Raw genomic sequence first — 144,179 nt, forward strand, 5'->3', positions numbered from 1 at the left:
TGTTAAACAAGAACAATCCTTGTGCTCCCTTTTGAGTGCATCTTGACCCTCCCTCATCATCTCATCATCTTGACATCTTGACCCTCCATTCCTTCGACCCTTGGCCTATAAATTGAAACTCCTTCCTTCACTAAAATCATCCACCTCCCATACATAGTTATAATTCTATTTTGAGTGCTCATAAACTACCAAAATACCATTATAATGTTAGAATCACTCCATGAATCCATTGTTGAAACCTTGCTTCACTCACTCCACCCATCCATCTAAAGCTTGAGCATATCTTGTGAGCATACACATCTTGAATCATGGAAAAATCCATTGCATCATGATGTTATACCATTAGGAGCCTACCATTCTTGGTTTGCTTCCTTTTGTGGTGATAACAATTAGTCCTATCTTAAGTGTTAACTACTTTAGTTGTGTTAATGCTTTCTTTATTAATTAGTATTCAATTTGCACTACTAAACTAGGTGATACATCTATTACATTCTGTCTTTCTCAGTACATGTATAGTTTTGGCTTACTTGGCATATGAAGCATTCTGACTTGCTCAACATCAACTATGACCCGGCACCTGTATAATGCTTGGCACTTGAAGGAATTTTTACTTGGCACATACTATGGCTTAGCATACATAGTGTACTCGGCATGTATACTGAAATTGGTTAAGTGTGTTGACACTCAAATGTCAAAACTATTCTAAGACCAACAATCTCCCCCTTTGACATGAGTGTCAAAAACACTTAACTAATCATTACTAATCTGGCCTTATGAGTACCCTATCCAATTTGTTCTGCATATGTACAAAATTTCAAAAAAAATTCAAAATACCTTGTTACTTCCCTTGAGTTGATTGTGCCTTGACATTCTTGAAACCAAAATTATGTGTCTGATACTCTTTGTCTTTTTTCCCTGTTTTTGTATTCTGTACCTATGTTTTGTATATGATCTATCAAAGCTATGGAATTCCTACATTTTGTATAAAATCTTATATGGAATAGAACTATCTTCCATATGATTGCCAAAATTTTGTATCTCCCCCTCACTTTGTCTTATTACTTATCTCCCTCTTTTGGCTATCAAAATTTATAGTATTCTCCTCCTTTGTTATATCTTCATCAAAATATTATATCTCCATTATATCTCTCCTAAAACATATACCTCCCCCTTTTTGACATTAATGTCAAAGGGTTCTAAGCAGTAATACCATACTTTTCCAAAAAGTTACTATTTACCTCCATTATTATTTTCAGACTTGCATCCCAATTCTCCAAAGCAATGTCAAGTGACTTGTGCTAGATGGTAGTCTCTGCAGCAAGATGTACAAGTCCATCCAATGTAGAAAGATTTGGATCTTTCTTTAAAATAGTTTCAGCATAAACTTGTTCCTTGTGGAGTATTTTCAAATGTGGGGTGATAGAGGATTGAATTTGCATCAATTTAGCCTTTATATTGGCTTCCTCTGCTATGAATACAGCTAACTCCCTTTGAGTGTGAAGTGATTGTGCAAAATGCTTCTCACTTTGAGCTAGATCTTTTGGTAGTTGCATGCTAGAAATCTTCAAATTTCTTTCCAAGCTCAATATCCTTTGATTTGTTTCTTGTGTGAAGTTGGAAAAATCACACTACTTTTTGTACAATGAGAAAATGTTCTCAAGTACAGCTTTGACCTTGTCAATTTTCTTGGCCAACTCTACCTATTCAAGTGCTATACCACTTGATATCTTCTCATTTACCTTCCCTTGAAATTTTCTGTCAGACCATTCCATAAGTTCAACGTTGGTGTCTTGGTCTTCACTAGTCACCTCATCAACTATATCAAATAGTTGTTCTATTATGGGCTTTACTTCATCTGGTGACTGCAAGCTGAATGCATCCATAAAGATGTCCTTAATGTCATTCAATGCTTGCTTGTGTTTATACTCTTTTCTGAGTATCTTCTACCTCTTCCTTCTGTCTAAAGCATTCTGCATTTATGTGATCTGACCCATGGTGATGGTCTTGGAGTCATAGGTAGGTATTACAATATCTTCATCTAATTCAGGGTCTCCATAGTGAAGTACCCTAGCCAATCTAGTTGAGCTTGAGCCTAGAGTTGAGATTTGCAAAGGAGTGACTTTAGTGCTCAGCTTCTGAAGGGTCTTTGTGGGAGTGCCATTCTTTGGTAGTTCTACCAATGTTTGGATAGTAGCCTACTCCTTCTCTTTTGAGGCATCCTCCTTCTTATTTGACTTCATTTCTTCTATGCTTGTCTTTTTTAAACTATCACTTTCTGCTATAGGTGGTGGAAGCATCAAAATTTTGGTGCTAGTAGCTGTATAGGTGAAAGGTGGTTCCTTTAGTTTCACCTTCTCTCTTTGTGTTTCAGATACTACCTTCTGTATTTCATCTACACTCACCAATACAGGGCTTGTGCATAATTGTTCCTATAAAGTGGATTGGTGAAGGATCTTGGAGAGATCCTCTACAGTTAGGGGATTGATGTTCTGAGCTGAATTGTCAAGAACATCCTTAATGATTATTATGTTTGTAGGTGCGATGGCTACATGAGGAGAGCTAGGAGGTGGCATTTGTGTGTCTTACACACTTTGTTTCTCTTCTTGTTGTTGTTCAGCTATTGCCATAGTTTCCTCCTTTTGTGTTTCTTCCTCCTCACCTCTTTCTTTATCCTCCTCATCTTTCTTATCTTCCTCCTCTTTCTTCTTTTCTTCATCTGCTCTTGTTGTTGCTTACTTCTCTTCCTCTTTCTTGCTTCTCTTCTTCTCCTTTCTTTGCTTATGTTTCCTTTCACTTGGTACTGGCCTCTACCTTATTTGTGTCCTCTTCCTTGTCATCAGTTATCTTATAAATTATTTTTCACAATTGTGTGAATTTATTTACTACATCCTCAATCTTGTTTTGAAGGATGTGAAAGGCTTTATACTTAGGTGCAAATTTTCTACTATGTTTCTTATTAGCCTTTGTTATTTTTCCTTTTCTCATGTTAGGCTTTACTTGAGCTAAGGTATATTCTCTAATCTCCCTTTCCATTTTTAGACAATAATGCCATTTATTCTCAACTATCTCATACAATTCCTTGGTCATGGTATTGTCAAGTTCTAGAGGTGTGTTTTTGAATTCTACCATCATGGCATACATAAATTTCTCTACTTTATTTTTCTCTTCTCTACTGAGCTTATTAAAATCAAGAGTCTTTAAATCATTGAAATCTGCATTCCTAATCTTTTCACAAATTTTGTCTAAGGTAGATTTTGGAGGATGACTTACCTCTCTGAATTGGCTGAGGTCCTCTGACTCTATTCTCTCTTCATCATCAGTATCTGGCTATGCCACATACTTTCTTCTTTTCATTGCCTCTTCAATAGGCTATTCAATGGCTTTCTTCTTCTCTGTTGTTGCCTCTTTTTCCTTTTGTGTGGATGCCCTTGTAGTAGCTCTTGTAGCTGGTGCTGGCTTGGCTTGTGCAAGTTTAGTGACCTTCTTGGGCTTGGGTTGAGCTGGAGGCTGAGTTTTGGCCTTTCTTTTCTTTTGCTTGGCTTGAGTAGGTGCTTCCTTGGATTCTTCTTCCTCAACACCTTCCTCCTTGTCTTCTCCTACGCCTTGTGTCAATTCTACTGGGTCTTTCCCTTGCTCTTCTTCTTCTTCTTCACTTTCTCCTTCTACTTCTTCTTCTTCTTCTTCACCATCTACTTCTCCTTCAATATTTGCCCCAAGTTTCTTCTTTATCTTCTTTACTAATTTATCTTTCTTCTTGATAACAGAAGCTATCCTTAATTTAGTTTCAACTTTTGATTTGAAAACATCATATGTGCCAAAGTGAGGAACTATCTTGTCTATTTCTTCTACAAGCAATGTTGTGATTGTTGTTGAGGCTTCATCTACATCAAGCTCATATCCCAATGGCTTTAGCCATCTTACTCTTGGTATTGCTTCCTATATGTAGGTATAATCAAAGCCAACCAAGAAACATATGTCATTTACATGTTTCTCTAACAATGAAACTAGTATTCTCATTCTCTTCTTCATGGATTTCTTAAAATCTTCAAAGTAGCTTGTCATTTGGTCCTCAAAATTGTCACCCATCTAATCAATGAACTCATTGATTTGTGTAATTGCATTTTTTTTAGGGTTCCAATTCACCTTTCCAATAGAAGGAAACTCTTCCATAACATAAAAGAATATACACATAAGAACTAAACCAAATTTTCATTGAACACCTTTTGATCTCCTTATTGCTCCTAGGTTTTCATTTATTTTTTGCAACATAAGTTCAGATAGATCATATGTGTGATCTTTCCTTGCCAGTTTATATGCTACATCAATAGCTATGCATGGCACACTATTCAATCTATTAGATTGCTAGAATTTGTGGAATATTACTCTCATAGAAAAGTCTAGAAGAGGATCTGTCATAGTGTTAATAGTCATACCCCTCTTATTCCATTTGGCTCTAGTATTCCTTTCAATGATTTCTTTAGAATCACTACATAGGGTCTTAGGCCGATCTAGGGTTGGGAAACCTATAACCCTATGCACTATCCTTTTTGTAATCTTTCCTGGTCCTATTCCCAACCATAAACATCCATTGTGAATTATCCTATTGAGGACAATCCATATCCATTCATTTTTGAAACCAATAGGGTAAACTAGGGCATTAGTCAAATCCTTTCTCTCAACAATCTGGAATTCATCCTTCAGAATCTTGTTTTCACCTAGTTTTTCATAGGCTTGGAATATCTGTAGATCACCTACTACACCTATCTTATAGTTATAACACTTTCTCATGTCTTGCACCATAACAACTTTAGGTGGAATGGTAGACAATGCACCTGCTGGATCATTTATATAGGCAACTTCTAGGATTGGCCTAAACTCAGGTTTTTTGACCTCATTACTAACAAACTGAACCTCATGACCCTCCTTTCCTTTGGGGTTTCTTGAACTAAAAGCCATTATACCGAACTAGGGTTTTTATTAAAAACTTTAACTTTACGTAGCTTGACACTTGATAAATACCTTAGATTGTTGAAATGTAGCTGAATCAATGTTGAGATCGATGCAAATGGCTTCAAAGTTGTATGATCACTCCTGCTCTTTTCTCATCTTTTCTCTGCATTTGAATGGCATGAAAATGATCAAAACTTGGCCTTATACCTATCAAAACCTAGCATTAAATGCTTCGTGCATATTTCTGTAAACTGGGTACTGGAAGGTTTCAACATGACTCAGCTCCCGTTGTATTTTGTTTACTTGGCTTCCACTAGTTCTCCACTTCACTTGGCTTCAACTATCAACTCGGTCACTATTAGAAATCGAACATCCATTGGAGCTTTACTTGGCATCTGAGGATAGTTCGGAAGCATATGAAAAAACTTTAAATTTTGTCTTGGCATCTTCGCTCATGTAGATTTCTTCCTTGCAGTACTTCTTTGTCTTGGAACTGGTGTATGATATAACTTTGTATATCAGTCCCATACACCTTTTCTTACTTAATTGGATGAGATGTGATCACCTGACCTCTTGGGTGAAGTGACCTCTTCATTTGATGTGCTCCACTCATCTCTCTTCTTCCAAGTCTTGTTCATTTGTCCTCTTATTTATTCAACATCAACCTTCTCTTTTCCTTTGTTGACTTTTGTCTTGGGTGCTTTTGACTTTTTTGGGCAATTCCTGCTAATGTGACTAGTTTTCAAGCAACTAAAACATGTAGTTTGACTTCACCATCTGCTGTAATTCCTTCTAAAATGTGTCCTTGTTCAATTTTCAAAAATTTTTCCATACTCCTGATAATAGTGACAGTTATACCTAGTGTTGTAATCCTAATTGTAGTGATGACCATGGTTGTTTCCTTTTGTAGGTTGATTAGGTTTCCACATAGGCTTTGATCTACATTCAAATACTCTATATCCATTTTTTTTCAGTAGTAGTAGTGACCTTCAAATCTTGGTGTCCTCATGGTCTTGGTTCTACATTCATGTGCTTGATGTCCTTGCTTTTTGCACTTGTGACAAAAGCTTGCACTTTTAGGCTTATCATGCTGATGACCATTCTTGCTCCTACACACATTAGAGGTATGTCCCTTTTTACCATTGAAATGACAAGGAGGTTTAGTTTCCTTACCTTTGTCACTCCTTTCTTCTGTAGTCTTGGATGATTCTCCTTGCTCAGTGCTGGTGTATCCAAGTCCTAAAGTCTCATTACTAGCCCTTGGTGATTTCAATAGTTGCTCAAAGTACTTGATGGCCTCATTGGGTTTGTTGAAGCTTTCTACTATCTCCTTCTCTCTTTTCAATTAATTTTGTGGTTGATCATTTTGTATTCTCAAGGTGGAAATCTCAATGTCCTTCACGTTTAGCTCATGATGAGCATTCATCATTTGGCTTAAGGTGTCTAGCTACATGTTTTAGATTCTTTCAAACTCAATTTTATTTTCCTCTAGTCTATTGGTAAGATTTCTCTTTTCATCTTCTATCATGACCTTGTCTTCAATGGCTCTCTTCTTTTGTTTGGTCACTTCACAAAGCATTATGGCTTGTGATTCTTGTTCAAGCTTGAGTATTTTGATTTCCTCATCTTGTGCTCTATTTTTCTCCATTAATTCTGCTATTTTTGCATCAAATTCCTTGAAATCTCCATTGGAAAACACTTGTGTAGTATCAATCTCCTTGTAGTGTATGTCATTTTCAGCTATGGCTATATCCTTCCTTCTTTTCAAGGACTTTCTCAATTCTTCTCTAGCTTCCTCCATTTTATGTAGAGCAAGATGCACATCAATCACCTGATTGTCTATGATCTTCCCAAGTTTGAAGACTTCCATCTTCAGACCTTTTCTCCAAGCTGTTAGGCTTCTCCTTGTGAGAACCTAGTGCTTTGATACCAATTGTTGGAATGTTCATAATGGGAGGAGTACTTTTGAGAGGAGGGGTGAATCAGAAGTACCACACTTTTAACCTTTTCAAATCCTTTAAAGAAAATAACTGAAAGTAAACTATATGCATGTAAACAAATTAAATAAACATGGAATTAACACATGCATCAACACACATAACACTAGATTTGGTAACCCAGAAACCCACCAGGAATAAGAAGGTAAAATTGGGGTGGGGATGATACCCACAAAAATTACTATAGCAATAAATGTTTGACCACTTCTAATAATCTACCTTGTGAAAGACCTGCCTTGTTAAAGGCTTTACACTGTGTCAATAGTGACCTAATTAAAGGATTTACAAACACTTTACATCAAGTGTCACCTTGTTAAAGGATTTACAATAGGATGTTAAACCCACCTAATTCAATAGGATTTCCAATCACCTTTTCCAAAGGTTCTTCCACCTAGCTATTAAGCTAACCTATCAATATAGGATTTTCAACATCTAATACAATGACAAGAAAGTATTAGAACAATGAACTTGACAGTATGCAATCTTTAATTGCTTGATTCAGGCACTTGATCTACTCTCTTTGATGTGACCCTTGCTTGATCAGATCTTTGTTCTCATCCCTTGTACTATTCTAATCAATTGGATGTATAATTGTTGTTTTGTTCCTCTAAATCTTTCACACTTCACTCTAAATTTTGCTATATTTTACCCATACATTGTTCTCAACCACACACACAATGGGTTTTTGTCCTCCTTTTAAAGATTGTGAAGACTTAGGGTTAGATATGGATCTACAATTCATATTGAATCTTAAGTTCCTACTCATTCCTTGTATTTTTCTTATTGGTTGCATGTCTTTTCCATTTTTCTGATTGGATGCATGCTAATTGCATAGGAAATGCAAAAGATTCGATCTTATCCTTATCATCCTTCTATGTCAGCTCTAAAAATGGTTTACATCTAAGTTTGTGAGGGCACAAAATCATATGTTGATTCTATGTTACTCAGCACATGCTGGACTACTGGTGCTTGGCACACATACTTTCCCAGTTTTCTCAGTACCTATTACATTTTGTCTTGCTCGGCACATGTATAGTTCTAGCTCACTCAACATATGAAGCATTCTGACTTGCTCGGCATCAACTATGACTCTACACCTATATATCACTCGACACCTGTATAATGCTTGGCACCTAAAGGAATTCTATATTGGCACATACTGTGGCTCGGCACACATAGTGTACTTGGCATGTATACTAAAATTGGTTAAGTGTGTTAACACTTGAATGTCAAAACTATTCTAAGACCAACAGCTTCTTTGTAGCTTAGGTTTTTCTTTTTATTGATAACCATGCAACTAAGTGATCACATGAACCTTTTCATCTTTTAGATGCATCACATGGTCATGCTCTTTTTATTTGATTGTATCTCATGGGCTACACAACTATGAACACCACTAATCACACCATTACTGCTTGACTTTAACATTAGCATTTCAAGCTAGTGATCATACGATATTGTTAAGTCTAAGATTTCATTGTGTTTCTGCCTTTATTTCTCTTTATCACTTTAACTACGTGACTGCACAATCAAAGAAACTTCAAAACCTCTCAAAATTTTTGCCAGTCTGCAACTTACATCTTTAATTATTATCTTAATAGTGTGACTGATTGACTAAGCATCATACTCATGTACCTTGATCATTTTCTTTCTCCATGTGACTATGTGTTAAGCCTTTAATCTAAATGATCGGTGCTTCATAGCCTCACTTTGTTCTTAATATTTTAGTTGCACGACTATGCAATCAAAGCTTACTTAATAAACTCTTAGCCATTTCACCAATTTTCTATTTCCCTTTACAAACTAAACCTTGTGACTAAGTGATCTAACAAATTTCATAATATGCTAATTGTTTCACTTCATTGCAACATTTCTATATAACCACAACTGAATCCATGCAACTATACGATCAAAGATATTTCCAAGTCTCTCCATCATGTTAATTATTTAAACTTTAGGTTGTGAAACTGTGAATGACTTCCTTAACCTAAGTTGTATCATCACACCGCAAATATTTATGTTATAACAAACACTACCTTCAAGTTCCTCCATGTGTCTTATCTTTCAACTATCATTAGGCTATTGACTGAGAATTATTCCCTTTTTGCATGGTCGCTACTTGCAAGTTTGACTTTCTACTTGACTATGTGGAGCTACAAAAGGTCATTATTTAACTATATCACTCCTTCATTATTTGAATAAACCTTTTTGTAATAAATTTTGGTGACCAAGAGAACATGGATCTTTTCACTATGTCACACCATCGCACCATAAAAGAGTTAAATGTTAGGATTAACCTTAGACATAAATAATAGTTACATGCAAATATAACCAATATTAGAAAATAATAGATCACACAAAAAAGAACACAAGACACCAAGATTTAATGTGGTTCAACCAATCCCTAGGCTATGTCCACCAACAGTAAGTCCAATATTATTATTATCCAGTGACTACAATCCACAATCCCTTATAGCTCAATACTACTGCAAAAAACTACAATATCACCATTACATTATGAAATCCCTAACCCTAAGCCTTTTTATACAACTTTTACTATTTACAAAATTAGAGCTAGAATATGTCGTCCAATAAGAAAAATAGAAGCTAATGCCTTTTACAATATAAGGTCATTTTTTGGCTTCAGGCACACTACCCCTAAAAACCACTGCAGAGGGATTGCCCCTCGACCCCACCCTATACTATGACAAGAAGTGCACCTAGGGCACCCTAGGACCCCACAAAGGCATTGCCCCCAAACCCCTATAGAAATAATATGGGGATAAAACTACGTCAAATAAACCTTCATGTCTGATTAGGTTCCACATCACAATAATCTACCACTTGGAGACTGATTAGACTCTACAATAATAACCTCCCACTTGGAGACTAATCATAGCACTACTAAACTTGTAGCTCCCATTGGAATATCAAATCAATCTGGACTATGTTATTCTTTTATTATGTTCAGTCTAGAAGACCAACCGAAGCTGAAGAGGAATTCAGCTTCTCTGTTGTCACTACCTTTATAAACATATCCATTGGATTGTCATCTTTATTATCTTTTCTGGGTTTAACTATCTATCATCCAAAACTAACCAAATGAAATGGTACTGTAATTGTATGTGTTTTGTCTTTGAATGCGGAGCTAAATTCTTTGCAAGATGAATAGCACTCTGGCTATCTGTAAACAAATAGTTATCCCTCTGTGGATGTCCCAACTCTTCCATGAAAAAATGGAGCCATATCATCTCCTTGGCTACCTTTGTACCAGCAACATACTCTACCTTTGTAGAGGATAAAGAATTAACCTTTTGCAGCCTAGAAACCTAGCTAACTACTTCTCCACCAACAGTAAATACATAACCTATAGTACTCCACCTAGTATCAATATCCCCTACCAAATCTAAGTCAACATAGCTTTTTAAATTAGTAGTAGAGCCCCCAAAATGTAAAGACTTACTAGATTTACCTCTAAAATATCTAAGAATCCATTTAATTGCATTCTAATTCTCAATTCCTAGATGACTCATATAGCTGCTAACAACTCCCACTATATGTGCAATATTTTGTCATGTACATACCACAGCACACATCAAGCTTCCTATAGCTGAAGCATAAGGTACCTTGGACATCTTATCCTCCTCTTCTTGTGTATTGGGATACATCTCCTTAGTTAACTTCAAATGACTAGCTAAAGGTGTGTTGAAAACTCTAGCATTCTCCATAGAGAAACATTGCAATAGCTTTACAATATAATCATCCTTAGATAATATAAATTTTATGTTCTTCCTATCTTTTTAAATATTCATACCAAGGATTGTTTTTCTGCCCCAAAATCCTTCATAACAAATGCATGTGCTAAGTGTTCCTTTAACCCCTTAATGTAATCCATGTTAAACCCAGCTACAAGCATGTCATCAATATATAAATATAAAATAATCTAGCTTCTATCATCCAACCCCTTAAAATAAATGTAATGATCTAAGTGACACCTACTATATCCATGCTCATGCATAAACCTATCAAATTTCAAATACAATTGTTGAGGTTCCTACTTCAAGCCATATAAACTTTTCTTCAATCTGCACAGTAAGTTCTCCCTACCATTGACCTCAAATCCCTGTGGCTATGCCATATATATCTCTTCATCCAAATCACCATGAAGAAAGGTTGTTTTAACATCAATCTATTTCACATGCAAATTTTCAATAGCCACAATACTTAAAATAATGCGAATAAAAGTCATTTTAACAATAGGAGAGAATATCTCATCAAAATCAATGCTTTTTTTCTGTGCAAATCCTTTTACAACTAATATGGTTTTAAATATTTTTTTACCTCCATCCTCTTCTTTCAACTTGTAAAACCATTTCTTTTGTAAAGCTCTTTTACTTGTAGGCAACTTGCATAAATCCCATGTCTTATTTTTCAGCAAAGAGTCCATTTCTTCTTTCATTGTAGACTCCCACTAAATCTTTGAATCTACCTATACAGCTTTGTCATAACATTTAGGTTCACCAGCATTAGTAAGCAAACTAGAATACAAGGAAGGAGAAAATATTTTTGGAGGTCTACTTAGCCTTGTTAACCATTTAACATTCATTGGGGTGTATGGTATTTGAAGTTATGGTTGTTGCATATCACGAGGAACTACTAGAATATCATCTATTGGAGTATCATCCAACACTACATAATCATCTTTCGTCTTCTCATGTTGCTACAATAGATCTTTGTACAACACTTTCTCATTGAATATGACATCCTTGCTTCTTAAAATTTTACAATTTTCAAAATCACAAAAAATACATTAATGTCATATCCAAAATATACACATTTATTTGACTTAACTTCTAGCTTGGTTCTATTTTTAGAATCTATATGAGAAAATGCTTCACAACTGAAGGTTTTGAGAAAAGAATAACTCACCTTCTTATCAGTCCATTTTTCCTCTAGAATACCACAATCCAAAGGAGTATATGGACCTCTATTAATCAAATATGCAATATTATATATAGCCTTGGCCCACGTGTTTAAGGGAAATCCTGCATGCAACCTCATGCTTCTTGTACGCTCCATTATAGTCTTGTTCATGCGTTCAGCCACTCCATTTTCCTATGGAGTCCTTGAAACAATTTTCTATCTATGAATACCATTAGTGGTGCAATAATTTTTAAATTCATGACTACAATACTCACTACCATTATCAAATCTAAGACATTTTAATTTCTTACCAATCTCATTTTTAACCAAGCATTTAATTCGAGTAATTATGGGAGAGTTTGGATAGTTCAGAGATCAGCAGTATTGAAGGATGGTCTACATGGTAATTCACATGGTGTTTTACGGAAAAGATTTTCCAATTTGGTTTATTTGAATAGAGTTTTGATGGTTTGCATAGTTAAATTTCTCCTTGGCTTCATTTTGCAATAGTTTATTCCAACATTCTCTTTTTTTGTAACCTTTACAGTATGATGTTGAGGGGAATGGATACCGTTGCACCCTATGAACTATGTCATAGATAACACCATGTCGTTTTGCCAAAGAAATTTTGAATTTGGATTTCACCAAGCCTAGATGAAGGTGTTCTGCTAGCTGAGATCAGTGATGTCATTTTGGATTTAATGTTCATAGTTCATTCTCCTACTATGAGGCATGTCATTCGACATGTTGTAGGTGAAGAAATTTTGTTTCCTATAGTGCCTCAATTCTTTTATCCATCGCATCTTGTCTCCATCTTCCTGTCTAATGCAATGGACCTTATGCAATCCCCTCTATTGCTTCAATCATTGGCTCATGAGGTAATTTGGGGCACTTTCGTTGCTGATAACAAATTGTTTATTACTATGCAACATTATGATTTATGGAGTGGTTTGGCTCTAGTGAGTGGTTTATTTTCCCATTCTTGGTTACTGGTCAAGCATGAATTTTATGTTTTGTTTGAAGCCATTAAGAAATCAATAGAAAATCGAAGCTCTATTTATATGAAAAATGCTTTGCAAGCTGCTTCCTGGGTTCTAGGTTTTCAATTTGAAGAGAAAGTAAAGAAGGTGGGATATGCTCTTATAGACTTGCAGAGGCTTTCAAATTTTGTTCACCCTCAGGGGCCAAATTTGGGTAATTTTAATCTCCAACTTGATGAAAGAAATGCTTGGAATTTAGTGTTTGAACCAATCTTCTCCTCACATATGACTCCTCATGTTGATTCAGATTGGTCTCCCAATCTATTTGAGGTGGCATGTTCAAGTTGGGGTCCTATTACTAATTACAGTAGGGGTTGGAATGTTTCAATTATCAACCAAGATGGTCCATAAGATGCTTCAACATGTGATAGTAGTGTTGTTTGGGAAGGGTTGCCTAATTTTGATAGTAAGTTCCTATGTGGTTATGATGATATGGAAGAATGAACTTGGGAGTATGATTTTGAATGTTGTTTTTTTGCTGATTCAAAATGTTATCAACAACTTGACATGTGTTGATTATCAAATTTTGTTAGCAAACTTGGATGTACTATTTATCAATATTTTATCACTGAGGGAATACCTTTGGGTGGTAGTTGATACACCCATTTATAATTATGGTCTTTTTTCAATATTATGTAAAAACTATGTATATAAGGGACAATGCTAGGTTTTCTTCATTGATTCTTTCCCAATTGACCTCTTGAATCAAATTAATAAAATATTATAGTGGCTTGCCACTTTTTACCTTAAAAAAAAGTTTGAAATACATTAGACATATGTCTAAGGAAATAAACCCATACTTTTCTAGTTGCATCATCAATAAATGTAACATAATAATGAGAGCCAATAAAGAAAGATACCTGAGCTAGTCCTCATACATCTGTATGCACAAGCTCTAATCTCTCACTTTTATTTTCCTTCCCAATCTTCACAAAAGTCACTCTCTTTTATTTTCCATACCCACAAGTTTGACAGAAATCCATACTAACACATTTCAGACTTGTCAAAACTTTCTTTGAATAAAGTACTTTCATACCTTTCTCACTCATGTGCCCAAGTGTGTGGTGCCATAGCACTATATCAGAATCTTTAGTAGTTGTTTGTTCTCCCTACTCAATTGTAGCAACTATTTCTGAACATTCTTTTTTCTCTGAAACAATCAAAGTAGAAGAAATTGTATGAACTGTACAAATATATAACGTGCCTACTTTGACACCTTTTTCTACTACAATAGAACCTTTTGAAACCTTCCAATTTTTATTATTAGAAGTAATTGGACAACTCTCATCACCAAGTTGACCTCCTGAAATTAAATTCCTACTCAATCTTAGAACATGTCTTACCTCATGTAGTAGCCATTAATGATTCTCATTTTGCAACTTAATCTTAATTTTTCCCTTTCCAACATTTTGACAGGGTTCATTATCCCCCAAATAAGCATGCTCAAAATCCCCTTGGACATAATCAATAAAATAACCTCTATGAGGTGTAGCATGAAATGAAGCACCAAAATGTAAAACCCATGAATCATCTATATTTTCTAAAGAAATAAGGAAAGCATCCTCTTTAGATTTGTTAATTACCACATTTTCCTCCTTGTTCCCTTCTGGTTTATCTCCTTCATTACTCTTTCAAGTCCAACAATCTTTCTTCTTATGCCCTAGTTTACCATTGTACTAGTAATCTCTTGGTCCTTTGGATTGAGACCTCTTCGCCTTTGACTTTCATCTTAATTTTCCATGATTTCTAGAATTATTTCCTCCCTTAGTCATTTTGTCTTTATTTTTTTCATTCAAGGCACTTCCTGATGTAGATCCACCTATGATTTTACTATGAGTTTCCTCAGTCAAAATAACACCAATCATATCATAAAATTTTGGGTATTAGATCCAAAAAAAAAAGAATTACTTATAGCCATTACCAAGCCATTCCAGCTTTCAGGCAAAGAACACAAAATCAAGAGAGCCCTAATTTCTTCATCAAAATTAATACCCATAGAACATAACTAACTAGTAATAGTATTAAACTCATATAAATGATCTGCAACAGATTGACCTTTTCTCATCTTCATATTAAATAAACCCTTCATGGGAAATACCTTGTTTAATGTGGAGGGCTTTTCATACAGTTTTGCTAGGGTTTGCATCAACTCTTATGTTGTCTTTTCTTTTTTAATATTAAATATCACTAATGGTTCCAAGTGTAATCAAATTCTTCCAAGTTCCTTTCTATCTAAAATCTCCCAGTCATCATCTATCATAGTTCCCTATTTCTTAGATTTTTCTTCCAATGGCTTCCATAAGTCCTTCTAATAAAGATAGTCCTCCATTTTCATCTTTCATAAGTGAAAGTTTTTCCCATTAAACTTCTCCACCTTTAGCTTACCCCATCTACCATCGCTCTCACTCAACCATGAGACCTTCCTACAGAGGATCGCTAAAAAAAAATGATGACAGTTTGGCTAAAAACATGGCAACCAACCTAGCTTTGATATCACTTGTTAGGATTAACCACAGACACAAATAATAGTTACATGCAAATATAACCAATACCAAAAAATAAGAGATCTCACAAAAGAGAACACAAGACACCAAGATTTAACATGGTTCACCCAATCCCTAGGCTACATCCACCAACAGTAAGTCCAATATTATTATTATCCAGTGACTATAGTCCCTAATCCCTTAATAATCAATACTATTGTAAGAAGCTGCAATATAACCATTATATTATGAAATTCCTAATCGTAAGCCTTTTTATACAAGATTTTACCGCTTACAAAATTAGGGCTAGAATAAGCCATCCAATAAGAAAAATAGTAGTCGATGCCTTTTACAATATAAGGTCATTTTTGGCTTTAGGGATGTTGCCCCTTGACCCCACCATATACTACGACAGGGAGCACACTTGGGGCACTACCCTAAGACCCTACAGGGGTGCTTCCCCTTGAACCCATCTTGGGGGTGCTACCCCCAAACCCCTGTAGAAATAATATGGGAGAAAATTGCACTGAATAAACCTCTGAGTTTGATTATGCTCCACATCACAACATTAAAATCCTAACAAACTAGTGATAAAGTGATAACCTTTGGTCGCAAGGTCGTACCTTAAATTTTTCAAAAATCTTTTAAGAGTGCAAAATATTCTTAAAACAAGGAGGGTTTCTAATATGAAAAACATGCATGTGGATAAAGACCTAGGATTTTTTATAAGGACTTCTGCAATAGGAAATATGTAACCCTAATCTCTTCTCTAAAATTGGATTTTCACAATAAATTCTTAGGATTCAAACAAGGTAAAAAATAGGCAAATATTGACTCTATCTAGTAATAATAGATAGCTAGGATACATATAAGGATTCAGATTCTCTAGATTAAGAAAACCACATACTTGGCACAATGACAACTTTTTTAGAGAGCTATGCACACACAATAGAAAAGTACAAAAAATATATACAAAAATCAACATATATACAAGGATTTACAAATGTACAAGAGCCTTAACTACTATTCATGGAAAAACAAGTACCTTTAATAGAAGTACTTCTTCAAGAACTATCCATGAACTGAAAATTCTAAAATATTTTTTGATAACTCTTTTACAAGATAAAAATCTTCTCCCAATTTTTCATGAATCAAATATGGGCATAACCAAATAGGGTCAAAGTTTCCATGTTTACCCTTTTCTTCCATTCTAGCATTCCACATTAGGACCAAATCTTCTAATTCAAATTTTCTTGCAATTTCTTTTAGGTCATACAAGTGTTTTACCTACTGTTGAGATAATGGGTGTTGCACACATTTCATAATATTGCTTAAATTTTATTATTTTATTTTATTATGTAATTTTGTATCTAGGAGCACCTAGATGGACCTACAAAATGTAAAGATTCCCATAGGATATACTTGATGAGTTGTATTGTAACATTGTGATAATATTTTATGTAACTATTTAATATTAGAAAAAAGGATTAAATTCTCAATATAAATGTGGGATTAGTGGGTTAGGTAGCACATGGTTTATGTAATACCACTTGATGGTTTTGTGGGACTTTCTACTACATAAGCAACCACAAGGGTAGTTGTTGGTGTGAAGATAGAAGGCAAAAAGGCAAGAGTTGAGCGGGACAAGGCTTGATAGGTTAGCCAAGGGAGCATTTGTGAAGGTTGGAAGCATGGCATGTGATGTGTGGATTCATGCTTGTTCACATGGATTGCTCAGTGGTGGCTATGGCTTTGAAGGCTTCCATGGTTGTATGAAAATGGTATTTGTTGCTAAATAATAGATGGTGATGGCTGCTTTTGGAGGCTAGGTTTTTCCCTCAATAAGGCTTTCCCAGGGTATATCTTGTGTCACTTTTTTGTGGGTATGTTTTCTATTCTCTTGCATGTGGATTTTAATTCTTTGTTTATTTCAAATCTATTATGGGTTATGTGGAAATGGTTATATTTTTTTTTGCCGAGTTTCCTTACAATTAATATCAAAGCTATGGTTTTATTATTGTAACCCTATATTGAATCCATGGGAATGTATGAGAAGATAAAAGAAAGGGAAAGATATATGAGTTGTTTATTGTAGATCTGAGGGTTTTGGGTTTGCTGTTATGATGGGATGTTGGTAGATTTTGGGCATGTGAAATTGTTAGACAAAAGGAATTTTTTTTGGATGTTTCATTTAAATGAAGGTTTTAGGGAGTACCTTGTAGAAATGACCTCCTAGGTAAAAATAGACCTCACCATTGGATCCGGATTGATATTTTCATAAATTTTGATATATAATATGCTCTAGTTTGGCCATGTTTAGTGGAAATGAATGATTTTTTTAGTTTCGGCTCATGATGGTCATCAAAATTAATCTCGTTGGAATTTTCATCACAAAAATATATAAAATATAAAATCACAGTGAAAATGGTAAAAAGATTGTCTTAGTAAAATGGTCATAACTTTCTCTCAGGATATCAGATTTCAGACTTCTTACAAGTGTTGGAAAGCTAATTTAGAGCACTACAACTTGGTATAGGTTTGGTTTATGATTTTGACATTTTGTCAGGTTTTAAGAATGAAAAAGTCATATTTTTTTTATTTGGAGCACATATTAGGGTATAACTTGAGCATACGAAGTCGAATTTTGGACTTCGAGTAGTCAACGAAAAGCTCTTGGAGAGCTCTATACATTGGTTTAGATTTGATTCAGGTTTGGCATGATTTATTTGATGATATATTAATCCTAATAGTTTATAGATATATTTTGACTACGGTAACATTGTGAGTTTATGTTATTGGAGATTTAAGATTGATGTCATTGTATACTCAGTTAATATTTCAGATTGGTCTCATGATGATAAGGTTATCAATATTTGGTTTGGATATGTATGATCACTTGTTGGATCTACAAGTTGTGCAATTTTGTAAGTGGTCTATACTCACAGGTTGCATTTATGGCTTCGTTATGAGTTGTCTTTGCCCATTGATCTTTCATTATTGATGCATATTTAGATTGGTAGCTTGGATTTGGGTTGTCTATGCCCTAAGTCACATGATTTGCTATTTTTTCTTCATATAGAAGGGATGACATGTTGTTACCAGGTACAATCATGGAAAAGAATTGTGGTTGACTATTTTATGCTAACACGTTAGACACATTGAGAGTTAGATGCTCAGTTCATGGATGTAATCATGGTGCCATGGATTTTGGCATGACATGATTAGATATATAGGTACATCCTTGATGTTCATTGGTTTGGATTCCTTATTTGGTTATGGTGGTATATCTTCTTGGTTGAGGATCATGGTTATTTAGTTTTCTTTTGAGGACCTCATGATGTGCACTTTGAGTTCTTTGATAATTTTATGCCTTGGTTGACTCCCATGGTTAGAGAATGGATTTTTAGTCATCATGTGATGGATAGCTTGGATACACAGTTTAGTAGGAGCTTGTGACAATAATGGGGTGACAGTGCAAGATTAGTTCCTAGTTTGGTTTGTATTTTCTTGGTTTGGAGATCTTAGTTTTACTTGGTACTAATACTTTGGTTTTGTGAGTGTACACCTAGAGGATCTTCATGTAGAAGATGAATTTTATGATTCCACAGGTGACTTGGTACCATGGTTGAGTGGGAGTTATTAGCATTGATATACTTATTGAGTGTTTGTAGATGTTGGAGGTTTGTCTTAGATCCTGTTCCTGCATAAGCATCTTTAACATTTGCATGGTGCACTTGGTTATCTTCATGGTGTGTAGAGATGGTTCTTCATGGTATGTGGAGATGGTTTTATTCATGGTGTGTGGAGATGGTTGCATCTGAAGGACTAGAGGTTTTCTTGGTAAAGGTGTGGTTAATGCTTTCATTTGATATGTTATCCTTGGTGTGAGGATGATTTTATTACTATGTCATGATATACTCTTGATATGTGTTTAGATTTTTGACATGTTATAGTATGTTTATATGAAGCATATTGTCTCTTTTTGAGATGGTAAGATCATGTTGTCACGTTTATGTTCTTGAGGCCATGGTTGGAACTTTGGCATTGATCTTGGTTTAGTTTCTTGGTATTGAGTACACTAATCATAAGTTGGATACTTCATGATATTGATATGTTGCATTTGGATTTGGCATGGATTGATTGGTTATAGGTGCTCATGGATACTTAGAGATGGTGGTGATGTTGATTTCTCTTGGATTAGAGATGTGTTTGTTGGGATAGTTGATGGTTTCAGCCAGAAGTCTAAGGGACATTTACCTGATATGGACTTGAGAGGAGATTGTTCTTAGTTGAGTCTTAGTTGAAGACTTAGATATCTTGATGAGCATTCTCATTCCCCACTCTTGGTTTACTTGACAGTTTGCTACTTGAGAGGTATAGCCCATTGTTTCTCTCAGTTGCATTATATTTATGCTTGTCTTTCATTGATATGGATCTTGAGCTACAGTACATGTGTTAGTTCTAGAGGGTTCATTTGAGAGATGGTTTAGCATTGGTTATATCTATGTGCATATGTTGTTATGCTTGTTGAGTTTGGGAGATGGTTTTATATTCAGCATATTCCTTGGATTAGGAATGGTTTATGAGTTTGATCTTCTTGTGAGAGGCTAGCATCCATGATTAGTTATATGGTATGGTTTGGGTATTGTTGAGGCTTCTTGTTGGGATTTTATGGAGGAAATCATACTTGCACATTTTACATCTAGAGGTGTGTGTAGAAGGACATAATACAAGTTATGATTTGCATGGTTTCTCTTTGATCTTGGTTATCTTCCTAGATGTTCGGTTATACCTACATTGGATTTGAGATTGGCTAGAGATTATGAGCACTAGTTTGTGCTCATAAATGTCATGTGAGAGATGACATGGTTATTTCTTTCTCTTTCCTTTGTTGGTTGTGGAGATCTTGGGAGACTGTTGAAAATTTTTATGAGAGTTGTTCTTGCAAGTTATTGGTTTAATGTGTTGTGAATGCCCTTGAGACTACATGGATTCACTTCTTTGAGATGTTGTGAGTGAATTAGTTATAGATTTGACACTATCTTTTATAGTGGGAGCTTCTTGGTATATATGTGGCAGGTATTGCTCTTGAGGCTTGTGATTACAGGTTATAGATTGGATATGTTGATGATGTGAGATTCACTTGGTCTACCTTTGGAGGTATGAATAGTTGGATGGGTTTGGCACTTGCTATGGGTGTTATTTCAGCTATAGATACATGTGATTACCTTTGGATAAATTTTTTTTGCTTGCCATTTTAGTTGGTACAAGATTTTATGATCTTCTAATGCGACAGGTTGGGTGGTTTTCTCTTTGGATGGCTTCTATGTATGTATGGTAGCAGTGGCATAATAGGAGGTGAGATCATTCATGTTTGAAATGTTGGATACTTTGATTTTTTTGCAGGTACCAGGATGGAGCACTTCATGTACTTTGATCCATGATGGTACATGTGCTGGGAGGGATTGTTCCCTTGTTTATTTATGTGGCTATGGATTGACCCAATGCAATGTATGCAACAAGTGGGAGATTATTTAGATAGTGGGTGTTGCACACATTGCATAATATTGCTTAAATTTTATTAATTTATTTTATTATGTAATGTTATATCTAGGAGTACCTAGATGGATGTGCAAAATGTAAAGATTCCCATAGGATATACTTGGTGAGTTGTATTATAACATTTGTGATAATATTTTATGTAATTATTTAATATTGGGGAAAATAATTAAATGCCCAATATTAAATGTGGGGTCAGTGGGTTAGGTAGCACATGGTTTTAGGACATGGTTTATGTAATATCACTTGGTGGTTTTATGGGACTTGCTACTATATAAGCAACCACAATGGTAGTTGTTGGTGTGAAGATAGAAGGCAAAAAGGCAAGAGTCGAGTAGGACAAGGCTTGACAAGTTAGCCAAGGGAGTATTTGTGAAGGTTGGAAGCATGACATTTGATGTGTGGATTCATGCTTGTTCACATGGATTGATCGAAGGTGGCTATGGCTTTGAAGGCTTCAATGGTTGTATGGAAACGATATTTTTTGCTGAATAATACATGGTGATGGATGCTTTTGGGGGCTGGGTTTTTCCCTCAATGAGGGTTTCTTAGGGTATATCTTGTGTCACTTTTTTTGTGGGTATGTTGTCTATTCTCTTGCATGTAGATTTTAATTCCATGTTTATTTTAGATCTACTATGGGTTATGTGGAAATGGGTATATTCTTTGTTGCCAAGTTTCCTTACACCTACAATTGCAACTTAGTATTCTTGGAAGAGGCTTCCTTCCTTATCTCATTCAATCCTACCAATTCATCCATCCTTTCTTGCATGCCATCTATGATATCCTCATCATACATTTCAATGTAATTGTATAGACCTATCAGGTTGTTTTGAGGCATTCTTGCTTGAATTCCATACACCAAATCAAAAGATGAAACACCTATTGCTTTCTTAACTATCACTTTGTCAACCCAAACTACCAGATGTAGCTTATAATCCCATGCCTTCTTGTTATCATTCAAGGTTCTCTTGATGATCTTTAGCAAACTCTTGTTTGTAGATTCACCTTTCTCATTCCCTTATGGATGATAGGGAGATTATATTGACCTTATAATGCCATACTTTTTACAAAATTGTATAAACTCTTCTGATCTGAAGTACATGGAAATGTTATCAATTACAATCCTTTCATGATATCCAAATCTAGTTAGTATATTTCCCAAAAAAAATTATTCACAACTTTGCTAGCAGCTTTTTTGGTAGGAATGGTTTCTACCCATTTTGTGAAGTAGTCAGTTGCTACTAGAATCCATGAATAACAAGTACTAGACTTATTTTCTACTTCCCTTATGAAGCCCATTCCTTACTATTGGAAAGGTGTTTGTACTTCTACTAACTTTAAAGGGGTATTTCCACAAAACTTCAACTTACTAGCAAACCATTGGCATGGATCACATTTCCTAACCAAAACATAACCATCCTTAAATAAGCTTGGCCAACAAAAGCTAGCTCTTATCACCTTATTGGTAGTAGTCATGGCCATATAATGACCTCCACATACTCCTAAATGTATCTCAGTGAGTACTTTTTTTTATTCCTCATAATCAATACACTTTAGTAACACTACTTCAAAATTCCTCCACCAAATCTTTCCATTAATGATTATATACTTGATTACTTGCAGCTTTATGAATCTTCTTTCATTATCAATCAAATGAGATTGAGCTTCCATATGTTACAAGTAATAAATAACATTTTTATACCACTCACATTCACCCATATCACATGTATATGGCATGTGATCTTCATCTGCAACATTGATTTCATTAGCATCTAAATTTCATTGAGCCATCAACTTTTCTAGCCCTTGTCCTCTCACCAATTTTTTTATCTAGATTTCAATGTGGAATTCCTAGATTCTGTTAATCCATCTACATCTCCTATTAGACACTTCTTGTTGGCAAAAGATATCCTTTACAGTTGCACTAGGAACAAATGCTATGACAATAGCACCTACCAAATAGCACCTAAAATATTTTATAGCTTTCACAAGAGCATATGCATTTTTTTCATTAATATCATACTTTAACTCCAAAGGTTGGAGTAACTTACTCAAAAAAGAAATGGGTTGTTCAAAACCCTCTTCATTTTTCTATAGTAAAACTACTGCAATGGTGTGGAAGGAAGCAAAAGAAAATATATGCATTGGTTTTGCATAATCAAGTCTCCTTAGTATTGGGGTATTCTTTATTGCATCTTTAATTTCTTGAAAGGCTATTTATGGTTCACCCTCCAATTGAATACCACCCCTTTCTTAAGCATCTTAGATATAGATCTACTAATCTTAGCAAAATTAGTCAAAAATCTCCTCAAAAAGTTCTCCTAGCTAAAGAATGATTGAATTTCTTTAACATTTTTTGGCTTAAGGACTTTATCTATTGCTTCCATGCTCTCTGAATCAATATTAACCCCATCCTTAGATACTATATGATGAATCAATTTTCCTTTTGTAAACCCAAACGTACACTTCCTCGAGTTCAAGGAAACTCCATATTCCAAAGCTCTCATGAATATTTGTTCTAAATGTTTGCAATGATCTTCAACTTTCTTGGAATAAGCTGTCAGATCATTCTGATAGACAACCATGAATTTATCTATATACTCTACAAATGCAACATCCATGGATTTTTGAAATGTATCCCCTGCATTGATTATGCCAAAGGGAATTCTAACATATACATATGTTCCTCATGGATTTGTAAAGGTTGTCTTGAACTAGTCCTTTTCATCAACTAGAACTTGGTTGTAACCAAAAAAAACCATTGATCATGGACATCAATTTAGAACCAGTGACTTGTTGTAGCATAGCTTCCATGTTTGGAAGACCATAATTATCTTTCAAGAAAGCAATATTTAGATTTCTAAAGTCTACACATAGCCTAATGTCACCATTATTCTTTCTTACTGGCACTAAGTTTGATACTGATGAGGAATGTTTGATAAGCTTAATAATTCCCCCAACTCTAAGCTTCATCAGCTATTCTTGCATTTTTGGGGCTATGTAGGATTGATAGGTCTCTACTTTTTTTCTAAATGGCTTGACATTCTCCTTTAATGGGATAACATGTTGGAACAAATCTTCCCTATAAGCCTTAAGGTCATCATATGACCATGCAAAAACATGTCTAAAGTTTCTTAACATATCAATTAGGGAATTTTTGATTGCAAGAGATAGAGTCTTACCTATATACACCTTTTTGGGAGACTCAGTTCTTCTAAGGTACACTTCTTCAAGCTCTTATGGTTTATTGTCTTTGACTTCTAACTGAATTTTGTCTTGATTTTCAAAAGCACTTTCCAACACTACTAGCCCTTTAGGCACTTTGTTTGTTTTCATCTACAAGATCTCTTACCCAAAAATAGTATCCTTCCGATCTACATTCTCAATTAGGGCACTCCAGTCCAACTCTTGACCATGGTATTTGTCTTCATTAAGAAGTAAAATTAGAATATCTCTATCATCCTCAAATACCTATCAATTCTCTATATTATCAGGGATTAAAGGCCTATTTTTCACTTCAATCTTTGAAACACCAGCAAAGGAAATGTCATCAAGCTTAATGGCTACATTAGCTAGAAAATCAACCATTTTATTATTACTGCTATCCATCCAAGAGATTCCAAAAGCATCAAATGCTTCAATCTGATCCTATACAATATTTCTGTATTGTTTCAATCTCTTGTTCTTTGATTCATATGTCTCCTTAATCTAAGACACAACTAACTCAGAATCACCAATAATATGTAGCCTTTTAATGTCATGACTTGTAGCTACTTTTAATCCAAGTAAAAATGCTTCATATTCTACTATGTTATTTGTACAATTAAAATTTAGGATAAATGAATATCTAAATGTGTTCTTCTTTGGAGAGATAAAAACTACTCCATCCCCTGACCCTTTCTATGCATTTTGCAGCCTCTTGTGACATCAATGGGACTACCTTTTCAATTTCTTGAATAGTAATCTTGGCTCTGAAGGCATTTACTTTTGTGTCTAGAAAAAAGGTAGAATATGTATCAATGTTATCTTTAATCATGTGAATAACCTTCAGTTCTTTATCAACCTTGATGGCTTTTTCCTCTATGTGAAATGTAGCAAAAGACAAGTCACGTTGTAGGCTACCTCCCATTGTAGCACTCTATTTTCTTAAGAGTAGCATTTCTTATTGAGGAATATCAACTACTAGGACAGTCATAGTCAAATCAACATGAGGATAAGAAGCTAACCTGAGAAGAAATACATTAATGGTACCTATAACAAGGAGGTCTCTAGCATCTATGCCTCTACATCTGCCATGTTTGGTATCTACCTTTAGACCAAGGGCTTCCATAATTTTAAAGGGCATAACAGTGTTCGAAGCTCCTGAGTCAATCATGCAATTCTTCAAGGTTTTCCCATTTATAATTAGACTAATGAAAAAAGGGTTAATGTTCTCTATATAAGCTGCAAATGAATTAGCCAAATACTTCTGAGGTATTTGGGATATGACTCCTTTGTCTTCGTTTTATTTTACTACAAGTGGTACCTCTTTCCCTACTGATGATTCTCTTTCAATAATATTATTGTTCCCAACCCCGCTAACCAAGAAAGGGATTTACTTTTTATGTTCCTATATCCTAAACATTTCAAATAAAGGGACCTTAATAGTAATTTATGATAACATGGAAATCATAAAAATAGGATCATAAACAAGAGGTTTTCATAGATTACCTTTAACTTCTTGTACTTGAACAAAAAATTCCTCAACTAGCTTGACAACATCAAGATTCATCTTCTTTTCTTCTATATTTATCTTGATTGCTTCTGCAGTCTGAGTTTGTACCTTCTTCTTAGGTTCCCACTTCATATTTTTACTATCCTTGATTATGGAAACCACTTGATCTTCTATCTTGAGGCCATCATTCATCTTGTGGGTCATATCCTTAATGAAGATCCTTGATGCCTTTCCAATAGTGTTGTTCACTATCCTATTCCTTAAATTATATGTGTTGTGAACTTGAACCACCATCTCAGTAGTTATTCTATCAATTTTTTCTTTAGAATGCATTCTTAGATTCATATGCTCAACATCTAAAATCATGTTTCACGTCATATCATCATCTTGATCTTCATCATCTAAAAAAACTTGTTGATGGTATGACTAATGTGTAAAAAATGATCAAGAAATAGCACAATAGTCAAGAGAATGAGGAGATTGGAAAATTATGCACCAAGGCATTTCATCCATAATATTTATAGAATTCCTCTACAATGGATCCAGTGTATTCTTATCATTTGTGCCTTGTGCAAGATTAGTAATGGGGTTTGCATCCTTCCATTGTGTGTTATATGGGTAATTTTGTAGTTTGGTTTGCCTATTATAGTTATTGTTGAACTATGGCTTTTCACCAGTATTAGGCTTATTTGGCATGGTTTAGTGGAGGATTCAAATTCTTAAGAAAGTTTAAAACCTGATCCATTTTGCCATCTTCAAGCTTTTTGGCTATGACAAACTTCTCACCTTCCTTTTTGTTTCCCCTAGGATTGAACAATTTGAGATCATCTCTCCTCCCAAGCTTACCATATGGTCTTCTATTATTCTCAATGTTGATAGCTATTTTGAAAGCATCCCTTAATGTCCTGGGATCTTTAGCTCTTAGAATATAATTAATTTTGCTATCAAAGGCATTTAAATAGGTAGTGAGACACACATTCTCACCTAGTCTCATAACTTGGAATAATTTGTATATTCCTTTTTGGAATCTCACATTAAAATCAAATGTGGATTCATTTTTATTTTCTTAATATTATTGAACTCATTCAACATGGAGCTTGCAATAGTGTTATTCCCATAGTACTCCTTGAAAATCTTCTCTAGGTCATCCCAAGAACCAATACTATCATCAAAGAATCTCCTAAACCAGTCTCTTTCATCTTCAATGAGAGAATGCACAAACAACTTCATGACAACATCATCATGTTACACTTCATGATCATTGAGCATATCAGTGAATTTCCAAAGATTTTTTTCACTAGTTGTGGCATTGTTTCTTAAAAACTTTGTAACCTTATCTCTCAAATCATTGGATATAGGATGGGGAAAGCCATGGATGCCTACAAAGGATAATTGTTTGTATCTTTTCATATAAATTAGCCTTTTCTGAAAACCTAAGATATTTGAAGTACTAAGTCCAGCCCCTTAGGTTTGTGTGGGTATTTTAACTTGTTGAGTTGTAGCTAACTAACTAGTAATAGTGGAAGAGGAAGCTTGTATTGATTGGGGAAAAAATTGGCTATTTATCACATGACCACAAGTTGGGCTAGAAGGTATAGGCTATGCAATCTAGTTTTTCCAATTTGTTAGGCTAGAAGTGGATTTGAGGAAATGAATTTTCCTTCTTGTCTCAACTACCTCAGCCTGATTTTCAAATTTCTTCAACTCCTTTGCAAGATCTTCCCTCTCCTTTTTTTCTCTCTCCAATTCTAAATCAATCTTTGACATAACAATATTTTTTGGAGGAACAAGAGGCTCATTAATTTGTATTCCTACAGCCTTTTTTTTTTCTTTTGTCAGGATTCTTAATGGAAAGTTCTATGATATTTTCTTCTATACATTTATAGGGTTGTACTTGAGAAATGACACATTTGTTGAAAACAAATTGACACAAGTATGAGAATGTGTTTCAATCATTGTTTTGTCACTAATGTCAAACCTACTACTTGTTGGTAAGACAATTGCCTAGTTGATTTGAGTACTATCATTTGTTTGATTGATGAAAAGGTTTTAATCAAATGAGATAACAAAAGAACCTAGAGGAAAGGTTGAGTTATGGTAAGAAAAATGAGTACAAAGATCAATTAAGACAGTCATGTTATAGTGTATTGATTATCTACATAAGGCTATAAAAGTTGGATACACTAAGTCTAGAAGAACAAGAAGAATTGAGTCTTCCAAGCTTGAATGAGTGGGCAGTAGGTGCCAAGAAAAGTTAGTGCAAGCTAAGCAAAAAAATAGTTGGGGCTGAGCAAAGTGAAAGTTTAGTGTATGTCGAGTGATATAGTGTAAGTCGAGTAAAGTTTAGTTGATGCTGAGAACCATTAAAATTTAGTGTTTGCCAAGTGATCTAGTTGAAGATGAGTGGAAGAATAGTTTCAAAGACAAGTGACAACATATTGATGTTGAGTGGCAGTATTCATGTTAAATCATAGATTTGACAAATCTAGCTGACTATTTGGTTTTCTTGAATATCGTGAAGTGTGTGCAAGATAAATATGATGAGTTGGTGGTGTAGAATTTATGGTAAGCCATTTTGAAGCAAATTCAAAGAGGATTGAAGAAGAAGTTTCTAGAAGGGACTCAAATGAAAAGATGGGTAGATTTATTGAATCCTACCTAATCCTACCTAACCCTAAAATGGAAAATAGAGGTTGAATGGAAAAAGATCTTAATTTTCTATTTATAGAGATGGTTGGTCAAAAGAAAGGTTGGTCATGTTTGAGAACCTAAGTTAGACAAGAGGTCTAAGGTATTGCTTCATTCAGTGACTGAACAAAAGAGACTACTATTGGCAAGAAAAACAAGAAGGCTTAAGAGTATGAATTCTTGAAGGGTGAACAAGCTATTAGAGTTGAAGTGTATGAAAACCAAGTAGAATGGAGGATTGAAATAGATATTTGTAATCTGCAAGTGAGTTGTACTTTGTTATCAGATCAAGCCTTAGTGTTACTTTCTAATATTGTACCAGTCTAAGTTAAATCCTTTGGATTAAGGTTGCCCTAACAATCATTTGTAAATCCTTTAACTATGTGACAATCCAAGGAAATAATCTAAAAGTCCTCTAACAAAGCTCACTCCTAACAAGGTGATTTAAATCCTCTAACTAGGTCACATTTAATAGTGTGTATTGTAATCTTTTACAGGGTTGGCCTTTCATAGGGCATCACTTTAAAAGAGTGAGAATGAGTAGCATGCTACTCGTGGTTTTTTTCAAATTGGATTTCCATGTAAAATCCTTCTATCAAATGTGTTATTGAATCTATTATGTTTCATGGCTACATTTCTATAAAGTTGTTTTGACCTAGGATAGTAATCTACAAGTTTAAGTGATTGTATGATCTAATGGATGCATGCATGAATATGTTTTATGGATATGGGTTCACTAAGATGTGAAAAGTTATATTTTTACATCTGGACCTTGGATAACTGATTCACCGCCCTCTCAGTTATTCTAAATAATTTCAGCAATTGGTATCAAAGTCATTTTCTTAAGAGGACTAGTTTGAAGGTACTAGAAGCAAAAGATCAAGATGTCAAAAAGAGAGGCACCCAAGCTTAACAAGGAAAACTTTCCTACATGGCAAAGTCTAATGAATCTACACCTAGGAGGTCTTGGAGACCATGCACAATCTACCATCGATATTGAGCATGTTGATCTTGTTGGATCCCTAACTACTGAAGATCTGAGAAGGAAGAAAGAACACAATCAACCAATGTTGGAGATTGCCTCTACCCTAAGTTATGTCAAGTTCGATGATATCAAGGGTTGTGATAGTGCAAAGAAGATGTGGGGTGCTCTTCATAACATCTACAAAGGAGATGCAAATGTTTTGAGCGCCAAATCTGAAAGTCTTAGAGGTAAGTTCAGTGATATGAGGATGCAAGAAGGTGAGAATGTTGCTCAATATTGCTCTAGAATAAAGATGTTGTTAATGATATAAGAGGAGCTATTGGTAAGATAGATGATGATATTGTATTAAAAAAAGTTTTGAGAGCACTATTGCCCATCTATGCTATTAGAGTTACTACAATAAAAGAACTGAGATGTATACCAAGTTCTAATCTAACTCTTGAAGGTCTAGTAGGTAGGCTCACTACTTTTGAGCTATCTAATTTTGACAATTTCAAATTTGACAACGTTGAATCTTCTTTCAAAGATGAGTTTTCATTGAAGGAACCTAATGAGAAGACGAAGAAAAAAGTAAAATATGTTTCCAGTAATAGTGATGTAGATGAGAAGGATGTAAAACAACTTGAAGCACTACTAGCAAGGAGATTTCATAAAGGTAAAGGAAAATTAAAAGGTAAGTTACCTATCATTTTCTTTAGTTGCAATGAGGTTGGTCATATTGCTGCTAGATCTCTAGAAAAGAAGAACAATAGAAGTGGAGACAAATATAGAAGTAGAAGAGATGAGGACAGAAAAGATTACAAAGGCAAAGGTAATAAGTCATACTACATTGCAAAAGAGGAGACAAAAGATGGATCTAACGATCATCATGATGAAGTGGTGTATGTTCCAATGAAGGATGATTTTGATGAGGATGCTACAACTACACTAGTGTCATGTGAACAAGAATGATAAATGGATCTTTGATAGTGGGTGTTCACATCACATGATTGGAGATAATTTAAGTTCATTACCTTGAACTATTATGATATAAATAGTGTAAGGTTTGGTAATGATGCACCCTATCTAATAAAAAGAAAAGGATCTATCAAACTCACAAAAAATATTTTATGTAACAATGCTTATTATGTTGAAGGACTTAACTATAATTTGTTGAGTGTGTCACAACTGAATAGTTCAAATTGCAAGGTTGAGTTTGAGAACAAGATAGCTAAGATATATGATACTGATGGAAAACTAATTGGAAAAAGATGATAAAACTAGAGGTAATCTATTCTACCTTGATATGAATGATGCTACTTATTTAGTTGTAGAATTTGATAACGTGTGGTTATGGTACAAGAGGTTATGTCAAGTTAATTTTGATAACTTGGTTAGTATTAGCAACATGAGAAGAGTTAGAGGTTTGCCTAAGTTGAGGAAACCTAACAATATAATTTGAAAACAATGTCAGCTAGGCAAAATGACAAAGTCTAATTTTAAGAGAAAGACTCACAACTCTAAAGGAATTTTGGAGATTGTTCAAACTGACTTGTGTGGACCAATTGATTTGCAAAGCTACAAAGGTGATAAGTACATTAGGTTATTTTTTGATGATTATTTGAGGATGATGACATTTATGTTTTTGAAATAGAAATCTAATGCTTTCCAAATGTTTAAGTGGTACTTAGAAAGAGTTGAGAAGGAAACATGTAAAAGCCTGAAATGTCTGAGATTTTACAAAGGAGAAGAATTTATATCAAATGAGTTTGAGATATTTTTTAATGACAAAGGAATCAAAAGATAGACATCTGCCCCTAAGAACCCTTCAGAAAATAGAATTGTTGAAAGGAGGAACAGATCTTTAATGGAATGTGCTAGGACACTCATGATGGAGAAGAATGTTTCTTTGAACTACTAGAGAGAGGTTGTAAGTACAACTGTCTATACCTTGAACCATGTACAAGTAAAGAAAGGTACTCATTCAAAACCTTTTAAACCATGGTATAGGTACTTACCCAATGTAAAATATTTTGAGGTATTTGGAAGCAAGTGTTATATTCTCCAGTATTTTAGGAATGGTAAATTGGATGCAAAAAGTGAAGGTGTATTTCTTGTCTATTCAACAAGAAGTAAAGCTCATAAATGTTTAAATACTAACACTAAAAAGTTGTGGAAAGTGAAAATGTAAAATTTGATGAATATAAAGAGGTGCATGAGGATGATCTATGAAGGAACCATAGGAATAGAAATCTTTTGTATACTTTTATAAAGGTATGTTCACTGATGAAGATGTTGTGAATCAAGTTGCAAATCAACAAAAAGTTTTGGTGACTGCCAAGTCACATATAATGAATGTCGAGCTGCATCCAAAAACCAAGCTATAGTCAGGTGTCGTGTTGTAGATTGAAGTTGTATGTTAAGTTACCTGATAAAGATGTACATAGTGATTCATAAGTTGACAGACCTAATGAGGAAAATATAGTAGAACCAAGATTGTCAAAGTATGTCAAAAGACATCACCCTATTAAACAAATTATTGGAGATAAAGATGTAAGACCAATGATAAGAAACAAGCTGAGAAGTGATACATGTTTTCTTAGAATGCATGAATCTAAAATAGTGAAAAATGCCTTAGAAGATGGGGAATGGAGTAAATCCATGAAAGAAGAGATTGAAAAGATTGATAAGAACAAGACATGGACTATAGTTCCTAGACCAAAAGATAAAAATGTGAATGGCAACAAGTGTGTGTATAGACACAAGTTAGATGCAAATAGTGAAGTCACAAGGAATAAGGCAAGATTAGTTTGCAAAGGGTATGCACAAGAAGGAGTAGACTATGGAGAAACATTCACCCTTGTTGCAAGATTGGAAAGAGTAATAACTCTACTTGCTTACTCTGCATACTAAGGTTTCAAAGTTTATCAAATGGATGTTAAATATGCATTTCTGAATGGTATATTAGAAGAAGAGGTATATATAGAATAGCTGGAAGGATTTTTTGATTCTAACAAAAAGAACATGGTATGTAGACTACACAAAGCATTATATGGTTTAAAGCAAGCTCCAAGAGCATGGTATGAAAGGCTTCAAAAATTATCTTGTGAAGATTGGATTTGAAAGGACTGATGATAATAGTAATTTGTACTTGAAGATAGAAAAAGGCAAAGGTATTCTACTATTTGAAATTTTTGTTGATGATATCATATTTGGAGGTCAAGATATTTTATGTAAAGCCTTTGCAAATGAAATGAAGAAAGAATTTGAGATGTCTATGTTTGGAGAGATCAAGTTCTTTATGGGTTTGCAAGCACATCAGATGAAATATGATATATATATCACTCAGTCTAAGTATGTAAAGGAGATACTAAAAACTTTTGGATTGGAAGATTCTAAGCTAGTAAGCACACCTATGGTGATAAGACAAAAGTTGTTAAAGAATGATGATTCAGCTGAGGTGAATCAAACATCGTACAGGTCTATGATTGGCAAATTGCAATATGTAGTGCATATCAGACTTGATATTACATTATCTATTGAGATAGTTGCAAGATTCTCTACTAATCCTAGGGAGAATCATTTGATGGTTGTTAAGAGAATAATGAGATATCTTAAAGGAATAGAAGACTATGATTTATACTACAAGAAAAATGAATAGTTTGAGTTGAGAGCCTACATTGATGTTGATTGGGCTGGAAATATTAATGAAAGTAAGAGCACTAGTGGAGGAGCATTTTTCTTAGCAAAAAGATTGGTTAAATAGACTAGCAAGAAAAAAAATTGCATATCTTAATCTACCGTTGAAGCTGAATATGTTGTTGCTGCAATAAATTCTACAAACATTGTGTGGATCAAACAGCTACTAAAAGTCATGGAGGAAATCACTAAACATGTGATACTTTATTGTGATAATACAAGTGCTATAAATATATCAAAGAACCCTGTGACGCATAGAAAGACTAAGAATATTGCAATCAAGTATCATTATTTGAGAGAGTTAATTCAAGACAAAGAGGTGAAAATAGAATATGTGAATACAAAAGAGCAGATAGCTGATATCTTTACAAAAGCATTACCTAAGGATGCTCATGAGTATCTAAGAGATAAACTAGGGGTGATATCCCTATCCAAGGGTATTTAAGAAGCTTGAGTAGTGCCTTGCATCAATGGAGATGGTTGGCATATGTTACACATTGATGTAGTGGATCTTATTTTAGGAGATGCCTAAAGTAATCAAAGAGCTGGAATAGTTGATCAGTCATGAGCTAAGTGACAGAGGGAGAAACTGAAAGTGTTAACATCTGCATATTAAGATGACAAGTCTTTGGCATTGTTGTCAAAGAGGAAGAAAGGGAGAAAGGGAGAACTATAGGAGAAATATAGAATACCAATACCAAACATAGTGAGAACAAGGGAGAAACATGGAATATCTACTCAGAGGGAGATAGTGTACCTAATGATTACTATAGAGGGAGAAATGACTAAAAGACATGCATCTACCTAGTAAAAGGAGAGAGTACTGAGGGATATATAAGAATAGAATAGATAGAAATAGATACCTGAATATTCGAAAGAGGGAGTCATAAGGATGAGTTGATTGTCTGATGATCATAATGGAATTTTGTAGCCTATATAGAAGATGAAAGCTATTGATAGAGGGAGAGATTTCAATACAAGGAATTATTTTCTTTTTTATATTGTTGTTGGTATGGTTTTTCATCAATGTTAAAGAGGGAGATTGTTGAAAATATATTGATACAAGTATTAGAATGAGTTTTAATCACTATTTTGTCACTGATGTCAAATCTATTACTTATTGGTAAAACAACTACCTGGTTGATTTGAGGTACTATCATTTGTTTGATTGATGAGGAGGTTTTGATCAAATGAGATAACAAAAGAACCTAGAGGAAAGGTTGAGTTATGGTAAGAAAAAGGAGTACAAAGATCAATTAAGATAGTGATGTTATAGTGTATTGATTATCTACTAAGGCTGTAAAGGTTGGATACACTAACTAACTCTAGAAGAACAAGTAAGAAGAATTGAGTCTATCAAGCTTGACTAAGTGGATAGTAGGTGTCGAGAAAAGTTAGTTGGATTCGAGTAGAAAATCAGTTGGAGCCGAGCAAAGTAAAAGTTCAGTGTATGCCGAGTGATACAGTATAAGTTGAGTAAAGTTTAGTTGATGTCAAATACTAATAAACTTTAGTGTTTTTTGAGTGATCTAGTTGAAGATGAGTGGAAGAATAGTTTGGAAGCTGAGTGACATCATATTGATGCTAAGTGCCAGTATTCATGTTAAATCATGGATTTGACAAATCTAAGCTGACTATTTTGTGTTCATGAATTTTGTGAAGCATGCAAAAGATAACTATGATAATTTGGTGGTACACAATTCATGGTAAACTATTTTGAGGTGAATTCAAAGAGGATTGAAGAAGAAGTTTCTAGAAGGGACTCAAATGAGAAGATGGGTAGATTCATTGAATCCCACCTAATCCTACCTAACTCTAAAATGGACGATAGAGGTTGAACGGAAAAAAATCTTAATTTTCTATTTATAGAGATGGTTGGTCAGAAGTAAGGTTGGTCATGTTTGAGAACCTAAGTTAGACAAGTGATCTAAGGTATTGATTCATTCAATGACTGAACAAAAGAGACTAATATTGGCAAGAAAAGCAAGAAGGCTTAAGAGTATGAATTCTTGAAGGGTGAAAAAGCTATCAGAGCTGAAGTGTGTAAAAGCCAAGCAGAATGGAGGACTGGAACAAAGATCTATAATCTACAAGTGAGTTTTAATTTGTTATCTAATCAAGCTTTACTATTACTTTATAATCATTATATTAGTCAAGGGTAAATCCTTTGGATTAAATTTGACCTAATAGTCATTTGTAAATTCTTTAACCAGGTGACATTCCAAGCGAATGATCTAAAATTCTTCTAACAAGGCTCACTACTAATAGGGTGATTGAAATCCTTTAACTAGGTCACATTTAATAGTATGTATTGTAACCTTTAATAGGGTTGGTCTGTCATAGGGCATCACTTCAAAATAGAGAGAATCAATAGCATGTTACTGGTGGTTTTTCCCAAATTGGGTTTCCACATAAAATCCTTTTGTCAAAGGTGTTATTGAATCTATTATGTTTCATGTTTACATTTTTTTCAAAGTTATTTTGACCTAGGATAGTAATCTACAAGTTGAAGTGATTGTATGATCTAATGGATGCATGCATGAATATGTTTTATGGATATGGGTTCACTAAGCTATGAAAAGTTTTATTTGGACATCTAGACCTTGGATAAATAATTCACCCCCTCTCCATTATTCTGAAGAATTCCAACAATGTCCTCTATTATAAGGTGTTCTTGATCTTGGATTTTTGACCTTATATTTACCACATCTCCAAATATGTCTGAATGTAGAGTAGAAGATTTCTCTTCTAACTTCCTATTATGCTCTTTCAGAGCTTCCATTCTTGTAAGAAAGCTTTCCCTCTCTATGAGGGAATTCATGGTTATTACTTCTTTTTCTTAATCTATAGGATCATCTAGATCTATCAGATTCCTTTCAATATATGGAACTTGCCCAAGATTTGGTCTGGCATTCAAGGTGTTCTTATACCCCCACCGTTGGTTCACTTCTTTTGACATATTGGGTCTGAAAGTGGTATCTTCTATAGAAGGGATAATTTTGTCCTGGTATATTCTTTCTTCTAGCAATGGGGTTGTAAAAATTTCACCTAGAAGCCTCGTGTTCTCAAACTCAAAATTCAAGGATGGGGATTCTCTATCTATCACATGATGATACTAGGAATGGGTTGAGGCATTATCTCATGGTTTCCATGTGTGGTTAGGATCTCCTTTCTTCTTGGGTTGGTTCTTTCTACCACCCTAGCATAATTCTATGTATAGTGGGACCTCTTGGTTTTCCTTCATGTATGCTATAGTATTTTTCCTTCTATCTACCATTTCTTACATACTTGAATATATATAACACTAGCTACTAAACCTTTGACTAAGTCGCCACACATTGAAGGGAAAAAAAATATGGCTAGAAGATGGAAAATAACACAAGAATAAAATATTTGACCATAAATCTAACACAAGTGCTCAATACAAAAAAATTCAGTCATAATGCACTTTGGGAAATAAAAACTCTATCACACAAACAAGGCACTATTTGGATAGAACCCACATCACATACTTCTTGTTGTATTGGAATTTTTTAGATTCTCAAGGTTTGTCTATTAAAATAGACAAATACAAGCATTCCCCAGTAGAGTTTCTATTTTTTTGGCTTCTAATTTGATAGAATTTTAACAACCTCTTAAAAGATCAGAATACCTAGGAGTTAGCTACAGACCATAGTGGGCATTCTAAGGAACACAATAAGAGAACCATTAAATAACAAGGCTTTGATGTCCTCTCCACTTTGAACTCCACAAAATTCAAGCAGGTATTACCTAGGAATTCACTCTTTATCTCTTTAAAATTCAAAATCTCAACATGAATTCCAAAATAATAGATTATTGGCTTATTTTCCTCTAATTGTAGGACTATAACAAAGATGATAAATTATTTTATCAAACCCTAGAACTCCATGGATCAAGTACAGGCTTACTTTTCAGAACTACAACAATAAAAAAGTAAAATCATTAAGGACTAAAAAAATTATACTATAGAAACATTCCAAATAGTTCAACTTTTATGGATGGTCAATGCCTTATCCATTGGGCTATTAACTCAACAGGAATATGACATCTATTTGTCAGGTCTATCTTAACACTTTGTGGTAAGAATATTAATATTCATTTCTAGATCTCATTCTTATCAAAATCTTCAATGAAAATCATAGAATTCTTCCAATTTACATTAAGCATTTACATAACCCATTAGATTATTAGCAAAAGTAAACTGAAATAAAATTCAAAATTAATTACAACTAAAATTTAATGAACTTTGTAAAATATAAATCATGGTAAAATATATTCTTTATCTTTTAATATGACTCCAAACAGTGAGTGTTTCCACCTTTCCTATCAATACCTACTTTTTAAATTTGATATTGGAATTCTTGTAAACGATAATAAGCTTCTTCATGTAACCAAGTAGGAGACTATATCTCCCTTCCTCATGGATGAAGGATCATTCAATCGCATGATCTTGTCTCATTCTTGTTCTGTCATTTTTCTACAAATCAAATATTTTGTTTTCTCATCCTTCCACCTAAGACTTGGAGCGTAGTACCACATCACTCTATAATGTTGAGCCAAATAGGAAGAAGTGATAAGTGTATATAGTAGGATCACTTTAGAGATTGCATTTGTTAACCATTGTCAGGTAATGAACATTCTGCATGTTACTCTCATTTTATGTTATGCCTTCTTATATTGCAAAAACTACCTTCTTATTTCATCTCACTTATAAATGACACAGTATCATGTTTACATACTTGATTTCATAAATGAGAAGCATTAGTTCTTCTCTTTTCTATATGTTTGACATAGTATCATGTTCATATGCTTGATTTTATATCTAAGAAGCATCAAAAATACTATTTCTTTATAAATGCCAAGTTCACATCTATGCATATTGGGTATGTTCCCATAGGAATGGAACTCTTATAATCCCTTGAGGAAGAAATAGTCAATAATTGCTAATGCATAAAAAATAAATTCACTATATGAGGCCAACTATAATAGCATGAAGTATTCTTTCTAATTTCTTTGAAACTTGATTCATACCAAAAATCTCCTAGGATGCACCCAAGGCTGGTAGAACCAAGTATAAATGGGTGAAGAGGAAAGATATATTGCAATAAATAAAAACTACTAATCAATATCTTTTATTATAGGAACACAACAAGAGATATACTTCTTAAGACTAAGTAATGTCATGGTTGTCCAAGTTATAATCAGTTGCCAAGTTGAGAAGTGGTGATCAGTTTGATTAATGCCCATCTAAATCCTTAGCAAAGGTAGATTAGAGGCATGCTTGGCACAAATGATCACTAGAGGGGTCATAAGTGATAGCTAACAGAGGGAAGGTTGATGGAGCAATTCCTCAACCTTGTCTATTTCTTAGCCAACACTCTAACATCGGTATGCTCAAGATGACATGACTATGGTGCCCCAAGCCTAACCTGAGGTAGGGATGACCTTTCTCATAAGACATTGTGTGGGGATACATTAAGGTACACAATTAGGAGGTTAAGCCTATGTCAATGCTTCTCCTCTTCACTAGATGTCGAAGTTTGCACAAGTTGACAAATATTTTAGTTCATATATGAGTTCTAAATCTTTTACTTGCATGTACCATTATTTTTACTTTGAAATGTACAGATGTAAATATAGTTAAATCAATTTCAACCATAGAATTTAGTTATGGAAGTTAATTTAGATTATTTTCATATGAAATGGATGTAGTTGTTATTTAATGCAGTTTCCATGTTTTGTTTCTAGATTACTTATGTCATTCTGTTATGATATTTGGTTATAGTTTTAGAATATGTTCTTTAGTCTCAACATAGTAAAAATGGTATGTTACAATGTGGCTTGTTAGTTAATGCTTTTCAAGCTGAAATTGATGTCATATGCAATTTTATTCATATGAGATATGAAATTGCAACATGAAATTACAAAAGCCACATCTAAGATAGCATGAAATTGACTCTTTCAATCAATATGCACATGCTTATCTATTCTACTATTGGAAAATTTTTAGGCTACCTACAAACCTCAAAGCCATTTCATCAGTTCCATAGAATTTTTGCTTGACAAATGATACAAGCTTGATCCTTTTAAATTTTGAGTAGTCCTAGAAATTTCTATGTTGAAGGCTATTGGAATGTTTAAGATAATAATACATTGCATGAGGTTTATCTAGATTGGAGCAAACCTCAGGGTTCATATATGTTTAATTTTTCTGGATGATTTAATGAATGATGTATTATAATACTCAAGATTAAAAACTTGCACGTACTGATGGCCAAGGCCCATTTATTGGAGGTAAAAATTATAGCCCACTTTGAAGAACGCCTTCTATCTAAACAACTAGAGGATAATGGACCCATATCAAAGTGCTTCCGGTTGTTTCAAACTCTTTCATTATCCTCTAATTTTTTTAGACTAAAGTCACTCTTCAAAGTGCACTAGCAAGACATTTGAATCATTGGAGATCTCTATGCAAAAAGAGTAGTTGTATCTATAGGAAAAGGACCATGCATAACATAAAAAAGATGTAGTAGTTTCTCTCACAAATATACATTTCAAACTAAAGGTTTAAATTTGCAAAATTTATGATTTAATTATGCCCAAAATTAAATAGCTACATTGTGTTATTACATGAATGATTTTCTAGACAAGCTCTTTGACTATGCCTCATTTAAATTTGTGAATACTCGACTTTGTCCAATTATATAGGTTGATGATGTAAAATACTCTACACCAACTAGACTAGTTCTTTACTTTATTGGAGCCACAAATATTATTTACACTGTTGGATGTCGTGTGGATATAGTGTAAGTTCTTCAACACTTATCATCCTTCCATTGTTTTCATTTTATGGCTTAATCATATTCATTATAAAATGCTTGTTATAATGAAGACCATAAAATGTGTATATAGTACTAAGATTTCAAATCATTTTCTTGTAGATTCAACTAATGGGATGCCATACAAAAAATTCATGAAGAAAAATGTTCATATAGTCATACTATATTGACAAAGAAAAATGTTCATGTAATTTTTTTCATCAAACTCTCTTATTTTGTTTAATTTTCTGATGATTGGATTGGTGGATATTATATACTTGGTATTAAAGTGTTCTTGTGGAGAGATTATTTATCTTTGCCACTTTCCTTGTTCACAACGATCAACAAAAACTTTCTTAGGAGAAACTAATATATTATATAGTCTATCAACTACTCACGATTTTCCCATGAGAAGCATCACTTGCAATCCTCTATAAAGGGATCTAGGCCACCATTTTCTATAAGAATTTGGTATAGCTTTGATACCATGTAAGAATTTTCCTAAGGCAAGAATGAAATGCCAAGATCTAGAAGCTCAAGAGATAGCACAAGAGAGACGAATAGTGATCAAATGAAGATGGATATCAGATAATTGGATATATGAGATGAATACACACTAGAAGTGCCTTGTATATAAAGTCAACTAGAATGACTAGGAGTCAACAAAGAGATAAGGATTACAACTAAGCACATGTCCACCAAGAGTGGATTATCCTCCATTGAGCACAGGAGTTTGTGTGATGATGAGAGGATAAGCTTACATAGGTGTATCTCATAAAGAGATGTTGTAGACACCATGTGCTCAAATGGAGTACAAACAACTATGTTGTCTACATGACAACTTAGTTGAATATGCAAACTCCTGTGTTGTCAACAAGACAACTCATATGACTATGTATACTCCTAGGTGTCTACATGAAAACTAATATAATAATGCATTAACCTAAGTAAACTTAAGTAAAGTGTAATCATAATTAATTATTTACACTAACTTTTTCATCCCTAGGAGATAAATTATTTGTGTTGTCCACAATGTAGAGAAAATGTCTCCTATGATAAAAACTTTTATCTTGTTTGTCATTCTTGTAAGAGATAAGTGTTATGCTTCAAGGATTGTCAAAAATAGATCATTGATTGGTTTAGCTAATTCAAACTCCAAGAGTCCTGATGGAAAAAAATTTAATGTGCTCAATGTAACACTGTATCCCTTAGCTCATTCAACCTATCCATAATAAACAGCTCTGTGCTATTCCTAAGGCTTCAGAAGTTAGAGAGGCTCTCTTTTCTCTGCCTGCTGACAAGGCTCCAGGCCCGGACAGTTTTCCCACTTTTTTCTTCCAAAGGTTCTGGCCGGTGATCATGGGAGAGGTTGTTCAGGCTGTCCAGGAATTCTTTGGAGCCAAATCTATTCTCAAGGAGCTAAACTCGACTTTTGTGGTTCTCATTCCTAAATCCCCTGGGGCGGACTCGTTGGACAACTTCAAACCTATTAGTCTGTGCAACTCTCTCTACAAGATCATCTCTAAAGTTCTCACTTTAAGAATGCTCAAGATATTGCCCATGATAATCTCGCAGCATCAATCGGGTTTTGTTCCTGGGAGACAAATTTTGGATTCTGTCCAGATGGTGCACGAAGTCATCCACTCTCTTGAGGCATCCAAACGGGAAGGTATGCTTCTCAAACTGGATCTTTCTAAAGCTTATGATAGGGTGGACTGGTCTCTCCTTGGGAAGGTCCTCTCGACTTTTGGCTTTGACAGTAAAGTTTGCAAAATTATCTCTCAATTGGTCTCCACCTCCTCCTTGGCTATTCTGGTTAATGGAGTCCCTTCTAATTTTTTCAAACCTTCCAGAGGCCTCAGACAAGGAGACCCCCTTTCGCCCATATTGTTCATCATTTTAGCTGAATGCTTAGGAGGGTTTATAGACTGTAGAAAGCGTGAGGCTTGTATCAAAGGGATCCTTCCCTCCTCTAATTGCGTTCCCTTCACTCATCAGCAATTTGTTGACGATACTATCTTGGGGGGGGAAGCTTCTGTCAAAGAGGCCAGAGCCCTGAAGAAGATTCTTGATACTTACTCCAGTGGGACGGGTCAGCTGATTAATTGGAACAAAAGCTCGCTCTTTTTCATCAACACCTCTGAGTTTAGACAAAGTAAAATCGCCAGGATTCTGGGTTGTGGGGTAGGCTCTTTCCCCTCTACCTATCTTGGTCTTCCCTTGGGATCCTCACCCCCGGAGTCTTTTTGGAATGATATTTTGGACAGATTCAACAAGAAGATGGCTGGTTGGAAAGGGGTCTCTCTTAGTCAAGCGGGGAAATGCCTCTTAGTCAAATCTTCTCTTCAAAATCTGCCAATCTATGCCCTAAGCCTCTTTGGAATTCCGAGGAAAATAGCTGAAAGAATGGAGAAAATCCAGAGAGACTTCCTCTGGAATCGTAATGAAGGGAAGAAAAGATATCCTCTTGTTGCTTGGGAGAAGGTTTACCTCCCTATGAGGTACGGAGGTCTGGGCATTAGAAAGATCACTCACCTCAATAAGGCTCTCCTAGCAAAACAAATATGGCGGATCTTCAGTAGCACTGGTGAATGGAGGGACACCCTGGTAAACAAGTACCTTAGAAGACCCACTCTTCTTTTCACCCTTTTTAATGAAGATATCCCAAAAGGATCGAACATTTGGAATGGGATCATGAAAGCCAGGGAACTGGCTAAGGCCAGGATATCATGGAAATTGGGAAATGGGAAGGACATCCAGTTCTGGTCGGATAGATGGCTTTCCCAAGATCCACTTATCAATAACCCTATTTTTGAGAGATGGATGCAAGCTTGTACTGATCAAATTGGGTCCAAAGTTTGTGATTATTGGAATGGCCAAGAATGGAGTGACCTATCCCTCATCTCTGAGGACTTGACTCCTATAATGCTTATGCTCAATTCCATGATTCCTATCAATTTGGGGGATGAGCTGGTCTGGAGGGATAATCCCAATGGAAGATACTATGTTGCCTCAGGCTATAATTCCCTTTGGAGCTTAAAAGAGAAGGCCCCTTGGGCGGAGGCTTGGATTCCGGGTCTCACTCCAAAGATCAACATTTTTTACTGGCTGGCTCTTCAGAACAAAATCCTTACTCATGACAATCTCATGAAGCGAGGACATGTTATGCCCAGTAGATGTCCCTTGTGTAAGAATCAGGCTGAGACCGGAAATCACATTTTCATCTTATGTGACTATGCCAGGGAGGTGTGGAATGTCATCACACATGATAATGAAACCCTCTGGTGCAAACCGAATAATCTCATGGATTTTTTCCATCAGTGGAAAGGTCTTTGTAAGATTGCTGGTCGGCAGGATCACTCGAACTAGATTTTACCCCATTTTTGCTGGGGAATCTGGAAGGAAAGGAATAATAGAATATTTAGAGACAGAGAGGAGCCGGCTATAATCCTTGGCAGGAAGGTCTCGAAGAATATAAAGGAAAATCTCCAAGTGCTGAAGGAGGAAGAAGAAGAAGAAGGGGACAGAAAGATAGCTAAAGAAAAAGACAGGAACCTCAAAAGGCAGGATGCTAGCTGGCTTCTCCCCCCAGATGGTTGGTCAAAAGCCAACTTTGATGGGGCCTCCAAGGGTAACCCAGGCCCTTCAGGCTGCGGTGGAATCATAAGAAATAGCTATGGGGAGGGAATAGCTGCCTTTGCTTCCCCGCTGGGAATCCAGACTATTCATCTGGTTGAAGCAAGAGCTGCGAGTAAGGTGGTCAAGTTGGCTTTTGAAGCCGGGATTACTAAACTCTGGCTTGAGGGGGACTCCAAAAACATTATTAATACCATTAATGGTCTTTCCCCTCCCTCGTGGACGATTGCGAACATAATTGCTGAGACTTGCGCCACTCTCACAAAGTTCGATAAGGTCCACGTCACTCATGTTTACAGAGAGGCAAACCCAGTCGCTGATTGGTTTGCTAATAAAGGGGTTAACGCCACCAATAATCTATCCTGGCATGCCGAAAAAGATTTTTCAGCGGAGGCAAAGTTGCTCATCGACCAAGATAATATCTTGGGAAGGACGGCTCAAATCCAATGCAATTATGGATAATAAAGATTGCTTAATAAATGGTAAGTGCCATTATTGGCATCGTGATTTGCACCAAAAAAAGGGGTTTCCTCTGACATTTCGAAACGTTCAAAAGGACGATACCATTATTTTCAGAAAGGGGTTTATTCATGGGTATCATAAAAGAAACATCACCATTTTTTCGAATGCAAATAACTTGCAAAGATCAGAGTTCATGAGAATTGTGGAAGTTGATCAGGTAAACATGACGGGTGAGAGGAGCAGAAAGGAGCCGGTGGGGGAAGTTCAGAAGTGGAAGAACAAGGCCAAAGTTTGGAGAGAGCTGGAAAAGGGTGGGGTTACTAATTTCTTCGAGAAACTTCATGGCTCGGATCCTGAGATCACTAACAGCATGGTGAATTCATGGAATAATGGTAAGGTTAAGGTGAACGGGGTCTACTTTCAAATTACTGAGGATGTGGTTGCTGAAGTCACGGGGATTCCGATGGAGGGGCATAAATTTTTTAGAGACAAGAAGATGTCTTCTAATGCTATCAAGGATTTTGTGAAAAACACTGAAGAGCTGAACAAGCAGGGCAAGAAAGAGACATTTTTTGTAACAGATACTATAAAGAAGCTCTGGAGGTATGTTCTCTACACTGTCATTGAATATATAACCCTAGACCCCAGGTTTGATAGGGTTAGGACTCACCATTTTGTGATTCTGAATCATTTTCGGCATGGTAGTAAGATCTCCTTCCCGTATTATCTTTTTAACTCGATGAACAAGGCCATTTCTAGTTTTAAAAAGAAAGCTACCATCAACCCGACACTACATGAGGGTCTTCTGCTTCTGATTCATGAGCATTTCCACGCTCAAACCATTAGCAAAAACCCTATCCAGGGGGCGGATGTTGACAAGAGCAGCTCCAGTTTTTCCTCAGATTTCGACGATGTCGAGAGCATCAGCTCTGATGAGGTTTTTGAGCATTCAGGTAAGAAGACTAAAAGCCATAAGAAGGATTACCCCTCTATCAAATTACCCAGCAGAAAGAGCCCTAGAGGTCATACCCCAGCTAAAATTGGCTCTGCTGAGGAGGAGGAGGAAATGGATACTGATGATTCTAACAAGGTTTCGAAGGAGGAGCTGGATGAGGAGAAACTGAGAAAAAGACAGAAGAGGGAAGGAGAGAGCATGGAGCGCTCCAACAGTCAGGGAAAGGATTCTCTGCCCATTCCCCTCTCCCCTATACATCCTCAGCCTCCTTTGGAGGAAAATGATAACTCTGGACAGATTGAGGGGGAAGTGCAAGTTAATAACAGAAGGAAGGCTTGGAAGAACTTCAATGTGAGAACGGCCACTATGGGAATTTACAGAGAGGCGATGAACCCCCAACTCCTGGTGGACGACCTCGAGAAGCCTAGACTCAATGAGCTAATTGACCCGGCTATGGTGGCTATTTCTGATAATGCAAGAGAAACGGGTATGAATCTGTTGAACAATGCCCGCAATAGCATGATCGAAAACTTTAGATCAATTAAATGGCTTTTCCATGAGCTTGAGGATGTCAGAGATAGGGTTTCCCAAATGGAAAAAATCAAGAGCAAGACAGGTGCTGAAAGCTAAGGCGACCGGAATAGCTGGGAGACTCTGATGGAAAGGAGAGTAAAAAATATTGAGAACTACAATCACAACCTGGCTAGTCAAATGATCTCCGTACTCGCTTCGATCAACGACAACATCCTCTCTCTCTTGGATAATCTCAAAGACAGGAACCAGATGGAGGAAGATGATAAACAGAACAGAGACAAAGATAGGCTAGATGTGGATAAAGCCAAGGACAACACTATGGAGCAGGATTTGACAAACGCCCAGGATCATAAGGTAGAAGAGCAACAAGAGTGCACCGAAGCTGCCCAGACCATGCTCGAGATGGAGAAGTAGTCTGCTAGGTTTGGTCTCTGTCCTTTGGTTTTTGTTTCTCCTGGCTTTGGCTTTTTGTCTGGTCTCTGTTTTTCTGGTTGGTTCTCTAGCCTTTTTAGTGGGCAGCTGTTTCGGGCTGGGCCTTTGGGCTTATTTTCAGCCGTAAGGATTATGATTTGGCTGGGCGATTTTTCGCTTATTTTCAGCCTTTCTTGTTGTTAAACTTATGGGTTTCAGGACCCCTTAAAACCTGTTTACCTTATCAAAAACATTAGGTGCCAAGGGCGATGGTGTAACCGATGATACCTAGGTATATTTATTTCTTGTTTCTTTACTTAGCTAATGTTTTACAATATGATGGTGAAAATGTGTTTTTAATATGAAGGGTGTGAATATCATGTGAAATGTTCTTTATTTTGAGCTATGAATTTGTGAGGTTATAAATATGAGCATTGTCTTTAATATTAAAGTTGATGTTCAAACTCACACACATCTTAGATAAGATAAGATACAAGCTTGTATTCACAATAGCTCAAAGAAATTTGAGTCTTGGTTGTCACAACACCACCACCATTCAACCAACACACTATAAAATGAACATCATATAAAACATTTCTCATTTAAATCTGATGACGAGTTATGAATATATTGATCTATAAAATCATCAGACAATTAGATCCAAAAGTTTTCACATTCATCTTTTAACTGTTATGTGTTGTTTTTGTTAGTGAACTAATGATTTTGCCTACAATTTTTGGATGAAATAGGCATTTCCTGTATCTTGGGAAGTGGCTATTGTGATAGAATCTGTCACACTACACATTCCAGCTAGGTACTACTTTCTAGTTGGTCCCCTCACTTTTTTGGGACCCTGCAATTCAAAGGTCCTCCTTAAGGAATGCAACGACATAGTACTTAGTAGAATTTAACACTTTTAGCCCAGGAATCAAGTTTTAGTGTGTAATGTATAATTTGTCTAATATAAATACAAGTGTATAGAAATGAAAAGCACACAACAAATATATCTAAGTATTTTCAACTCTGCTAGGTTGACGGAACTATTATAGCTATGTTTAATCCAAAGGCATGGACATCCAAACCGTTTTACTAGATAAATATTTCAAAACTTAATGGTATTACTATTTCTGACAACTAAAAATTTGACAGGCAAGGGGCAATTTGGTGGAAGCTTTCTCAGTCCAACTATCAAGTACATATTTTACCTTAATTTAGCTAAACCAACATCTCTCATGTTGTACTGGTATGTTTCTGGATTCGATTGTGTTAAGATTTTTACCATCAACGTTTTGAATCACACTACGTGATCCATCATCAGGATGAAGAGCAAAAGAAGCACAAAAAAATATAGTATGATGATGGATCACGTAGTGTGATTCGAAACGTTGATGGTAAAAATCTTAACACAATCGAATCCAGAAACATACCAGTACAATATAATGGATTGTGGAAATTTGTTCTCTTTAATCTCTCATGTTGCCATATATTTAGATTCTCTACTTCTTTATAAAAAAAAAAGATAAAAGATGCAGTTTCTCATGGTTCAATACCCCAACAAAGGAGAAAGTAGTTACCCAAACATTAGGCCTACAGTAAGCCATGATAGGAATATATGCTCCCAAAATCATTTCAACTTTTCTCCTACTACAAATTATTTTTCATTTCAAGTGTGAAATGTCCACTCATGCAGTGGATATTTCATCATAAAAGGTAAGTGATGTGGACCAAAAATTCTAAAAATGCATTATCATGTGCTAGGAATGTACTATTTGGCAAGATTTAGATAATCCTGTTATCAATGATCAATAGTTAATATCTTACCATCCAAAGTTGAACTTGGCTAATCAATCATCTACATTTAAAATCAAATTATATATAATTTATGTTTTCCATATCTACCTTGTTTTATCCTGAGTATGAATCTTCCAACTGGAAGCTTAGATTTGGTTTTTTAATAGAAGTTAACTTGAAACTAAGCTAAAAATTGTACTTTGTATCCTTTCATTGAATGTTATAGCATGTGGACATTGTAGATTCTTCTTAAATGCCAAGAATACACTGATAGGGAGAATCTCATGCAACAATATTTTTTGATGGAGAAAAGTCCAAGATACCACAAGCATTATATCCCTCACCATAAGTTGGAAAATTGTTTCTACTTTATGTTATGGATGTAGGCATGGTTTAATTATTCCAGAGTAGCCAATGGTGATAATTTGAATCGAACCCACCTAGAGAATCACAAGATAAAATATGTTCTCAATCAAAAAAGTGGCTTTCTTGATGTTAGTCATCTCTGAGTTCATATACATTTCTTTGAGTCTTCAGCATTTTCAAGCCAATATAATCCCATCCGCTAGAATTGATTCTAACATGATCTATTCCTTTCACATTGGATCCTATCAAAATTTATTTACTTTTCAAAATACTTGACAGTCACTAAAATTTCAATGAACTTTAGTAGAAGATTTGGCGTGGACTATCATCAAGGATGTAGCATCCTCATCAATCAACTCTTTTTCGATGACCATTATGGTGGAATTTTTTATGCAATTTGGTTGAAGGTCCGATGAGGATTTTTGTCAAGGACATAATATCCTCGTCGATCAATTTTTTTTTATGCCCAATATGGTAGAATGTTCAACGTAATTTGGTTGAATCAACTATTTCTTGATGCCTCCTTAATTGCACATAAATGGGCTATTTTTTGACACCACGATGCGTCAATAAATAGACACACAAAGAGTTTTGTTGAAAGTTCAACAAAAAATTAACTCCAGATACTTTTGTTGAAATTTTGACTAATTGTCACAGAAAAATTGACCATTTCACATCAAAAATTTAGTCCAATTTTAGTAGTTGAAGGAAGAACATTATGCAACAGTAAAAAGAATATTCAGATATTTGAAGGGTACACCTAATTTTGGACTATGGTATGACAGATCAAATGACTTTACTTTATGTGCATATGCTGATGCAGATTGGATAGGTCCTGTGGATGATAGAAAGAGTACAAGTGGTGGATCATTTTTCTTAAGAGGAAGATTGGTTTCTTGGCTAAGCAAGGAACAAGATCGTATCTCACAAAGCACAACAAAAACCAAATATGTTGTAGCAACAAATAATTACAATCAAATCATGTGGATGAAATAGATGTTGAAGGATATTGGAGTTGAGTTTACTAAACCTTTTGTCATACATTGTGATAACACAAGTACAGTATGTCTAAGAATCCTATATTACATTCTAAAATGAAGCACATATCTATTAAGTATCATGTTTTGAGAGAGAAGGTGGCAAAGAAAGAGATCAAACAAGAATATGTTAGTGCAAAAGAGTAGATTGTAGATATATTTACAAAGCCTTTATCTATGGATACATTTGAGTATTTGTGAGGAATGCTTGGGGTTATGCCCATGCCAACTTCAAAGCAGGTAATGCAAAGATTGCATCAGTCCAGTGGTATAGAAACTATTGTTTATCTAGGTTGAATGTTGATGCTTCCTCTATTGGGGAGTATCTTTGATTCAACTGAGTCATGAAGGACCCTAGGTAATTGGCATTTCAACAATGTCTTTGGACACTTGAGCTAATTGAAGATATGAGCAGCAAATTGACATAATGATGTCTTTATCATTGATGTCAATGGGGGAGAGAATACATGAAAAATATTTCCTAAGAATGGGGAAGAGAAGTATCTCCTATGAATGGGGTAGAGTTTTACATGAGATAGAGAAAATGTAGATGCTAATGGGGAAGTATATCAATGGTGGAGTAGCTGCACTAATGAAGAGTTTTTCCTGGGAAATTCAAATTTGATTGATGAAGAGGATTTGAAAACATCAGAGTAGCAACAACATCAAAGTTGTATTTAGTATTGATGGAACTTAGATGTTTTTCATCTATGTTGCCATTAATGCCAAAGGGGGAGATTGTTAGCATGAATTTTGATGATATTCCTATGGGGTGTATCCTAGCATTGTTGGAGCACTTGAGAGTTTGTAACAGTGGTTACATGTTGGATTCATGACAATGTTTGTCATTGATGTCAACATACTAAAGACTAATAGAGTAGTAGGTAGAGGATTGTAGATGAGGTTATGTAGAGTTGAGTATGTGTTCTACAGTGTATTTATGGTGTGATTAAGAGCAGATATAGAAAGTCGAAGCCTAGTAACAATTATTCAAGATTTACATAAGACAATTTACAGACAGAGTTCCTAAGAAGTAGTTTATGATGTTAAGATTATATCTCCTAATAGGGATAGAATCAAGTTATGCAAAGTCTGACAAAGGTAGAAGACATCTGAATGATGAAAACAACAAGTGTGTGAAGCATGAGGTCACACGTGTGAACGATTTTTAAAGATTTTTATCTAACTGTATTATATAATTATGAAAAGATGTAATATAGCGTGTATTGTTTTATCTTAATGAGGTCCTAGTGTAATTGTAAATTGGGAAAGCCTCAAGGTTGACTTATTGAATTATTTTGAGGACTTGGTATGAAGGAAAGTTATTTTCCTTGTGGTTAAATAGAGAAATATGTGTATGAGATGCTTTTGAAATAGAAAGTGAATTGTAAGTGCAAATTATATGTAAGTAAGCGATCTAAGGGATTATTGTAATACAAGTTTGCGGATCTAGTATTGAGATCTAAGAAGTATTTATTGTTGCATAGGAACAGTGGATAACTAGGATGATTGCATTTGGAAGAGAGTGCTACTGAACAAGTGATCATTTACTATTATTTTGAAAAAGAATAATACAGAGGCGAGTTGGACAATGAGTTTGGTGGTCTTGCCCCTAAAACTGTTTGGACAGTGAGTCCTTCTGCCTTCTACAAGTCCTAATAGGGTTGGAATCTCTTCCCAAGGATTCAAAGTCTCCTAATAGGGATAGATATCTATTGAATTTATTTCATTGGATCCTAATAGATGTCATCCTCTTACAAGGAACTTATATATTAGTACATCATTTTGTGGGTACCATTCCCACCGAGGTTTTCCCTTTAATCAAAGGTTTCCCCATTTAACATATCTGGTATTATTGTGTATGGTTATCTTCTTATGGTTGTTGTTTAAATGGTGATCACATATTTCAAATTTAATAAGAATAATTAAATTTGTTTTGGTCAACTAAATGATTAACCCCCCCTCCCTCCCCCTCTCAGTTTTCTTGGTGGACTTTACTTTCTAACAAATGAGATTATTGAAAAAAAATGATTTTTTTTACCATATGTACAATAGCTCAAACATCAGCACATTCAACCATGTTAGTGATGTCTAATTGGTCATTAGGATGTTGAGACACAATTAATTTATACAAATGTAAATGCTTCTTAACTATATGTTGCAATATATGCAGAAGCTCAAGGCCCTTGTGATCTGAGATAAGTAAGTTTATCTAATTCTCAATATTAGAACTTGGCAATGACTCAAAATTGCATGAAAATACCATGCATGCTAATCAAACCCAACCATAAGAAAAGAATTCATAAAGAATTTAATCATCATCCACAAGAAAAACTAATTCATAAAATCATAAAAAAAACATGTTTAATAAACATCAACTTCATCCACTGTTACACATTTCATCATAACCATGTTAAAATTTATAGCCATAATTTCATCCAATTTTTCAAGAGTTTACATCATCTTCAAATACAATAGAGAAATATCACTTTTATGTTGTTAAAGTTGAATAGTTTTAGTGTTGTTGACATTTTCCTTTATAAAAGTGTGACAATTGATTGTTCTTTTACCCATGATATTTAATTGCAATACTACATACATGAGTTTTGGATCTAACTCTCCCTTAAGTCATTGACACATAGATTAGAGATATAAAGGCTTTAATTTTATTTTATTTTAGTTATTTTTAGGCACTTTTTATAATATTTCCTAAGCGAAGTGTTTTAGTGCTCGTGGTATTGTTAAACCATCATTTCCATGTTCTTATTAATAGAAACACATGCACAAAGGATGGTAATAATGATTTTTATAGATATTTCATAGATCATCTATGTACATCAATGGGTAACTAACAATAGTTTCTATATGAATATTTAACTTATAATTGAATACTAATTCAATACACTGATTAGCAATTGAAATGACCTAATCATAAAAGACAAAACTATTAAAACCCTACCTTGTGCTAGCCCTTTCTTAGGAAAGTGTTCTTATTATGCAAAATAATCTTCAATAACCAATATTTATCATTGAATCATGTAAAATCAACCATACAAATGAACACTTAAGTTGGAAAGTGATTATTGGATTGGAGAACTTGAAAATGTACAAGAATGTTGGTCCTTTGATCTCTTTTTCTTTGCAACATTTATAGAGTTATAATAATCTAACTAACTTAAACTAATCATGCTAAGGTTGTCACTCATCCCTACTAATTTAGACAAGGGTTTTTTATAGAAGAAAAAAATTAGGAAATTAGAAACAAAGTCATAAGCATGCTCACATAACATCATGAAGAAGATCTAGTTATGAAGATAGCAGGAGCAATAAAATAGTACTAGCAATAACTATAATAAAAGATTTCTTAATGATATAATTATTTGCTAATAGCAAGAGCGGATCTACTCAATAGAGAACTAAATACTTATCCATTTATTGTTGTAAATTGACATTTAACTTGAATGTACATGAATATTATTGTTGTTGTAGTTTCTTTGACTAAAAGAACCTATGTCATCAAATTTGTAATTTTCTTACTACAAAACAAGGTAATCTTTAAGAACATTTATCATCATGATAAATCATATCATCCATCACATCTCAACCAATAAGCATTAATATAACTTATCAAATTGGTTCTGACCCAATTGACATTTTATCTTTTGGTATCAAATGGTTGAAGTCCAAGTGAATGGTGTTTGTGTTGTATCTTCAACCTCTTTAGACCCATTTTTTAAATTATTGGGCAAACATACCTTGTGTTAATGCTAGAGTTTCCCCTTCACGACAATCTTGTATTAGGTCACCTTATTGAGACCAACACTCCGATTGCTCAAAGTCATCAACTCATCATGCAATTGTTAGAGAGCCATCACTTCTCTTATACAATTTGTAACCTACATGCACGATCTCCATCTTTGCAACACACCCACATCCTCTCAATTTAGAATGTGTGGCACCTTTTGATAAGAGAAAATTCCTTCAATTAGTGCTTGATATTCTTAAATTCTACTTAGAATCAATCCCAAAATAATTTGATAAAAATGAGAATGTCAATCATGATAAATAAAACCCTATACATGATGATAAATATCTATTAGAAAATAAGTAAAAAAACTAATGAAAAACATCTTCCCTTGACATTAAAGTTAACCTTGTAACTCAATCACTTTGATTTCCATTTATTATATTATTCTACTAATTTAATTATTATTTCCTATATAAAACAATAGAATTGATTGATCTAATTTAATACATGATCGCATGCCACATTTCTTTAGATACTCAATTTTATACTATTAAATAAGGTATTTCAAATTAAAAAGTTGCATTCCTTGTAAAGTTTAAAAACACTCTCTATTTAAGCTATAATCTATCCATAGATTCTAGATTCCCTTCTTAAGAGGGGTGACCTAGTTGACTTCCTCTACTAAAGTTCGTTTGGTTTTGTATCATTGCGCTCAGCATATCCATACACAAGGCATCAGAATCTACCGATGGCTATAAGATCCCGGTACCTTGTTTTTGAACCTAGTGCAACTAAAATAATACATGTTTTGCCAAATTGACAGCATATATTTTAGTTTTCGGCAGATGAGGCCTGGAAGGTATAATGGCTTTTTTTATTTAAAAAATATTTTTTAATCTAATTAATAACATTTTCTCTTTTATTTTAACTATATATATTTTTAGATTATCTGCCAACCTTTGTTTTCAATCTCTGTTATAAATTATAATCAATGATAACAAATGATAATAATAACATTTATTCATTAAAATGTCAAATAGAATCAATTATTATTTTCATATTGAACAGAGCAAATATAAGCTAAATAGACTCGGTTGATTAAATCATCCTCTCAAAAATGAAACAGTTTCTATATAATTTTTCCACGGCCCAAGAGCAGTAAGTGCTTCAAAAACACATTGATACAAACAGAAAGACATGGCTTTAATAGAAGATTTAGCAGTGCATTTGTTGGCAGCCATCCTATCTTTAGTAATATTGGTGTGGTACCTCCATGGAAGATCCAAAAAGGCTTTTACGAGTAAACTCAAATTTCCCCCGGGTTCTATGGGGTGGCCTGTCATAGGGGAGAATATTCAGTTCCTTCTCTCTACTATGTCAGACAAGTTTCCAAGATCTTTTATCAACCCAAGACAGCTTCGGTAAGTTTATTATGCAGGTTTTTACATTACGATTTTTGGGTGCTTTGAGCTTCTTCTCTCTATTCATGTTTGAGCTTTCAATAGGAAGATCTAAGTTCAAATTTCGAGGAGATGTCTAATATGGAATCTTAAATAATTTGGAAGTAGTTTCACAATCAATAGATTTCTAAATTGTGATTCTTAGTTTTCTAAGATGATTTCTAGTTTGATTGCTTTAAAGAATCTGATATAGTTCTCATTATTGTACTTGCAAGAACTTGTGTCGGTCTCATGCTGAGACTTATATAAACATAATATTTGCAAACGATTTGTCATTTATTAAGAAAAAAAGTTATAAACCGTACCATCGACTGAAAGCCAGATGCTCAAAAATACTATTTTAGTTTGATTACTGATAGAGTTTCGCTAAAATTGTTTTCAGATACGGAGACATGTTCTCTTCTAGCTTGTTTGGAAGACGGGTTATTATCTCTGTGAATCCAGAATTCAACAGATTTGTGATGCAGAATGAGGGAAGGTTGTTTCAAACTTCCAATACTCAGGGTTTTATTGATATAACTGGTAAATATGGTCTGCTTGCTCTCCGTGGAGATCTTCAGAGGAAGATTCATGCAATAACTGTCAATTTACTCAACCACGAAAATGTGTGCTCCCATCTGATGGACGACATTCAAAATCTATTGATAAATGCAATGTCTGAGTGGGATGGAAAAAAGATGAAGTTACAAGATGAGTGTCATAAGGCATGCGTACATTTTCCTCTCCTTTATTTTAGTAGCCTTTTATTCCCCCTTTTTTTTGGCTAGAAGGTGCTATCATTTATATGAAGTAAATGAGGTATAAGCTGCTACTTGTTGACCCAACCTACAGAATTGGTTACAAACACTGTTAATTTTTCTAGGAGTCTACTAATTCATCTTATCTCGTAAATTATTTCAACATGTTCAGAAGGTTTTTCCTCTACTATTCTTTCTTTACAGCTCTGTTGATTCTTATCTGTTTGGAAGGTGAATTATTGCAATTTAAATTTTTAGTTTAATAGGCTGGAAATATATTCAAGTGAAACCAACACTTTTCATGAATTAAGACAAGTAGATTTCAAGGTCTAGCTGATAATGTTGTAGTTATGTTATAGTGTGATGGTTGAATTATGGTATTGTGGTTTTTTATACGGAGGTTCAAATTTCTACACGAGTGTTATTGCTGTATTTTCATATTGAAGAAGAGGTCCTTTATCTCTGACATTAACTGTTGTAGATTGTAACTGCAATAGAGATTTTGATCTATAGAAATATGGGTATTATTATTGTTATGGTCACCTACAGCTGAATAGGGCATTTATGATGAATTGTAAATATTAAGACATGTCATATAACTTACGTTGAGACATGGAAATATGAAGATTTATATTTGTAAATAGAGAGTCATGTTTAGGGAAATCCAAGAGACATTCGCTTGTAATGTGAAGAGTCTCTGAATTTGTTATATATATCGCTTCAAATTGTGCACTGAACGTTTTATGATCAATAAAGTAATATTTTATTGTGTAGCTGGGATTTCCCTTCATTTTGGAAGGGTTTTCCCAAGGTAATTTCTGTGTGTTTATTATATTTATTTTGGCATTTCCTTATTGCTGTTTATCTAAATTTCTAGGCAAATATCCAACATGGTATCAGAGCCTAGTTTGATATCTGCAATAAGGAAATCTTGCAATTTTGTTTTGTGTTGTATGTTGGTAGTAGCTCGATTACCTGGTTCGTTCACTGTTAGTTCTCTCTTGGTTCATGACTTGCATCTGATTCCCCCTTTGCATATGTGGGCTTGCTTCAGTCATTATGTTCTTGGCTTCCTGTTGGATATGATTTGCTTTAATCAGTAATCTTCATGCTGTGCCAACCGTTCATTGAAGTAGATCATTCTTTGCAATATTTAATTTTTCAGCTTGTGGTTGAAAGATAACAGTTTTCCAATAACGGTATAATGTGGTATTTATAAATTAAAGCAATGCGTTTAATCGGGGTTGTTTCCCATTTCCTGTTCATGCATGCATCAGTTTTTCCCTCGTAGTTTTTTTGTGTGCTGTCATTGGACTTTTTAGAATCTTTTGAAACTCTGTTTTTTTCTCTATCCTTAAGATATTATCTGTAAGCTTCAGATTTTTGTTGTCGATTCTGTATCTTGGATTGTCGATTTTTTCTTTTCTGTTGCTTGGGACATTCTAAGGTGTTCAAGCTCTTCTTATCGTTTAGCGTGTTTGTTTTATTCTAATTTGGAAATGTCTTTGTTCTCAAAGGGTAAGTAAATTTTGCCTTCGCGGTGGGAGGCCAGCGAATGAAATCATGATGTCTGTGTCTCGCTTCGCGGCCATCTATTTTATTACGTCCTTTCATCTTCATTCATTTCTCTTTTTTGCACAGCACATTTCTTGCTTATCTTCTTGCAAGAGTCAAGATATATTCATCAATATCTAATCTTTCTATGAGATTTGTGTCGGGAAGTAATAGGGGATAAAAGACGACAGGAAATTGTCGATCCAAGGATTTGTGCTATCCTCTTCTCTGCAAATAGCGCCAGTCTTGCAATCGCACGCAACAGCAAGGAAATCGTGGGCATGATCTGATCGAGGTTTGTTTGGAAAGAACAGTGCGTCCTTTTATTTGTGGCATCCGTTCCTTAATTTTTGCCGCGGAGAGTCTTCAAATTTTTCAGGCATCATCAAATACTACAGCTCGATACTCAGTTTATCGGGTTGAAGAATGGGAACTTTCATGCAGTTGGTTATGGAGGAAATAATCAAGATAAATATTTATCATTCGAATTGGCACTCCTTTAAACTAGCATGTACAGCTCATCCTCGGCTACGATTATCGGGAGTTTGTCTAGCTGGCAACAACTTTTCACCTTCTTTCTCTCTCATTGGGTTGTATGGTCGAAGGCACCATTAGAAACTTATTGAGATTCTTGTCGCAGACAGATTTCCTCTGCACTCTATTGCGCTTGAGTTACTCGGGATTTGCTGATTGGAGATTTTGGCAATCGGGTTTTTGGTTTTTTACCGTTGGCTGTTCTTTTTTTCATGGAGAAATTTTTTTTAACGCATATATATATATATATATATATATATATATATATATATATGATACTTGCTCTGGGGATCCACTTACGTCTCAATATGGAAGGTAAAGGGGTTTTGAAGTTATTTTTGGTCAGCTTGGCCTCAAAGGTATTGATATTTGGCCATGAAGGCCTCGAATATGGAGGGGACAGCACCAATTACTGTTCTAGGTCTGAAAGTCGTAATTGTGGATGCTGCAAAAGCATTCGGTTGTCAAGATCAAGTGCGGACAAGACCACAAACAAAGCTTCAGGAGCTCGATTGGAATACTGGTGTCAAGATCCGTGATATGGTCAAAGCCTCTAAACATACCGGCTAGGATGTAGCTCGGGCTATCGCGAAGCATTTCGCAGTCAGAATCTCTTATGTGTATATCTGTGTGTTGAGATTATATCTCAAAGAGATAAGTATTTATGATTATATATCTTGATAGTGATTTATGTTATCATTGATAAGTTGATGTCAATTTAATCTCTATAGGTTGCAAGATGCAACAACAATGATCTTTAGAGGGAAATGTTCAACTTCAGAGAGAGTTGTTTTTGGTTGAGAGGGAGTGTTTATAGTATCCCTGTTTTTCTTATACATGTTTTTAATGCTTGTCGTATTTGTAAAACTTGAGGCTCTTGTTGGAAAAGAATTTTTAGCTGTGATTTTATGAGCTAATATTAACATGAAATTAATAATAATTTGTAAGGACAACCTGATAACTCTTTCACCTATGAGAGATTCATAGTGAACATCATGTAGGGACAGTCCATGATGTCATCACGTTGATAAATTTTGTGATGGGAGTTGGAAGTCATGTTGAAAGAGTCCATAATTGTATCACGTTGAGAGAGTCCGTGATAAAATGTTGGTTGTAAACCTTACTAACTTGTCATGTTGAGAAATTCCATGATATCATCACGTTGAGCAAGTCTGTAATGAAAGCTAGTTATGATTCTTGTAGGTTTGTCATGTTGAGAGATTCTATGACAGCATCAGTTAAGCGAGTTTGTAATGAAAGCTGGTTGTGATTTTTGCAGGTTTGTCATGTTAAGAGACTTCATCATGCTGAGAAAGTCTGTGATGAAAGTTGATTGTGATTCTTGCAGATTGTTTCATGTTGAGTGATTGCATGAATTATGTTTTGAATCCATGTGATTAGAATTTATCATTGACATTTTTTGTTACCGCCTTGCGTAAATGTTTAATTAAAGATCTCTCTCTCTCTCTCTCTCTCTCTCAAAGAGGGAGTGTTGGAGATTGTAGCTGCAATAGAGATCTTTATCTCTAGAAATATGGACATTATTATTGTTAGGGCCGCTTTGAACTGAATAGGACATTTATGATAAATTGTAAAACTAATATTAAAATGTGTCATACAACATGCGTTGAGGCATGGAAATAGGAGAGTTGTATTTGAAAATAAAGAGTCATGTTTTGAGAAATTCAAGAGACCTTCAGTTGTAATGAGGAGAGTCTCTAATTGTTATATATATCACTTCAAACAAAAGACATTGTACACTGAATATTTTATGATTGATAAAGTGATTTTGTTGTGTGGATGGAATTTTCCCTTCATTTTGGAAGGGTTTTCCTAGGGTAATTTCTGTGTGTTTATTGTATTTATTTTGGCATTTTCTTATTGCTGTTTTTCTAAATTTCTGGCCAAATATCTAACATTAACAATTCATAATTACTATCAAAAGAAAAAAAGTAGATTGCAATATTGAATAGTTATCTACTTCTGAGAATACTGCAAAGTAATAGCAAGAGACAGAAGAGCAATAAAGCATATTGCTAAGTAGAAGAGAGAGCATTCACTGTTTCAAAACCTTCAACTCCTCATTTAGAATCTTCAGATAATCATGCATTTAAACCATATCCATCTCAACCAAAGACAATTGTGCGTTCTTCCTCCTCTGGTTTCAAATGTTTTCTTTTCTAGAAACCACGGACATAATACTCTCCTTCCTTTTCGGTTTTTTAAACAGCTCACAGCAGAACCAAGATTTCATCTTGATTTATTAAATTTGATAGTTTTCTTTCTTTCTTTCTCTGTCCTTAATTTTCTTTGTATGTGTATTTCTTCATAAGATATCTTTAGTATTTGTATATCAAAATGGAAACTAAGTAATAAGAATTTTATTATGATATTGTTATAACTAATTGACCCATATTTTCATGAGTAGTGCTTCAGAAGAATCCATGTCTCATAGAATGAATGGTACACTAAGTAGTCATTATATCTAGGTGATACTAACAGAGAAGAATCCCGCATTCCTGGAGATCACCCATCCCAATACTAGTCCAACTCAATTACGCTGAAGAACCATTAATAATAAAAAAGGAGTCAATGAGTTTGACTTGAAAGCTACACAATTGAATCCTAAAGAATTCATAATTTGACTTTCTATAGAAAATATCTCCGATTTATTATGAATGTTTTTCTTTTACCATTTTAACTTAGCTGTAACAGTCAAGTGATTACTTTACATGGTTTTAACTAGGACTTATTGACGTGTGCGAGCAGATAATTTTGAACCTCATGGCAAAACAGTTACTGGATTTATCCCCTTCCAAAGAAACAGAAGAGATTGCAAGGCAATTTCACAACTTTTCGGCAGCAGTTCTGTGTCTTCCCCTTCGAATTCCTGGTTCAACATTTTCCAGAGGACTCAAGGTTAACAAACACCCAATCCCAAGCATTACACGGAAGTCATAGCATTACATAGTTTCTGATTCGGGGTTATTATTGTTCACACTTTTGACAGGCAAGGAGATATCTTCTAAATAAGATATACGAAATTATGGGGGAGAGAAGGAAACACCCTGAAGTAGTTCACAATGACCTATTGTCAAAATTCCTAAAGGAGGATCCTCCTCTTCCTGATGAAATTGTGGTGGACTCTCTTCTGTTTCTGCTCTTTGCAGGACACGAAACCGTCTCCCGCTCCATGGCAATGAGTATAAAGTATCTCACAGATTGTCCTCGAGCATTGAAACAACTCCAAGTGAGTACTTCCAGTAGCTTCAATATTCAGTGGGGAGTTTGGTTTAAATGTACATTTTAGGCTTCAATTTGTTTATGTGATTTATTTGGAACACATCAAAATGTAACACGCTGTTTAAGCCTGACATAAGTTTCTTTTTTCTTTCTTTTTTTCTGCCACTATTATTGCCTGTTGAACTGGGAATAACAACTGGATTTGCACTTGCAGGATGAACAAGATCACATTTTGAAATTAAATGAAAAAATAAGTTGGGGTGCCTATAAATCAATGAAATTCACTCAACAGGTGAGCTCAATTCAAAACTTGTTTTCTAAGCATTACTCAAATCAGCTATTGGAAAATAAAGTGCATTGGAGGCTTACAGTGAAATGCTACTGTGCTTAGGTTGTCAATGAGGTTCTTCGTATGGGCAACGTTGCACCATTCTTGTTCAGAGAAGCCACTCAAGACATTGATTTTAAAGGCGAGTAATATTTCAAGGCAGCCATTATATTCTATCTAAGTTAATATTCTGTGCCCAGTTTTGATGGAAACTTCTGTATTTTTTAGGTTATCAAATTCCAAAAGGACAAACTATCCTAGTCTTTACGTCCGGGGTTCACATGGACGAGAAAAATTATGCTACGGCCTTTGAGTTTAATCCATGGCGTTGGGAATCATGCGATAATGTATTGTAAATTGCCCTCTGTAAATTGTTTTAAGGAAAGCTTAGTTAATTTCTCAATTAATGTTTCTGTTACAAAAAATTGCAGGGAGTTTCAAATAATCCCCTGTTTACCCCATTTGGAGGAGGTGGGAGACTCTGCCCAGGATTAAATTTGGCCAGGCTCGAGCTGTCGCTCTTCTTACACCATTTCGTTACAAAATTCAGGTGCTTGTTGCAAACAAATACCAAAATTCTGCTATTGTAGGGATATGTTTTGCCATTCCTTTTATGATTCTTCTTTTAAATAAGTAATTAATTAAAGTTTTTGATTAAATTTGTTGAAAATAAATTTTAAAAATAAGAAAAGATAAAATGTCTACATATCTGCTAAGTTTGAGGTTCAATAGTTGTCTATATCTTATTTTCAACAAGTACTTGCACAAAAATGTAGAATAGTTACATATAATTTACATAAATTATCTTAGAAATTTGACCAGAGGGCCCTATAATTGAATTTATAATCATTTTATTGAAAAAATGTTACATAATGGATGTAATCAAGCAACTTTTTCTGTAGGCTGCATGCTGCTAGCTCCCACTGACTGTCATCCATATCTAGCACACTTAGGCCCTGTTTGGTTGGGGAAGATGAATTTGTCGCATAACCAGGTTTTCGAAAACCTGGTTTTGTGGTTTGGAAAGACAATGGTCCGTTTGGTTGACACGGAAGATGAATATACCGTGGACCCCACAATATTATTAAAAAAACTGTCATAAAATTCAAAACCTGATTTTAATTTCGAATTCCACCTTTTTATTGGAAGATGGAATTGAAAACGAGGTTATAATTTTAACCAACCAAACGCCTATATTTTTCTGCAAAACCTGGTTTTAGCCCTGATAACCCAGTTTTGGCCCTCACCTTCCAGCAACCAAACGGGGCCTTACTGATTTCTTTTAACATTTTTTTTGAAAACACAAAAAATTGGTTTATAAGTCCAAGTTCCATTGTTCCATGACTCTCCACGAGTCAGGTGAGTATCCCAGGTCAGCAAGTCGGGTCAACCCTGCCAAGTTCGGGTCGGTGAGCCAGGTCAGCCCTACCAGTTTCAATATATGATACCAAAAGAGTGAAGGCAAGGGTAAATCTTCATAAATATTTCAAGGGTTTTGTCGCTTTGCCGAGCAACGTTCGAGTCCGAGCGGGTTCACGAGTCAAATTACCCTTGCCGAGTCAGGGCTGGGTCCGAGTCTGGGAATTTGCCCAACTCACTCCTCCAGATGTGGAATCACCCAGGAGAAATATTGGGGATTTCATCCAAATATCTCAGTGTACTGATGCAGGGATTTTTGTCTCAACAGAAGACAATGTGGAGCTCAAAAACTCAGATATCATAAGCTGCTTTTTGATACCTTCAATGAGCTTGAGTGCCCCCCTTTATACTGAATTGGGACGATCTTCAAATAAGCTGACATTCATGCCTTTGGCAACACTATTGATACAAATATGTCAATGTCCTTATTGATCTGCGTATCAAGTTTACCAATCGCTACAAGTACTCTACTATCAACATATGCAATCCACTTTGTAATTGGTCATCAAAATATGTGTGTGGTCATTTTATTGGGTGATCTGCATTCATGAAACTTTCACTCTTAGCTTCTCTATTGACAATCACCATGAGGGTAAAGGTAGGTAGGAGATGTCATGCTTTGAGTTGCAACGATTGAACTTCCATGAATCTGTTAGTGATCACAGCATATAATTTATGTTTCACCTTGTACCACAAAATTTCACCTGGATCTCATACCCATTTGTATGAAAAAGTTAAAACCTGAACTCAAGAAACATTATCTATATCCCCTTTACAAAAAGTTGTATCCTTGACCCTTTCATCATGACCGGGAGTTTGCATCAATACAATACTACCATACCACAAGATGTCATCAAAATGCTTACCTTCTTTGGCTAAATTGAAAGTTGGTGAGGTGTGTGCCCTTTCAATAAGATAGTAAGTGGTTGTATCTTCATGATCCAAGGAATAGTGAGGCCATCATGGTCAATCACACCCACTAGGTAGCTTGAGTTCACAAACACCACATCATGCTTGCTTACAAAATCTTGAATATCAAAATGACCCTTATTTTCCTTACCATCATCTAGCATCAAACATATTGAGATAGCTTCATCCGTGTGCCCTTTCAATGAGATAGTAAGTGGTTGTATCTTCATGATCCAAGGAACAGTGAGGCCATCATGGTATATCACATCCACTAGGTAGCTTGAGACCAAAAATCTTAATCCATGTGCCCTTCCAATGAGATAGTAAGTGGTTGGATCTTCATGATCCAAGGAATAGTGAGGCCATCATGATATATCACACCCACTAAGTAGCTTGAGTCCACGAACACCATATCGTGCTTGGTTACAAAATCTTGAATATCAAAATGATCCCTATTTTCCTTACCATCGTCTAGCATCAAACATATTGAGGTAGCTATATCCTTTTGCACTGCAGGAATGATGAAGTGACAAATTGGAAAACTTTCCATTGTCCTTTTGTGTCCATATTGGCCTCTCCTAGATCATCATGTGCAATATGGAAGTTTGGTTATAATTACAAGCTAACCCATTTACAATCTCACAAATCATGGAGCAAAGGAGTTCGAATGTTTCTTGGTCCACCTTTGACACAGTCATGGCAGGATTGAAAGATGGTCCAAACAATGCAGCATGAATCAACATAGCAGAAACAATCAACTCAGATACTAGAACAGATAATCAACATGCTAAACCTATCTTTGCATTATCTCACAATCAAGGATTTACATCGAATTGGTCTGCAATATGCAGGCATATATTCAAGGCATACAAGACTGATTACAAACTGAAATCTTACTACTATCCTTCGGTCTAAGATCTTACTTCCTACTATCTTCCACACACCCTCTAAAGAGATCAATTACAAGACTTATAAAGACTTCGCGACACACAATTTGGCCTAGAACTGATTACATTCTCCAATAATCAGGAAAATGTATTCCAATAAAGCATGGGATTTAAATTACATAGATCTCATCACATAAGCTGTGAAATTATTGTGATTCAAGATATAAATCCATACACGATCCAAGAACATCAAGAAACGCACCAACACGTTTTACCAATCAGGAAATAGCTTCACATATTTCAGAAATCTCGAGTTAGTTGAGATTGTGAGGAACATCAGAAACTCAATAAGAATCTTGCATAACTCAAACACGACGCAACCAAATGAAGTATGACCCAGGGAAATGATCCAAGTTTATGTCTAGAACACATCCCCAACTTCACAACAACTAACTCCTAGAACTGAAGGATTGCAACAAAAAACGCTAAAACTTGTAACAGAAACAAAACTGAAAGGAAATGTTTTTGGGTGATACAAGATTGCCAACAACCCAAGGATCATCTTACATCAGCCATACTAGGTGAGTAGAAGATGTTCCATAAGAGGAACTTGTGAACATCTTATAGGATTCAAGTCATGAATCCCATGCATATTCTTAATCCAAATATCCTCTTCATTTGCAACTCTCATTCTCTGCAATTCTACTTTGTTCTTTGTCAGGTCCATCAGCCTACTCTACTCTGCACCATTTTCTCAGCATCATCAGATGGTAAAGGACCTTTACTACATCCTGGCCTCTTCTGCTTGTTTGATTTGTCTCTGCTACAAGTCTTCTTCTGATCAGCAACCAAAGTACTCTGCTTCTCAACTTTACCTATGTCATTACTCAACAACCTCTTGCTCTCAGTTCTAATCAAAAGATCATTCTTTTCCACGACCTCTGACTTATCTTCTGCATTCAGCTTCTCCAAACAATAAGTCCTCACAACACTCAGATTTCTTGCACTCCTATCTTCCTCCTTTAAAGGAATAAAAGTAAACTTCTGTCCATCCTTTTCTATGGTGACCAGGATTGTTATGCAATCATGACTAACTCCCCTATCATATTGCCAAGGTCTACCCAAGAGAACATGACAAGCACTCATGGATACCACATCACACAATACTTTATGTTTGCAAGGTCCAATGTTGAAGTTCACCAAACATTGTTCTCTCACCTCCACCATATTATCATCCTAAAACCAACATATCTCATAAGGACAAGGATGTTTAAGCCTCTTCAAGCCAAGCTTTTGTACCATCTCATTTGATACCAAATTATCAACACTACCACTATCCACAATAACCTTACAATGTTCACCTCCTGACTTGCATACAACCCTAAAAATATTCCTCCTTTGTATAGGTTTAACATGGCTCTCCTAGCATAAGAGATTCTCCTATCTCAGGTTCTACTAAACCTTCCTCAAATGCACTAATACTCAACATACTTATCTCATCTAGAATATTGAATCTCAAACCATTGATATGCCTGGATACCTTTTCCCTAGACAACTCTTAGGTCCAGATTTGATTGTCATCTTGTAGAACTCCTCGGTGTACTCCTTCATACTCATGTCCTTAAGCTTCAAGTTTTGCAACTTCTTGAACAATTCCAATTCATAATCCTCAGGTATGAATTTAGCCTTCAATCTAGAAACCATCACCCTCCATCCAGTGATTTTCATTTCACCATTATCTTCTCTATCCTTTTGCAATTCCTTCCACCATGAGGTAGCACGACCCTTCAACTTAGTTTGTACTACCCTAATCTTATGTGGATCTTAAATGTCTTCAAGCTTAAAGTAATCTTCTAAAATCGCCTATCCAATCTACCAAATCCTCAGGATGCAATGAACTAGAGAAATTAGAAATATCTTTCCTATGACTCTTACTCATTTGTGTCATAACTCTCAACAATCTTTCCTCATCTGTAGGGATCTTAGTATCTACAATCTCAAAAAAGTTAGCAACTTCCTCATATTTCTCATTAATCTTAAGTTTCCTTCAGAATCCAGCCAAAGCATTTTGGATCTCAATCCTTGTGTCAATCTTGAATTCCTCCATCATTTGTTCTAACCTCCTAGGGTTCATCCTTCTAGGTGGCATCTTTCCAATCATTCGGTACAACTACCTCAACTTCAATGATCAAACTACTAGGTGTCAATTGCCTCCTACTCGGTGATCTATCAAACACACTTGCAGTCTATCATGAACTCGGCGATTTGTTCACCTTTGGAATGCCTAAACAATTCAAACAAGGTCACCAACCAACCAAAAATCCCTCTGTGACCCTCTTGTGCATGTCCTCTATAGTTGCAAGCCAAATCTATACTCTTCTACCTCACAACCAACACATCTAGCGCTTCACAAGCTCAAGAGCTCATATCTACTAACACAGATCATCAATCAGCTCTGATACCACTTGACATAGTCATGGTAGGAGTGTCTCCAAAGAAGGTGGTCCAAACCATGCAACATGAATCAACATAGTGGAAACAAACAACTCAAATACATGAAGAGACAATCAACATGCTAAACCAATCTTTGCATTATCTCAAAATCAAGGATTTAAATCAATTTAACCTACAACATGCAATCATACGATGCATGTAGGCTTGATACAAATAGAAATCTTATAGCTAGCCTTCGGTCTAGGACCTTACTTCCTACTATCATCCACAGTCTCTAAACAGATCAATTATAACCCTTATAAAGACTTCACGACACATGGGTCATCCTAGAATAGATTCCATTCTCCAATAATTAGGAAAACATATTACTATATAGGATAGGACTTAAATTGCATGGATCTCATCATATAAGCCATGAAATCTGTTGTAATCCAAGAAACAAGTCCACACATGATCCAAGAACATTGAGATATGCGCCAAAACATTTTACTAGTTAGGAAATAGCTTCGCAAGATCGGAAAAAGCAAATTAGTCAAGAAATTGTGAAGAACATCAACAACCTCGTAAGAATCTAGCGTTACTCGAATACGATGCAACCAAATGAAGTGTGACCCTAAGAAATGATCCAAGACTATGTCTAGAACACATCCCCAACTCCGCAACAAATAACTCCCATAATTGAAGGATTGCAACCAAAAATACTAAAATTGGAAAACAAAAACAAAAATGAAAGGAAATATTTTTGGGTGATGAGAGATTGCCAACGACCCAAGGATGCTCCTGCATCAACCATCATGATGTCTGTGTGTGTAATCATTGGACTTTCTAGATAAATATGCTTCTAACAAACCATTCTTTTCAACATCACAACTAATACTCTACACATCATCACATTGTCCAGTCATTCCCATATGCTGCAAATCATCATTACGTGGTGCAATTATGTCCATACTGTATAATTGGGTTAACGTTTCTTGGACCTCACTATCTTTTGATATCGAGGAGTCTTCTTGTTTGACTTGAAATTATGATCTTCGTTTCTTCTGTACAATTGGCACTTCTTTCTTTGCATCCTCTTGTGTTTTTGTATTGTTCATCATTTCAGGTTCCACCTTTGCCTCTTTTGATTGTTCTTCCTCCTCTCAAGTAGTGTATTGGGGCATGGTCTCTTGCAATGGAGTACAGTTGTCACCTATCGTCCACATCAAATTCATAAGACAATATGTTCTCTTGCATATCTTCAATCTTTACAATAAGATCATTGGATACCTCATAACAAGAAATCACATGATCTATTATGATTGGATCTTTTTAACTCCTGATTTTCCATTTCCTTTGCGAAATCTTTATTATTAGTTATTCGTATTTCCATAATTGAGAGAGTTGACTTCAACCTTTCCAACTGATGCATAAGTTTTGCATACCTTTCAGCAGTTTCTGCAACCTGAGGTTAATAGTAAATTACCACTGTAGTCACTTCTTCATCCTCCCCATAAAGATTCATTCTAGGATATCTTTTACAGGATGCCATGATCATTTTTCTCTTCAGCCTGATGATTCAAAGGTCACCACAATTCCAGCTCTGAATGCAATTCTTCCTTTAGCTAGGTTTATTAAAAATTGGTAAACTGCTATGAGAGACCCTAACTTAAACTGATTCTATCCAGTGGACAAATCTTATTCAGATTCACAGTCCAAACTGGGTGAATAATTACAATATATTCAGTTCAATTCATTAAGAGTCTTAAACCAAATCTGGGTCTCATTAAGAATGTATGGTATAGATATTCTGTAAGAAAATCCTCATACAGAGGGTATATAACAGAAAAAAAGTAAATCTGGGTAAAACTGGTTGGCCAAATAACCAATAGCAGAAATATAGATACAGAAATACAGAAATACAGAAATACAACTTGGCCGCCACTGATAATTATTGGGTATAAACTGTAGAACCAGAATCAGTATGCAAAGAACATTAACAAATAAAGTAAACATTCACAAACCAAAAACTAAATTCACATATATGCTTAGACTAAGAAAGAAAATAAGAAGTGCAAACCTCACGAGAGAAAACACTCCATGCTTTCTTGATTCTGTAGATGTGTCCTTTTGCTGTGGATGTATGCTCAAGATGCTCAAAAGCTGCTTCAATGGAGATGGGTAATGGCAAATTGGTAGCTTTGTGAGCTCTCAATTTGACATTATAAGGGTATGGTTGATGGCTTTGGTTCTCAAAATAGCATGGTAACTTTAGCTCAAAGATTGTTGATGAAATGGCTTGGGATGGGATTCAATTTATAGGCTAAGGGGTAGAGGGATGGAGGGCTTAGATGCAAGGATGGATGAAGGCTTAAGGAGGGCTAAGATGCACTCAAAGGGGAGCACATGGATTGTGCTTGTTTAGCACCAATGGGAAGGTGACACTTGTCACAAGGAGGATGAGTGTGAGAGGGTAGGGTTAAGGGTTGGTTAAGGGCATGATGAGTGGGGTTGAGTATGTAAGAGGGATGTAAGAGGAATGAGTGTGGAAGAGGGAAGAGTGTGGAAGATGGGTGTAAGAGTCATGAGTGGGCTTGTAAGAGTCTTTATGTTTTGTAAGAGCACTCATGACTTAGTGGTTGGGTTTTTTTGAGGGGAGACTTTGGTTTGGATTAGGAAAGTCTTAAACTTGTTTAAGGAATGTGACAACATTAGGGGGTGGATTAGGCTTGGGTTTAGGATTAGATTAGGGATGTTAGAGATGTGCAAGTGGATGGCATTAATGAGGGTGGGTGAGTTAGTGGCTAAGCTGGGTTAGTATGGGTGGATGGGGTGGATTAGGCTAAACGGAGGATTAGAGATAGGTTAGGGGTTTTTGAATTTGAGGATTTCATTTATCAAATAGATTTATTTAATAAATGGGGATTTTTGGAATTAGATAGGAGAAAAGGATTTAATTGATAAATAATAGATTATTTGATTTATCAATTAGGACTATAGATGATTAATTAAATTAATCAACTAGGGGATGACAAAGGATTAATTAAATAAAAAATTTAATTAATGATGCCTTTAGAGATGGCTAAATTAGATTACCAAAGTAGTGTAATCAAATTTAGGTGTCTACATTTTGCCCCTCTTTGACATAGTGTCGAGACAACACTATTTCAAAGAAGTTTGAATGAAGACAACATGAGGAAGATGTTTTAGCAACAATGTTGCCCCAGTCTCGGATAAGAAGAGGAGAGACTAGACTTAGATGATGCAAAAATGTAGAACCAGAATCTGTATGCAAAGAACATTAACAAATAAAGTAAACATTCACAAACCAAAAACTAAATTCACATATATGCTTAGACTAAGAAAGAAAATAAGAAGTGCAAACCTCACAAGAGAAAACACTCCATGCTTTCTTGATTCTGTAGATGTGTCCTTTTGCTGTGGATGTATGCTCAAGATGCTCAAAAGCTGCTTCAATGGAGATGGGTAATGGCAAATTGGTAGCTTTGTGAGCTCTCAATTTGGCATTATAAGGGTATGGTTGATGGCTTTGGTTCTCAAAATAGCATGGTAACTTTAGCTCAAATATTGTTGATGAAATGGCTTGGGATGGGATTCAATTTATAGGCTAAGGGGTAGAGGGATGGAGGGCTTAGATGCAAGGATGGATGAAGGCTTAAGGAGGGCTAAGATGCACTCAAAGGGGAGCACATGGATTGTGCTTGTTTAGTACCAATGGGAAGGTGACACTTGTCACAAGGAGGATGAGTGTGAGAGGGTAGGGTTAAGGGTTGGTTAAGGGCATGATGAGTGGGGTTGAGTATGTAAGAGGGATGTAAGAGGAATGAGTGTGGAAGAGGGAAGAGTGTGGAAGATGGGTGTAAGAGTCATGAGTGGGCTTGTAAGAGTCTTTATGTTTTGTAAGAGCACTCATGACTTAGTGGTTGGGTTTTTTTGAGGGGAGACTTTGGTTTGGATTAGGAAAGTCTTAAACTTGTTTAAGGAATGTGACAACATTAGGGGGTGGATTAGGCTTGGGTTTAGGATTAGATTAGGGATGTTAGAGATGTGCAAGTGGATGGTATTAATGAGGGTGGGTGAGTTAGTGGCTAAGCTGGGTTAGTATGGGTGGATGGGGTGGATTAGGCTAAATGGAGGATTAGAGATAGGTTAGGGGTTTTTGAATTTGAGGATTTCATTTATCAAATAGATTTATTTAATAAATGGGGATTTTTGGAATTAGATAGGAGAAAAGGATTTAATTGATAAATAATAGATTATTTGATTTATCAATTAGGACTATAGATGATTAATTAAATTAATCAACTAGGGGATGACAAAGGATTAATTAAATAAAAAATTTAATTAATGATGCCTTTAGAGATGGCTAAATTAGATTACCAAAGTAGTGTAATCAAATTTAGGTGTCTACATTTTGCCCCTCTTTGACATAGTGTCGAGACAACACTATTTCAAAGAAGTTTGAATGAAGACAACATGAGGAAGATGTTTTAGCAACAATGTTGCCCCAGTCTCGGATAAGAAGAGGAGAGACTAGACTTAGATGATGCAAAAATGTAGAACCAGAATCTGTATGCAAAGAACATTAACAAATAAAGTAAACATTCACAAACCAAAAACTAAATTCACATATATGCTTAGACTAAGAAAGAAAATAAGAAGTGCAAACCTCACAAGAGAAAACACTCCATGCTTTCTTGATTCTGTAGATGTGTCCTTTTGCTGTGGATGTATGCTCAAGATGCTCAAAAGCTGCTTCAATGGAGATGGGTAATGGCAAATTGGTAGCTTTGTGAGTTCTCAATTTGGCATTATAAGGGTATGGTTGATGGCTTTGGTTCTCAAAATAGCATGGTAACTTTAGCTCAAAGATTGTTGATGAAATGGCTTGGGATGGGATTCAATTTATAGGCTAAGGGGTAGAGGGATGGAGGGCTTAGATGCAAGGATGGATGAAGGCTTAAGGAGGGCTAAGATGCACTCAAAGGGGAGGACATGGATTGTGCTTGTTTAGCACCAATGGGAAGGTGACACTTGTCACAAGGAGGATGAGTGTGAGAGGGTAGGGTTAAGGGTTGGTTAAGGGCATGATGAGTGGGGTTGAGTATGTAAGAGGGATGTAAGAGGAATGAGTGTGGAAGAGGGAAGAGTGTGGAAGATGGGTGTAAGAGTCATGAGTGGGCTTGTAAGAGTCTTTATGTTTTGTAAGAGCACTCATGACTTAGTGGTTGGGTTTTTTTGAGGGGAGACTTTGGTTTGGATTAGGAAAGTCTTAAACTTGTTTAAGGAATGTGACAACATTAGGGGGTGGATTAGGCTTGGGTTTAGGATTAGATTAGGGATGTTAGAGATGTGCAAGTGGATGGCATTAATGAGGGTGGGTGAGTTAGTGGCTAAGCTGGGTTAGTATGGGTGGATGGGGTGGATTAGGCTAAATGGAGGATTAGAGATAGGTTAGGGGTTTTTGAATTTGAGGATTTCATTTATCAAATAGATTTATTTAATAAATGGGGATTTTTGGAATTAGATAGGAGAAAAGGATTTAATTGATAAATAATAGATTATTTGATTTATCAATTAGGACTATAGATGATTAATTAAATTAATCAACTAGGGGATGACAAAGGATTAATTAAATAAAAAATTTAATTAATGATGCCTTTAGAGATGGCTAAATTAGATTACCAAAGTAGTGTAATCAAATTTAGGTGTCTACATAAACAACTCAGCATAACAAGCAGAAATGACACATAATCTTACTTTATCAGTATATCTGATACATGTATGATTTATTTACCAAAATCCAAAAATTCCTTTCTAAAATGATCTGTGCCTAGATATTTGAAGGAATAATTCTTTGACCAAACTAATCCTGTGTTCTACAACAGTATCCTGTGGTTGTATCCACTCCCTCAATGTCTGTCCCAAGGAGAGATTGCTGAGATATAAGACCAGCGATTTGTGTGTGATATGGTGTAGGAGACACACATAATGGTTGTCAACTTACCCACCCCAATATTGCCTAATTGCCTAACAAGGGGGAATTATTATTGTATTAAATAATAGATAAAATGAGAATGCAAGTTGAGAATTCAGTGGGTCAGTAAACCGAGTTACTACAGCCACTAGCCATAAAGGCCTAAAAGGCAATGATTGGAGAACTTAAAATGAATAAAAATAGCCTGATTAGTCCACAATAAGAACCCTTCTTATAAAGTTGCTGAAGTGATATTAATCTAGCAACTTTTCTGTAGCCCACATATTGCTAGCTCCCAATGAATGTCATCTCTGAGGTGCGCTCTTCTGATTTCTTTTAACATTCTCTTGAAAATAAAAAAATTTGAAGTTTTGTACAAATATCTGAGCGTGCTAATGTAGGGGTTTTCGTCCCAAAAACAGATAGCGTGAGGTTCAGAATCTCAGTGTATCATAAGCCATTTATTGAAGCCCCCAATGAGCTAAAGTGCCCCCTTTTTATACTGAATTGGGCTGATTTTCATATAAGCTGAGCTTACCTTGGAAATTTCCTTGGGTTCAACCTGGAAAGTTGTTATTATTATTGTTATTTTTGTTTTATCTATCAGATTTTTGATATTATTTTAACATTATATTTTATATACAATGTTTTTATTTGTATTTTTATGTAAATTTCTAATCAATTATACTAAACTAAGAAAGATAACTATAGCTTAATAAAAAATAATAGCGGAAAGAAAAGTCACCTCCAGAGAGGAAAAAAAAGCACCCTCATTCAACTAAACCTGATTCCGAATGTTTTAATAAAGTACTGCTATATTAAAATAATATCATTTCTCCTAGCTGGAGGGGACATGACAATGCCTGCAAAACACAAGCAAAGCTTACAAGGTCAAGATATGTTCAAGGCATTTTGATTAGTTTAAAGAGTTCGGAAGCATCCTTGCAGCAATCATTTTGTATATATATTCTGCAATCGTAGCATTCAATGCGATCGCATTCCTTTGAAATATTTTGTCAAAACGTTCATGTGCCTTATGTATAGTTCCACATTTAGTATAGAAGCCTACAAGGTACTTACAACAATAGAATATGATGAAATTCCATTTTATAATATGCTACCATGTCCTAAAGCTCCCATTTTGGCACAGGCTGGGAGCATGTTGGCAAAGGTTATGGGATCTGGCCTTTTGCAAATTGTATTTGCTTAAAAGTTTCTAAGGCTCTTTCAACAAAATCATTATGTGAATAATCTGCAATCATTGCAGTCCTCAAACCCAAATTCTTTTGCACTTAATTAACCAGTTTGCATGCCTTGTCTATGTTTCCACATTTTCCATACATGTCCATTAGGGCACTTGCAAATGCAACATCTAAGAAATATCAACTTTCATTTATGTTTTGCGGAAATCCATACCTTTTGTTGGCTTGCCTTAAGAACCCAAGTTCTAAACTTTTGAGAATCAGTCCCATGGAAATAATTCCTAAATTGTTTCAGTTTCTTGTGGGTTTTTATTTTTAACGATGCTTCTGTAAAGCTTAATTTGTGAAGAGGCAGTGTTCCAAGATTGTAGTTGAACTTGAACTACAAAGTTCGAAGGTTTAAAGTCCAGAGTTCAAGATGCAGATTCAGATTTCAAATTCAGATCCATAGTTCAAAATGTAGACTGAGAAGTGCAAACCCATCAGTCCCAAAGTACGGCTTTCAGATTCAAGGTTTAGATCTGGTTTGAAATCTTCCAAAGTCATAAAATTTGGTTCAAGGTTCGATGTTCCGAATGCAGGTTGACAACCAGAGTTCAAGTGCCAAGAACTCAGATTTGGGAATATATGTTGAAAATTGCAAGTTGGACGGTTTAAGTTATGAAATGCTGATGAGGTACTAAAATTGCAACCCTCTGTAATCTTGGTGAAGAATCATGGTCTAAGAAATAACCTAGTGAATGACACTGGATAGCCCAGTCTCAAGTCATCTTCTTTCAGATTTGGGAAAAGAAAAGTGTGCTCTACCTATTAAATATCCAATCAATATCCTATGGATAGATGGATTGTCTTTGGAGTTGGAAGAGATGGGAGTTAATATAAATTTAATTCCATTAATTATACTAGTACAAATTCTAGCATACTGGTGGAATTAAAATGATTGAACTAAGAAGATTCTGATGAGGTCTGAAATAAAAATTATATGGATCTATCACCAAGTCTCAACATCCAAATTGATGGTTTATGTATCAACCAGGTTGCCAATTTATGGTCAGATTTTGAGATTGTCACAGAGATGCCGTGACACAGTGCATCCTCGTGGTAGGATCAATCACCCTTATATGATAGGATCACCAATCCCAACATACGTGCTCATAACAGCTGCAGATATACCCAAGTTATGGTGGCAGAGCGCTTTCAATGAGCTTCATCAGCGAAGCCGTTGAACCACAAATGGCATGCTATGTTACATTGAATGGGCATGAGTCCAAAGGGACCATGCCATGGGTTCATAAACCGAATATGCAAAGAAAACATGCAAATCAATTGTCAAAGAACAGGGCCAGTCGATGGGCAAAAACCATTATAATGGAGAATGTACACCAACTATTTGACAGAATGCCAGTGACAAGGTTGATGCGAATATGATTCATTGGCAGTGATCTCCAGATGGCTACTTCGCTAATAGGATGGAAGTCATTATAATGAGAAATCTAGCATGTATGCACCTTGTGCAACGTCACCGCCTGACTGAAGTGAATGGAAAGGTATTCTACTATACACTCTGCAGACCCTATATCTACATGAATTCTTCAGACAGAGAGGGAATTATGTTTGCCTATAGTGCAAAGATTCCAAGAAGAGAGGTTACCTTGCCAACACCATATGAAATGAGGGCCTAATACTATGTCCACACAAGTATCTCACAAGCCCATATCATAAGCAGAAGTATTGCCAAATACGTGTCTTCATAAGTTGACAGGGAGAAAACCTGTGTCAATGCGTTGATATGAAGGAATACACGGTCTCTATCTCCTTCACGCAGAACATGGAGAAGAATAACAAACTGTTTGATTAATTGCTGATGGGGGCTTAGCGTAAAGATTGTAGGCATGAGATCAACCTCGAGAACCCGATTGACTTGGTCACGACTCCCTCTGTAAAACAGAGAGCTCAACTCATAAAGGGGTCACATTGCTACTGAGCATATGAATGAAGAAAGGAGGAATTCAAATTTGATTCAATACAAAATGGGGCTGAACATATATAGATGCCGCCACATACAATCCAAATTCGTGTATATCCCAAACCTTCATTCCCAGTCAACTTCAATATTTGTGTGTGATCAAAACAAGTATGTGCTCAAACTATTCGATGTCAACATTCTCAAAGATTGTGATCTTTATTTCCTTGAACCCGAGAGTTGGGAAATAACTTGATGAAGGACAACATTTGAAGAATTTTGAATGGAGGTTGGCAAAGGCACAACTCACAAAGCAACTCTTGAAGGAGAATACTGCCGGAGCTATTCGATGGAATGCCGATGTCAGTGATGCTCACGATAGGCAAACATTGGAGGCAAAGAAGATTCAAACTCATCTCCTTAACCATCTAATCAATGATTTGATCGATGGAAAGATAGCAACTACGGTGGAGTCAAATATGCGTGAACACGATAAAACCGTGACAAAGTGCCAAGTCCCATGTTTAGTCACCGAAATTGGGTATTTGATCCAAATTACATGATTCGTGAAACCCATTTATAAAGCATTCCTAGCATATCCATATCTCTCCCTGTCAAAAGGAAACAGTGAAAAGGTCATAGAACCCAAAAGGGAATTGGGTTGCTAAGATTTGTGAGAAAGCGACAAGCACTTGATCAAGCATATGAATGGGAGAAGGCACATTTGTCTTATGCATGTATTGAATAATTACAACATTTGCATTGTTTGGATGTATCCACACTGAAAGCTGAAGCCACCAAAGAGCGCAGAGGCGTTTCCATTCTAAGGTGAAATTGAAAGAAGCCCAAACCTCAGGGCGATTATTGCTGGGGTCAATGGACCCCCATGTCACATAAGGAAGATGCCATGTAACACAATAGGCCTTCTAGTGGACACATGATACATAATTCAGAAGGATCAAAACCTCTGCATATCAAACATGTATATTCTCCAGCATTGAGTGACCTTTGCATATAGGGTAAATCAGAACATACATCCATAGGATGTTAATCTTATAATGTTGTATTTTATAAAAAATATTATAAGAAATCAAGGGATAAAAGTCATCAGGAAGACATGGAAGAGAGAAGAAAGATCAATTGCTAATCTTTCTAAGATTCAATTACATAACTGAATACAGGACCCGTAAATTATTTATTGCAAAAATATTAAGGCAACAAGTTGTTCATTTCTGCCGAAGGTCTTGTGGCCACAGAGAGGAGGAGAATATTTTCTGAATGCTTATTGTAGCAGAGAAATGAGGGGATTAGTTTATTTTTCTGCAACTTGATTGTATTGGCAGGGACAGAATGATCTTGTGGTTATTTTGTTATGTTTTCTTGAAATAAAGAGGAATATTTGGATGTCAAATCTTGAGAATTGAACATTTATTTTTCTGGTTGAAACCATCAATTGATTGTTTCTTTCCTATTCTGGAATACAGTCCTGCAGTATCATGTCAAGTATGTGTGTGTTTGTAAATCAGTTGGTTGAGAAACTTGTGATTTGCAGAACAAGTCATGTTATTCCTTTAATTTCCTCTGTAATGTGAAAGACGCTGTAGATGGTCTTGTGGCTGTTTTCTGGTTTTTCTCTCATTGACCAGTTTGCAAATCTTATAATCACATTCATCCCATAGTGATGCGTGAATGTTAGAGAGCTTTTGTGTCTTTTGGTAAAAGACATAACCAGCTATTTAATTCATTGTAAATCTTTCAAGGAGGGAGCTGTACTTCACAACTCAGAGGAGGGTTATCGATCCAATGATAACTCATCAATTTTTGGAAGCATTTGTGCCTTCATTCGGTCATTTTGAGTCCTTAGTCATATTTCTTCTCAAAGGACAAATTTGTTCACCAACAATTTTTTGGCAACTCTACTGGGGACTCGGAAACAAAGAATGGTGCCTGACATTTGGTTCTTCAGCTTTGACATCATCTCTGTGTGGTGGAGATTAGCGACTCTGTGCAATGACCATGCCAAATAGAAAGGTCACAAGAAAGATGAGAAGTAACCCTAGCATTTTGGAGATCACCCAGATGAATGATAAAGTGCCACAAGATTCCCTCAGGCACTACAAAGAAAGCATCTCTCATGCAGTAAAGACCACCCTAAGCATCAAAGATGATCACGTATCCACCTTGTTGTGGAGAAGTTTATGTCATAGGTTTCACAAACTAAAAGATCTAGAGTAATGTAAAAGAAAAATGCAGCAAGTTGAAAAAGAACTGGAGGTTGATGATGGAGAAGCTCCAATCATTCTGTTTTCATCCCTCTCATGCAATTACCTCATTATGGATGAGCAAGAAGCCTCTCAACCTCACGAAAAGCAAGTGTGGGTAAGTCAGAATGAACAAGATATGGGAAGTATGGTATCTCTGAAAGAAAAGAATGTGCCTAATTTTACTTTCCCTCCAGACAATGAAAGCTTCAGTTTTGAAAATCTAAAAGATCACAGTACTACAACAAATGTAGAGCATGGAAATGATTTTTTGTGTAAGAATTTGTAGTGACCCTGCTTTAGAATCATTTTCTGTCAAAATAATAAAATATTCAATCTTCTTGATGAAGTTTGTGCTGAAGGTGGGGTAGAATCATGCCATGAGAGGCAGCCCTATAGTTCTGGAAATCTGCTCGGAAAGGAGGTTTCTGAAGTGAATAGAAAGCATGCTGATGATTTTGTTAAAATATCACAGCCTCAAGGATCACCAAGCAACCTGAGAGGTGCTCCTTGGGAAGATGAAACCACAAAGAGGCTTCTCTTACCCACTGAGAAAGAAATGGTGCAGCTTTGTAGAGATCAAGCATCAGCAAGGAAGGAAGGTATAAGTGAAGAAAGCTTTTCTAATTTCATTGTTTTTCCCAAGTTTAAAAGTGCTGGTAGTTGTTCTTTCTCTAGCAAATTTAAAGATGAATACTCTGAGACTTATGTACAATCAGAATTTGAAGTCTTCTATTTTACTTGGGATAAAGATGAACCTCTAGATCAGCCTATTGTATAGTCTATTCCCTTGCATTAGTTTTCTTATGCTGAAAGTGAAATTAATTCATGCCTGGCTGAAAGCTTCTTAGATTCTAACAATTTAGAGGGAAGGGAAAAATCTGAGATAAATTTAGAACTTAAAGATGATAAGATTGTTGAGGCATTGCAGCTCCAGCCATCATTGGCTTGCTCAGGTGGTGATTTTTTGTATGAAGTAGATACTATCAAGAAATTCTTGGCAGCTATCCAGCAAGAGGTCCTGGGAGGGGACAGGCATGGATCTGTCGGGTGCAATGATCTTGGATAAGGAGTTATCAGATTTAGTTGCAGCAAAGCATAATATGGATGTTCCCATGAGTGCTGACCCTAAGCTGGATGAAGCTTATTCTTGCTTTAAAGATGTTTTAAATGCAGAAAATCATTTCAAGGATTGGGATCTTGTGAATGGCATTATGTTCTCTTTAACAATGTCAGCCTAATTTTATCCAGTCATCAATTGAAAATGATCTTTTGAATTTCATGACAAAAGCTCAAGATAAATTTGAAGTTTATGAATCATGATGAATTATGGCTCTTTGGACATGATGTTTGGTTCATAAGATTCTTGCACGCATTCAAATTGGTTTGCAGCATTAAAGAGTTTGCCACATGCAGGTTGTATTCAATTAACTCATCCAGACACAACCCATTGGTTTGGAAAGGCTCATTCTTCTCGTAGCCGGTAAACAATTTTGCGTAAACCTTTCTTGGTTTTGGTTTCTAAGGTGAGATCTTCTCACCTATATATATTTATAAATAGCTTTCTGTCGACTCTATTTCCCCAATGGCTAAGCACTGGTCTTTAACCAGAGATTGTTGGATTCTCTATGTCCCTCTAGGCCCATGTCCCCAATCAGAGCCAGCTGTTCGTTTTCCTTTAGCACCCAAGTTCTAAACTTTTTAGAATCAGTCCCATTGAAAGAATTCCTAAATTGTTTCAGTTTCTTGTGGGTTTTTATTTTTAACAATGCTTTTGCAAAGCTTAATTTGTGAAGAGGCACCATTCCAAGATTGTGTTGAACTTGAACTTTGAACTACGAAATTCAAAGGTTCAAAATTCAGAGTTCAAGATGCAAATTCAGATCCATAGTTCAAAATGTAGACTGAGAAGTGCAAACCCATCAGTCGCAAAGTACAATTTTCAGATTCAAGGTCTAGATATGGTTCAAAATCTTCCAAAGTCCTAAATTTGGTTCAAGGTTCGATGTTCCGAATGCAGGTTCACAATCGGAGTTCAAGTGCCAAGAATTCAGATTTGGGAATAAATGTTGAAAATTGGAAGGTGGACAAGTTATGAAATGCTGATGAGGTACTAAAACTGCAACCCTTTGTGATCTTGGTGAAGAATCATGGTCTAAGAAATAACCTAGTGAATGACACTAGATAGCCCAGTCTCAAGTCATCTTCTTTCGGATTTAGAAAATGAGAATTCTTCTCTACTTATCAAGTATCCAATCGATATCCTATAGATAGATGGATCGCCTTTGGAGTTGGAAGAAATGGGAGTTAATAGTAATTTGATTCCATTGATTATACAAGTACAAATGCTAGCATACTGGTGGAATTAAAAAGATTCAACCAAGAAATTTTTTATGAGGTCTTAAATAAAAATTATATGGATCTATTACCAAGTCCCAACATCCAAATCGACGACTTATGTATAAACCAGGTTGCTTATTTATGGTCAGATTTTGAGATTGTCACATAGATGTCATGACACAATGGATCCTCGTGGTAGGGATCAATCACCCTTATATAAGGGGATCACCAATCCCAACATACGTGCTCATAACAATTGCAGATATACCCAAGTTACAGTGGCTTCATCATCGAAGTCTTCGAACCACAAATGGCGTGTTATGTTACATTGAAAGGGCATGAGTCCAAATGGAAAACCCCACGGGTTTATAAACCGAATATGCAAATCAATTGTCGAAGAATTGGGCCAGTGGAGGGGTGACAACCATATAATAGAGAATGCACACCAACTATTTGACAGAATGTCAACGCCAAGGTTGATATGAATATGCTTCATTGGCGGTGATCTCTAGATGGCTACTTCGCTAATAGCATGGAAGTCATTATAATGAGAAATCTAGCCTGTGTGGACCTTGCACAACATCAATGCCCGACTGTATGCTCTGCAAACCCTATATCAGCATAAATTCTTTAGACAAAGAGGGATTTATGTTTTCCTATCGTGCAATTATTCCAAGAAGAGAGGTTACCAAGCTGACACCATATGAAATGAGGGCCTAGTACTATGTCTACACATGCATCTCAAAGCCCATATTGTAAGGAAAAGTATTGCCAAATATGTGTCTTCATAAACTATCAGGGAGCAACCATATGTCAATGCGTTGATATGAAGGAATACACAGTCTATATCTCCTTAATGCAAAACATGGAGAAGAATAAAGAACTATTTGATTAAATGCCAATGGGGCCTTAACATAAAGATTATAGGCATGAGATCAACTTCTAGAACCCGATTGACTTGGTCGCAACTCCCTCTATAAAACAGAGAACTCAACTCATAAAGGGGTCACTTTGCTACCAGGCATATGAATGAAGAAGGGAAGAATTCCAATTATCTTCAATACTAAAGGGGACTGAACATATATGGATGCCGTTGCATACAATCCAAATTCCTGTATACCCGAAACCTTCATTCCCCGTTAACTTCAGTATTTGTGTGTGATCAAAACAAGTATGCGCTCAAACTGTTCGATGTCAACATTCTCAAAGATTGTGGTCTTTATTTCCCTGAACCCGAGAGTTGGGAAATAACTTGATGAAGGTCAAGAGTTGAAGAATTTTGAACGGATGTTGGCAAAGGCACAACTCACAAAACAACACTTGAAGGAGAATACTTCCCGAGCCATTCGATGAAATGCCAATCTCAAGGATGCTCACAATAGGCAAACATTGGAGGTAGAGAAGATTCAAACTTATCTCCATAACCATCTAATCAATGATTTGATCGACAGAAAGATAGCAACTACGGTGGAGTAGGATATGCGTGAACATGGTAAAACCGTGATAGAGTGCCAAACCCCATGTCTACTCACTGAAATTGGGTATTTGATCCAAAATACATGATTCAAGAAACCCCATTTATAAAGCATTCCTAGCATATCCATATCTCTCCCGATCAAAAGGAAACGGTGAAAAGGTCATAGGACCTAAAAGGGAATTGGGTTGCTAAGATTTGTGAGAAAGCGATAAGCACTTAATCGAGCATATGAATGGGAGAAGACACATTAGTCTTATGTGTGTATTCAATAATTGCGACATTTGCGTTGTCTAGATTAATCCACACCAAAAGCTGAAGCCACCAAAGAGCATGGAGGCGTTGCCAAATTAAGGTGAAATTGAAAGAAGTCCAAACCTTAGGGTGATTATTGTCGGTGTCAAAGGACTCCCATGTCACATAACGAAGATGCCACGTAACATAATATGCCTTATGGTGGACATGTGATACATAATTCAGAAGGATCAAAACCTCTGCATGTCAAACACATATATTCTCCAGCATTGAGTGACCTTTGCATTTAAGGTAAATCACAACATACATCCATAGGATGTTAATCTTATAATGTTGTATTTTATAGATAATATTATAAGAAATCAAGGGATGAAAGTCATCGAGAAGACATGGAAGAGAGAAGAAAGATCAATTGCTAATCTTTCTAAGATTCAATTACAATATTGAATACAAGACCCGTAAATTATTTATTGCAAAAAGATTAAGGCAACAAGGATCTTCTTTTCTGCCGAAGGTCTTGTGGCTACGGAGAGGGGGAGAATATTTTCTGTAAGCTTATTGTAGCAGAGAAATGAGGGGATTAGTTTATTTTTCTCCAACTTGAATGTATTGGCAGGGACAGAATGATCTAGTGGTATTTTGTTATGTTTTCTTAAAATAAAGAGGAAAATTTGCATGTCAGATCTTGAGGTTTGAACATTTATTTTTCTGGTTGAAATCAATCATGTGATTGTTTCTTTCCTATTCCGGAATACAGTCTTGCAGTATCATGTCAAGTATGTGTGTGTCTGTAAATCAGATGATTAACAAACTTGTAATTTGCAAAACAAATCCTGTTATTCCTTTAATTTCCTCTGTAATGTGAAAGACTTGGTAGATAGTCTTGTGGTTGTTTTATGGTTTTTCTCTCATTGACCAGTTTGCAAATCTTATAATCACATTCATCCCATAGTGATGGGTGAATGTTAGAAAGCCTTTGTGTCTTCTGGTAAAAGGCATAACCAGCTATTTAAATCATTGTAAATCTTTCTAGGAGGGAGTTGTACCTCACAATTTAGAGGAGGGTTATCAATCCAATGATAACTCATCCAACTGTTGGTAGCATTTGTGCCTTCATTCAGGCATTTTGAGTCATTAGTTGTATTTCTTCTCGAAGGACAAATCTGTTCACCAACACTTTTGTTCTATAATTGAGGGCCTTTGGAACAAGTAGGAGATATTTTTACACAGCAAGTCAAATTATTATTTTGCTATCAAGATTCAACTTTCTAATATTTCAGGTCGAACTCAAAATACTACATAATTGAATCTTGATAGTAATATCATAACCTTTAGAAGTTTAGAGTAATATGAAAAATAAACAAATGATCTAAAACTTAAAGCTCTCATTTTGAGACATGATGGAAGCATATTGAAAAAAGTCAAAGAACCTAAATCTACAACTTCCAATTGCATTGGCTTACAAGATTCTAAGATGCTTTCAAAGAATCCATTTTCTGCATATCCTCAAATCATCGCATTCTATTGAGGCATTTTGTCGAACAGTTCAAGCACTTTTAGTATTCTTTTACATTTTGCGTGCATGTCTGTCATGGCATTCCCAACGATAACATTTGATAGAAGTCCACATTGGATTAAAGTTCTATGGATATCTATACCTAGTTTTAAAGCACCCATTTTTGCACACGGTGAAAAGATACTGGAAGAAGTTGGGGTGACTGGTCTTATAGCTGCCAATTGCATTCACCTAAAACTTTCCAAGGGTTATACAACACAGTCGTTTTGAATAGGCCTCTAAAATTAGTTGAAATTAAAACATTGCATGTTCTTTGCAATTTAGGGTTTTAAAAATAGATTATAGGAAAATGTCAATATAACGTTGGTATTTCACCTGTAGAAGAGTAAAGAATTTTGTATGTTAGAAATGGACGCTGAGTAAAGTAGAGATGCAGGCTTCTCTGGCCGACTGCAGCCCACTCCCATTTCTACCCCGAGGAATGTTTACCTGTGACTATTGGCGCTAATAGATTTCTACAATCTATTTAAGTGAGTTTCATCAAATAAATTTTAGTTTTTTAAAAGGTGACTCTTTTTATTTCAAAAGCTGTGGGTTTTCAGTTCCACGTTGTTATGGACTCGCCTCCATTTTAGATTTATAAATTTATTTATTTTATTTTATTTATTGTATTTAAGTTTTTAAACATCAAATTTGAAGTGTCAAATTTGATATTCGAAAACTTCTTATACAATAAAATTAAGCATAAAGACAAATAATTTTTAATCATTATTAAAAATAATTCAAATTATACATCATATAAATTTAAAATATATATGATTTATTTTATTTAAAGAAATTAAAATGTATAATTATATATTTTTAAAAGTAATTACATGGAATCAATTTTACAAAAATACTAGAAGGGAAATGAAATATTTTTTAAATCATGTATATCATGGTAGATTGTAGGCACTAATTGTAAAAATTATTTAAAGAAAATGTTCCTCGTGTCATTACCAAAAAAGTACAAAGGAAAATAAAAGTAAAGTAAAATACATAACTAGAAAAAAATATATTTTAAAAAATAATCTACTCATACCATGAAATTTTGTGGCCCCCACTGGATTGCAACATCACATCACATCTAACAAACCCATCATGATGGGCACAAATCCTGTGATAGTAGTTGTCTTCCCCTTTACACCTTCACCTAAAACATCCCCATATGAATACATGATTTACAAAAAAAATTGTGATATATTCAAAATTCATATAACAAGGTTTATATATAGACTTCTTTCTCTAAAAAATATTTTAGATTGCCATAACTAAGTCTACTTGATATATAACTAGGGTGATCAAATCAAGAGATAAAAAAAAATAGAAGTTTGTATATTAATAGGTTTAATAAATGTGTTGATAACATAAAATGGGCACACCTCTAGGTAAGAGAGGTTGGAAAGCTTAACTTACTAAGCACAATTAGCATAAAGTGGAACATAATATTCACATTTAAAAAACTAAGTGTGGGTGTATATCAAAAAGGAGTGACAACAGGGCCTAAACATGGAAGATGAAATCATTAAGCTATAGTCCATTTGAAATTATATAATAGCTAGCATAAAATGATTTAGATCGTGATAATTTTTTACTAGTTGAGCTTGTTCAATTCATCCATGTTATGTGATGAAATGACAATGTTTTTCTATGTTATATGTTTTAAACACTTAAAATGATGGGAGTGCTAGAAAATTATGTCACCCTTCACGAGAAGGAAAAACACGTTAATCCTAGTGTGTTACAATTTAAGAGTTTGTTCAAAATACCTAGTGAAAAACTTGTAATATTGTAAAAGATTAGGCAAACACCACATAATAACAAACTCATAAAGAGATGTATGTTGTTACAAGGCTAATTTATTATTATCCAATTAAAATATTTATACAGTTACATAAATTTTCAATAGTCACCACATCTCTTAGAATTTGAAATGAACAATAGAATGTGAATAAGCAGCTGACAATTTTTTAAAAATACTTGAAGATATTACAGTGAATTTTTTACCATACACATTACTAGAGATGATTCAAAAAAAATCAAGAGGGAACCCCAATTGGCTTCTACTCTTTTCATAATAATGAATTACAATGTTCTAAAAATGCAAGCTATAGACACGCAAGCTTTCTAATTACAAAGAACTATAATTCTATCAAGAATAAACAAGAAGTTGGAGTCACAATCTACACTTGTGAAGTGTCCTTTGCAACCCTCATTCACCTTCTATAAATTAGAAAGTGTAACTTCCCTAGAATGTTCTAGAGAGTGTAGTAACCTCCATAGAATATTTTGGAAAAATGTGACTCCCATTTTGGGTGTCATAAGTTCAATTATCTATTTTTCAAGCTTAAAAAGATATTTTATTGGAAAAGGGAATTTTGAGTTTTGGTATAACAACTTTTAGGATCCATAACATTTGATGTGACAATTAGATTGTAAACAATATATTGTTGGGAAACTCATGAAGATATCATGGATACTAAATCCTAGAAACTTGAATTCACCCAACTTTCAAACTTGTATGAGAAATCTAGGGACACCAAATTTGAAATCGACACTATATCATAGAAATTTTGTAGAGGAAATTTTTTAGTATCTCTTGAAAGTCATAGCAAACTAAGATGATTATTTTAGAGTAAAAGGTTTTAACTTAATTATTTTATTAAGTTACCTTTTATGCCTTCTTAAGATTTCACTTTATGCATTGTCACATTTAATAATGGTTTTAATTACTAAATGTTTCTCCTTTTAGGGTTTCCTTAGGGTTGCTTGATCTCCTTTTATAAGGATTGGTCCTTTGTATTTTGTAATCCAATTCCATTCTTTGAGAAATAGATCTTTCATACTTTCATAGTCATCTTCTTGCCTTTTGCTCCATTCTTCCTTGTAGTAGGTTATTTTGCATGATGGTGATTCTTAGGCTTTATAAAGTTTGTTTTGAAAACTTCTATATTGTATCAGAGCTTTGAACTTCTGTTGCCTATTCTTGTCTTTTGAAGAATTTTAGAGCTTGAAGGGTTTGAAGGTTTCAGAGGTTTTTTTATTGGATTTAGAGGCGAGCCATTTTTTGGAGCACTTTGGGCTTAAACGAACTTCACAATTGGATTTGCAATACATAAAAACCATCATTTTCATATAAAATATGTCCAATTTGGACATAGTTGAAAGTTAAGACAAAAGGCCTTGGAAAAAAAATTTGAGGTAGGATTTTTGTTTTTTTTTGGTAAAATAAAATAAAAATCAAAACATTTTTTGTTTTATTAAAAAATGTGTGAGATCATTTTTTAAAAGTTTGCATGTAAAGTGAAAAATGCATACTATTTTATCGAGGAGTGCATGCACTTTCATCAAAGAGGGCACTTTTTTTAATAGGTTTTTATTGGGTCTATGGACCCTATCAAATCTCTACACCCATGTATATCAATGGTTTGAAATGCCCATGCAAGCAAGTACACCTACTAATACTAAATCTCGGGCCTTGGTTTTGGCCCTACTCTAAGCTCTGTGCATGTTCTTTTGGGAGCAATGTATGTTTTTTTTGCATTAGTACCATTTGGACTCCTGAGGTCCTATACAAACTATACCCACTATTAGGTCTAACACAAAGCATGCAACCCCTTTTGAGCCACACTTTTTTCTTTCAATCTTAGTCAACATATGAGGCGAAGGTTTTTAATTTTTCATTGGGCCTTCCTTTTGCAAGTATCAGGCCCAATGCCCCCATCCTTTCCTCCAAAGGCCTGACATAGTTTTCCACATGTGAGATCTCTTTAAGAAGCCATGTCATTGCCTAGAGGCCCCATCAGCGATAGTTTGGCCAAGTTTTTTTCCTCCATCAATTCTTTTTTATAGATTTTGGGAATATTCTAGCAAGGCAAGCACTTTTGAGGCCACCAATAAATGTTATCGGCACTAGCTACCTTTTCCATCTTTTTTCCCGATTTGATGCCAACAGTTTTTGGGCATGTAGGTAGTATTTTGGCATTCACGGGAAATTTCAAGCTTCTAGAATGGTTTCATGGGTTTATCAATATTTTTCCTATCCTTGATATTTTAAGGCACCCAGGAATATTTTTCCCACTTCATGTATATCTACTTTTTCTTTTGTTTGCTCAACATTGGCTTCCTGGGCTCAGCAGCCTCTTCTTGTATCTCAACATCATTATGTTGTTGCTCGGTAGCCTAGTGCTACAACTTGACATTCTCAATTTGATGTTGCTTGGTAGCCTTGTTCTCTGGCTCAGGTAAGGTATAGGGCACACCTTCATTGAGATAATAATTGTGTTGTAATCTTCAGGTTCTTTTTTGCGTATTCATCAACTTTCACATTTTCACTTTCCACAACTTTATTAGTGTTAGAATTCAAACACTTATAAGCTTTACTCTTAGTGGAATATCCTAGGAATATGCCTTCATCACTTTTAGCATCAAGTTTTCCATTTCTATTGTTCTAGCACAATCCATGATTGATCTATTTATTCTTTCAACTATTTCATTGTGTGGAGGGGTTTTGGGTGCTGGCATTCATCTCTTGACTCCTTTATCATTGCAGAATATGTTGAATTCATTAGAGATAAAATCTTGTCCTTTGTCAGATCTCAAGCACTTCATACTTTTACATTTTTCCTTTGCTAAATACCACTTAAACAATTGAAAAGCATCAGATTTTTCTTTTAGAAACATCGCAGTCATCATTCTAGAGTAGTCGTCAACAAATAAAATGAAAAATTTATCACCATAGTAACTTTGCACTCGAATAGGTCCACAAAGGTCAGTATGAACCAATTCTAAAATATCATTAGATGAGTAGGTCTTGCTCTTGAAACTAGATTTTGTCATTTTACCCAACTGACATATTTTACACATAGCATTATTAGGTTTCTTCAATTTTGGCAATCCTCTTACTCTTTTAATCTTACTAATGCTTACCAAATTATCAAAGTTCACATGACAGAACCTCTTATGCCATAGCCATATATCATCAAATTGTGCAAATAATCAAGTCTTATCAAATCAATCTAGATAGAACAAGCTACCTCTTGTCTATTCTCCACTTCTAATTAGTTCACCTTTTTCATTAAATATCTTGGCCTTCTTGTGATGGAATTCAACTTTATATCCTTATTTTTTCTATTGTGCAACACTCAACAAATTATAATTAAGTCCTTCAACCCAATAAACATTGTCACACTTGATCTTATCAGCCAATTTTATTGATCCTTTACCTTTTACAAGACATGGTGCATCATTACCAAACTTGACACAGCTACCTTTATATTGTTCCAAGGTTTCAAGTTTACTTTTATCTCTAGTCATGTGATGTGAGAAACCACTATCAATTATTCATCTATCACCTTTACTCACATATGAAATTAATACAGTTTTCTCATCTTCATAATAATATTCTTTCATAACAACATATACAACTTCTTCATCATTACTATCAGACTCATTTTCAATTTCTTCTTCATCAATATAACAAGGTTTCTTATCTTTATCTTTGTAGTCATTGTTTCTTCTATTGTCTTTGTTATCTCTTTTGCCTTTATACTTTCTTTATTTTCTTTCATCCTTGTCTTATCTGTCAAGACATCTTGCAATAATATGACCAACTTTGTTACATGAAAAAAATTATAGGAAGTTTACCTTTGAATTTTCCCTTACCGCTTGGAAGTCTCCTAGCCATTAATGTCAAGCTTGTCAAGATCATCATCAAAGATATCACTATCATTATTCACACTTTTTTTTTCCCTTTCTTAATAAGAACCAATTGAGATTTGAAAGCCGATTTAATAGTAGTAGGAGTAAAATTATTAAATTTTGATAATTCAAAAGTAGTAAGTGTACCAACTAATCCTTCCAAAGTTAGATTTTTACTAGGAGTACGCCTCAATTCTTGTATTTCAGAAACTCTAATAGCATAAATAGGAAGTAGAGTTCTCAGTACCTTGCTAATCATAGTTTCATCATCAATCTTTCCATTGGATTCTCTTATAGCATTTACCACATCTTTGACTCATCCACAGTATTGAGCAATGGTTTCACCTTTTGACATTTGCATCTCATTAAAACTTGCCTCTTAAGCTTTCTAAATTTTGTCTTAAAACATTTGTCTCTCCTCCATAGATAGTCTATAGTGTATCCCACATTTTCTTGCTAGTAATGCACTTCTTTATATCATCAAACTTAGTATAGCTTAAGGTTGATGCAATCTTTACTATTGTCTGATTGTGTTCTTGCTTCTCTTTCATCTGTTGAGCTATCATAGGTCTTGGTATCTCTACATATACATGTGTCAAATTGTATATTGCTCCTCCAATTCCTACCAAGTGCAACTTCATCAAACTCTGCCATGCAAGGAAGTTCTCTTTGTTTAGCCTTGGTACCTCCTTTTATATCTTGATCTTTGGCTTTAAGTACCATCAAAATTTTCTTTACAAGCACCAAAACTTCAATACCAATTGTTAGAATGATTTAGAATAACTAAGAGGAGGGGAGGGGGTAATTAGTTATCCTCAGGTCCAAATGTACCAATTCAACTTTTAATCACTTCAAATGCTTCAAATCTAATCATTAAGTAGCTTAGTCTCTATAGAAAATAATCAACAACATAAAACTTGTAGTCCACTATCCTAATAGTAAAAAACTTTGCAGAATGTAAAACATTAATAGTAAAACATCTCAAATAACATCCACACAAGTATGACACCATGATTTAACATGGAAACCTGATTTTGGAAAAACTACCAGCATCATGCTACCAATTTTCACTCTTCTAAAGTGAGCTCTATGAGGAGCCAACCCTGTTAAAGGTTACAAAACATATTGTTAAATGTAACCTTATTAAAAGGATTTAATCACCTTGTAAGGAGTGGTCTAGTTAGAGGGCTTTAGAACATTCCATTAGAATGTCACCTTGATTAAAGGATTTACAAATGAATTTTAGGTCAACCTTGATTAAAGGATTTCAATACTAATACAATGGTTAGAAAGTAACAATAGGTTGATTTGATAAATACAACTCATTTTGAAAATACAGTTCAGAATGTAGCTCATATGTTGATTCATTGCTTGACCTCCATTATCATCATTTTCTTTGATCTTCTTGGAAATCCTTCAAGTGATCACATTTCATCTCTTCATAACTCTTCTCAGCCTCCTACTTAAGTTTGTCAATCAATAGCATCAACAAAACATCTACTTGTCCACCTCTCTTTTTTGGTTACCCTTATGCCTCCTTAAATAGGTAGTTCCAATGTTTTGCATCTTAAACACCACTTTTGATCTTAGGGTTTGGTTAGATTCATCAAATCCTTCCATCATTTCATTCTCCTTCTCCCCTTCTAGATACTTCTTTTAACTTCTCTTTGAATCCATGCCTAGAAACACTCAAACATGGTTTCCCTTGATTTAAATGCTCCAAGTAATCCATCCTTATCTTAAACGCATTATACATATTCCAAGAATTCAATTGTGTTGGATGGAGATCAAGATTTCCTCACAAACTCAAAAATCTTGTCACTTGACCAACACTGTGTTTTGACACTCGGTCATCACTAAATTATTCAGTTGTTACTAACTTTTCTGCTAAACATACTCTTTGATACTCGATCAATATTGACACTTGGTCAAATACTGTATTTTGGTTGGCTTATGTTGTTACTCAATCAACACTTACATCACTCGACATAAACTTCTAGTTCCTTATTTTTTTGCTCTTTTTCTTGGTCAAGCCTATGCATTTGATTTATCTTTGATCATTCATCTAGGATTCAACATTGTTTGCTCCACTTAGGTTATGATTTAAAAACAATCATATTATCTTGTCAAGGTCTAACTTAGATCAAGTTCCTATTCTAGTTTCACATAACTCAACCTTTCCTCTAGGACCTTCTATAATCTCTTCTTCTCAAATCCTCTTTATCAATCATCTTGATATGACACTCTACTTAGATAATAACTATCTTACCAATGAGGTTTGAAATCAATGACAACATAAAAAAATTTCCAATCATAGTTGCAACTAAGAACATTTTTTAGAGAAGAAATTCTTCCTTAGACGTCATAGGATTTTTCAAGCCAACCCCAAACTAGGGTTCTAAATGGATCAATGCTGCTCCATTTCACAGAAATTCTATTTGTTAGATAGAAATCCCACAAACCATTACACTATATATCATTTATAATGAGGTTTTGGGGTTCCTTGTCAAGCCAAATCTAAGAAACCCTGGGGGGCTTGATCAAATCCCTACCGTTGTCACTAGAGTTTGATAAGAGATCGTAAGATTTTTATCCTTGTTATGTTTTCTTGGAAAGGGTTGAGTCAAGGGGGATGTCTTATTTCTAATGCCCAATGAAATACCATTAGCCCCTAAAACCTTACAGGAAGAGATAATAGAAAATAACCATATTTGATCATTCCTACGTCTAATTGGGGTTTGAAACTTTGTCAATTCAAGCGGATTCCCCCTCAATTCTTCTTCTTTTAGAAAAATGACCCATTGGAGCTATGTTCAAAATATCAGAGAAAGAATTTAGGTCATCTTTCCTCTTCGTTGATGTCGGATGATCCTCCATCAATGCGACAAAAGAATTGTAAGTTGGAATTTGTTCTCGAGGTTTGGTATAAACACTACCAGAAAGGGAAGATGAAGAGAAAGCACTCAAAGGAGCCGAAGGGGTAGTGACTATAACAATAGGCTTGCATCAAAAATGTGAGTGAAGAGTAGAGAGATCTCACTTGCAAGCCATTCTTATGGATCACGTGTATAATCTTGATCATACTATTGCATAAATGATTGTAAGTTGGAGAGAAATTGATTTTCTTGCACGCGTGTATTTTTGTGTGTATAGGAATTTTTCTTTTTATTTAAAAAAAAATTAATTTAAGATTATATAATTCTAGTTATTTTTATTTCATTTATTATAACTAATTTTATATTGAAATTGTTTACAAATCTTGTGTTTATTCAAGCAACAACATGGGACTTACAATCTTATTCAAGCTCCTTACGAGCAACCACAATAGAAACAACAATTGGAAGACCAAAATTCACAACTTAGAATCCACCTTTTACAATGAGACAAATACAACCAGTAGAAAACCAAGAGTCACAACTTTGAATTCCACAAAGATGTCCCTCTTGGGATTTGAACTAGGGTCTCCACAATGAGAACTCATTTCTTCAACCAACTAAGCTAAACCCCTTGGACTTATTATAACTAATTTTAATAAAATACTTATTAATAATTATAAAGTTTTATAACATAAGCATTAGAGTAAATAGACATTTTCAAATAGGAAAGCATAAAATATTTATATTTATGATTAAAAACTATTTTGTTAATGACAAGTAGGAGACATTTTTCACAAGTCAAATTATGATATTGTATCATTATTAATATTCAACCATGTAATTTTTTGAGTCAAACTCAAACTCATGGAGATAGACTCTTGTGAATTACTACTCATGAAACATGGGTTGGTGAGTTTGAGTAAAAAATAACATAATTAAATCTTGATAACAATATCACATATTAAATTAATTTTTATATATTGAAATAATTGAAAATAAAATTATGGTTTTTAAAAATATAAAAAGTAAAATAATTTATAAAAAGTAATAAATATAAAACTATTATTATAAAGAATATGGTTAACAAACTTGACTTCCATAGAATTACTATTACAAAGAATACACATAATAAATGAGTTTTTTAATTTTTGATAGCTAATAGGCCATGAGACTAAAGGTTGTGAAAAAATCAAAAGACCCATTTCAATTAGGCACCAAAGATAAGAGATGTGTAGGTACTCTTGGTTTACCTCTTATAGATTTTCCTCAGATAAATTTAACCATTTTTAACTCCTGCTATTGATTTCAAATTTTTTACTTTATTTCTTGAGAAGTCCTTGTATATAATACCTAAAAATCACAACTTGGTTATGATCAGGTTGTTGAGAGACTAAACAAAATGTAATACATATTTAGAAATATAATATTATTAGTTAGAAAATTTATCCTTCCTAGCTAATACCCTTTTAAACTGAGTAGTGCATATGAAATAATGAAAACATTTTAAAGTTTCTTTTATATGTTGTCTTTTAATATAAAACTTCCTATAATTGTAAATGATATCAAATTTTAATGATCGATATTGTTATTTAAGATATTTATACATTTTCATCCTTTACATAGACATAAAGGGCTTGTTTGGTTGTTAAAATATGATTTGAGAATTGGCATTCAAAAATTTGAATTTGGGATTCTGGAACTTGAAATCTAGATTAAGGTTTTGCGAATGTTTGGTTCATAGATAATTGATAATGCCAAAAGACATTTCCTCCATTTGGTTGGATATTTATAGAATTGGAATATCACTAAAATAAGCATATTTTAAATTTTACCTATACCCCAAACTAGTTGACTAATTATTGGAAAAGTCGATCGAACTCAGCATCAACAAAGTGAGGCTTGCTTGAATCGAACCAGAGAGCTCATTATTGGAAAGGTTCAGAGAATTATGGCCTTGAATAGATCCCAAAGTCATTGAAATTGAACCTTCAAGTGTATTGAATCATAGAATATGATATTGGTCTACCAGTCTTCATACAATTCTAGCCCAAATATCAACTTGTTACTATTTTAAACATCGGTGAGCCATACTATTTACTATTAATAAACTTTACAAATGCATTGTCCAAAGAGGAAAATAACATTGAAAGAGGAGGATTATTGTATCAAACACTGATGTTAATGATAATGACCTTCTTAGGTCAAACCGAAGGGGCAAATCAGGCCAGTTTTGTAGGATGCCTGTACAGATCAGACCATATGTGAAGAGGGAGAGAAGGCTCACTACTGTGAGATAAGTTAAACCATTAACAACACATGAGAAAGGTTTCTTGGTTTAAAAATAACTTTCACATATGACATAGCCTAAACACCATCGAGCATATTGCCACCAATATTATTGTTATTAAGCATATCAAACTATATGAAATATGAGGCAAAAACCAAAATATAAATTAATCATCTGAATGTCAAACCCAACTAAAATTTACTTTATTTGGAACCCTCATTTTCAAAAAATGGGATTTAAAATGTGGATTCCAAATAACAAGTATTTTGAGGGGAGATGGAATTCTTGTTTTGGGGGTCAAATGGGGATACCAAGTCTATATTTCCCTGAATTCCAATTCCCATTTTGCAAATAGAAATAGTGGATTAGGAATTTTTGAGAATTTTGAATTCTAATTCTTGCTCAAATCCACGATCCAAACTGACGATTATCCTTATCCTTACATATAGAAGTAAAGGCTTGAATCCAAATTACCGAGAAAAAGTTACATTTGAATTAGACAGTTCATCATATGGATCATTTTAATTAATAAATTCATGATTGATATTGTCAATATCCTCCCATAATCCAACTTGATGCTCTTTCATAAACTGATCAGTCCACTCATACCCAAGAGGATATCTAACATGGAGAAAGTGCATTGGGAAGTCCACATTTCTCCTTATGATAGATTTCCATTTTTTAAATCTTTTGCGATCTTCAATGAATATAATAGGAAAAAGAGGAACAATTTACCTCCTCATCATATTAAGGTCATAGTTGCAAGGTCTAGGTATCATTCATTTTTCATTGAGATTTATCAACACCTTATCTAAATTGCCTAAATATATGTTCTAAAAAAGTCTCCTAAATAGAATCTCTATGTCGTGTCTTTTGGCTTCCACCATATGAACCATTGCAACAAACATTGATGTGCAAATGTCAGAGAAAACTTTGTATCTGTCAGGATTAACAATGAACTTGTTTCCTAGTATTATGTATACTACTTTAATGACCAGAAAATGTGTAGACATCAACATATTTCTAATTATAGTTCTAGTTATAGGCCCATAAAATGTTGTTTGGAGTGTAGGTCCATGAAGCTTAATGATAGTTTCCATACTTGGGCCTAATAGATATTGAGCCTATATTAAGCTAATGTCTCAAGCTCGCTTTATATAGAGAGGCTATCCATTATAGGAGGAAAGTGGAGAGATACAAAGTGAACCAAAAGGTCAAAAATGACCAAGGATTAATTTGCATATAGTAATATAACAATCTAAACTAAATTTTATAATAAAATAAACTAAAATTGATTTATATTTAATTGGATGGTTATCAAAGTAATCTAAAAAGACATGAAAATTGCATACCCTAATGCAAGGACTAAAAGGAAAGTAATCTCCATGAGAGAGGAGCATCAAAGACAAGGTAGCATTCCCTTTCTAGTTTATATTGAGGGTTCACACTCTCATGATATACCAATGAAAGGGGAAGATTTCCAATCTAAGATTACAAAATGCATAAATCACCACCATCAATCCACCCTGGTTTGATAACAACAATGATCTTTGTAACACTGGTTGATATAGTCCAAGATAAAGAAAGGACCAAACCTAAAGAGCTTAATCTAAATGATCAATAAAAATAACTACCATATGTTTCTGAGATTAAAAGAACACCAAAGTAATGAAACTAAGAAAATCTAAAATAGAGAAGAAACTAAAACAAGGCATACTGATCCTCTATGTGAGAGAATACAAAGATGATTTAAAGAGAAATATCCAAGTGGAAATTATTTCTAGGGATATGGTTATGTTTGGGAGTATGAGTCTCAAACTTACTATATCACTAAAAATCAGTACCTCTAACTATAATGTCCAGGGATCTGCTTCTTTGCTTTAAATAAAAGGAAAGGAAACACCTAACTAACAGACCCATACCATGTGGATCCTATCATTTACAAGGAATTTGCAATCAAAAGAAAATTAATCAAATTTATGACCGAATCCTACCACTTGGAAAATCATTATGGACATAGAAAAATCAATGTAAGGAGGAATAACAAATGAAAATTGAAAGTTTCTATATTTCTAGGTCACAAAGATAAGATTCCTTATCTAGTTTGATAATAAATGAGTTTATTAGTTGTATAGAAATATTATGAAATAGTTTAATTTTGTTAAAATCTTTATTTAAATAGTGTGAATTAAATAAAAACTGATTTTATTTATCAAATTTAGAAAAAAAGAAAAATTTAAGATTTATAAGTTTACATTGATTGCAAATATTGTTTGACTATGAATCTATCATCAATAAATCAACAAAATTTGTAGCACAAAATATATTTCTCATTTTGAGAAAGACCAAGATATTTCCTTTTTGGTAGAAAGATATTGTTTTGGCACTTTATATATTTTATGTGCTATAATATAATATATTTTTTCCTATTGATGCCAACTCGCATACTCCCTTGGAGGCATGGAATTTGGTGGTTGTTATGTCCATTTTTGTACTTTTGAATCATAAATGATAGCCTATAATTTAATTAGACCATAGTATAGACATGTTATGTTTTTATAAAACCGTTAATGACCCATAAAGTTTTATTATAAATTATATAGTATTGTACTTTATAAAATAAATATTTTTTATTAATGTATATATGTACTTTATATTGTAGATATAAAATTTTCAAATATTTTAATATAGATTCAAAAACTTGATACTATTAATAATTATTATATTAGTATTTAATATATATGTTTTTATTTTTGCATATATTACTAAGCTATGATATTAATATGTTACATTTCTATACTTATATTTTATAGAATCTTTCTAAAATAAAGTATATAAACATAAAATTTGTATTTAATTTGAGATATTCGCATGCATTATTAATTATTAATTTTTTTTATTTTTTATTTTTCTCCTTTGTAAAAAAAAGATTCTATATAATTTATCATATATTATTATTAATTTAGATTTTTTAACTTATAATATTTAATATTGATTATTCATAAATTAAAAGAATAACAATGAATTTTGTCTATAGAAAGTAAAATGAAAGACATTAACATGATCAAAATGTCATAGCAAAATCATATGACATTTGGAGGTGACCTCAAACTTAAAATTCCAGGCCTGCTCCCCATATGCTAGTCATCGTAACAATTTTGAATTGGCTTGCACAAATTTCAGTTATCTTTGCAAAAGCATAAGACTTGCTACTATAGTGTGCTTCAACTTAGGAGTTCCACTCATAAATTTAAGAAATAACTTTCCAATTTTATTTTTTTTGACAAATTTATTTAACTTTGGGAAGAATAAAATGCATAGATGAAAAAATAATTCTTAAGTTGGTAAGACAATTTCTAACCCTATAGACCTACAAAAACATGGACCACTATTTTGTAAGAAAAGACTCTAAATAATCATGTAGGCCCAAGGGACCTGTATAATGATTATTAGAAATAAAATAAATGTAATAGTTTATATACACTATTTAGTGATATATATTTACTATTATTTTGAATATTTAACATCTCTAAAATGTTTTTTCATTCCATTATGGAAAGTAAATAGTCTTATGATAATCACAAAATTATTTATAATATAAGTATGCTCATTTGTAGTGTAAATAAACTATTTCATAGGATATATCAATTATAACAATTAAGGTGAGGCAAAAGCCTACAACACAATGGTAACTTGCAAGCCTTTCATGTGGGAGGTCTTGGGTTCAAATAATTAATTCAAACAAATAATAATAATTAATCTAGGCTTTGACCATTTACCGATCAAGAAAAAAAAACAATTAAGTTGGATTAAGTGTATACTAGAGATATTAAAGATTTTTGATAAGCATAATTTAATAGTTGAATCTTTTACAATCTTATATAATTTAATAAGATTGCAAACAATTAATGATGCTAAACAAAATAAAAATAAAGCTATTTTTATTTTTCATTTTTTTTTCTTTCCAAAATAAAAAAATAGAATATTCTAATAAAAGAAGATAATATTAAAAGGTATTCTACTTGACAATAATAAAATATAGATTTAAAATAAAGCATAAATAAATCACATCAATATATAACTTTGTCATAAAGAAATTTTCTAACTATCCTAAGTTGTTTAACACTTTAAAAAAACTTGTTTCGTATTTTTTTGAGGTAGTTTTATAATGTGAAACAATTTTTCTGACATAAAATTCAAGAGCAAGCCCACAATTAAAACTCTATTAGTTAATTAAATTTATGAATTATATTATGTTTATATTTACTTATTTTGTCTATTCATTAATCATTATAAATAAATTTCTTAAACTCTAATTAGTTTAACTATTTGTTGTAAAATGAAGAATAAAAATAAATAGCAATTGCTAATCATTTTTAAAGACCACCTTATTTTTCTTCTTCTATATCTAACTTCAAATTTTGTAAGTTTTGTAGGTGGAATGTGCTTGTAAAGGACAGGATATCAAATCTTCCATTTCCTCACATGGTTAAAGGACTTCCACTTCAACTTTATTCTAAGGATTAATATTTCTATTAAAATTTGAGAGAAATCAAATTCTATACTAATTATCAATCTTTTGGTTATTATTTAATTTGAATGATTTTATTTATTTATTTAGCTTTAGCTACTTCACCTAGTTTTATGCCTAATTTCTTTCAAAGACAAACTAAAGGAGATTTGATTACTAGCTATGAGACTTTCCTAATGAAAGGGCATTCCTAATCTCTATGGATAAATAAATTATTGTGGTTATATTGTCGTTATCTCTTTTCTTGTAATGGTTGTGTTTCTTAATTATCACTTTGAATTTGTAATTGAAATGTTTTCTTTAGACTTGAAGATGCCATATATTCCATCTACTCTTTGTTATAGATTTATGTAGAATAAGTGCTTATACAAATTATATAAGATGATAATTAATAGAAAATGTTAAAACATAATCAAATTGTTACTTCTAATATTTTTTGACTTATTTTATAAAGTAAATAAAATAAGCATTATCATGGTATTATCCAAATAATAAGATTCTTAAGTCATTCCTCAATCTTCTATCACACAACCCCTATCTCAAGGAAAGTCAAAAATAACAAAAGAGAGCTAAGCAAAAAAGAAAAAAATTAGCACCTTGATGAAAACCTAGCAAATAGGTGTCTTATGTGATGCATAAAATGATAATAAAGTAAAAATGATACAAAAGTAAAAATATGATGAAAAACAAGAGAAATAATGTGTCCTATGGTGAAACCCACTTTTTTGCATTTCCATGGGAAAGTACTATGATGAAAACTTGGAAAACAAGTGACTTGTGTAATCCACCATCCTCTTTCACTTTACAACCTAGGGCAAGTTTCAACTATGCTATCATATCCTCCACATCTCTTATCATTCCTCATCCTCCATTATCCATGATTTATCCTATCTACACTTACATTCCTTTTTTAACCTTTGAACTTCATAAGATTAAGGATCACCCCAAGCATCATCCATCTTATCTATTTATCTATATGCTTACCCTCCCAATCATATGTCTATTATCTTATCAATTCCTTTCTTCCATAACCCCTTACCAATTTTGATATAATTTATCTTAGCCATATCATATCTCTATCCTATCCATATTGACCCCTTGATCTTGATGGATTCTAAGGACTTTAAAATGTAAAAAATGTTATTAAATAAAAAGCCTCTTGACATGTCCATTCCTATGGACATGGATATTGCCATTGAAATGTACCATGCCATGCCCCTTCATTGGAATATCTAATCCCATAGTATGGATAAGCATTTGTCCCATAAAAAGTTAGTCCTTGAATATTATATAAGCTTCCTCTACCATTTTCCTAACTATTCTACCCCATCAATTTCTTTCATTCACCCATAATACCTCGTGTCTTGCTAGAAATTAGGGTAAAAAAATATGATCTTTACCTGAGAATCGATGGAAAAAAATGCATTTAAAAATTCTTTAAAATAATAAAATAAGTTTTAAAAGTCCAAAAAGTTATACAATGTCAAAATTGTACAAATTATATAGGAATTAAAATTTTGAATAACATGTTGTAAGAAATAGGCAATACTGAGGGGAGGGGGTGAAGTAGTCTTCCAAAAGTTTCACACCAAGTATATATTTCAAAACTTAACCATATGCATCCAAAAATAATTAAATTTATAAGAAAATAACACAACATTAAGAAACTTATAACACCATGATTTATTTTCAAGAAAATCTTGGTCAAGGGAAAATCCCATTGGGAATTGTACCCACCATAATGTACTAGTATGAAAGTTCTCTTTTAGGAGTTTAGACAATATTAGGAGTTATTACATGCATTTAGTACTTTAGTTCTCATGAGAGGACTAAACCTTGTTAGAGGCCTCAACCCTATTAGGAGTTGTATTATAATGTGAGCTTATTGCTCTACAATGATAGATAATCTATACAATGAGTAATAAATATGATACCAAAATTAATTGTACTGATATTTGCAATATCTAATTATCCCTTTGAATATCTCAAATCCAATTCTACCTAGATAAAAATAATCCACATCTAACCATAAAAAAACATCATAACATCATCCACAAAGCTCATATGTCATATTCATATCAATAACATACTTCACATGAGTAAATAACCCCCCTTATATATGTTTCCAATAATATTTTCTAGTTAGCCTTAATGATGAAATGTGTTACATTTATCAAAAACCAAAATTATCAAAATTTGTTAAGGGTTAACATTTAGGATGTTGTCCTTACCTTGTCAAGTAATTGAATTGACAAGGAAATTCAATTCCTTAGGCCAAAATGTCTAATCTCTATCTCTCATCCTATACTCTGTGATGTAAGCTTGTCTTCACATTCTTTAACCAAAATATGTACTGGCTGACATGTCATCTTATGTGAACATACTGACATCATATATAGAATCCATTCTACCAACATTCCAAATCATGCCCAATAAAATATATTCAACTGATCTCACTAATAAAAAATACAACTGCTAACAATTTTCTTGAGTTGTACTTAGGTAATATTCAAAATAAACCATAACCAAATATGAACATAAGTTCAAGAAACCTTACCATTAGATTGTGTTTCCATTGATGACAACATTTAGACATTCATGCTCACATATATATCCATATGTAAAACACTTTATTTTGCTTTAGCAAAGTCTTTTGATAGTTTTTCCAACTTCTCTCCCTCTTCCTTCATTTTCTAACATCTTCAACATATTTTTCAGAATTTAAACAAATAATATATAATTTTTTCCCTTCTTTTACACATTCATTAATTTCCTTAATACTTTCATCAATGATTTTTACATCATTCTCAATATTGACACATACCTTATGAAATTGCTCCATTGTATAATCATGTCCTTCCTTGGCCTTAGAGGATTCACAAAGAGAGGTGAAACATGCATCAAAATCATCAATTACACTTATCAAATTCAACCAAATCATTGCCTTCAAAATATTTATACACAAGAAAAGTTTTATGTAATCTATCTAGTGCCTTTCCCAAAATCCTTGCATGTTTTTCTAATTTCTTTTTGATCTCTCTTTATCTTTGGCAAAAGCCACTAGTAATATCTTGATTAATTCTTCTTCATTCAAATTATCATCTTTATACACAATTATAATGTCATGAATCAGATTACTTGCCAATAATGATTGAAAAGAAGAAGTGGGTGTGGTTGTTGTAGTCTCTATTACCTTTTCTTTTATCTATGATGTCCCTGCGATGTTCTCTTTTGTTATGGTTACCTAAACTAAAGGTGTGAATGATTGAATGTCGCCTTGGGTATCAACATCAATCATTATAAATGAAGGTTTACCTTCATTAATTGTAGTTATGACCTCTTTCTCTATGATGACATCTTATTTGTCCCCTTCTTTCTTTTCCTTATCTTGATCTTCTTCTTGTTAAATTTATTCATCTTTTGTGGTGGCCTCCATCATCATGTCTTGAATCTCATTATTTCTCACCAATTTTACACAACTGTATCTTGTTCTTTTTCTTTCTCATTTGGAGTGGAATTGAGTGTGATTGGAACACTTGAAACAAAGAAACTAGGTTGTCTAACTATGCTATAAAACTATTTAACATCTTCTGCTTCCTCCAAAGGTTTTATTGATTATTATATAATGGAAATACTAACTAGCCTATCAGATGGTTATAATGTGTGATAAGTCCTTACACCAAGTTCATCTAAAACCTCATCTATAGTTTTCTTGATCTCATTTCCAAATTCTTCATATAACCTCGCCATGATTTTGACTACACTTGTCTTTCATCTCATTTTAGGCCTTGCATTTTCACATATCCTTTTTATTTCAGCTATTGTGATTAATGTATAAAACTCACATAGAGTATTTTCCATTATTCTTTGATCTTACTCTAATGAGATTTTTCTTCTTATATCACATTTTTCATAACTTGAATTAGGAAAAATACCTTTGATTTGCAATAGGATCCTCTTGAAATTTAGTAGATAATTAACACGTGAATTCTCAGATATTGCTTGATCATGATCCAACTTATCTTTATTTTCTATTCTAGTTGTAATTCTCTTCAAGTTTGGTTTCTATTTTTTCTTGTCTTCCTCAATGTTGAGCTCTACAACCTTTGATGCCTCTTCCTTTGGCTCTTTTGTTTTATCCTTACTCTTCTCATTTTTCTTTCCTTTATCCATCTTGTTTTCTTTGGAGACATTTTCTTTCTTTGGGTCAAGTGCTAATGCCTTTGCCTTTTATCTCATAGCCTTTACAAGTAATGGTTCAACTAGTTTTTATTCCTTAACAATGGGAGGGATCCTTGTAGGACTTCTTGCAACTCTATGAGGTTTTGGTATAACCTCTACTTCTGCTATTTTGACATTAAGTGTACCTTCCATTTCTACTTTCTTTGCATTGTTATCCTTTATAAGTTTTTTAGTGGAACTCCCTATCTATGCTTTTGTAGGAACCTTGTTTCCCTTTTTCATATCTATCCATCTCTTCATTATCTTCTTTCTCTTATATCTTCTCTACAAACTTCTCAACTTTTCTTTTATTGGATCCTCTATATAAGTTTTCCCTTGATTGGATAAACTTCTCTTTATAGGTTCCTCATCTTTCAACATTCTTATCTTTAGGTGAAGGAAACATTATTTCTACATATTTCTCAAGCATTTCTTGGCATACCTCATTTCAAAGAGGATGAATAAATATTTATCTTGATTCTACAACTTCCATACATGTTGCATCTATTTCTACCATGAAACATACTATTTTAGCATACTTTTAAACTACTTGCCTTGGAATCTTATTCCTCTACTTTATTTCCCTTTTTGAACCCTTAAACAAACCAAATAAATCACTTTTGATGCTTTCTCTATATTACATATGATAATACTCAATGATCAATACCATGTTGGGTTGTTGTAGGAATAGCCATGCTACAAGAAGTTTTGTTCATTGTTTTATTTTGCAAGTGCTCCAATGTTGTGTGAGCTTTCCTAATTTTTAATAGTAACATTGTTTACTATATGTTTCCATTTTGTAAGCCATGTTGGCATTTGTTGGGTTTATATGGGTTAGGAAAAAAAAAAAGGATTAAAGCCTCTACCATGCTAAACATTTGGTTGCAAATGAATAATATTTAAACAAACATTAGTAAACGCTAACAACCTTTATGGGTCAGAACAATTAGTAATTTTTTTTGTTTCTATTTATTCCCTCCAATGTTGATTGAATTGGAGAGGGGGAACATCAAGAGAACTAAAGGATTAGGAAATGTTTTCTGTTCTTATGAAGTAAAATTATAAAGTAGAATCAAAATTTTCTAGCAGAATCTATTTGGCTTCTAGCTTGCACTTCTTTGTTTGAATGTTTTAAATCTATAGGTCCATTTTCGAAGATTGTATTTTCTCTAATAGTTTTCTTGAACGAAATAGACTCTAAGAACATTTGGTTGTGTACATGTGGAATAAATTTGTATGCTTGGGCATCAGGTCCATTTGGTAGCCTGGGTGTTGTTGAACGTAACTATGTCCCCTATTCGTAGGCTCACCATATGAAATGGCCTAAATGTGGTGCAAAGCAAGTAGGAAGAATGTATATTATATCTCCCATGGCCATCTTCAGGAACAGACTGTTGGTTGAAGGAGCACACATGTGATAGGGCATCATCTCTATGTGCTTGCCATGAATGAATGGATTCTAGTTACAGGGGTGTTGTGTGAAAGTTGAGACTGTCATTAATTGTATGACATTATGGTAATTTTCCTTTGCATTTCTCAAACCATTCTCTCTATGTAACTACTACAAGATTACTTTTGAGGTCTCCTCATCATGGGTACATCATATGTCCAAGCATGAGGATGCATGTTTGGAAAATTGTGGATAACATGAAATAACATGTGAATTATAAGTGATCCAAACCTAAAAGGTTGTGACTTATGATGCTTAATCCTTCTAAATTTTTCAAATAGATGATGTTTCAAAATCTCACATATGTCAAAATACTCATTCTTTATTACTATCTTGTAAGATATTTGGATAACTCCTATAGACACTGAATTATATCTACTATTGTAATGTATCCTATAGCCCAATTTTTTTTATCAATTTTCCTAACATTCTATTGTCTAATATCAAAAAGTGTCATTTCCATTTTGTCCCATTTAGTTCTTGTATTGGTTTCAACTTCTTTCTTGAACATTTTGTTTGTAATTGGAATTATGCCTACATTATCTAATCATGTGATTAAGTGTATTAATTCCTTGGATGTTATAACTATTTTTTCACCAATCCAAATGAATGTGTCATGAGTTCTACTTAGAAAAAATTTAGTCCACTTAGGTTTGTCAAATTCTTCATAGTTCATGTACTTCAAGATGTTCATATTCTCCAATTGTTGAAATTCACTCTTAAGGCTTTTATCATCTTTGTAAATCTCACTTAAATATTTTCAAATGTCCCCATTTCTCACTATCTCAAACTTCAATATCTTCAATGTGAAGCACACCCTTTGAGATTTGTGAGAATGCAACCTTAGGGTCATCATCTTCTATGGGCTTAAAGGGATGCCATCTAAACTATTTTCTTTGCCTATTTTTAACACCATAGATTAATATTGTTAGTGTAAATAATTATTATTTACACTTTACTTAATTTTACTTAGGATAAATGCATTATTTTATTATTTATTAGGTTAGACACCTAGGATTTTGCATACTCATATGAGTTATCTTGTTGACAACATAGGAGTAAGCAACTCTAATTTAACACATGGTGTCTACAACACTGGAGTTTGCATAATTAACTATGTTGTCATGTAGAAAACATAGTTGTTCGCACTCTTAATTAAGCACATGGTGTCTACAACATAATTTAATGTGACACACACTTGTAGGCTTATCCTCTCATCATCACACTAACTCTTGTGCTTAATCGAGGATAACCCATTCCTGGTGGACATGTGCTTAGTTGTGAGGCTTATCATATTGCTAACTCCTAGAAATCCTAGATGCATCATAGAGGCCTTTATATATAGGAACCTCTAGTGTACTATCATAATGAATTACAATGAATTGAATATCATATTGTTATTCTAATCATACTCTTTTGGTCTACTCGTGCTAGTTATTGTGCTTCTTTGTCGTGGGTGAATTTTTCCCTAAGGAAAATTCTTACATGTTATTAGAGACATAGAGGCATCATTTCATAGCCATTGGAGAATGATCTTGCTTCACCTCTCTAAGGACACCTTGACTCAAATCCAGAGAATCCACAAATATTGGGAGTGTCTAGAGCCAAAGTGGAACTCACCATTGCATCTGGAGTGTTGATTCGATGAAAATCAACTATAAATTTGCCTATATTGGGCCATAGTCAAATATGAGGTAAAAAAACTTTTTTTGCAAACTGACACCCGAAGGCTCGATTTGTGAATTTGGTATGATCATTTCAGATCTCTAAATTTAATTTTTAGATTTGCATATTTTATTTTAGTCTCTACAATTTCTCTGCATTACTCAGATTTGCTTAGTTTTTCCAGAAAATTTTTGGCCATTAGGCCAATTGGAGAGATTTTTTGCAAGTGAAGATTGGAGTTTGCTGTTGCCAATCAAATATTGGCATCATATTCAGAAGGTCAAAAAAAACCCCAAATTGAATTTTGTTTCACCAAAATTGGGCGTTTAAGGTGAAATCTAGAGTCAATTAATTTTTGGAGGCATGACAACATCGATTCAGGAAAAATAATTACAGAGGTGATTTTTAAACAACGATATCTCCCTCATACAAACTCCTTTTTGCTAGCATTTTTTTTTTTGTTTTGGGGTAGAATTTCATGATCCACACATTGGTGTAGGATGTTTGACCTCTCTATTCCTGAATTTTTTTGCAAGTTGCATATCCCATTTTTTGTAACTTCAAATTCTTAGTACAGGTTCATCTGGACACATAATCAAGTTCCATTTTTTTGAAAGTGAATAATTTTTCATCTACTTTCTAGATATACAATCATATTATAGGCTTGTGTGGACAAAAATATCACTTTTAGAAATAGGTCATTTCTTTGTATTGTATTGCTTCAAAATTATTGTATTTCTGTGCTACATTCTAAAGTTCTAGATTTGAACTATAAAAGGAGGTTGTAAATAGAAAAATCAGAAGTCCACTAAGGTCAAAATTGACAAAGTGGCCCATTGTAATTGCACTACCTATAAAGTGCCAAATCATACATTAGGGGGGGTTGATTGATTATTTCTACATTTTGGGGGGTGCATACATTTATTGATCTCATGGATTCTTGTCACATATGTTAGTATGGTATAAGACTGAAGTTGACATCGAGGAACTATTAGAAATGGAGTGCCTTAATCATTGATCATTTAAGAAGAGAACATATGGAAGTGTTTCCTACTCTATCTTTGAAGATATTGCCACCAAATCCTACTTTGAGATATCTTTCTCATCTTCTTCGCTTTATGTATAGAAATATGACCAAGGAATCTTTTTTACCTCTTAATATGGAAATTTTTCCTCATGACATTTGGATGGGTCTTTGGGAAGTATATGGAGATCCACAAGTCCCTCCATTTCTAGAGGACATTCTATCTTTAGTCACTTCAGTAATGGTTTCTCCAACTCTAGATGAGATCCCACCTCCACATGCTCTTGTTGATTCTACTAATCTAGTTCTAGCCACAGATGCTTCTAATTTAGTGTAGTAGGATTTACCATGTCTTCCTACTTCAGCTTCATGGGTTGACTTCCTTCTAGACATTGCAGGGTTGTTCATGGAGTCTCACATTGAAGATGTGGGAGACATCATTGATGACATCAATCTTCTCTTTGTTGAGGAGACTTCTTCACTCATTGTGAGGGCACACTCTAACCCTCAACCACTTGATTGTTCTGACATGATTGTGGCTTCTTTATAGTAGTTGGAGGAGGACTCTTTCACTTATTAGGAAACATATCAGTCTATGGAGATTGTCTTCCAGTTTCCTTAGACATCATATTTTCTAAGGATTCTTCCTACTAGTTGGGGAACATTCTCTACCACACCTATGACACCATTTCTTCCCACAGGGAGGACCTTCATTCAACTTTCATGGTGTAGCTTCTTCAGTCATCAAGGAGCTTCTTTCATAGGTGTGCCTACATCATTGAAGGGAGGCGACATTTCTTCTCTTCCTACATTTTCCTATCTAGATGCTTCATCATCTTTGGAGTTTGATTTAGCTTCGTGCATAGACATGTTCCCTTGCTTGCCACCATATTTTGGGCATCCACTAGATTGGTTTGTGGCATCTTCATTCCTCAAGGACTTGTCAACATTTGAGCAAACTTCAGAGGCAAGATCCACCACATACTACATCTAGATCCCTCTTCCATCTTCCTATCCATAGTGGGAAGCATACTTGCACCTCGACCTGGTGTATCGTCTTCCTCAAGGGAAGAATGTTGTTTGTCAACAATGGATTTTCTTCTATCTTCAGACACTTATCATTATGAGATCCTTCACTTTGGGGGGGGGGGGGGGAGGATTTCATGGAGGGATTCTCTATTGTATATGCATGATGTTTTTCATAATGGATGGGTCTTGATTACACCATCCATTCATGCATCTTTCTTTCTTGTACATTTCTATCTTTTTGGGGGAGGGTTTTTCCCGTGTGGTTTTCCCCCTTTTTCCATTTACAGAGAGATTGTATTACATTGCATTGTGTGTTCAACATTGCATTTGTACATGGGTACCTAACGTGGCCCAGTTGTCGGGACCCATTATGCATTTCATCATAGCTTTTGTGAGCTTAGGTGCATTCTCCTAAGTTGCACTTAAGGGGGGGGGGGTTGGGGGGGTGTTAGTGTAAATAATTATTATTTACACTTTACTTAAGTTTACATAGGATAAATGCATTATTTTATTATTTATTAGGTTAGACACCTAGGAGTTTGCATACTCATATGAGTTGTCTTGTTGACAACACAGGAGTAAGAAACTCTAATTTAGCACATGGTATCTATGACACTGGAGTTTGCATAATTAACTAAGTTGTCATGTAGAAAACATAGTTGTTCACACTCTTAATTAATCACATGGTGTCTACACCATAATTTTATGTGACACACCTTTGTAGGCTTATCCTCTCATCATCACACTAAGTCCTTTTCTTAATGGAGGAAAACCCATTCCTAGTGGACATGTGCTTAGTTGTGAGGCTTATCATATTGCTAACTCCTAGACATTCTAACTGCATCATAGAGGCCTTTATATACAGGCACCTCTAGTGTACTATCATAATGAATTACAATGAATTGAATATCATATTGTTATTCTGATCATACTTTGTTGGTCTATTTGTGCTAGTTATTGTGCTTCTTTGTCTTGGGTGAATTTTTCCCTAAGGAAAATGCTTACAGATATTTATGCTCTAATATCTTCAATGTGAAGCACACCCTTTGCAATTTTTGAGAATGCACCCTTAGGATCATCATCTTCTATGATCTTAAAGGGATGCCATTTAAACTGATATCTTTGCCTATTTTTAACACCATAGGTTAATATTTATCCATGTCTATGCAACTCATCAAAATCTAGAAATAGTTTAAGTTAAGAGTTCACAAATTGTGTAAATACCTTACATCAATCAAGTTAGGGACTACACAATTATCTTTGAAATCTTTGCAATCTCTTTCCAATTTCTTTGTTCAATATATCTAGAATCTTTGGCAGCTCAAATGGTGATAAATACCTTGGTTTTACCCATTAAATTCTTAATAGTATATTATTCCATCAATGTGTTAGGTCATAGTACAAAGTGTACCATCTTAAAATGGACACACACATCTTTTAAGACCTTCAAGCACATGTCTCATAGTGGCTTCCTAGACCATGGATGGATTTTTACTTGATGCCTTATTTCTCCTATTTTCTTCCACCTTTCCCTAAGTCTATTTGAAGTCTTCTTGAGCATTTTGAGGTCCTTATCTTCCCTTCCCTTCTCTAGTGATAGGTAAACCTAGTCTAGAAGAGGTCAACCTTCGTCGACCTCTTCCCTTGTGATAGTGACGCACAAGGCCTAAAATGTCTTGGGGTTCCAAATAATTAACTCTCACTCTCGAGTTAGCTCATATTATTTGCCCACCTAAAACATAGTATATAAGGAGTCTTGGGGGCTTCATTTTTCAATCCTACACTTTGCAATCAAGGAATTCAAGAATTCAAGCAAAGGAGTTTTCATCAAGCATTGAAGAATTCTTTGTGAGAATTTCCTCTTCAAGATCTAGTATATTGTTGGCCACCAAGGGAGGAGATCTACATTGAGGCATTCATCATCTTCTTCATTGACACACATTTACATCCATGGCTCCATTGTAATGCCCCACTCGAAGATCCTTGGAACAAGGATTCAACAAGTATGAGTGCGCATGAAAACATCATACATAGATCACAAAGATCACAACAGAAGACTAAAACACCTCCTTAACAACCAATGAATCTCCAAATGCCATTACCCAAACTGACACACACACAAACAAAAAATGGAAACCCAAGATGACAAAAAAATAAAAAATAAAAGATTTGTCAAAGCATGGAAAATTAAGTAAACCCAAAGGGTACTTGAAACACCAAAAATTGATCCTTGAAAACTAGTGGAGATGCTTGCTATTTTTTGCATAAGGACCAATAGTAGATAGAAATCTCATGTGAGGATGTGCATCATGTCACGAGAGAACATTCCTTTCACACGAGGATATGCACCAAATGGCATGAGAATGTACTTGGCCAAACAACCAAGACACCTAAAACTAGTGTTGGGTTTCACATGAGGAAGTGCCACAAGCCGTATGAGAAGACCCAACACACCATGTAAGAACTTGCATTCCTACACAAGAAACTATAATTTCACATGAGAAACAAATATAGCAAGCTAGAAAACAATAAGGGAAGAAAAATAGAAAATGAATTCCTCCACACCAAGGAGTACCAGATCCACATATCAAGGAAAAGACATGTGAATGAATAACTAAAATATGGAAGTTACATCTAACCATGTAAAAAATAGTAAAGTGAAATAACTGGAAGCAACATCACAATGTACATAAATAATCATTGCAATAAATTGAACAACCAAACTAAGTATGCAGTTCCTCCCAACTATAATAGAATCATAAGAAAATCGTGGGTCCTAGCCATCCCCCACGTGTAACACCCCAAACTATTGGCTAGATTGTCAGTGCTATCTTATGAGGACATCACTACTAAAATATGCTACAACATAAGAGCAAGGAAATCTAACATGCTAGAAGTTGAGAATAAGATAATCCTACAAATCAAACTCATCATCTAACATATGCTAAACATCATGATAAAGAAATGCATCAATACTAATATCATCTAAACATGATATACAAGCATTCCAATGAAAGCATAAATCACAAGATAACATACTCTGGAACCCAAAGTACCAAGTTACAACATCCAAAAATAGTCAGACTGGACAAAAGAACTGTCTCTGTACACCAGTCCCCAGTAGTGGTGAAGGTAGCTACACCTCCCAACTATGTGGAATTCATAGGTCAACTCTCGTCATGCTGATGAAGATAAAGATCCAACCACAAACACACATAAAGAAAATGTCCATGGCTAACTCACGCCAAATAGTATGATGACAAAAATCAAGATCATAGATAATTCGTAAACTATAGGTCCTGGTTAGATACTTAGTGGGCTACTAAATAGGGGTTGACATCATGGAGAGTCACTTGGCATCCAAAAGCCCAAGCTCAAATCGTGTAGCTCAATTCCCCAATAGAAGCTCTCACACATACATTTTATTATCTTGAATTTTATTACCACCCAATATTTTCTTTAGTTATCACTTGATTAAAACTTTTGCACACCAACCCTTAGGAAATAGACACCAAGCTATGGAAAAGAAACACCCTCCATATGCTACCTTACCCTACCCATGCTCATCTAATGATGAGTGCCTATAGGCATGCATATTCCTATCCCAACCCCAATAATCATAACTCCTGAAAGTATCACAGAAGATCGAGCCTCACAAGTCACCCAACAAATGTACATCCACATACTCATGTGTGGTGCACCACCATCATGAAGATCATAACACAAGGATTGGATGAGAAGACAACACAAAATACCACTCAACTAAAAATAGACTCAGGAGGAAAGATGCAACACACATCCCAATGCAACATAAAAGTAAAATAATGGTCTGACTAACATCCAAATGGATGATTCATGTCCATGACCAACATCAGGCCAAGAAAACCTAAGGAAATAGGGTAGAATGCAAAATGAGGTCAAAACCCCAAAAATGGAAAACTTCAAAATTAAAATCCAATTTGTCTTTAGGCACAGAAACCTCAAAAATCCAATAAAATTTGGGTTCAGACATTGTATGCAAAAACAACCAACATAACAATGCAAAACCCCAAAACCCCATCCCAAAAATAGGGAAAATGTTCATACCCGACCAACCAGGCAGAACTAGCAAACCAAAACGAAGGGGAACACTAGTTCTTAGCCTCCTAACAAACTACTACTAGAAACATAAGCTAAAACAAAGAAGAAACAAGAAAATGAGAGAGCCCTATTTGACAACAAAAGGGGTTGAAACCAAAAACAACACAATAAAATAAATCACCCATTGAAACTACCAAAAATCATGACAAAGAAAGGACTATCCAAGCTGGATCCAATGAGACTAACCTCACAAAGATCCCATGCAAACAACTCTCACAATGAATAGAAACGTTATCCTCTAGAAAAGGATTCTAAAAAAGGCTCTCAAATTTGTATTTTGCAAAAATTAGAAGTGAGAAAACAAATCTCTTTTTCAATACTTATTCACTTTTCAAGTGAATAATCAATTAGGGGAAATAGCTAGTTAGACTAGCTAAACTCTGAATTGACCCAAAAAAAATAGGTAATCCCTCGTAATAGAAATTCACCTAAGGAAAAGCTGCTAGAAATTAAACTCAACAAAATTTAAAGCCCAAAACCCCAAAATCACAAAAATTACCTTAACGATTTTTGTGACAATGTGAACCTCTAAATACATAGACATGCTCACTAGTCTAATCACCTATTGCAAATGAGTTTGGATTTAACAAATCACCAAAAGGTTTAATTAAAAATTAAATAAGGATATGTCAACTATATAGTGACAACATTGGTAAAATATGAATAACTAAATCACTAACTCCATGTGCCACTGCCAGATATATAAATCCTACACACTAAAACACACGATCAAGTGCAATTGCATATAATAACATAGCCGAAGCAATAAATGCATTGAATAACTAATTTAACCATTTATTCAATTATACCTAAATAATCCATTTACATCACTCACATTCGCATAAAGCATAAAGAGACAAGAATTAAGTAAATAACCATAGTAAAAAATCTATCACATAATAGAATCAAAGATATGTCCAAATACCAGATAATTAGATATCATGATAGACCTACTATCATCTCAAAATGGTATCAACATGCAAATATGATAAACTGAACAACATAGTAGTAAAGAATCTATGGTATTGAAATCAAAGTATAACATCTAACCCTCAGGTCATCTCAGGTACAAAATAATAAAAGTATCACATATCTCTTGAATCAAAATAAACAAGGTATAGATTACAAACACAAGAGGCACTACTGTTGGAATTACAATGGGAAAGGTAAACTTCTAAAAGGGGGGGTCAATCAATAGTTTAAACTTGGACCCATAAAATTTTCCCCACACATCCATCTCATACATTCAATGTATAGATTGAAATAATATGTAAAGCATATACATCTAAAAAATGTAAATAAGTAAACATTCACACACATATGACACTAGTTATGATTACCCAGAAACCCTCCAAGTGAGAAGGTAAAACTGGGGTAGGGATGACACCCACAAATCTTCACTACTATAGTAATAAAATGTATCCAATTAAGGTTACAATGTTTTGACCACAAAACATGATCTACCCTATGAAAGGCCTGCCCTATTAAAGGCTTACAAAGACTGTTAAGTCTCACCCTGTTAAAGGATTTCAACATCCTATTAGAAATGTGCCTTGCTAAAGGACTTTAACTTACAACTAAGTAAGCACCCTATTAAAAAAAATTCAATACAACCTGTTAGGACTACTCTGTTAAGAGATTTTGATTGAAATCACCTATTAAAATGTCTCAGCTTTGATCCTACAATTAGCACTTGTTTGCTTGACAACAGATCACCTCTAAACAATTGTCTTCTTGATCCTTTTTTGATCAGATGTCTCTTTCCTGTATACTCTTCTCTTTCCTCTATTCTACTCTAACTGATTCTTGCAATGCAATCTTAGATCATAACTCCTTAGTCACCATGAATGCTCTATTTGTGCATGCAAACTTCTCTCTTTACTCCTTCAACACCTTACACACTCGCTAAAGAGTTTAGGGTTTGTCCTCCTTAAGAAGGCTTTAGTGACTTAGGGTTAGGTATGAATTTACAACTGAGATTCATCCATTTTTCCATTTAATCCTTCCCATTTTCTAATTGCCTACATGTAATTGCATTGGGAATCCAACTTAGGAATTTTTCTTATCTCCAAAACATCATAATTCATCCTTTAGTTAGCTCAAAAATGGTTTACATAGTTTTTTGTGACATTACAAACAAATATGTCAAAACTATCTTACTCAACATCTGAAGTCTCTAATGCTTGACATTTGCTAATTTTTCTATTGTGACTTAGCATATGTATCACTTGGCATCCATTATTCACTCAACTCCTATGTCACTTGATATATACTATCTGCTCAACACTTGAGTGACTTGGCACATGAGGGGGTCGACAGTCACTATGGACTCGACATGCTTTATAATATACATGTTGTGCTTGGCATGTACTACTTATTCAACATGAACTAAGTAAATTATCTTAAGTGTGTTGACACTCACTTGTCAAAACCAATTTGAGATCAACAATCTCCCCCTTTGACATGAGTGTCAAAAATACTTGATTATGTAGTAATATCCTTAATCTCTTGAGCATAACATACATCTGACTCAACTTATATACAAAAATTTAAAATTTCAAAATTTTGCAATAGCTTGTATACCTCAAAATCTAATAACTCCCCTTGAGTTGATATGTCTATTCTGTATCCAAAATTCTATACTCCTATTGAGTAAATATGCCTCAATTGATACTCTTTAACTTCATGTTGTTTTGTGCTTTCTCCCCTTTGCTTAATTTATATTTTCTCTATTCCTTTTCCTTGTTTTTCTTATCTTATGTCTCCCCTTTGCTTACTCTCCCTCATTTCTCATTCTTCTTATATCTCTCCAAAGTTCTTATTCTCCCCCAAAATATTTCTCCCCCTTTTTGACACTTATGTCAATGGGCTATACACTTATAGTGTTTGTCCATAAAATATTTATGGACATCCAATATTATCTTGAGAGTTGCATCCCAGTTCTCACATGCTACATCCAATGACTTGGTTTGGATAGCTTGCTTGGCAGCAAGGTGGACTAGACCATCTAGTGTAGAAAGATTTGGGTCTTCTTCATTAGGGTTTTAGCATAGTCTAGTTCCTTGAGAAAAATTTCCATATGAGGGGTTAGAGTAGCCTAGATGCTAGCTAGTTTGGCCCTTATGTTAGCCTCATTTGTTGACAATGAAACTAACTAACTCTAGGTTTGAAGCAATGTCCTAAAGTGCTTCTCACTTTGAGCTAGATTTATAGGTAGATTTGCACCTGGTGAATTGATCTAACTTTCCAAGCTCAAGATACAACTTTTGATTCCTTGGGTGAAGAGTGATGGATTGAACAATTTTTGTACAATGAGAATATGTTCTCAAGTACCTTCTTCACATCCTCAACTTTAGTTACCAATGCAACTTGTGTCAGTGCTATATCACCTAATATCTTTTCATTTACTTTGCTGTAAAATTTCTTTTCTAACCATTCTAACAATTTTGAATTTGTATCTAGGTTGACATCACTAACTTGTTCCACTATATTTGTTAGCTATTTCATTAGTTGCTTGGTCTCATCTAGAGTTGATGGACTAAATGCATCTAAAAAGATGTCATTTATATCCTGCAATGCTTGCTTCTGCATGTGCTCCCTTCTAAGCATTTCTTGATGATTCTTCCTTGCTAGGGCTTGTTGGAGTATGCCCATCTATTCTATGGTCATTGTATCATAATCATACTTGGGAAAAATGATTTCTTCATCAAGGCTCACATCTCCATATTGTATGACTTTCTCTGCCTTTGATAAACTCAGGCTTGGCATTAAGATCTACAATTGCATTACATCTATACTGGGATTTTGAAGAGTGTTAGTGGAAGGAGTACTAGATACTAGTAAGGTTACCAGGGCTTAGATGGAAACTTGCTCCTTCACCATAGGTGTCAACTTTGTCTGTTCAGCCTTCCCCTATTCTACCATAATGACTTGACTTGCACCTTGATCTTGTGTTGTAGGTGCAAATTACTCTATCTGACCTATTGTTGTTCTTATGTAGTGACTTGTGCTTCCACTATATCCTTTTCAATAGTATCAACCTTGTCTGATGTAGCTTTAGGTTCTTTGACCAAAGGTTATGCATGAGTGACTTGAGGGATGTGGATTCACCTTTTCCCTTTTAGTATCAGTCACTGATTTCTATATTTCATCCACACTAACAAATACAAGATTATTAGAAAGTTTTTCCTATCGTGTGGACTGATCTAATATCTTCTTGAGATCTTCCTCTGCAAGGGCATTGATATTCTATTTCAATATCCATACTTGTTACATGTTGAGGACTGACTCTTGATAATTGTGTGTCTTGCACACTCTATTTTTCTTGCTACTTTAGCTCAGTTGTTACCTTGTTATCTATGTTCATCTTTTCTCCTCCCTCAATAGTGTATTCTTGATCATATTCTTCATTATCCTTCACTTCAATGGGCTCTTGCTATCCTTCCTTGACTGTAGTCAACCATAAGTTACTTTCCACATTTGTGTGGACTTCTTAACTACATCTTCTAGGTTATTTTGCAAAATGCTAAAGGCTCTGTATTTAGGTACAAACCTAATTGAATATTTCTTCATAGCCTTAGCAATTTGTGCCTTAGTTAGTTTAGGCATTAGTTGTGCTAGAGAAGTTTCTCTTATTTATCTCTCTAGATTCAGACAATAGTCTCATTCTTGCTCAACTCTATCATATAAAATCTTTGGCAATCTCTAGTGGGGTAGTTTTGAATTTTTTCATCATGGCATATATGGCCTCCTCCACTTGATTTTTCTCCACTTCATCCAAATCATCGAAATCAACATGTGTAAATCATGATAAGTCTACACTATTCTTAACATTTTCACATAAATTTTCTAACTCACCACCTTAAACTGGTTGTTGCCATTTGACTCTATTTTCTCCTCATCTGATTCTGCTTGTGGCACATATTTCCTTCTTGGTCTCTTCTACTCTTGACCTCCTTTCTTTGCTACTTTGGTCTTTTCCTTAGCCTTTTGAGTTGTTGCATGTGTACTAGCCCTTGTAGTAGGTGCAACAGGCTTGGCTTGGCCACCTTCTTGGCTTTTGTCACTAGTTGTGCTTTAGCTTTCCTCTTCTTTGGCTTGGAAAGAGTAGGTACTTCCTTAGTTTCTTCTTCCTTTGCACCTTTAGTGACTTTAGTTTCCTCCTCTTCCTACTGGTCCTCTCCCATACCTTGTGTTAGTGCAAGGGGAGCTTGTGTTTGAGAATATTCTTCCTCTTCATCTTCTTTTTCCTCTTCTTCCTCCTACTTGGCACCCTCTCCAAATTTAGCTTTTAGCTTCTTTACCAGATTATCCTTCTTTTTAATAACATAAGCTATCTTCAATTCCATGGTAATTTTGGACTTTGCCAACTCATAGTTCCCAAATGCCTTTGCAATTTTATCTACCTCTTTTGCAAGTATAGTTGTTATAGCTGCAGAGGCTTCATCCACATTATTTTCATATCCTAAGGGTCTCAACCATCTCACCCTTGGTGTAGTAGCTTGGAAAAATGTATAGTCGACATCCACTAAGAAACAAATGTCATCATAGTGTTTCTCTACTAGTGATACTAGTATTCTTAGTCTCTTCTTCATTGACTACTTGAAATCTTCAAAGTAGCTAGTCATCACAGATTCAAAGTTCTCTCCCAATTGCTTAATGTATTCACCTATTTGCATTGCTAGTGATCTGTTGGTTTTCCATGCAATTGTTCCAAATGTAGGAAATGTGTTTTGCACATGAAAGAATATGCATATCACAATTGAACCAAATTTTCATTGTGCACTCTTTGTCTTTCTGATTGCTCCTAGGTTCTAAACTAGTTGTTGCAATTGTAGCTCTACTAGATCATATGTATGATCTTTCTTCACAATGTTGTATCCAACATCCACTACTATATAGGGCACACTATTTAATCTACTAGATTGGTAAAACTTGTGTGATATAACCCTTACAACAAACTCTATCAAAGGATCAATAATTGTGTCAATTATCATGCCTCTCTTGTTTCAGATAGCTCCAATGTTTTTCTCAATCACCTCCTTTGAGTCACTTATCAGTGTCTTAGGTTGATCTAGGGTTGGGTAACTAGTAACCCTATGGATTATCCTCTTAGTAATTTTGATAGGTCCATTATCTAGCCATGACGAACTATCATGAATTCAACTAAGCACTATCCTAATCCACTTTGTTTTGAATACATTCGTGAAATCTAGGGCACAATTTAACCCTTTCCTCTCAATAATTTTATACTCTTCCTTCAACACACTATTATCACAAAGTCTATTGTATGATTCCCTAATCTCCATATCACCAATGCTTCCTATCTTATAGCTATAACATTTTCTCACATCTTGCACCATTAAAACATTTGGTGGTATCATAGATAATGCACCAAAAGGGTCTTTCTTGTAAGAAATATCAGGAATAGCTTTGAAAATTGGTTGCTTAACTTCATTACTCACTAATTGAACATTCACAACTTCCTTTCCCTCTACATTCTCTGAACTAGATGCTAGTTGTGCGAAACTAGGGTTTATGAAAATATAAATTGCGTAGCTCGACTCTTGATAAATACCTTGTGAGATATGGTAAAATGATGTAGAATCCTTGCTTAGATCTTCTGAAACTACTTTGAATGGATTTCCATATCACCTTCTACTCTCCTCACTCTTTCTCAAATTTGAAATGATGTGAAATGAGCCAAAATTGATCAAATACCCTTTGAAAACCTTGCAATAAATGTTGAGTGCTTACATAGTTGTAAGCTCGACATCAACCAATTTCAGGCTCACTCGGCATCCATTAACATTTCATTCACTCAGAATCCATTACAAGCTTGACATCAACTAGCCAATCTAATAGCTTGACATATTCTAGCATTTACTCGGCACACATAGGAAATATTTCATGCTTGGCAGTAACATGAAAAACTTAAAGATTTTTCTTGAATTCCTAATAACATCTTATATCTTTATTCATGCTAATGTGATCTTTTTAGTACTAAATCCTTTGGAGATGATGAATGATATAACCTTTTAATTATCAATCCCACATACCTCTTGATTGCCTAGTTTGATGAGGTGTGATCACCTAACCCATTGGGTGAAGTGATCCCTTCTCCATTTGATGTGCTACAATCATCTTTCTTCTTATATGTCTTGTTCATTTCATTTTTGATATTTTCGACATCTACATTGCCTTTGCCTTTATCAAATTCACAACTTGGTGCCTTTGACCTTATTGGGCAATACCTACTGATTTGACCAGTCTTCAAATAGCTAAAGCATGTGGTTTGACTTAACCACCTCTTGTAATCACCTATGAAGTGTGTCCTAATACAATTCTTAGGAACATGTTCATATTCTTGACAATAATCACAACTATACCTAGTCTTATAATCCTAGTTATAAGATTTTCTATTGTTCCTTACTTTTGTTTGCCTATTTGATGACTACATGGGTTTAGATCTACATTCAAAAGCTCTATGTTCATACTTCTGACAGTTGCAGCAATATCCTTCAGATCTTTGTGTGTGCATGGTCTTGGTTCTGCATTCATGTGCCTGATGACCTTGTTTGTTGCACTTATGGTAGTGAACCATGCTCTTATGTTTGACATTTGGATTTGTAGTGTTGATCATGCACACATTAGTAGTATGTCCTTTATTACCACAATTATGATAAGTAGGTTTGGATTTCTTACCTTTGCTGTTCCTTTCTTCAACACTTTTGGATGACTCTCCTTCTTTAGTGCTTGTGTATCCCTATCCAGATGTGTCATTATTGGATGTAGGAGATCTTAATAATTTTTCAAAGTATTTAATGGCTTCATTAGGCTTATTGAAAATTTCAAAAAACTCCTTTTCCCTTTTTAGGTCACTCTACAATTGTTCATTCTACAACTTCAATGTTGTTATCTCAATGTCCTTGATCTTTAGTTCATAATTGACAGTCATCATTTGAATTAGAGTATCCAATTGCATATTGGAAATCTTAGTTAGTTCTGATGATTTCTCCTCTAGTCTATTGGCCAAAACTCTTTTGTCTTCTTCAATCATAGCTTTGTTTTCCATGGTTTTCTTCTTCTATTCAGTCACCTCACATAGCAGTAAGGCTTGTGACTCTTTCTCTAACTTGAGATTTCTAATTTCCTTAGCTTGAGCTCTTCTTTTCCATTAGACCTATGACTGCTACATAAAATTCATTAGAGTCTCGATCTACAAATAGCTTAGTAGTGTCTATCTCTTTCTATTGTGTGTCATTCTCTACAATAGCAATTTCCTTCCTTCTCTTCAAGGACTTCTTTAGTTCTTCTCTTGCTTCATTTAGCTAATGTAGAATGAGATGTATTTCAACATCCTAATTCTCAATATTCTTTCCCAACTTGTAGACTTCCATTTCAAGATCTTTCCTCAAAGTTGCAAAGCTTCTCTTTTAGAGAACAAGTCTCTGATGCCAATTGTTGGAATTACACTAGGAAAGGTAAACTTCTAAGAGGTGGGGGGTGTGAATAAGTAGTTTAAACTTGGACCCATAAAACTTTCACCACACATCCATCTCATACATTCAATGTATAGACTAAAATAACATGTAAAACATGTACATCTAAAACATGTAAAGCATGTACATCTAAAATATGTAAACAGGTAAAAATTCACACACACATATGACACCAGATATGATTACCCAAAAACCCTCCAAGTGATAAGGTAAAATTGGGGTGGGGATGACACCCATAAATCTTCACTACTGTAGTAATAAAGTGTATCCAATTAAGGTTACAATATTTTAACCATGAAACATGATCTACCCTATGAATGGTCTACCCTATTAAAGGCTTACAAAGACTATTAGTTCTCACCCTATTAAAAGATTTCACCCCCCCACCCCCCTTAGAAGTTTACCTTTTTATTGTAATTCCAACAACTATATCCTCCCCCTCTAGCATAAGCTTACTCTTGGAAGCCAACAAAATGATAGGGGTACGATCCTCTTAATCATGTAGCATCTTCCTAAGTCATAGAGGTCTTGTCACTTGGGTCCCATTGGACCCTTACCTGCTTGATGTCTCAACCTCACAAGATTAGCCTTTGCTATTATAAGATACAAATGGGCTCCAAAGTAAGCTACCCATCCCCTACTTGCAAAACATCCCAATCAAGAACATGGGTCACATCCAAAATATATTGCCTCAAAAAAAAAACATGAAAGACATCGTAGATGCGCGATAGCCTAGGTGACAACACTAGTCAATAAGCAATAGGAAAAATCCTCTCGAGGATCTCAAATGGTTTGATAAAATGTGGTGCCAACTTAGAGCCTTTCCCATAATAGATGGGGCTCTTTCTTGGACGTGCTCTCAAAAACACCATGTCACCAACATAAAAGTGATGATCCAATGTATGGGCATATGCATACTTCTTCTACCAGTCCGAAGCAATTACCAAATGCACCCTAATGTGAATAACCTATTGCTCCATATCCTAAAGTATCTTTGGACCTAAAAGAACTCGGTCCTCTAAATGATCCCAACTCAAACGGGTATGACATGGTCTACCATACAAGGGCTAAAAAGGTGACATGCCAAGAGAACCATGAAACCCATTGTTGCATGCAAACTCAACAAGGTATAAATATTCCTCTCACTTCACTTGCCTGTCCATCACATTTATGTAAAGCATATCCTCTAGAACCTAATTCACTCTCTCAGTCTAACCATTAGTTTCTAGGTGATAAGCAAAACCAAAATTGAGTTGTGTGCCCAAAGCATGCTGGAGAGATGTCCATAGTGCATAAGTAAACACTGGATCTCTATTTGAAATAATCTGACAAGGGATCTCATGCAAACGTACAATATCCTCTAGGAAAACATTGTTAAGATTTAACCACAAATAGAATAACAATTACATGAAAATATAAACAATATTAGAAAATAATAGATCATACAGAAAAGAATACAAGACACCAAGATTTAACATGGTTCACCCAATCCATGGGCTATGTCCACCAAATAGCAAGTCCAATATTATTACAATCTGATTACAATATGTAATTCCTTATAGCTCAATATCGATGCAAGAACTAATTTTTGCATCACACCTTATGAAACAATCCCTAACCCTAAGCCCTTTTATACAAGTATTTTTTTTCTTTAGGGTTAAAATTAGTTACAACATGTTGGCCATAAATTGGTGAATAAATAATATCCAATTGGCAAATTTTAGCCATTGGTGAATAGTAGCCCAAAAACCCCAAAGAATTTATGAACTATGTACAGTATTTCCCTAATTAGTCACTACAAACTAGCAATCCCCCACTTGGGGATTGATTAGACTCCACACTAGACAACAATCTCCCACTTGGAGACTGATCCTGCAGCAATACTGCTACCACATGGGGCTCCCACTGGATCAAACCATCCTAAACTCTGCTGCTCTTTTATTCTATTTAGCCTAAAAGACAAATCGAAGTTGAAGAGGAATTTAGCTTCTCCCTTGTCACTACCTTTGTAAACAAATCTGCTGGATTGCCATCTATATATATCTTTTCCAGCTTTAACTATCCATTATCCAAAACTAACCACATGAAATGGTACTGTAACTATATGTGCTTTGTCTTTGAATGTAGAGAAAAATTCTTCACAAGATGAATGACACTCTGACTATTTATAAATAAATAATTGTCCCTCTGAGGGTGTCCCAATTCTTCCAAGAAGAACTAAAACCATATCATCTCCTTGGCTACCTCTGTGGTAGCAACATACTTTTCCTCTGTAGTGGATAAAGCATTAACCTTCTATAACCTAGAAACCCAACTCACTGCTGCCCTACCAACAATAAATATATAACCTGTAGTACTTCACTTGGTATCAACATCTCTTGCCAAATTTGAGTCAAAATAACCCTGTAAAGTAGTAGTGGAGCCCCCAAAGTGTAAACACTTCCTGGATGTTCCTCTCAAATATCTAAGAATCCATTTAACTACATTCCAATGCTCAATTCCTAGAAGACTCCTATACTTGCTAACAACTCCCACTACATGTGTAATATCTGACCTTGTACATACCATAACATACATCAATTTACCTATAGCTGAAGCACATGGTACCTTAGATATCTTATTCTCCTCTTCTTGTGTCTTAAGACACATCTCCTTAGTCAAATTCAAATGACTAGGTAAATGTGTGCTGATAGCTTTAGCATTCTCCATAGAGAAACATTGCAACACCTTCTCAACATAACTAGCCTAAGATAGCATCAATTCCTTGTTCTTTATATCTCTGCAAATCTTCATACCAAGATTTTTTTTGTTTCCCCCAAATCCTTCATAGCAAATGCATGTGCAAACTAGCTTTTTAGCCCCTTAATATGTTCCATGTTAGACCCAACTACAAGCATATCATCAATATATAAACATAAAATAATGTAGTTTTCATCATCCAACCTCATAAAATAAGCACAATGATCTAAATGACACCTATTATATCCATGCTTATGCATAAAACTATCAAATTTTAGATACCACTACCGAGGTGCTTGCTTTAAGCCATATAAACTTTTTTTCAATCTGCACACTAAGTTCTCTAGGGTGTGTGGTATTTTTTGTTGTTGTTGTTGCACATTAGGAGGAATTTCTGAAATATTATCTTTTGAAGTATCATCTAGCACTACATAATCATCTTCTTTCTTCTTATGTTGCTGCAACAGATCTTTGTACAACACTTTCTCATTGAATATGACATCCTTGCTTCTTACAATTTTATGATTTTCAAAATCCCAAAGCCTATAACCAAATTCATCAATGACATATCCAAGAAATACACATTTCTTTGACTGAGCTTCCAACTTTGTTCTATTTTCAGAGTCTATATGAGCAAATGCTTCACAACTGAAGGTTTTGAGAAAAGAATAACTCACCTTCTTATTAGTCCATGCTTCCTCTTGAATACCAAAACCCAAAGGAGTAGAGGGAGCACTTTTAATTAAATATACAACATTATTAATAGCCTTTGCCCATATATTTAAGGGCAACCCAACATGCAACCTCATGTTCCTTGCACACTCCATTATAGTTTTGTTCATGCATTCAACCACTCCATTTTCCTATGGAGTTCTTGGAATAGTTTTCTATCTACAAATACCATTAGTGCAACACTAATCTTAAAATTCATGATTGCAATACTCACCACAATTATCAAATCTAAGACATTTTAATTTATTACTAGTCTCATTTTCAACCAAGCATTTCCATTTCTTAAAAGTTTGAAATACATCATATTTCTATCTAAGGAAATAAACTTGTACTTTTCTAGTTGCATCATCAATAAATGTAACATAATAATGAAAGCCACCTAGGGAAGATACTTGAACCAGTCTCCATACATCTATATGCACAAGCTCTAAATTCTCCCTTTTATTTTCCCTCCCAGTCTTCACAAAACTCACTCTCTTTTGTCTTCCATACACACAACTTTCACAGAAATCCATATTAACACATTTTAGACCTGGTAAAATTTTCTTTGAATGAAGTTCTTTCATATCTTTCTCACTCATGTGCCCAAGTCTATTGTTCCACAGTGCTATATCATAATCTATAGTAGCTATTTGTTCTCCTTTCTCAACTACAACAACTACTCCTGAACATTCATGTTTCTCTAAAACAATTAAAGTAGAAGGAACAATATGACCTATACAAAGATATAAGGTGCCTACTTTTACACCTTTTGCTACTACAAGTGAACCTTTTGAAACCTTCCAATTTTTATCATTAAAAGTAATTACACAACCCTCATCACCAAGTTTCCCTACTAAAAATAAATTTCTACTCATCCTTGGAACATGTCTTACCTCATGTAGTAGCCAATGATTCCCATTCTGCAACTTAATCTTAACTTTTCCCTTTCCAGCAATCTGATAGGGTTCATTATCCCCCGAATAAATAAACCCTAAATCCCCTTGGACATAATCAATGAAATAACCTCTATGAGATGTAGCATGAAATGAAGCACTAGGATCTAAAACCCATGAATCATCAACACTTTCTAAAGATAGAAGCAAAGCATCCTCTTTGGATTTTTTACTTACCACATTTGCCTCCTTATTTCCTTTTGGTTTATCTACTTCATTGTTCTTTTGAGTCTAGTATTCTTTCTTCTTATGCACTATTTTACCACAGTACCATTAATCTCTTGGTCTTCTAGATTGAGACCTCTTCCCCTTTGACTTTCCTCTTGATTTCCCATGATTTCTGGAATTATTTCCTCTTTTAGTCATTTTACCTCTACTTTGTGTATTCAAAGCACTTCCTAATGTAGATCCACCTAAGGTTTTCCTAAGAGTTTCCTCACTTGAAATAACACTGATCACATCATCATCTTTTAGGGTATTAGATTTAGAAACAAAATTACTCATAACCATTACCAAGCCATTCCAGCTTTTAGGAAAATAACACAAAATCAATAGAACCTTAATTTCTTCATCAAAATTAATACCCACAAAAGATAACTAACTAATAATGATATTAAACTCATTTAAATGATCTACAACAAATCCACCTTCTGCCATTTTCATATTAAATAAATGCCTCATGAGAAATACCTTATTTGAAGTGGAGGGTTTTTATATTATTTTGTTAGGGTTTCCATCAACTCTTCCATCATCTTCACTTTTGTAATGTTAAATGTCACTAATGGTGCCAAGAAAAATATAATGCTTCCAAGTGCCTTTCTAGCTAAAATCTCCCATTCCTCATTTGTCATAGTTTCTTGGTTTTTAGTTTTTTCTTCCAACGACTTCCATAAATCCTTCTGATAGAGATAGTCCTCCATTTGCATCTTCCATAACTGAAAGTTCTGCCCATTAAACTTGTGAACCCTTAGCTTACCCTCATCTTCCATCACTCCCACTCAACTGTGAGACTTTCTTGAAGAGGATAACTAAAAAAAAAACCCCACTCTAATACCACTTGTTAGGATTTAATCACGGATGGAAATAACAATTACATGCAAATATAAACAAAAAAAAAAAAAAAAAGATCACATAGAAAAGAACACAAGACACCAAGATTTAATGTGGTTCAACCAATCCCTGGGCTATATGCACCAAACAATAAGTCCAATATTATTATGATCTAGTGATTACAACTTGATTACAATTTGTAATCTCTTACAGCTCAATACCATCACAGGAACCAATTTTTTTTATCACAACTTATGAAACAATCCCTAACCCTAAGCCCTTTTATACAAGTATTTTTTTCGCTTTAGGGTTAAAATTAGTTACAACATGTCTACCATAAATTGGTGAATAAATAAAAGACAATTGGTGAATATTAGCCATTGGATAATAGTAGCCCAAAAGAATTTATGAAGTATGTACAATACTTCCTTGTTCAGTCACCACAAACTAACAAACATGTGTAGAACAAGATTTAGTATGCAAAGAACATTAACAAATAAAGTAAACATTCACAAACCAAAAACTAAATTCACATATATGCTTAGACAAAGAAAAGCAAACAAGAAGTGCAAACCTCACAAGAGAAAACACTCCATGCTTTCTGGATTCTGTAGATGTGTCCTTTTGCTATGGATGTATGCTCAAGATGCTCAAAAGCTGCTTCAATGGAGATGGGTAATGGCAAATTGGTAGCTTTGTGAGCTCTCAATTTGGCATTATAAGGGTAAGATTGATTGCTTTGGTTCTCAAAATAGCATGGTAACTTTAGCTCAAAGATTGTTTATGAAATGGCTTGGGATGGGATTCAATTTATAGGCTAAGGAGTAGAGAGATGGAGGGCTTAGATGCAAGGATGGATGAAAGCTTAAGTAGGGCTAAGATGCACTCAAAGGGGAGCACATGGATTGTGCTTGTTTAGCACCAATGGGAAGGTGACACTTGTCACAAGGCGGATGAGTGTGAGAGGGTAGGGTAAAGGGTTGGTTAAAGGCATGATAAGTGGGGTTGAGTATGTAAGAGGGATGTAAGAGGAATGAGTGTGGAAGAGGGAAGAGTGTGGAAGATGGGTGTAAGAGTCATGAGTGGGCTTGTAAGAGTCTTTTATGTTTTGTAAGAGCACTCATGACTTAGTGGTTGGGTTTTTTGAGGGGAGACTTTGGTTTGGATTAGGAAAGTCTTAAACTTGTTTAAGGAATGTGACAACATTAGGGGGTGGATTAGGCTTGGGTTTAGGATTAGATTAGGGATGTTAGAGATGTGCAAGTGGATTGCATTAATGAAGGTGGGTGAGTTAGTGGCTAAGCTTGGTTAGTATGGGTGGATGGGGTGGATTAGGCTAAATGGAGGTTTAGAGATAGGTTAGGGGTTTTTGAATTTGAGGATTTTATTTATCAAATAGATTTATTTAATAAATGGGGATTTTTGCAATTAGATCGGAGAAAAGGATTTAATTGATAAATAATAGATTATTTGATTTATCAATTAGGACTATAGATGATTAATTAAATTAATCAACTAGGGGATGAAACAGGATTAATTAAATAGAAATTTAATTAATAATGCCTTTTTAGATAACTAAATAGGATTACTAAAATAGTGTAATCAAATTTAGGTGTCTACATTTTGCCCCTCTTTGACATAGTGTTGAGACAACACTATTTCAAAGAAGTTTGAATGAAGACGACATGAAGAAGATGTTTTAGCAACAAGGTTGCCCCAGTCTCGAATAAGAAGAGGAGAGACTAGACTTAGATGATGCCCCCTCAAGAAGGTGGCGGGGAGAGAAATGAGGCTCGACGACTTCTTGAAAAGTACAAGAAATTGAGATGAGCCAAGACACATGTTGGCAAAGAGAAGGGGCTGAATGAGCTCAAACTCTCACTATGGGAGAATGATGAAGGGAAATCAAGGGCACAACAGTAAAGCAAGCTTAAGACTTTCCAGGATTGGGAGGGGGGGGGGAGGAGGAGCGGAGTGCTATAAAAGGAATCCATGGTAGGGAGATGGATGATAGAATGATAAAGCTGATGCAACAAGATTTCAAAGAGTCAGATTGGCGGAAGATGGGTTTTGGAGATCCCTAGGACTAGGATTGTGGATCTCGAAAGATGAGGCTTGGTGGATTGATTTGATTGGTGGATCCCTAAGACTAGGATTGTGGATCCCTAAAGCTAAGCGTGAGGAGTGATTCAAAGAGATACTGATGCATAAGCTGGGGTAGGAGCGATAGATGTAGGATATGGATGAGGGATAATGGAGATGAAGGGAATCCATTGAAGCTTTTTGAGCGGGGGGATACTTCAAAGAGAAGTACCACCATGTAGTTGAGCACTAGATTTGCTATAGGACTGTTGGTTAATTGCCAAGGTTACCAAGAACATCAAGGCCTTTTCACCAATCGTCCAGAGGACTGACGAACTGACTCAAAACAAACATGCAAGGATTGCCCCAGTATCACACATGAATCCCAGAGGAAGCAGCGTGGAAACGACACTAGGTAACCCACAAGAAGAAAAAGAAAACAAGAAAAAGACCTAATCAAGACCTTACGCTCTAATTGCCCCATTCGCAGCATACCATGATATGGAAGATCATGGCAACCTTGAGGAGGGAACAAGGAGATTGTTTGGAAAAGATATTTCAAGACCCAAAAGGGAAGATCCCAAATCCAAAGAAAGTGAAAATCCAAAAGAGAACTATTTGCCAATGAGATGGGTAGGATGAGGTACTAACGGACCAAGATCAGACATGAGGAAAGCTATATCCTGCAAGGATCTATCAGAGAGCACCTAAGTTGATGGATCTGGATGAGTGATGCATCTGGCAAGCTAAACTAGGAAGGATAACACTTTGGTGACAGGAGATCTAGCTAAAGGATGCATTGGAATATCTAACCAAGGTGTGCAATGTGTGCAAGATGTTGACCAAGGATGAACTAACACGAAAGCCGAATAGATACAATGATACTAAGCTAAAGAGGATGTACAAGCTGACAGACCAAGATATGTTACAAATGTACAAGTTTGTTCATGTTTTGTTTTTTTGTGAGATGGAAATGTTTGTGAAGGATGGGATGTCTATAACAGTTGATAGGTGGATGGGTAGATGGTCTGTGAAAAGGTTAAGGAAAATGGGATTCTGTGTGTGCATGTGATAGGATACAGGCTAGGATACAAGATTATTTACAAGCTGGAATATGGTACAAGCTTTGGACAAGATTTGGATATATACAAGGTATGGTACAAGATTTACAAGGTATAATACAAGCTTTGGTACAAGATTTACAAGGTATAATACAAGCTTTGGTACAAGATTTACAAGCTGTACAGGAGGTATTGACAAGCTCCATCAGATTTTGGATATTTGATTGGAACACCAAGGGAACAAGTAGGTTTTTTATGGGATGGTGGGTGGATGGATGAGGGATAGGATAGTTATAGATAATGGATTAGTCTTTAGCACACAAGGTGCCTGAATTACCAAGTTTTCACCAAGGTACCTATCCAAGGCGCTTGAATTGCCAAGTTTTCACCATTGGACGCTTATTTCTCTTTACTATTTTTTTTTGTATTTTTTCAAAAGCTGGGTATACCAAGGATCTTCAAGCATAGAACTTCTTGAGATGAATGATGTTAGTGGGATCATTCAAGAGTTCTCCTTCTGGTGTAGATAATTGATAGGCTCCGGAGCTAAAGGAGGCAGTAACCACATAGGGACCAAGCCATGTAGGTTCAAACTTGCCTTTCTTTTCTCGATCTGCTTGGACTTTCATATTTTCTTTGAGGACCATGTCACCTGGCTGAAAGTGTCGTGGGAGCACCTTCTTGTTGAAATTCCTTTTGAGATGAGTTTGATAGACTGTGAGATGGTCATAGGCTTGTTGTCTCTTCTCGTCTAAGAGATCTAGCTGGGTGAGTCGAGCTACTTTGTATTCTTCATCTGAGATTTGCCCTCGCAAAGATATGTGTAGTGAGGGAAGTTCAACTTCTATAGGTAATACCACTTCGGCACCATAGACTAGGGAGTATGGAGTTGTGCCTGTGGATGTACGAAAGGAAGTTCGATAGGCCCATAGAGCCAGATTTATTTGAAGGTGCCAATCACGGTCGGAATCATTGACAACTTTCTTTAGGATTTTGAGGAGGGTTTTATTAGTTGCCTCTGCCTGGCCGTTACCTTGTGGGAAATATGGGCTAGAAAAGTGGTGATGGATGCGGAGGGAAGTGCATAATTCTTCCATGTTGAGATTTTCAAAGTTACCTTCGTGGTCAGTGAAGATGGTGGATGGGATGCCAAAGCGACAAACAGTGTGGTACAAGATGAACTTGGAGACTTGAACTCCTGTAGCTGAGACTAGGGGGACTGCTTCCACCCACTTAGTGAAATAGTCTGTAGCTGTTATTATCCATTTATGTCCATCAGATGAGAGAGGTGTGATAGTTCCAACTAGATCAAGGCCCCAACAAGCAAAAGGCCAAGGTGGTGCAATAGGCTGTAGATCCTGTGCTGGAGCGTGCACAAGATTTGCATGCTGCTGACATGGGAGACACTTTTTGACAAAGTCACAAGAGTATTCTTCAATGGTAGGCCAATAGTAGCCTGCTCTAAGGATTTGTTGTGCTAGGACAATACCACTCGTGTGGGCATCGCAAAGTCCAAAATGTACTTCTTTTAATGTCATCGCGGCCTCATTTTCATCTAAACATCGAGAGAGGGTATCATGATAACCCCAACGATATAGGGTATTGGCTATGATAGCATAGCGGGATAATTTTTGAATAAGGTTCTGGCGTTGGGTGCGTGTGAGGTGAGGGGATATGATACCATCATTAAGGTAAGCGTGAATTTCATAGTACCAAGGGGATTGGGGACCAACCAAGATACAAACACGGTTTGAATCCTCATTCGCATAAGCGGGTGTGAGAAGCTGCTCAACTAAAAATTCATACCGCATAGCTTCTTGGGGAATTTCCAAGAGCGAGCCGATAGTGGCCATGGCATCTACTGCCTTATTCTGCATTCGAGGCACTTGTGTAAACTGAAGCTTTGTAAAATGCTGGGTCCGCTGATCAACTAGCTCTTTGTAGGGTAATAGCTTTTCATCTTTGGTTTGATATTCATTTAAGACTTGTTTGATGATGAGCTGGGAATCGCCAAAGATTTCTAACTCAGTGATATTCCATTCTGCAGCTATCTTTAATCCTGATACAAGAGCTTCATATTCTGCTATATTGTTGGTGCTAGGGAATTGTAGCTTGAAGGCTTTTGGAATGTAATCTCCTTGAGGTGTAACTAATAATATTCTTGCCCCTAATCCATGAGAGGTGTATGAGCCATCAAAATAAAGCTTCCATGGGGGCTATTCTTCAATTAGGCAGATATGCTCATCTGGAAATTCTGTGAGCAAAGGATATGCATCTACTAGAGGTGCATCAACTAGGTGATCTGCTATAGCTTGCCCTTTGATTGCCTTTCTGTCCACATACTGGATGTCAAACTCACTTAGTAGCATAACCCACTTTGCTAGCCGACTTGTGAGTGCTGTTCTAGAGAGCATATACTTGAGAGGATCAATCTTAGAGACTAGTTGGATGGTATGACTTAGCATGTAGTGGCGAAGCTTTTGAGTTGAGAAAACAACTGCTAAACAAGCTTTTTCCATAGGAGTGTAATTGAGTTCATAACCAACTAGGGTTCTACTAATATAGTAGATGGCTCTCTCTCTGCTATAATCATCATGTTGTGCTAGAAGTGCCCCTAGAGCAGTAGGTGTTGCTGATATATACAAGATCAAGGGACGACCAGGAACTGGTGGAACCAAGATAGGGGGATTGGTGAGATACTGCTTGAGCTGATCGAAGCTGCGCTGACATAAAAGATCCCACTTGAAGTTCTCATTCTTCTTTAGCAAGTGTGAAAACAGTGTACACTTATCTGCAAGTTGGGAGATGAAGCGCCAGATAGATTGAAGTTTTCCCTGAAGAGAGCGAAGCTGTCGCAGTGTCTGGGGAGGAGGCATGTTTAAGATAGCCTTGACCTTTTTGGGGTCGATCTCTATACCTCATTTAGAAACTATGAAGCCTAGAAGCTTGCCAGATGTGACCCCAAAGACACACTTCTTGGGATTTAGCATGAGATGATATTGGGCCAACCTATCAAAGACTTTCTCCAGGTTAGCAAGATGATCCATGAAGGTGTGAGATTTGACTAGGATATCGTCCACATAATCCTCCAAAATGCTATGGATAAGATCATGGAAAATGGTTGTCATAGCTCTTTGATAGGTAGCCCCAGCATTCTTTAGGCCAAAAGGCATCATGGTGTAGCAAAAGGTTCCCCAAGGGGTAGTGAATGCTGTCTTATGCTGGTCCTCTTCTGATATCTTGATCTGATTATACCCAAAAAATCCATCCATAAGGGATAGAATTTAATGTCCAGCTATAAGATCTACAATCATATCTATGTTGGGCAAGGGAAAATCATCCTTTGGACAAGCTTTGTTAAGATCTCTAAAATCAGTACAGATTCTGATGTCACCGAAAGGCTTAGTGACAGGGACCATGTTGGAGATCCATTCTGAGTAGTCGATAGGTCGGATAACCTTAGCAGCTAACATTCTTTCTAGTTCAGCTTTGACTAGTAAGGCCACCTTGGGGTGCATTTTTCTAAGCTTTTGTCTTACGGGCTTGATCTTTGGATCAACTGCAAGATGATGAACTACAAGCTTTGGATCAAGTCCTGGCATGTCCTGATATGACCATGCAAATCGGCCAATGTTCTCTCGTAAAACCTCAAAGAGGAGGTCAGCTTGGTCTTGTGATAGGGATGCAGCAATGTGAACAATTCTAGGGATCTCTGAAGAACCAATGTTGACTTCTCTAGTATCCTCTATTAGAATAGAAGACACCTCTAGTCGATTATCTTGAGGAGGCAATACTAAATCCTCATGTTTATCTTGTGGCTCTGGATTTTCTTGCTGAGGGGTTCTCTTCACTACCTTAGCTAGTCCCAGATTTACCTTAGTTTTAGTTTTGGGTGTATCGAAACTAGGTTGGGGATTTTCTCCAAAATACCCCTTGGGATCTAGCTTATAGATGTAGGCAAAATTTGGCTTTGTCTTCTTATGAGGAGTTTTGGCTCCCATGAATCTTAGAAGTGCTTTCTCTGATGCGAACTCATCAATATGTATGACACTTGGTTGGTCCCAATCTATGAGTTGTGGATGAGCAAGTGGTAGGTCAATGAGATGGATGGATAGTTCTCGGAGAGAAAAGTCTCCTAGGAAGATTTGGTCTGGGATATCGTCATAGGCTCTCTTTTCAACTTCCTCAGGAATGTCTTTGATTTTGACAAGGTCGCGGTGGATGTTCGAAAAAGTGTGACCGTTCTCGTTGGTGCCCCCAATTGTGGGTATGCCAAAGCCAAGACCTGACTTCGTTTCCCAATTATGTGCTTCGATGGGACATTGCATGCCCCTTTCTTCTGGTCCTAGTCCACCTCCTTGATAGTTCCATTTTTCAGTGATGAGCTTATGTTGTTGGGGATACTTCTAGCTGAAGTGATCAAGGCATGCTTGATTTCTTGGAGGTGCATCCTTATGTAACCAATTGTTGATATCTGGAGTGAGCTCCTCATGAAGAGGCATTTTTGAGGACACAAAGGTGGTTGGGCCAAACCATTTGTATCAAGGAGGTGGAATCTCCTTAGCTTTGTGATATGTTGGCCGTCCATGGGTATGTGGATCAAGTGGGATTGCTTTGACAGCAAATGCATCTGATAGACTATATTCTTCATAGCCTTTGTTGTTGATCTTTACAGTAGATGGGGTGGAGGCGAGGATGGTTTCTGCATCATTATAAGTGTGGGATGAGTTGGCGATGGCTGTGTCGATGTCGATTCCAGGGCAATGGTTTGTATATGAAGCTTAAACCGCATTGCAGTAAGCAAAGGGTTCTGGATCGGCATGGATGGTTACCTCAGTGCCTTGATGCGGAAATTTGATGCACTGATGGTAGGTGGATGGAATAGCCTTCATAGCATGAATCCATGGGCGATCGAGGAGGATGTTAAATGGTAGGTTTAGATCAACAACATGTCAAAATGTCTCTTGGATGACCGGCCCAACCTTGATTGGTAGCAAAATAGTCCCTTCTGTGGTCCTTTCCAAGTTGTCATAAGCTTTGATGGTGATAACCTCACTGATCATATCTGCCTCAGTATACCCAGCTTGTTTTATGAATTTTAGGGTGCAAATGTTCAAGGCTGATCCATTATCTATCATTACTCTTTTCACAGCAAAATTGGATACCATGATGGCTATGCGAAGCGGAAGGGTGTGATCTGGCTCAACCGCGGGTATGTCGGTGGGTTTGAAAGATAGGGCACATGAGGATGAAAGGTGTCCAACAAGATTACGAAAATCAGTAGCATTGATATCAGAAGGGACATGAGATTCTATGAGAGCACTGTCAAGGATATCTTTGTACACAACACTAGTGCAAAGAAGGTCTAAAATGGATATTTGGGCTGGCATGTTCCCAAGGTGTTTCAATATATTGTACCGGCTTTTTGATGGAGCTGATGGTGCTGATGAAATTGGTGGGCCTGCGATGTTAAATCACGCTCTTCGAGTGGTGACCACACACTCATTGTCTGGTCCTCGAATATTGATAACATTGACAGAAGGCTCTTTCTCAGATATACAACCTATAAGGCTACCATAGTCTATATAGGATGAAGTGTGGTCATTGTTCTTCCCATGCTGTTGGTTTGGCTGGCGGTTGTTGGTGTTGTTTTGGATAGGTGCTTTTCCAGGATTTTGGTTGTTGTGTGGAGGAAAAGCATTTTGATAAATCTGTAAGCCTACATTGGGAGAGGTTTGGGCACCAACAATGATTTCCTTCCGATCAATGAGGTCTTGCACATAGTCTTTCAGTTTCATGCATCTGAGGGTGGTGTGATCGTTTACCCTATGGAACTTGCAATACTCATTGTCCTTGTACCATGCAGCTTTGGATTGGCTTGGATCAATTTGCTGGCTAGGAGGAAATTTGATGAGGTTTTCCTTAGCCAATTTCTCAAAAATAAAATCCAATGGCTCACCAAGGGGTGTATAGTTTGTAGGTGTAGGTTGGAATCTGGGCTTTTTCCCTGTAGCTACATTGATGGCATTAGCTTGATTGTTAGACCCTTGAAAGTTGGGTCTTGTATTGTGGTTTTGATAGCTTTGGTTATTTCATTGTTGGTAATTGATAGCTTGTTGGTTGTTTGTTTGATATGGTGGGTTAGACTAGTTTTGAGAAGGACCAACAATATTCACATGTCTGGTGTCAGTAACCGCATTTGTTGCAACATGCTTGTTTTTGTTCCAATACCTAGACCTGTCATTGGAATGTGATTGATTTTGGTTGGCCTCTTTGTAAATTTTTACCACACCATCTTTGATGAGTCCTTGCTCAAGGATCATTCCTTTCTCTTTGATATCCTTATAGGTCTGCAAACAGTTCATGGTCATGTGGTGAGCCAAGCTGGGATGTGCATTATCAATAAACATTTTCACCACATGGCGTTTTGGCAAGGTGCAGGATATGCGGGTGGTAAGGGTTTGCCATCTTTGCAGGTATTCGGCAAGGCTTTCTCCACCTTTTTGCTTGGTGTGGACAAGATCAACTATTGATAGCTCTGTTTCAACAAGATGGGCATATTGGGCTACAAATGCCTCAGATAATTCAGCAAAGTTTTTAATTGTGCCATAGGGGATTCTATAAAACCATTCAAGAGCTGGTCTAGCCAAGCTTTTGGGAAAAAGGCGCAAGAGGAAGACATCATTGTATGCCACGTCCTGGCAGTGCATGTAAAATTATTTGATATGTGTGACAGGGTCTCCTTTTCCTCTGAATTTGTCAAATTTAGGTACCTCAAAGTGTTTGGGAAATGGTGTCATGGTAATGGCTTTGTCAAACGGGTAAGGACACACATTCTCAAACTTGAATGTCTTTGGATCATTCCCTTCTTGGATGGCTTTCAGAGCTGTCTTCATTTGCTCCCATTCTGAATTGATAGGTGATGGCTGGGGTGCCCCCAATGTAGGAGTGCCTTGAGGTAGGTATGTGCTGGATGGGGCCATTGAATATGGATGGTTATGAGGGATTTTCTGATAGGGATTGTACATTGTTTAGGCAGCTACATGGTGGATGACGGGTTGTTGAGGGGGAGGTGGCACATATTGCTGCATGTGCTACGAGGCTTGCTGTTGATATGGGATTTGAGGTTGGGATTGAGGAACATAAGCTAGCTGTGGGATAAATGGATTGCTTTGTGGAGGTAAGGTACAAGATGGTTGTGAGGCTTGAGGAAAGGATCGGGGGGCTTGTGGGGTTTGACCAATATATGTGGGTTGTGCCCCCATTTGGGATGGTATCTGCAAATAATTGGTGGTTGGCTGGGGTGGTGGATTACCTCCTAGAAGTGGCATTGAAAAGTAGTTGGTAATTGGAGGTAATGGATTAGTTGGTGGTGGAGGTGGTGGGAATTGAAAGCTTGGGAATGGAACTAATGGGGTTTGATAGCTTTGTTGCTGAATTTGGAAGCTTGGTAAAGTGGTGGTGGGAGCTGGGGTCACTTGGGAGCTTGGTAGAAGATTGGCAGTAGCTTGTGGGTTTTGATAGCTTTGCGGAGTGAAGGTAGTAGCTTGTAGATTTGTGGCTGGTGGTATTGAGCTCCCAAGACTTAATGGAAATGATGGGATTGTACTTTGGGCTATGGTGAACAAGTTGGGGGCGATGAAAGGTTGATTACTTGGCCCCATGGGTGGCATCCCTGTTGTATATTGCTGAGGTTGGCCAAAGATGCTAGCACTAATTTGGGAGATGGGTGGATTTGGAAGGCTAGGTGTGGGAGCAGCAACAATAGTGAAGGGGGTGAATGGTGAGGTGTTTTGAGTAAAGGGGGTTTGCAGCGGAGAGGTATGAACCAAGGATGTAGTGGTGGTGGTTGGGTTGGCTTGCGGCATGGAGATTTCAACTTGGGTGGATGATGGTATGTTTGGGTCTGTTGGGTCATATGGATTGGCTGGAGGCTCTTCTTTTGGAATATATTGAGGATAATTTGGATCATAAGAGCCTATGGGTGGTGGAAGCTGCCCAAACAATGGGTGAGATGGATCTGATAATGGAGGGGGTCTTTCAAAGTCAAAGGTTCCTACATTGTCCCTTCGAAAATTAGCCATGATTGTCTCTTTGTTTTTGTCTATAATGGTGTTTACCAATACTGTATTTCCTGGTTGGTTCATGAAAGCTTCAATGTCAGTAGGTGATGGCATAGCTTGCTCCAGGCTGAAGGATGGCTGAGTGCTCAAGGGGGGTGAGGTTGTTCGATCCAAATGATAGGGCTCCATTGTTTCTTTCTTCTTGGCTAAGCGAGTGATGGGTGGCATGAAAAATGCTCCTAGGGATGAGATGCAATAATGCTGATGGATGCAAAAAGGGGGAAGGCTTTTCTATGCAAATGATTTCCTAGGTTGAGGCAAAGCTATATGACAAAACCTAAGGAGGATTGGGTTGGGGATTCTAACTTCAAAGATATGTTGTCAAAGCACAAAAGGTCTGCTTTCCTATGTGCAAGCTCGGTGGTGATTGTGTCAACTTAAGGATAGACTGATGATCCTTTAGGAAGAACACGAGATTGACCACTTGTGGATCCCAACCTTTAGCTCAAGGTGATGAGGGATAACAAGTGACAAAGCTAGATTACCCTAGACAAAGCTCTGTCAAAGGGATAACCTTGGTGAGATTGGTGGATTTGGAAGATTTTAGGAATGGTAAACTTTTAGCAAGGTGACAACAATTTTGAAAGCTTGGATGTGCAGATTTTTGATTACTGGCTAGATGGTATGATTCTAAATGAGATGGATGAGCTAATAATGCTTAAGGGGATAACCTAAGATGGCTGACTTTTCTACAAAGATGACTCTAAAGTGAAGCTTATCCAAGAAGATGTGGAGAAACAAGGGTGTCTAATCATATAAATCATGCCTAGTTGGTAAGGCATAAGCAGGATTAACTCCTGGATGTTGGCTAAATTTGATGGTGCGCTCTAACCAGGCCTCTTGAAGTGCTTCGTCGGTAGCTTTGTCCTCTGCTTTGTAGAGTTTGGCAATTCGTGGGCTTGGTGTTATTTCTTTTCTCTTGGCTGAAAGTTCTTGGTATGCTAGAGATGGCTTGAGTTTGACCTTGTGAAACTTCTGTTTGGGTTTGGGTTGTTCCGACATAAATTCGTGAATTTTTTTGGCTTTGGAAAAAATCTCAGTTGTTTTTGCTTCAACTTGTTCAACTTCCAAAATAGGCAGTGACTACACTAAGTGTGCCCTAAGCTAGGATTGACCAAGTTTGGCAAACATTCATTCAACAAGTAAAATAAAAACAAGCAATAGATAGGAACACCCAGATAGAAGTTTGTGGTTCTCAGAATGTGATACTTGCGCCAAGGAGTGTGTATGTTCTACAAATGTTTCGATCAGTCACTCCAAACACATTAACATCCTAGATGGTTTTCTGGAAGGCTGACAATTGGTTTAGCTAGGGAGTCCTCGATATACGCAAGGTACGTGAGGTCCAAATTTGTAGATGAGACCAAAAGGATGTCACACAGCCGAGAGGAGCAGTAACCCACTTCTCCTCTTTCACTTCTCAAGGGTATAAAGTTCCTTGAGGCTTAGCCCGAATGACAAAATCTTGATCCCAAGAGAGGTGTCTTTCGATTCACCTTCCGATTCTTATACTCCGCCGGAACGCTGGAGTTGAGGTCGTCCAAGGGGTGAAGAAATCCCCAAGCAGGCCTCCTAAAAAGAAACAAGGTTTTGGATCCTAATCTTATGCACCCAAGATGGCCTCGAAAGACGACAAGGGGAGAGAAGACTTGGATGACCTTGGGCTAAAAAAAACACGCTCGTTCTTTTACCAACTGACTCTTATGTGTGCTAATCTAGACTTTGCAAGCACTCATGTTTAAGAGACAATGTTCAATTCCAACTTGAAGCACCAACAAAAGTAAATCGATCAAAGAATGCAAACAATAAGAAGAGTTAGGGTCAACAAAAGCAAACTCGCGCGCTTGGAGGCCCTCCACGTCAAGTATCGATTAATTTTCTTTAAGGCATTCAAGATTGAGTGTGAGTTTGTTTTAAGCCCAAAACAAAAGTGTGTGAGATTCGATTTCAAGCGCGCACTCGGAGGCTCTCCACGTCAGTTGTTGTTCAATTTTAGTGCCCAAACTTGAAGTGTGATCGATTTAATCTAGAGTTTTGGCCATTTAAGAATTTTGATAAAGTTAAAGCAAATGTTCAAAGACCAAGTGAGTGAGTTAGATTGTGGAACATTTAACACCTTTTTCAAGTAGATCCATCCCCATAAATGGTGCTGAGATTGCAACCAATGGTTAATATTTGATGGGTGATTAGAAAAGAGGTGAGTCCAAGGAACTACTCAAATTGATTTTTTTAAATTTGTATTTTAACTTAACAAAGTTTCTTAAATGTCCAAAAATCAAACTTTACCTAAATTGCATGTGGAAAAGAGATTTGTTTTGTTCAATTTTAGAAGCTCCAAATGAAGTGTTTGATATTGCAATGGTTAATTGATCCTTGGCATTCAAGATTGGATTTGTTGTTTTAAGCATGCATTCCAAGGAAAGTTGATTTTAATCCATGACATTCAAGAGTGTGTTTTAAACAACATTCATTCAATGGAAAATGTGTTTAACCATTCAAGTTCATTTTTTTAGCAACATGCATTCAAAGACAAATGGTTAAACATTCAAGTTCATTTTTTAGCAACATGAAAATCTGCAAGAAACATGGTTAGTGGTTCCATATGTGCTCCAACCTACAATGAGACAAAAAAAAAAAAAAAGCAATTTAGTTAGTTAGCCAAAATCTTCAAAAATGAGAGCTTAACTATGGGAATTTTTTTTATAACTTTTTTTGCTATTTTTTCTACGCGTAAAAATGCTTAAAATGGTCTAAATCCTATGGAACCACAAAGTGCAGAAATAAAGGTTTTAAAGAAGAAATGCAACATAAGCAGGCAGAGAAGACAGTCTGTCAAGCGGAGACGCCAAAATATGAAGATGCTGAAATACAGAGACACTAGTATTCGGAGATGACAGAACAGATTTGCAGCGCAGAAAACATGTGACAAGCAGAGACGCCAATTTGCGCAGATGCTGATTTTCGCAGATGATGATTTGGATTAGCGGTGGCGGAGACGTCAATTTGCGCAGACACGGATTTTCGCAGACGTCGATTTGCGCAGACGTGGATTTTCACAGACATTGATTTGCGCAGATGCAAATTTTCGCAGACAGAACAGTTTGCAGATGCCAAAACTGCGCCAAAAAAGTTGAAAAACGCGATTTTTTTTTTAGATGGTATTTCTTCTTCCTAAGTGCGTTCTTTAACCTGAAAAAATAAGCAAAACACCCTCACAACACACTCAAACAACAACAAACATTAGATGGTTAGAAAAAATGACATAGATGAAAATAGATGATTAAATGACCCATAGTGGGGTCCCACCGGGCATGCCAAAATGTAGAACAAGATTTAGTATGCAAAGAACATTAAAAAATAAAGTAAACATTCACAAACAAAAAACTAAATTCACATATATGCTTAGACAAAGAAAAGCAAACAAGAAGTGCAAACCTCACAAGAGAAAACACTCCATGCTTTCTGGATTCTGTAGATGTGTCCTTTTGCTGTGGATGTATGCTCAAGATGCTCAAAAGCTGCTTCAATGGAGATGGGTAATGGCAAATTGGTAGCTTTGTGAGCTCTCAATTTGGCATTATAAGGGTAAGATTGATGGCTTTGGTTCTCAAAATAGCATGGTAACTTTAACTCAAAGATTGTTTATGAAATGGCTTGGGATGGGATTCAATTTATAGGCTAAGGGGTAGAGAGATGGAGGGCTTAGATGCAAGGATGGATGAAGGCTTAAGGAGGGCTAAGATGCACTCAAAGGGGAGCACATGGATTGTGTTTGTTTAGCACCAATGGGAAGGTGACACTTGTCACAAGGAGGATGAGTGTGAGAGGGTAGGGTAAAGGGTTGGTTAAAGGCATGATGAGTGGGGTTGAGTATGTAAGAGGGATATAAGAGGAATGAGTATGGAAGAGGGAAGAGTGTGGAAGATGGGTGTAAGAGTCATGAGTGGGCTTGTAAGAGTCTTTTATGTTTTGTAAGAGCACTCATGACTTAGTGGTTGGGTTTTTTGAGGGGAGACTTTGGTTTGGATTAGGAAAGTCTTAAACTTGTTTAAGGAATGTGACAACATTAGGGGGTGGATTAGGCTTGGGTTTAGGATTAGATTAGGGATGTTAGAGATGTGCAAGTGGATTGCATTAATGAAGGTGGGTGAGTTAGTGGCTAAGCTTGGTTAGTATGGGTGGATGGGGTGGATTAGGCTAAATGGAGGTTTAGAGATAGGTTAGGGGTTTTTGAATTTGAGGATTTCATTTATCAAATAGATTTATTTAATAAATGGGGATTTTTGGAATTAGATACGAGAAAAGGATTTAATTGATAAATAATAGATTATTTGATTTATCAATTAGGACTATAGATGATTAATTAAATTAATCAACTAGGGGATGACAAAGGATTAATTAAATAGAAATTTAATTAATAATGCCTTTTTAGATAACTAAATAGGATTACTAAAATAGTGTAATCAAATTTAGGAGTCTACAACATGTGCTACAGAAGAAGCTGTGTAGGATGCTCTCATGGGTGAAAAATGTGCTACCATGGACAACTTGTCCACTATCACCATGATACAATCATGACTCCATGATGACATATGCAACCTTGTGATAAAATAAATAGATTGTTAGAAATAGGGATTACAGAGGGTGGGGGGGGGGGGGGGGGGGGGGGGTGAGGGGGGGAGTGAATCAGTAATCTAAAAATTTAATTCGCCAACTAGATATTATTTCTTACTTTAAACCATACATAACGAAGTAATAAAGTAATGCTGAATAGTAATAGTAACCATGTACACAGATAGCTCATAACAACATATTTTGTTAACTAGGGAAACCATGGCCAAGGGAAAAACTCGATGGGGATGATAACACTAGATAATATACTAATATATAAGCTCCTTGTTAGAGGATGGACCCTTTTAGGAGTCAATGAGAAAATTTAGTATAAGGAGTCCTTGTTAGGAGACTTTGAACCCCTATTAGGAGATTCCAACCCTTTTAGGAATTGTGCCAACCATATTAGGAGTTTTAGAACAATAAATGCAAGATGAGCCCATTGCCCAAACATGCACTTCCAATTACAAGAAGAGTTCACTGCCCAAATAAGTAATCAGACTTCTAGAATATAGAAACCATCTCAGTTCAATCTTGGATCTTGAAATAGCTTTACAAAAGTTTGCATACAATTGCTCAACGTAACTTCTTCAAGATAGCACAATTACCCACTTGAATCTACAAGATGTCCTTTTCATAAATATCATGCCTTTACACAAATTGCTGCTAGGTCAGATAAGACCAAAATACACTTTTCCAATTTAGAGTAAACATCTAGGATGTTGGCCCTAATTGGACAAGTAATTATTTTGTAAAAACAAATCCTTTCCTTCAATTCCATTGTCATGTTTCATTAAAACACAAATATCTCTGTTCTGTATTGACTTCCAAGGTTATACACATCATCACCAACATGTATACTATCTCCATCTAATTTCACTAGTCATAACATGATGACAGTAACAAGTTATAAACAAAACAATACACTACTGTATACCAAATTCCATACTTAAACAATTTTCTAGTTACCAAAAGCTAAGTATCTTTATTTTCAAGGTTTCTTGTAAGCATGTACATCATGTGTTGCCATGAATGAAAAAAATTACATATCTTCATTAGCCAATTGTCAACATAGATATTATATCCCACTTCCATTGAGGAATGGTATGCAGGTCAAATGACCTGCCAGATACTAATGCTTTACCTTCACTCTTTTGCACTCCAGACATCGAGCAACCAAATTAGTAGCATCACATCTCATCCTTCCCCAAATGTATAGCTATTTAAGATCAACATGCATCTTCTTGACACTAGGATGTGCAAAATATGGTGTATGATGCACTTTCAACAAAACCAATGTATGAAGATCACCCAACATGGGTACATAGATATGCCCCAAGTTTCATACTAGTCCATTGGAATCAAGCAAGTATCCAATAAATCTCCCCTCAAGTGCATGCCCAGACTCAAACTCCACCCTTGCCTCCTGATACCAAGTGTCACTAGGAAAAGCCTCCAAGATACAACCTCGCAAATCCACTCCTAATGACAACACTAATACCTCATGTCACCTCCTACTCAAGGCATCCATGATGATATTCTCTTTCTCCTTAATGTAATGAACATCAAAGTCATGCTCGCACAAGAACTCCATCCAGCAATGCTGTCATGCATTTAGGTTTGGCTGAGTAAAGATATACTGCAAGCTCCTATGATCGCTATGCAACTAAAACCTATGTCCCAAAAGGAAATGCCTCCAATGAACTAGAGCATGCACTACAACCACAAATTCTAAATCATGAGTGGGGTAATTAAGCTTATGGTCCTTGATTTTTCTAGACTCATATGTAATCACTCAACCATCTTGCATCCAATGAAGCATCTATGCAAACCATGAAATCATCTATAGGATTAGGCACTACAAGGACTAGTGCACTGGTCAAACACTTCTTAAGAGGATTAAATACTACCTCACACTAGTCTGGCCAAACATACTTCTTCCCTTTCCATTGAAGAGAAGTGATGGGATGAGCTACTCATGAGAAATCCTTCATGAAGCGATGGTAGTAACCCTCCCATCCCATGAAACTACAAACTTTAGAGACATTAGTCGGTACCGACCAATCCATGT

The 144,179-nt window shown here is 35.3% G+C and overlaps 1 protein-coding gene across 1 annotated transcript; it reads left to right on the forward strand.

The window, feature by feature from the left end:
- Positions 1 to 55,752: 55,752 nt before the first annotated feature.
- Positions 55,753 to 98,840, forward strand: LOC149555195 (cytochrome P450 720B2-like). The gene is made up of 8 exons (XM_089829262.1): positions 55,753 to 55,807; positions 59,854 to 60,003; positions 60,095 to 60,334; positions 60,542 to 60,619; positions 60,719 to 60,797; positions 60,884 to 61,002; positions 61,087 to 61,205; positions 98,651 to 98,840. Exons 2-8 carry the CDS (start codon positions 59,869 to 59,871, stop codon positions 98,739 to 98,741), a joined length of 861 nt encoding a protein of 286 aa, XP_089685388.1. The 5' UTR covers positions 55,753 to 55,807; positions 59,854 to 59,868; the 3' UTR covers positions 98,742 to 98,840.
- The last annotated feature ends 45,339 nt before the right edge of the window (positions 98,841 to 144,179 follow it).

Source organism: Cupressus sempervirens, chromosome 5 (assembly GCF_028749045.1).
Source record: "Cupressus sempervirens isolate cs-2001-9-10 chromosome 5, ASM2874904v1, whole genome shotgun sequence".
NCBI lineage: Eukaryota > Viridiplantae > Streptophyta > Pinopsida > Cupressales > Cupressaceae > Cupressus > Cupressus sempervirens.

What these genes read in the sequence shown, in the direction of transcription:
- LOC149555195 (XM_089829262.1), top strand. Translation starts at nt 59,869, where the DNA reads ATGGCAAAACAGTTACTGGATTTATCCCCTTCCAAAGAAACAGAAGAG. An exon ending in CAATGAAATTCACTCAACAG is followed by an intron (nt 60,620 to 60,718) that starts GTGAGCTCAATT and finishes TACTGTGCTTAG; the next exon opens with GTTGTCAATGAGGTTCTTCG. An exon ending in GTTGGGAATCATGCGATAAT is followed by an intron (nt 61,003 to 61,086) that starts GTATTGTAAATT and finishes AAAAAATTGCAG; the next exon opens with GGAGTTTCAAATAATCCCCT.